The sequence below is a fragment of the Tachysurus fulvidraco genome, chromosome 4 (genome assembly GCF_022655615.1).
Source record: "Tachysurus fulvidraco isolate hzauxx_2018 chromosome 4, HZAU_PFXX_2.0, whole genome shotgun sequence".
In the NCBI taxonomy this organism is placed as follows: Eukaryota; Metazoa; Chordata; class Actinopteri; order Siluriformes; family Bagridae; genus Tachysurus; species Tachysurus fulvidraco.
This window is the reverse complement of record NC_062521.1, coordinates 17266020-17410198: the sequence shown is the minus strand read 5'-3', so window position 1 is coordinate 17410198 and position 144179 is coordinate 17266020. Positions and strand designations below refer to the sequence as shown.

General features: G+C 37.4%; 7 protein-coding genes across 11 annotated transcripts in view; 6 read left to right on the top strand and 1 right to left on the bottom strand.

Moving 5' to 3' along the window:
- ccdc85a (coiled-coil domain containing 85A) overlaps window positions 1-12862 on the bottom strand; it is a 17956-nt gene extending 5094 nt beyond the window's left edge. Inside the window, exons 1-2 of one of the 2 annotated variants that reach the window (XR_003438998.2) lie at window positions 12156-12862; window positions 9500-10967 (exon numbers count right to left, since the gene is read on the bottom strand). Coding sequence is in view for 1 of the 2 variants with exons in the window: in XM_027136217.2 (XP_026992018.1) it covers window positions 9989-10967; window positions 12156-12395 (1219 nt within the window). In the remaining variant the exon portion in view is untranslated. The remainder of the gene's footprint in view (window positions 1-9499; window positions 10968-12155) is intronic. The other variant, XM_027136217.2, reaches the window with a different exon arrangement.
- A 518-nt stretch (window positions 12863-13380) lies between these two features.
- Window positions 13381-15328, top strand: soul2 (heme-binding protein soul2). Its single transcript, XM_027136222.2, has 5 exons — window positions 13381-13466; window positions 13718-13883; window positions 13988-14114; window positions 14204-14375; window positions 14937-15328. Exons 2-5 carry the CDS (start codon window positions 13752-13754, stop codon window positions 15109-15111), a joined length of 606 nt encoding a protein of 201 aa, XP_026992023.1. The 5' UTR covers window positions 13381-13466; window positions 13718-13751; the 3' UTR covers window positions 15112-15328.
- Window positions 15329-30336: 15008 nt separating this feature from the next.
- On the top strand, window positions 30337-94684 carry slc24a3 (solute carrier family 24 member 3). 2 transcript variants are annotated; one of them, XR_007140461.1, is made up of 18 exons: window positions 30337-30867; window positions 46118-46234; window positions 75888-75964; window positions 81253-81327; window positions 81819-81903; window positions 82019-82122; window positions 85726-85800; window positions 86283-86308; window positions 86517-86570; window positions 86661-86788; window positions 86935-87095; window positions 87767-88037; window positions 88187-88353; window positions 88440-88554; window positions 89090-89202; window positions 90868-90933; window positions 91116-91548; window positions 94352-94684. XR_007140461.1 is itself a non-coding variant. In XM_027136360.2 (17 exons), the coding sequence occupies exons 1-17, from the start codon at window positions 30699-30701 to the stop codon at window positions 91257-91259; spliced, it is 1947 nt and encodes a 648-aa protein (XP_026992161.1). In that variant the 5' UTR covers window positions 30337-30698; the 3' UTR covers window positions 91260-93368. The 2 variants fall into 2 exon arrangements, 1 of the variants encoding a protein (XP_026992161.1); XM_027136360.2 differs by lacking the exon at window positions 94352-94684 and having other exon boundaries at window positions 91116-93368.
- A 763-nt stretch (window positions 94685-95447) lies between these two features.
- Window positions 95448-98906, top strand: si:dkey-187a12.4. Its single transcript, XM_027136219.2, has 4 exons — window positions 95448-95964; window positions 97010-97227; window positions 97455-97614; window positions 97835-98906. The coding sequence occupies exons 1-4, from the start codon at window positions 95646-95648 to the stop codon at window positions 98002-98004; spliced, it is 867 nt and encodes a 288-aa protein (XP_026992020.1). The 5' UTR covers window positions 95448-95645; the 3' UTR covers window positions 98005-98906.
- A 3114-nt stretch (window positions 98907-102020) lies between these two features.
- On the top strand, window positions 102021-129885 carry rin2a (Ras and Rab interactor 2a). Its single transcript, XM_027136279.2, has 12 exons — window positions 102021-102267; window positions 110949-111050; window positions 114678-114766; window positions 115729-115927; window positions 116695-116809; window positions 117607-117679; window positions 118484-118575; window positions 120664-121965; window positions 126024-126332; window positions 126415-126546; window positions 126675-126838; window positions 127887-129885. Exons 2-12 carry the CDS (start codon window positions 110991-110993, stop codon window positions 128208-128210), a joined length of 2859 nt encoding a protein of 952 aa, XP_026992080.1. The 5' UTR covers window positions 102021-102267; window positions 110949-110990; the 3' UTR covers window positions 128211-129885.
- Window positions 129886-132587: 2702 nt separating this feature from the next.
- On the top strand, window positions 132588-139721 carry slc17a5 (solute carrier family 17 member 5). Of its 2 annotated transcripts, none has more exons than XM_027136357.2 (11): window positions 132588-132756; window positions 134111-134304; window positions 134920-135153; window positions 135254-135341; window positions 135432-135518; window positions 135610-135728; window positions 135863-136024; window positions 136229-136361; window positions 136563-136710; window positions 136923-137013; window positions 137946-139721. In XM_027136357.2, exons 1-11 carry the CDS (start codon window positions 132672-132674, stop codon window positions 138075-138077), a joined length of 1473 nt encoding a protein of 490 aa, XP_026992158.2. In that variant the 5' UTR covers window positions 132588-132671; the 3' UTR covers window positions 138078-139721. The 2 variants fall into 2 exon arrangements, with proteins under 2 accessions (XP_026992158.2, XP_026992159.2); XM_027136358.2 differs by having other exon boundaries at window positions 132624-132756; window positions 134097-134304.
- Window positions 139722-141294: 1573 nt separating this feature from the next.
- eef1a1a (eukaryotic translation elongation factor 1 alpha 1a) overlaps window positions 141295-144179 on the top strand; it is a 5883-nt gene continuing 2998 nt past the window's right edge. The window contains exon 1 of one of the 2 annotated variants that reach the window (XM_027136363.2): window positions 141295-141440. The gene's annotated coding sequence lies outside the window, so the exon portion shown is untranslated. Of the gene's footprint in view, window positions 141441-141475; window positions 141499-144179 lie in introns of those variants that run through there. The other variant, XM_027136365.2, reaches the window with a different exon arrangement.

The window sequence follows — 144179 nt, the reverse complement described above, 5'->3', positions numbered from 1 at the left end:
AGGCTTAGTAAACATCTGAATATGGAAATGATAAACTGCCCCACTTTCTTCGGTTCTATTAGAATTACTAAGATATCATGCTAATGATATGCTAATGCTATCTAATATTAGATAAATGATACAAGTGCCATGTTTATCTAGTAATAGATTAGGGAATGAATGCAGGATTTCAAGGCAGAATAACAAAGAGCTCCTGTCCTAACCAAACATGATAAGAACATGGTTTATAAACAATCATAGAGGCAAGAATGAGAAAAATCATTTCTCTGGCCAGTTATTTAGCTGGTTGTCTTTAAACGGATTGAATTTAATATAATAAAAAGAAAAGAAAAGAAGTAAGGTAGACAACACAATATATCTAGTACATCAAAGAGCAAACACACATACATAAGACTGATAATCAAAAGTATATCACACACATCATTATGTAACACGGAAAGGTCTGCTCAGAAGAGATCACAGGGCTTTTTAGGGGCAAAGAACAAAGAAAGGAAAGACACAACTGTTATCCCACATGTGCGTCTGCACGCCTCTGGCTGACATTGAAAGCTTTTAAGAGAAATCATTACACCCTTTGGTATAGCTCCAAACATGATGTTTCCTGTTTTTTTCCCTGTTTTGAGTGTATTTTCTTAACACGCATTCCAGCAGTCAAGGGTACAACAACAGGTTAAATGTGTGGGTGCACATTAATGAATTAAATATCTTAAGCAAAATAACAGGACACGTTTGGCTTCAAAGTGAAAACACTAATAGGGGAGGAGAAGCAGCTGTTGGCCTACTTTACAGGCCAACACTGGAAGAAATGCCCGCTCACTCTCTGTAGACTACTTAATACCCTGCCTATGGAGGAGTAAACTGCAAACCCTAAACCCATAAAACTGTTTGAACAACCGTCCTCCCTTCCCCCCTCTAGCTATCCCACAATGCCTCACTTAATGTGTTTCCTTCCACATATCTAGAAACTTTCTCAAGCAATAAAAGTGAAAGAGTGTGAGAGCATTTTCTGAAAACTGTAATGATTTGTTCAATGTTAAGCCTCTGCTCAGAGACATTCACAAATAGAGCTTTATCTGTCAAAACCGAGTAGTCCAGTGATAAATTGTCACCTGAAATTGCTCAGTTTCTGTAATAACAGAGAAGGATGGGAGATATTTTGCTGAGGAGGGAGTGTTATTACTCTCAGCTAGTCCTAAAAACAGGATCAGGAACCACACACTTTCACTGGTAGAGGCAGGACTTGCCGTCTGACTGACCCAGCTTCCAGAACCAGCACCTGCAATCTTTTTCTACTCCATCACTGCAACATCTGATCAAACCTTGTGATTTTTATCCGACCATCTTTCAAAGATGTGATAGATGACAAGATGAGATTTCATGTGCAAAGCACACATTTTTAAAGTAAACACATGTACAGCCCTGAACCACATAAGTAATGGGATGTACAATAAATGTCCTATGCTGTTACTGCTCGAATGACATGGCTACTCTAACTGTAGTGGATGCCACTTTACAACAGATGTTGAGGGCTTTTGTGAGGGGAAAATTGACTCTTGAGGACTCTCAGCTGAATCTAACCTGCTGAGAAAAGCTGGGTTACAAATGTGTTCATCAATATGGAATGGTACTACACTCTGCAGATAAATGTGAAGTGTAAGTGTAAAAAGTGTGTGTGTGGTAGTAGCTAGTAGTAATGGGGTGGTAGAAAAGAGGTGCACACACAATGTACAGGGAAAGATTATAAAAATAGAGGACATGTTAGTTACACAACATATGCTTACAGGAAATACTAATACCGAGTGTTTCTGCTTTTTCAGCTAAAGCAGCAGTCAGACCAAACCGAAATTAAATCCACCATAAGGAAACAGACATATGACATGCAAAAAAAATTAGCAGGGATGGAAAAGTAGCTACAGTACCAGTAGCTTCCAGTAGCTAGTACAATTAGCTCGGTGCAAGTAAAGTATAGTTGGCAAATGTGAGCTATTTGTAGGACATTATATATGTGATGATTTCACTGAAAATTTATTTAGCAATATTCAAGCATATGACCTGACAAACCCACAGAGACTGAACAATGATATCGGGCAAAACAATGTGGTTGCTTGTAAGAGTTTTAGGTAATAAATATAAGTTCTCATGTTTTCATACTGAAATACATTTTTTTATACATGAGCACAGTTAAAAGTAAGAAACTATTTTACCTTCATATGAATATAGCTTTGGCAAAATTCTTCCAGCAATTTTTACTCATTATCTATACTTTCATCTGTGTACATTTTTTAATTTTTTGTCAAATTAGTGGATTAATGTTAAATCTCCCTACAGTTCTGGACTGTGTATAATATGGACATATTATACATATGCAAAGAACGGACATGGAATTATGCAATATTTATAATAATTATATGAAGCCTAAGCATAAACACTCAGGTAATTGCTTAAATAAAAACAGGGGACTGCAGTAAATCATCAGTTTATCTCATAGACGTGTTATCGGTAATGCTGTTATGATGGAGCTATTCCAATTGTCTACTAGGATTTAACTGTTTAGTGTTGACACCACTACTTATAACTTATTAATATCTTCCTACCTTTACAACGTATGCACAGCTCTAACAAGCCTATAAAAAACCCAGACGCATTGCAGATACAGCCACACAGACTGGAGAACAAACTCTAAACACTGGGACAGTGAAGGATATAATATAGACTTTCACAGTCAATCGATCTGATTGCTTCTTAGAGAGATGTTTTTGTTGCTATAACCACCTTAACTACACTGTAATTGCTGCATATTTCTGATGCTTTGAATCATTTATGAACATAAAGTGAAAGGGGGTCATTTAGGAGACTACTGTATTTGAAATTCAGTCTGCGTAGACAAAGTCATGCACACAGATTATGATATAGGATAAACTGTTTATGTTGATAGAAATTCATGAAGAAATGCCTCCTGTGTACTTCGTCCTGCCACAGTGGCAACTGCTATATTTTGTTCTTGTTCCCTCTGTCCAAAGCAGCTCTCATCTGCATACAAATTTCATTTATTTTAATTGCCTTGGCAATAACCTGGCTCTGCTCCTCAATTTCCCTCAGCCAAATGCCTCCTTTCTCAGCAGAGAGTGTGGAGGATGGAGGTGCGGACTCGTCCATCCAGCTGAGCTATGCACTGTGCCTCAGGACCTCTGGGCCTTTGGGCAGATTTTGCAAAGGTTCCTGAACACCACAGCTAAGTTTTATAAGAATGGTTGTTGTTTTCTGTGTATCCACGGATGTGGCCTATTTGTAATCTATTTAATGATCTAATTATTATAAGATTCAGAAACAACTTAAGGTCTCACATTGTGTTTTGTGCATATAAGGAAGGAACTATATACATATATACACGCACACATAAGTGAGTCCAATACTCCAATACTGCGGTTTTAGAGAGTTGTGTGTGGGTGAGTTTGAGCTGAAACAGAGCGATTGAAAAACCTTTAGCGTGTACATACTGTATATGGCAGATATTCAGTGTGTGCATTCCACTTTTATGCACCAAAAGAAATCTTCACATTGCCTATTAAAATATGGCCAATATACAGCAGCATATATGTTTAACTTAACCTTAACAGTAAGCTATAACAGGTCATTTTGCTTATTTTAAATATTATATCCAGGTATTCTGGTCTTATTTTTCTGCAGATTGTTCTCCATTCTCTGAAATCACTTTAGTTTATGTTAGATAGCAGTTTTTTACAGTATTATAAATGCACAGGTTATATTTTAATGGCTTCAGAAGCTCAAGTGAAAAATGGCAATCAATAGTCATTCATTTCTTTCCTTGTGCACATAAAGCATATAGAACAGTCATACATTATAACTGTGCGTGATTGTGGTACATGCCTACAGGCTATGAAACGTTTAGTTCCTACTTCGGGATGTACATGTATCACTCCACACAATACTGAGGCAAAAGGAGCACACAGAGCCGAGATATCAATAGCCTTTGTATTTTTGCCTATGAACAAAAATGTGTGCCTTGCTATCAAGGGCAAATCAAGAGCAAAAATACAGCACTGTTTGTGGCAAACAACTCAAATCACATTACTCTAAATGTCTTTGTGTCTCTTTTATCAAAGGAAAGCAAAAATATATTCAGCTAAACACAAAGATCTGCAATTACACGAAAATCAAAGGGTGTGTATACCAAAAGGCTCTGCATTACCATTTCCAGCTAAATTATGCTAGCTTAGTTGATGTTAGCCTTAGCCTCAATACAGAGTGTCAGACTTTTCTGGGCACAATCATCAGAATGTTCAGAAGACTGCAATCTGATTGGCTATCCACACTTCCATGAATATGAACTTCAGCAAGAAAACAAAAAACACCATTACAATGGGTATTTTTATGTAAGATATTAAGGAAACTGTCTGTGGTTTGTCATGCCATTCCAAAATCCGTCTTTCTGTGAAAATAGGTACAGATAATAAATAATAGAAGTTCCGTTATTTATACAAATAATAGATAATACAATTTTCAGTTGATGTAGTAACAAAGAACAAAATGTTATATCTTATTTCTGTCATGTCCAGAGAAGATACTGAAAGTATGATCACACCTGACCATCACGCCCATATGTGGTTCCTTCCCAAAAGGTTGCCACAAAGCTCTCAGTCCTGCACAGAACCCTGACCTCAAACCCCTGAACACCTTTGGGATAAACTGGAACACTCACTGCTCCCTACAGTTTCTCACTTATCATCAGTATCATCCGCCTCACCAATACCCTTGTTGCTGAATGAGAACAAAACATAATGCAAAATCTAGTAGAGAAGAAATCCAGAAGAGGGGAGGTTATTATAACAGCAAATGGGGAATAAATCTGGAAAGGGATGTTCACATTAGGCATTACAGGTTTTACACACACACATACACACACCACCCACATACATACACACTAATAACACACTAATAACACAGCCAATATCAGAGGTCTGGCTCACAATCCCACCTTAGAGTTATTGAGAATATCACAAAAGATTAAAGTCATCAATCTCAACAACATCCCTTCAAGACAGGAAACATAATGCCATTGGGTACAGCTACAACTACACACATACAGAATAGTAATGCACACCGTGTTCATGGTACAGCGGAAAACACTAACGGACAATGAATTACTCATCAATGTACTATCCAGCATAAATATAGCTGCTTTAAATTGACAAGGATCTGGCCCAAAGTGAATATACAGAATTTGAGATTTATGTCTCAAGCAGACTGCATTACTCCACTGGACAATCCCCATGATCTTGCTATCCTTGTCATTCACTATAGGTTTGCACAAGCTGCTTCACTCAGTTAACTGTCCACCTATGCATATACTTTCCATGTAATGATTTTCTTTCTCTTAAGTAATTATTTGGCTTTCTAGATTCTTTCCTGCTGGTTTTTGAGGTTAGTGAGGGCAATGTCTGAAATGTCTCATTGCTAGTGATTTTGAGTGGGTGAATAGGATTTTGCAATAGTAAAAGAGCAGAGTATGCTGGAAGTCTGGAGGCAATACCATCTCCCACACACAGATAACATATGTTACCTAATAAACTGTCCTGTGTCTAGAATTTTCTTTTTATATAGGTGAGATAATAAAAGTGTACATGTATGTATTTGTAATGTCTGTTCATGTTAAAGAATACGTGATTAAATAAAAAAAATATGAGTAGAATTTTTTGTACTTTTATGCTAACATAGTATATGGTTTAAGATATCCACTAGTATGCAAGATCAGATTAAGTTCAGATTTAGTTAACAGATTCTTGCTATGTTGCTCCACTGACTGATCACAATCCACGGTTCTGGGTAAAGATCTGACCAACAATTCCTCACTTAATTGTCATCCATCAATCTCCCAAAAAAGGTTGATGGTTTTGGCATGGCAATGTTCTGGATGTATGTGAAACACAAGACTTCCACTGACTTACTGGGATATCTTCCAGGAAAGGTGCAAGATCTACAAGCGGTGATCAAAATAGATTATGTGGATGATTAAATTAAACCATTAGGCAACAAGAAATAGACTTGAAAATAACATACATAAGCATAATAAAATAACTCTGAGTCAGTTGCAGATACTGACCTCAATACACTACACTACACAATTATCTGATATTTGTAGATAAGATGCATTTATGTAAATAATTTAGTATTTCTGCTTCAATTCTCTTGATTTTATAAGAGAAGGATGTTTTTTGACATTAAGTGAAAATATACATTACATAATTGCTTGGATATTATAATATTTGTGAAACTGTGTAAACAAAAACCTGTCCTAAGCACATACAGTATATGAAAGTTAAGGTGAGTGGGATTCAAGGCATTATAAAGGGATGATGATATTAGATAAATAGCCTTTATATAAAGTGTTATTTCAGAAAAATTAAACCCATAGTATCACAACAGTATAACTGTTTCTTATGCTAAAGCAAGGCCTTGAATCAAATGCTTACTCCTGAGCTAATAAATAATGAATGCCCACCGAAGAATGCATCCATTCTTTATGAGTTTCTTTTATAAGGCTTATTCTCCAAACTGCATGCAGACATTTTATTAATGTACTACATCCAGCACACATTCTGAAAACGTTTCACATGTTACATGTCACATTAGCAATGCAAATGCTACATTTCTACAATATTAATTATTATTTACACCGAGAATAGTCAAGCCCTTTGACAGACAGTTTAAGATTTCCCAGGACACAATGGAACATCTAACGGAGCCCATATGAATCTAGTTCCGGTTTGTAGCGTTATATTTAGCTGGAGTGTGGTCAAGGTCACAGTATTGTCCTCTATGAGAGAGAGAGAGAGTGAGAGAGAGAGAGAGAGAGAGAGAGAGAGAGAGAGAGAGAGAGAGAGAGAGAGAGAGAGAGAGAGAGAGAGAGATAGAGAGATGCAGCTCAGTCTCCGAATCTCCCTGGGGCACGAAGAACGGTGTAAGGGAGATGGAGTAGAGAGATGATCTAGGCAGACCCAGCACTCACTCCGATCAAGAGATTACAACGATTAAATGCTCAAATGTTGAGTAAATGATGTGCACATAATACATTTGAATGGGTAGCAAATATGATTTTGATTTTGAATTTGAAATGTGATTTCAAAATCACTTACAACTCCAATATCAGTGGTGTATATTTTAGCATGTAACTACAATGGCCTGATATTCCCAGAAAGCTGGAACAAAATTGAGTCTACAATAAGGCCTACAAACTGGGATCATGATAAATTCTGAATAAATAAGTCATGAGTGCTTAGCTTCATTCTTCTGTTGCATAACGCATATGGTATGAACTAGTGCTGAAATAAAGAGAAATCTAAACATTGGATGTATTGTACTGTCTGATGGTTTAGTGTCAACAAACTATTCCATATAGTAAAATTAAGTATATAGTATAATTCCTATAATCACACTGTTGGTATCACTCGGTTTGTCTGTGTTTGGCATATAAAATTCTACTACAGTAACATCAGCAGACATGGCAAATGACAAATATACCTTTTGGCTTAAAATAGGAACGCTCAAAAATGAAAAGGGAAAATGAACACCTCGTTTACCTGAAAGCACCTTTAAAATGAATATACAAGTCAAGACAAAGCTAGTGGGCTAACCAAAATGCTACAAAGTGAGCCTTCTTCAGGATCTATTTCCACTAGTGGAACATTTAATAACATTAAATCGATATTAAGTTATTTTGTATAGAATGTTTGTACAGTATAAAAGCCATGTTTAACTTATAATTCCTCTTTCAATCAGGAGGTTAAGCTGAATATCAGCACGGCTGTTACTACCTACATCGCCCTGTGGCGAGTCCTAGCACTGCTGATGTTCATTCTTACTGCACACTTACTTGTGCAAAATTGCTAAATAGTACAAATTTCAGCAAAATGATAGTAGTGCAAATCAAAGTCCAAAAAAAAAAAGAAATATCTACAGTCCCTTTTAGCTTAATGATTTATCTTTAGCTATGAACACATGGTAATTTACTGCTCACTCCATTAGACCCAAAATAGGCACAAAATTGCTATTGTAGATTACCATGTAAACTTGGCGTGGAACCAATTCAGAGACTGTTTATGCGTGATTGACTGGCTTCAGAAGCATTGAGAAGCATCCTCTGGAAAAGCACCTCTGAAGGGTGCGAATGTGTCTTTGGGGAACAGTTTAATAGGATTTGCAAATTTATTCAAACAACTGACCTTTAAATGCATAGCACCATTATTAACCAGAACGTAATTTTCATTTAGCACACTTTTTTACTAACCACACATCAAAGCAATCGGTATACATAAACTTCAAGTGGTTTATTGTCAGGAGAGGCTAAGGTAGGCTAGGTAGTATACATCTGCACATGCTCGGATGAAATCTTTTCCTATCATCCCTACTGTGAGTTTCAGTTAGGGCAGAAAAGCTGTTTAAAACAATGTTTTCAAATGTATCCCTACTAGTGTGGACGAGGTTTAGAAAGCCTGTTGTCATCTCGGTGAATGTTTCATGTTTAAATTTTAACATTTATGTTCCGCTCCAGTCAAATCTAGCTTCCATCATAGTGAGAACCCTCTCCTTAGACATTAGATATATCTGTCATTGTGGAGCATCTGGAAATGCCTTCCAACTAAATGCAATCAGGTGTTAATTAACTTCTGTTATTTGTCTCTGAAACGCAACGTAAGGTAAACAGCACTGCTTCAGGAAATGTCCCATGGCCTTGGCTAGCTCCACAAATCAGCACTTTCCCTGCTTAGAAAATCATTAGCAGCCTCCTGCTGGAGAGAATGCCTGCCACACACCAACAGAAGCAGCTGATATTTTTTCTTCGCACACATTCATTATCCCATTTACTATGAGACAATGGCAAATCAAGATAAAGGCCAAAGCTCTACATCATTCAATGGCACCAGACAGGATGCTGCTTTATACCTTAATGTGATTTTGTCAGCAATGTGTAGTCACATTACCATGCATACAGTATAAAGTGGTATGAATTACATTTCAGTCATGTAGAATTACTAACTGTTCTGATGATGTTTCAAATGATTTATTGCTTTTTTTGCATTCTACTGGTGTCATGTTTTGTCCACATTATTCAACCCTATGTTCGCTTGTGTATGAGAGTATGAGAAAATATTTGTTCTCTATTCACTTATTTTTCTGAAACAAACTGATAATCAAAAACATGGATAAACAAAGCATAGTACACCTAATATATCCTGTAGCCTATCCTCAAGGATTTGGGGCACAAGTGAGGGACACGGTGGACCAAGTGCCAACCGATCACACAGCACAATGGCACAAACACTCAATTTAGAGATGCCAATCAGCATACAACACATGTTTTTGGACCTTGGGAGGAAAACGTATACCCAGAGAAAATCCCAGAATGGTGACTCTGTTTCTCATCACTGCAACAGCTGAAGCACTATTTCTGCAACAGTCTTCAATTTGCCACATCACTCACCTGGAAACATATGGCAAAAACAGTGGTGTCCACTCCTGGTCCTGCTGGGTTGTATTGTCCTCAGGTTTTTGTTGTGCCTCTGTACTTTATGTAGTATAATTTCTTAGAGTTCCCTCAGTTGAGCTCCAGTGCATAAAAGGCTTCCAAGAAATATTAGCACAGGTAGCAGCTAAAGCCTGTTCAAATGATGGCACTTGAGAACCATGACTGGACACCACCGACCTTTACCAGCCATGGCACTTGAGAACCATGACTGGACACCACCGACCTTTACCAGCCCTGCTCTATCTCCTCAAGGCCCCCGTGTGAGCTGAGTGGGCAAAACTAAATGCAAAAACTAAATGCAGACCATTGCATAATTAATAAGATGACTTAACGCCTGGCTATAGAGCAATATATTGTGAAACTGATTTGCTCCATCGTGAGTATGTAGTGTACTGAAACGGGCCTCCATGTGTGGGTGCTACAGCAGGCTCCAGTCAGACCCACCATTCATACCACTGTAGATGCTCCGGTGATGTGGAGACAGCTCCTCTGCTCCTGACCTCCTTTGTGCCACATCCCTCCCAGGGCTGCCTAATTTGCCATGATCTGGACTGCCACTGTATTGGTGCCTTAGCATCTCAGGGCTTCCTGCAATCACACGACCCTTCTGCAGATGTTCAGGAGTCCCTGAAAGTATCTGTTTAGGCTCTGGACTGCCACATAGACTCCCGATGCTTGTCCTGTGCTTCTGAAAGAGGTCAGGGCTACCAGGAGGCTGAGAAGACACTGGCAAGTGCTTTAAAAACTGCTCTGGACCACCTCTTTTGCCAAGCTTTTCGGGGCTGAGACCTCTCATGCCCTTGTGGTCAGGACTAGAGAATGAGCCACAGCGAGGACGGCACACTTGAGGAAAGGTATGGGCAGCATACTCCGGACTTGTGCTCCTTCTGCGGCTGAGATGCTCTGGAACTGGCATCTCCTCCACTGCCCGGGGCTTGTGGACATGCTCAAGACTGCCTCCGGCTGGACCAGCCAGCAGCTGCTGCTTGTGTGTCAGATGATCAGGGCTGTCTGTGCTTCCTGCACTGGAAGTGCTACTCCCATCTCCAACGTCCCTCAGCAGCCCTGGCCCAGGCACGCTGGCATGTAACAGGCTGCTCTGGCTGTCGATAGAGTTCCTGCAGCCTGCTGGACCTCCAGTGCTCAGTGAGACCCCTGTGCTTCCAGAGCCCTTTTCCTCATCCAGCAAGAGACACAGCTCTCTCAGTTCCAGGTTTTCTTTCAGCACCTCCTCCTGCCTCTGCTCCAACTCCTTTAACTTCTGCAGGTACAGGGTCACCTCTTTACGCATAATGCCTGCACTGTAGCGGCCAAGGCGTTGCCACTCCCTTGACACCTTCTTCCCCTTCTGCCGGTCATCGTCCAAGAAGCAGCAAAGGTCACGCAACTCCTGGTTATCCTCTTGAAGTTTCTGATTCACCTCCTGCAATAACAAGAAATAGAATGACTAATCATTTACATAAAGTAAAGGGCAATCCCCACAAAGCCATTGTGAGCGTCATAAGTGCACTGCAACAAACAGGAGGATTGATGCATGCACTGCATACTGAACGGAGAAATTAATATTCTGCGGTTCTCCAGGCCTTTCTTCATGTATCCATAAACAGCACAGAGTAACATAAGTACATTGTAATAAGTACAAAAAACGGCATGACTGATAGTAAGTTTAAAACCAAAGTCAACATAAATACTAAAAAGACAAAAAGATGAATTGCATGAAATCCTCAATGGATAGCTCGATGGCTAAGGACACATTTATTAACAGATGGAGGTGAATTTAAATCCCATACTTCATAGTCACTGTTAGGTCACTGTTACATCCTTAAAATGCAAGTCACTTTGGATAAAAACTTATGCCAGGACCATTCCAGCTTGTATCACTGGATCCCAAATACTGTTTAATTCTTATTTCTCCACAATAGGAACACGTCTCCACTAGTTTTTTCTTGGCACAATGGTAAATGATGTAGGGTGGGTAGGAAGATATAGAGAAACTCTACTGCATCATCCACAAACACAGCTCTGAAATGCATTTCCCTAGCACATAATGGCAGTGAAAGTACATTTGACCTCTAGGTTAGGCCAACATCCAAGATCGCTGTGGTCCCTGGCGTAACCACTGAGCCGTTGCCTTTCAAACATCTATGTCCTGCATCTCTGGAATGCTAAGTAATTTGAGATCCAGGCATTGACTCAGCGCCGCTCAGCCCTGCGTTTTTTGTGGACCCAAAACTTCCTTACAGAAAATTAATACGTATTGCATCTTATCATACATATAAGTAAAGACATCCATGAACAAATTAACATTAAATTAACAAATGATATGTTTATATGAAACCAGTTCTAAATAAATCCAATGGCATATGAGTAATTCCATTTAGGTTGTGTTAATTCAGCATTGTAACAGTTCTGTAGTGCGTTAACAGTTTTTTTTTTTTTTTTTTTTTTTTTTTTTTTGAGTGTGTGCATCTATGCCATCACCATACTGTTTTTATGAAATTTAGCAAATATGAAAAAAGTTATTTTTTTTTCTTTAATTATACATGGTACTTTGCGACACTGTAGAACTGTAAAGTCTAATGTAGTATACACCCCAGACACGGCGTTTTACCTTCAGACCCCGGATCTCATTCAGGTGCTGCTGGAGCCTGCGGTTCACCTCTCGGATCAGGTTTCCGTGTTCCACTATGGCGCTCATCTTCTCGGCCTCTGCTTTGCGCAACCGCCGCACCAGATCATCTTTACTCCACTTCAGGAGCTCCTGGTCTGTGACTTTGGATAAATCCTCCGTACAGCTTTCCGAGCTTTTGGCTGCACCTGACTGCAACTGGGCTTGGACCGGCTTCTCCATCACCTTCACCAAACTCAGTGGCGCATAGAAACCGCCCCGTTACCGCCGAACTGTGGATTCAAGACGCAAGCCGCCCAGTGCAGACGTTCTGCAGAAATTTGCTTGGATCAGAATCAGGAGACTCTCATAGTGAGACTGCCAGTGCTGAGCATGCGGTCCGTTTAAACCTGCAGCTGCAACCTGAGATTGCCGGGAAGAGCTCGCCCTCCTTCTGCTCCTCCTCAACCTGGCTAAAGCGCGTCTCTTAGGAAGAGATCGTGGTCCTTTCCTCTTGTTTCCCCAGTCATGTCTCCATCCCACTGCTCAGTATGAGAGCTAAATCCGCCATGGATAACCGATACTGACCACTACAGCATCACACATCCGTAGCGGCCAGCAAACCGGTGCACAAGCTCAGGCTCACTCTCTCTCTCTCTCTCTTTCTCTCTCTCTCTCTCGCTCTCTCTTACACACACACACACACACACACACACACACACACACACACACACACACACACACACACACACACACACACACACACACGTACGCCCACTTCACCCTAATAGCTATGGCCAGGACTTTTTGTAGTTTTTGTTGTCGAGCTCCATCTGCTGTTTGCATTGCGCAAAAAAGGGTTTTTTTTTTTCATAATAACGCAAAGATCCATAGGCAGAGGACATGTTACATGAAAAAAAAAATTTAAGTTAAATGTAGCCATATAAGTCAGGAAAGTCATAGTTTACACAAAAACAAAAATAATAGAAGCACACATTCTATGTTGAAGAGGTAATTAATGCTTGAATGGCATGAAAACACCAGGGGCAATAAGACGCTGTTATACATCATGCAATGTTAAACACAATTGTATTTTCCATAATTAGAAAGTTCAAATTATGAACGGTCTTAATACAGTTCGACTTCACTGTGATCCATCAATAAAGTCAGATATAAAGTTTGCAGTGTGTTTTTTGAGTTCATGTTATAGGGTGTAGTATGTGATAACTTGTGCTGTGTCTCCTCCTTCTTTTCTCTCGTCACTATTTATTCTCTCTTGGAGAGGGTTGTTGGTAGTCGGCGTTTAGACCAAAGGTGAGTACATATTACCAACATTACCTTATATGTACTATATGTATATGTAATAGTCTTCAGGGTTTTTTTTTTTAATGCATATGAATCTTGCAAGTCTGTTGTCTTTATTACTGACCCTGAAATAATGTCCAGCAGGCACCAAAATATAGCCAAGTAACCTGATTTATAAAGTGCATAAAATATGAGGAAGTGTGTGTAATGCAACTTTCATATATACAGTATATATATATATATATGTTTTCAGTCGACAGAGCATTCACGTTGATCTTCTGGTTGTTTTGGAGAATGGTGACCACGATGGATTTAAGGTTTTGCCTTCTGTTTATGGCTTCTGTCTCTCTTGGAGGATGTTGGGAAGCACCTTGGTTTTGCCATGATTATGACTGTCCAGTTTACACAGTTGTGAATACATATGGGGTAGGATCTTCCTGTGAATGTTTTCCAATGTTTTTTTTTAATTTATGTAAAGTATAGACAATACTGTCATACATCTATAAGTATTTATTTTCTGTTATGATCAGAGTTTTCAGGAGCGTCGTTATGATGCCAGTCAGTGGATCACTACAGACATTGCAAGCACCGGAGTCAATGATATACAAGCAGGCTTTTGGAAACTATATTACTTTATGCAAAGGAAAAATAAGGATGGTACATAAAATTCTTAAATTGAAACAGAAGTCTGTGACAAAGTACAGCTTGAACATTTGTAATGTTTGTTAATATTTTTTTCTTTCTAGGAAATGAAATTGTCATGACCCGTCCAGTAGTGGTGTCAGTAAATGAAGCAACTGAGAATGGGGGTACTCGAGTGTCAATCTCCTTTTTCATCAGTGCAGGCGTTGTCCTCCCTGAACCTAATGATGACACTATCAAGAAAAAAGACCTGCCTGCTGCAACAGTATATGTTAGGTAAGACTATCTCTATATACTTAGATTAAAATGTATAATTGTTTCTGGTTGTTTTTTAAACACAACTCGGTTACAGCAGAGATACCAGCAGCAATAACATTAGCATGTTTGGGTGGAGGTTACAGATTACAGATAAGGTTTCAAGGACAACTTAGTCTGTGTGCATTCCACAAAGAGTGCTATAGATTCTTCTGCTAGAGAAACTGTCTTTCATGAATTAACTTAAAAATGAGTACATATAGCTATATTGGAAAATGTAATTCCAAAGCAAAGTCATTATTCTTCTAAAATAAATAAAAACATTATTAAAGACTTTATGAACTAAAACATACATTGGCACTGTTTAATATTTCCAAGAATCTTTCAAAATGTTCTTTCATGTACCTGACCTCTGCATTTGCACACTGTCTAATATCCTACAACAAATTCTTAGTAATGTCCAGCAGACCACATTTCAGGCTAGACATTTTATTGAAGCCATTATCAGAATAAAGTTCTGTTTTCTCTAACTGTATATAAAATCAGTCTTTTGCTTCCACATTGTTGTCTTTCACCTGACAGGGAATTTGGGGGAATTGCAAATGAGGAAGATGTCAATGAGAATGTGCAGAAGTTGAAAGAAGACCTGAAAGTTGCGGGAAAACAGTTTGATGGCACTAGATTTGAGGCCGCTGGATATGATGCTCCATGGGTCCTAGTGAACAGACACAATGAAGTATGGATATATGCTGCCTAAATATAGCTCCAGATTACTCAGAAACAGCTGGGAATCACAGATAATCATTATAACTAAAGACTATCACAGTCAATGTATATTTTTGCAATCTTTAACTTGTACTTAAGAAACATTTAGCCAAAAAATTGTATAAGTAAAAGAAACATTGGATGAAGTAGTTTTTAAGCAGCCACAGCTGCCTTAAGATTGTTTCCTTAAAATAAAAATATAAACAGAGTATTTTTTTCTTTTTTCACCAAATAGCACACAATAACAGGCAAAATTAGCAAAAAGTTGTTTAACCAATGTGCAAATTGTTGCTTCACAACTTATTTAATTTGATACATTAATAATAGAAATGCTATATATACTGAACTGTAGAATTAGCCATTCCAATTCACAACAGTCATAAAATCAGAAGGTTATTTGTTTCACATTGCACAATTTTTTAATTTTAGATCCTTTGCTGACCCAAACTCAAGTTCTTAAAAGATGCTAATTCATTGGTTAGGATTAATAAGTGGCAATTGTTTCTGCATGGGACCTGAAGATCCTGTAGGACCTGTTCAGCATGATTGTCAAAAGTATGTTCCCACAGTGGAACACTCATGTAGAGAAAACACGATACCCTGAATGGAAAAAATAAACAGTTAAATTTTCAGGTGTATTTAAAGCTAAACAACCATATAGCTACACTAGCTATGCTACTGGATATTTATTGCAATGTGCTGCATTTAAATAATATTTTGCTTGTAATTTATCAAATATAATCTCAGTCAGAAATTAAGAATTATACTGGTAAACATTATTGCGGTAAAGAAAGTGACCACTTAAGTGACCACTCTTGTTTTTAGGATTGGAAATCTGCTTTGAAATAAGCATAATTTAACAAATGTATTGCAACACAATTATATTATTGCATTTTACAGGGTATATGAATCTAGTTACCAATGAAAATATCCTGCTGGAGAATTCATTCTTGAAAAGTTCCATGACCAAAGTGAAGGTATTTGAGAACGACAGGTATGAAGAGAACGAAGACACATTCATCTACATCAAGTCTAACCTGAAATGCAGTTTCAAGTAACTTTTTAAGTAACAATTGAATTGCACTTTGAATAACTTTCATTATCAAGAGATTCAACAAAAGTATGGAAAACCTTGAGGCTCTTGATTAGACTTTATTTGCTTCCATAATATCACAAAGAATCAGTGTTAGAAGCCATGAAATCTACACAGTGCATTGAGTTGTTAATGAAAGCACTGGAATGTCTTTATAGGTGTAAAACTAGCTGAAGCTGAGTGGACGGTGCTAAGCTATCTATGCATATGAATAAGCGTGTTCCTCTCTATGTTCATATGTATAGTCCTTTCTGAGTGGGAAAATGGGTCAGGCCACTAGAGACTGTGTGTCACCGTGACTGATCAGCAGTCAGCTTAATTAGTCCTCGCTTCTCTCCTTCTGGCAGAGAAGGGAATGTGATGAGCCTGCACTTTGGCACTACTGCAGCTCTACATCTCCTCTTTTTGCACTTAGAACTGCAAAATGGGACACTGGCTCATCTGGATAGAACATTCTAGGTTCATCTACCACCTACCTTTATTTATCTATTCATTTATTCTGTACATGAGCACTTTTACAAAGCAGGTGAGGCTATTTTAAACTGGATAAGATGTAGAGAAAGCAGATTTACTCGTCACTTTCCACAGTAGAACTGAACTGTTCTTGTCACTGCGGTGGCATTTTCAAATATGTACCTTTTATTAGGTGTCTTCAACCTAGAAAGAAAGGTGTACCTTTAAAGTGTACATAAAACGTAGGTAATTGGACATGAAACATCAGAACATTTGGTCATTAAAAAAAACTTTAACTATATATATTTACCTACTCTTGCTTGTTTATTATTCTTTAATAATGGGTACTATGTAATTAAGTGTCCACACACACACACACACACACACACACACACACACACACACACACACACACACACACACACACACACACACACACACACACACACACACACACACACACACACACACACACACACACACACACACACACACACACACACACACACACACACGTGCTATATGTTACATTACACTAGATGGCAGTGTTGTCTTTCTGTGTTCTTCTAAATGAGCTCATAATCCTAATTGTGCTTAAATGTGTTTTGAAGTTCATTTCTTTTAACATTTCAAGTTAGCTGCTGTTATTGTGTCTAATTTGGAGGGAAATGTCAAACTTCACATGTGAGATTTAGGTAAATTCTTATAATAAACACAAAGCCAGCAGCATTGGATTATAGTATTCTTTGACTCGGACAAATCTCTCGACAGCGTACACTGTATTTGGTTACCCAAGCATGTGGGCAGTGGAATACTTCACTCGTGAATGGGAACAACACTATTCAGCATGCCTCTTTCCTTCTCGCTTAGTGGCCTCCTCACATATGACTCATGGTCTCCATGGTTACACCTCTATAGCAAGAAGCTGGTCACACTTGTCAGAAACATAATTATACCTTTATGAACATGTATGCTCATATAGCTCCTGTAAAAGCATCAAAATGTGTTCTTATGACTCACACAGAACTTACCGAGTGCCGTTCTCATATCGTTTGTTTCAATCAGGAGAATGGTTATCAGTTATATTTCTAACCAGCTCTGAAAGGAGGCTTTTCATTGCCTGGCTGCAAAGCCAGCGAACACAGTCTTCTTTAAATTACTTTGCATTTGAATAATTAGCTACAAGACTTGAGAAAAATCCAGTTTACATTTACCTGCTTCTTGCTGTCAAAATGCAAGCTGAGCTGGTCAAACTGGGAGACTGTCTTTTTTCAGAAGGAAAGTGTTGGATAAGAGAAAATAATTTCTGCATTTTGAACCAATGCTAGGTATTTATTAAAAGGAAATGACAGACCAGTTACACACTCTATAAATCTTCCATAAATAACTCACCAGGTGCCAAAGATGGTCTAACAGTTTGACCTGCTAGACCTGTGTTTGACACCGGGTCTCTGGGGGTTACGATTTGACACAGTTTTTATGGTGGTTCATTTGTTAATTTTGTTAATTTTCTGCTTTAAATTTGTTGGACTGATGTAAAGCCTGGGCCAAGAATAGTTTGATAGAAATCATGGGAATTAATTTTCTAGGAAATGCATTCTAGGAACTTTCTAGGAATTCTAAAAAAATCCATATGAGTGCATAAAAAAACTCTATGTTTCCCACATTTCCATCTCTATGTTGGTGCTTATCCACCTGACCTTTCACCTTGTTCTGCTATCTATCTCTGTCTCTCTCTCTCTTCTCTCGCTCTCTCTCTCTCTCTCTCTGTCTATCGTGTTGATATTGGCACTGACTGAAAAATTTTATGTAAAAAAGCCTAAAATCCCCTGCCCTTATTTCATATTCTTTTGTAACCCATAGCAATATCCTCCTCTGTGTTGTGTTCAGGATTTGTCACCTTGCTGTACCTCAATGAAGGTGACTCACAGAAACTCCACTCTAAAAGTAGAGCAGCTGGTTTTGTGCAAAGTTTCTGCAGACATCTCAACCTATAACAAAATTTCTCTCAGGAAAAAAGTCTTCCATAAATACCCCTCTCTATTATTGATAAGGTTGACATTTATTTATATGCATCTTCGTTAAAGAAAAAAGATTTCAGAATAAATAAAAAAAACAGAGTTCCGCATCGATACCAAGGTAAATCGATGAATGTCCCAAACATTTATGTCGCATTTATGATTCAGTAACTCAGTTCATCCCGCATGAAAACTGCAGTATTATTACTGCAGTTATAAAGCAATATTACAGTAGTAAGGAGGCCTATATATCTCTCTCTCTCTCTCTCTCTCTCTCTCTCTCTCTCTCTCTCTCTCTCTCTCTCTCTCTCTCTCTCTCTCTCTCTCTCTCTCTCTCTCTCTCTCTCTCTCTCTCTCTCTCTCTCTCTCTCTCTCTCTCTCTCAAATAAACTGCATAAAATGCTTTGGCTGCTTTCAAATAGATTATATGTTTAATTGATAACAATTCAGGAGAGCTCCTAGCAAAGCCTTCGGTAAGTCAGCAGTTGTTCTGTCTCTTCTGTTTACCTCAAAGTCACAGCATGTATTAGATTGTTTTCTTTTTCCTGACGTCAGAGCATAGTATTAATGAATTATGGAAAGAAAATTTTGGAGCTTTTGTTTTGAATTAACTATTAATGTTTAAGAATGATTTCTAGAATAACATGTTCTAAAGCAAGTCCACATGCTTTCATAAGCAAAGACTAGCATTAATTCATTCATATACAGAATACAGGAAGAAGATTTGTAGCATAGCGTTACTCAGTTTCGAAATCTGATTTATTAGAATGAATTGATTCATTTTCTATAACAGCAGAACATTCTTTATAATACATTACTATTCTAAAGTACCAACTCATTGGCACACACTCCACATAAACAACTGGCTGTTGTTTACATAATTGTTGATATGTTTTCTATATATGCTATATGTTTAATTAAAATGTATGGTGTCATTACATTATAACAGTAGGTGAGCTTCCTGCAACAGAATAGGCATCAGGACAGATGACTTTCTGGTTTCTCTGTAACATAAATAGATTTTTTTTTGTCTTATTAAAAAAAGACAATTAAAAAGACAATTAAACAAGACACTGTTAAGATAAGATAATAACTTTTTACAGCTCATATAATGCAGGTGGCAATGAGCAAATGAACTTGCAGATGCTCCATTACATTAAATATAACTATAAACTGATATAAAAAGGATGACATTTTACTTAAATAAATAAATAAATAGATAGATAGATAGATAGATAGATAGATAGATAGATAGATAGATAGATAGATAGATAGATAGATAGATAGATAGATAGATAGATAGATAGATAGATAGATAGATAGATAAAAATCCTGGGAAATTGCAGTGAATTAAAACCCTTAAGGATATGTGTTTATAGGAAACTAGTGAACTTCACCTACCCAACTGATTCATTCTCTAAAACAGCATGACCGTTACATACAAGCAGCATTAGACACTATTACTAATATAAAGCACATTATTTGACAGAACAACACAGCAGAAGAACAGCTATAAGGAACTTAAACAGTGAATAGATTTCACACTATGTTAAGTGGAAGCAAAAACATTTTTTTATAGAAACTGACATGCTGAGATTACCTAGAAATTTCACTTCATGGTTGACTAATTAAATAATGTAAATCTGTCCATCACAAAAAGACACTTTCATTTGTATAACCACATTCCAATCCTGATGGTAATATAAACCTTAAAGCATACAGTTTTGTACATAGACATTAAGTTACTTGTGCTAGGTCTGTGGTTAGAAGAATAATATGGAGTTGACTCCTTTTTCCCAGCAGTTCTTAAATGGCCCTGAAGCAAATATTCCAAGAATCTTCACTTGGCTGAGCGTGCTTTGGTCAGGCCGAGCTTCTTCCCACAAATATATTTGTGTATGTGTTCTTATTCAAACACAATAAATGATAAGGACAGTCTGCACATTGTGTAAAGCCCAGTGCAACGTTATGATCATTCTATATATTTTCGATGCACAGAGTAGTTAGAACACATAGTCCTTTAATTTGAACTTTTATATATAACATAATGCCCAATATCTTCTCCAAGAACTCAGCATTACAAAGCTAATGATGTTACTTCTGCCAGTACCGCTATAGCTCACTAAGTCTTTGTCCAATGCCACAAACAAACTCTATTCTGCACCTCTCAGTTGATCTTTTTCTCCTTCTCCTCAATGTGACAGCAGGGTGCAGAGATTTCCTCAGAGGACAGAGCACTGTCCAAACACATAAAAAGTCATGGGCTGCCTGCAGGGCCTCAGCTCCTCCAGTCCAATGTGGTGTTTGGGCAAAGTGCAGGCAAATCTCAGAGGTGTTGTAGGGTCAGCTGTCTTCCCTTTTCTGATGGCTTTCACGTTAACTAGACCTCCAACTAAAAATGCAAAACAGTTTGATAATTTATTTTTTGGTGAAGCATTGAGCACAGACTGATATTTTTGCAGATCAGCCAGTGTGCAAGGGTGGAAAGTACTAACTGTGACTAACTGTATTTTGTTACTGCTAATTATTTTGTGAATATTGTGTTTATTATATAATTCATTCTTGATATTTTTTAAGCTCTTCAAAATACAAATCTCGAAGGTTGTCTCTGACTGGACACAAATACATCAATCAAACAGGCTTAGTTTAACATCCAATCTTAGATTATCAACCAACCAAATTCATTTAGGTAGAAAATACAAGAATCATGCCAATTCACCACTGGCCCTGTTCTACTCATATTACACCATTTAATGCTAATAGCTATTAGCATTAATGCAGCTGATGTTCCAAATCATTAAATGTACCTATACATGCATAGCATGTAGGAATGTCTGTCAAATTGTTGTGGTATAAGAGGAATAAAACACTGAGTGATGTGTTGTTTAAAGAAAATAATAGACTATGGGTGGTAATGTTTCTTCATTTCACCTCAGGCCAGATCGCACTACCTGTTGTGTTTTATTCCTTACTTTTTACTTGTTCACATTGATAATAGTTTAATAATGTCAAGGTTTATGGCTTGTAAATGTTAACATATGCAGTACATAATGTTAGTTAAAACAACCTCAGTGTAAAACCTTACCATTACCTTCCTAAATAAATAATAACTAATTAATAAATAACAAGCACCAGAAAGGATGAAAGGTTGTACAAAGCTTTCATAAAACAGTGTAATCTAAGACATTTTTGTTTGAAGCCTGCATCCATTCTATCTGTCTTTTCCATGATCTCTGAGTTAATCATGGCAACAGACGAGCTGCTAGAAAGTGTGTCTAATTCCAAAACAGCAGTTACGTAGAATATGAATACCGATACCAAAAGTATTCCATCCTCTGATGAGTGTGAGCTGTGAGTTCTGCAGTGTGGCTTTGTAAATGAAAAGCTGTCCCAAAGAATGGCCTGATGATGTAGTGAGAGGTTCTTTTTCCTCTATATGACTCTACAGTATATAACACTTGTGAACAATCATGTAACAACTTGAACTGACCCTCATAACCCTCTGATTTGCATTTGTACTAAACAATGAAAATGGTAAGTACAGGGATTGGATGCTTTCATTGCTAATGCTATAGAACTTTCCAGATGCTGTCTACACATGGAAAATGCTTCTAAGGCTTTTCTAGGCAAAGCCAGTGTTAAGAATTTTAATGTATAAATAAATAAATAAATAAATAAATAGATAGATAGATATATAGATAGATAGATAGATAGATAGATAGATAGATAGATAGATAGATAGATAGATAGATAGATAGATAGATAGATAGATAGATAGATAGATAGATAGATAGATAGATAAATAAATAAATACTAAGCATAGCGGTCAGTGCTAAAATTAGTAACAGCACTGAAGTGATCCACTTATTACAGCTTTGCAAAAGTGGATTTTAAGCCATTCTTAGTACAAAATATACTTATAAATATCAAATGATAAGATTAAAGAGTTTAGATAGAAATAGAATCAAAAATATTCAAAAGTGAATAATTAGCTAGGAAATTAAGGCTTTAGATAGAAAAGACCTACTTCGGTTCTTACAGAACTTGTCAACAAAATGCATTTTATAAAAAGCACTTAACCTTTTTGGTATCAATCTATCGTGTTTTCTTGTTAAGCTTGATATTTAGTAAGTTTATTGAGACTCAGCTGTGACATATTGTAATTTTCAAGCTTGGTAAGTATCTTAGTTTTATTTCTGAATCACCTTTTGTCATTACTGCATATACATAGTAGGCCAAAGTCCAGGCAAATCAATAAAAGCAGGTCAGCTAAAGGAGATGACATGATTCACAGCAAATCTTTTTCCATGCCTTTCATTATATCTGTTCATCCTTTTTGTCCTTCCTCCAGGTAAGGTTCCTAAATGAGCTCCATCACAGGATCCCTCCTTGCTCCTTTTGAGCACAAGCACTTTCCTTTCTAATACCACTCGCCTGCCCTTGGCCTGACTTTGGACATTGGCTAATGTATCCTTGCCTAATATAGAGAAACCAAAGACAATGAGGGACTCTTAGAATAGACACGACTTTTGTGCTCTCAGTGGTAAAATCAGGTTGTGTTGACGTGGTAATGCAGCAGTACCAGTATTAGTTTTCACCAGATCAATATTTATCTCTCTCTGCTTTTTCCTCCTTCACTAGAACTGAAATGTGCTGTAATCAAGTGGAAAAAGTCCATTGCTATTTAGATCTTTCTAAGCTAGTATTTTTGTTCTACACAAAAATTGCAAAAAAAAAGAAAGAAAGAAAGAAAGAAAAGAAAAAAGAAAAATTCAATAAATAAACTTCAACATTACTGCAAGAATGCAAAAATAAAAAACCTGAAAATATGAGGATAATAATAGTAGAAGAAAAACGATGCTTGTCTCTTCTTGTTCTTTGCAGTAGTGAGATTGTGTTTATAGTTTGTCTTGAAATCCCATTTGTTTTCAGCTAGTGAGATTGTCTGGAAGATAAGAAAGTCCTACAATTCTTTCTGTCTCTCTGTCTTTCTTTTTTATTTTCTTACTTTATCTCTTACTTTCTACTTAAAGTATCAGTAATAATAGCACTGTCTCTTGCAGTGATTGGCATCAATATTGACAGTAGTCATGCTGTGTGTTCTAGGCTTGGATAGACATATGGATATTTCTCTTTCTCATGGGAGGGAGACCGGTAGAGTCCATAATCATGATTGATTAAGGGGAATAGGGAAGCTAAATGAGAATTGTAGATGAGAACTTTGCTGTGGAATTGAGTATAACTTAAGTAGGGTCATGTGAAGGAGACTGGATGAGTATAATTGTTATAATTGATAACACTTTAAATCAGACAATTATATTTTTCAAGTTATATTTCAAGTGGAAGGAAATTAATACAAGAACATGGACACACCATTTCTGTTCTGTAAAATACACTATTTTGTGGATTCTCTGCCAAGGTTTGTCCTCAAAACTTAACATGATGACAATATAAGTGGGTTTGTTGTATTTTTTGTTTCAGTCATAACCCACTTGACATATACATAGTAAGCTTTGAAGTTACTAGTAAATCTCAAATCACATTGTGTGTGTTTTTTAAGTGACAGAGCATGTCTTAATGTCAGCTTCTCACACTTATTGAGCCTAACTATAACTGCTACTGCAGGATGTCAAATAAAGCTAGTAGTGCTATGGGTGCAGAAAACAAATGGCTTTTTTTGTCCTTCAAGGAAAATTGTAATGTTAATCTTCATATGTGGGCAAAAAAATATATTATTAAGACATAATAGAAAGTTTCCATTCACCCTCTGTTGGTTATAAATATTTTCTATAAAGAAGAAGAAGAAGAAGAAGAAGAAGAAGAAGAAGAAGAAGAAGAAGAAGAAGAAGAAGAAGAAGAAGAAGAAGAAGAAGAAGAAGAAATACAAGAAGTAGCTCAGTAAAAAAAAAGTCATATAAATTTATTTCAGGAATGTGTGTTAATGACTGAGTTGTTTTGGCAGCAGTAATGAGTAACAGGACAGCATGAGTTGTTGTCTTCACCCAGTCCAATTCTCCTGAGATTAGAGAAGAAAGAACTAGGATACTATACAAGCAAGCAGTACTGTTGTAAAATAGAATGAACTAAAATAGAAAAAGAACAAAATATTCCCTTAAAGCACTGGATGATTAAACATCCAGCATGTACTGTATCACTTTACATTGCAGAGATGGTATTTTATCCATAACTCTGCTCTTTGGTTGACATTGAGTTAAGTGACAATTATTTTTGGCTTATTTCATGAATATGGATAAATCCAATCTGATTGTGTCAGAAAACAGAAAATAGCATGAAATTGTATACTGTATGGCACAGAAAGACAGAATATATGCTTAATAACTATCAATAATGTGAATTAGTACATTCTAGAAACGTCTGTATTTTAGAAAGGCCGGTGCTTATGTATTTAGTCGGAACATAACATTTTTGTGCACATTGGTGTCCTTCTTATTAATTGGAAAATGCATATTAATAAAAGGATAAAAAGTGTATACTATTAGTATTAGCTCTAATACTAATAGTCACTAATTAACAATGACAATTCCAGTTATTTTCACAGCTAAAGAGAGGTGATAAAGGAAAAACTAATACAGTGAGGTGTTGAGCCAACATGAGGCATGAGAGCAGCTTCAGTGCAACTTGACATAAATTCTTGACACAAAGTATACATGAACACCTAGATATTCCTTCATTTGGTGTTTTGATGATGGGAGCAGAGTGTGCTCCAAAATCTGATAAAGACCAAAGCAAATGATTGACATCATTTTCATACACAAACCTTTCAGCTCTTATAAGCTCAAGGGTTTTGTCACTCCATCACAATGGAACCATTTCATAACCACATAAACATACCACATTCTTCACTTATGTTCTCATTCACATGAAAAACAGTTCTACTTCTGTTTTTTCTTATGATGTACAGTACAGTGTCGCTTGAAAGTTTGTGAACCTTTCTGTATAGAAATTTCTCTATGTCTGCATAAATATGACCCAACACATCATCAGAATATCCCAAAAGCATACAAAGTGAATCCAATCAAACAGACCAGAAAAATATATTATACTTGGTAATTTTTTTATTGAGGAAAATGTTCCAATTTTATATATCTATGAGAGGCAAAAGTATGTGAAACTCTAGGTTTAGTACTTAATTTCATGGTCAAATTAGAGTCCATAGAGGACTATTGGAAAAATTATTTGTGGAGGAACGTGACCAAAAAAAAACCTTTTTGTTTTAAAATGAGAAGCGGTATTTTTGGAGAAAGGAAAATACTGAATTCCAGCATAGGAATCTTCTACCTTCATGGTAGTGGTGGTATCATGCTTTGGGCCTGTATTGCTGCATCTGGGCCAGGACAGCTTGCCATCATTGATGTAACTATGATTTCAGAATTATGCCAGTGATGAAAATGAAAATGGCAAGAAAAAATGGGTCATACACCAAGACAATGAGCACAAGCACAAACACAGTCTACCAAAGAATAATTAAAGAGGAACAAAGATAATATTTTAGAAGTCAATGTCCTGACTTTAATCCAAAAGTAAAATTGTGGAACGACCTGAAGCAAGCAGCTCATGTGAGGACAAACACTAGAATCTCAGGGTTGAAGCTGTTGTCTACCCAGGAATGGAATAAAATTCTTCTAACCAAGAGCCTGACAGTCATTGAATGTGATGATTTAACATCAATTTGACTACTTACCGATGCTTTCCCACAGATCTAAATTCAGATGTTATTTAGTCACTGTTCCTATTGCAACACAACCAACTGAGAAGCCTTGTGACTGAACTTCCTGAGTTCACCCCTTACTAATAAACTCTGTTTTAAAGTCACCGAGATCTTTTCTTCTCGACAACATGATTCAGAATCAAGGCCAGGTGTTTCTTTTAATTTCTCACCATCAATAGCTTCGAAACTCTTTGTTAAAGGCAGACTAATGATATACAGAAACTTGAACGTTCCAAACCTGAACTACACATAAATGTATGTTATTATGTAATTTTTCTGTTAAAAATATGCATTGTGCTAATCGCAATATTACTTATAGCAATATCATGCATAAAACAATCTCTCTCAAAGTTTTTTAAACTAGAAATGCACCCAACAACCCCAAAGATCTTTACTCTCACAGTCTGCTCACTTGATATATTGTCTTCATTTCCTGTTGAAAAAACCCAACCAGATACAAACATTCAGTTCCCCATTTTATGAGAAAGATGTTAGGGAAGGTGGACAACAGTAACCCAGGTGTGTGTAAGTAGGCCATTCTTTGATCCTTGGTGGAATCTATGTCTCGATGCCCGGTGTCCTAAATTACATGTGGTCTTATGTGTGCTTAAACATCTCCTCAAATCCACAACTACAAAAGGAGCTTAACATCTGGAAGATTAAAGGTTAGATAGTTAGAAATGGAGTATAAAAAGTTCTCAGTTAGTTTTGAGGATCAGGTTAATTTTCAAACATTGTGTGTTTCAAGTAGCTAGAACAAGCAGTTATGGCCTGCTAACTGCAAGTTCAGTAGCTTGTTTTGATTTCATGTTAGTTTTACTATCATCTGGTGTCCTGGTGAATGCACACTAATTACCTTTTGTATAACTGACCTTGAACAATATATACTGTATACAATACAATGATCTGTTAACAGCACTCCAACACAACCCACTTCAACCACCCACCTCCTTGTTTCGCTTCTTCTTCTTAAATAGGGGCACCGATAATGATGTCACCATAGAGGAGGCGGGATCAGGCTACAGCAAGCTGGAACTCTGGTTGGGAGTTGGACCTGCTCACAAAACATTACAAACAAAGAACACAATGGAAAAACAGACATTAAAGATATCATGGGTTGCAACCCCCATCTCACATTTCCTGTTTGATCCTAAGCTCAGGTTATTGTGTATGAAGTTTCACATGCTCTTCCTATGTATGGTTTTCTGGTTTCTGGTTTCTTAAAAATGCTGGGAGGGGTTTTGGTGACTCAAATTGCCACTAGGTAGGAAAAGGGAGTGAATATATGCATGTATGCCGCCTTGTTATTGACAGAAATGCTATCCAGTGTGTAATCAGACATGTATTTATCGTCAAGTGCAAGCCATTGTAATGCAGTCACTAAAGATGAATGAATAAATGATTGACTGACTGACTGAATGAATGAATGAATGAATGAATGAATGAATGAATGAATGAATGAATGAATGAATGGACAGTTGCCTTTCATTTTCTAGCACTATTTCTCACTAGCCTACAATTTGTCCCTTCCCTCCCAAGAGACAGAACCTAATGGGAGTAAAAGGGGAAGGCTAGTTGCCTAGAGCTTAACCACTTTTTCCGTTCATGCTGAAACTTTCCAGAGCTATTTATATGAAGACTTACAAGGCAAGTAATTAACTTTCTGCGAGTTAGTGTAGCATACACTTTTTCATTTTACTTTTAAAGATGTTAAATAAGTTCATTTTCCCCTTACTTATTAAACTAAGCAAATTCTTCCAGATGGCCAATAAATGAGATGAGTAAAGAAATTACTAATGGCACTTATCTTGTGAAAATTCACTCTAGGCATTAATTTCAATAATAATATATAATATGTATCACTTAGACCTTCTAATTCAATACCTTAACCAAAGCCCAGAACTCATGTTCTATAGAGTGTGATCAAAGGCTTGCTGAGAATAAATATTGGCTTACTGGCACATAATTATAACACAGATGCACCTGTATGATCTGGACAATACATCACTAATAGCACATCAAAACAGGCTGAGTCTCACACACACACGCACACACACACACACACACACACACACACACACACACACACACACACACCACAAAAACACACACACACATAAACACACACACACACACACACACACACACACACACACACACACACACACATACATACACACACACACACACACATACACACACACACACGCACACACACACACACACACACACACACACACACACACACACACACACATACACATACACACATAAACACACACTCACATACACACACACACACACACACACACACACACACACACACACACACATACACACACACACACACACACACACACACACACACACACACACACACACACACACACACGCGCACAGGGTGGATCACAGATCACAAGCATCAGATGAAAGGTATTGAAGACAAGAAAGATGCCTCATGAAACTAGGACTAGATATAACAGTTGCTTATAAGAGTTACAAAGCACTAAATGCTATGACAGATCCAATAACAAAATCAAACAGAAACCATGTATTTTAAGTGGAACAACATCTTTGTAATCAGTATATATTGTGAATAGTGACCAAAGGCATTACATAAGGTGCAGAAGCCTCTCATGATAATCCATCTGATTCCATTTTTCATGCTCAATCTAGGATCCTTTAAATGCTGGACCTTTGAGATTATACACAATCTGTCCTTCAGCACTGTACAATGGTTAATCTGATGAGCTCACCACTCACTCCTCTCTTTTTCCTCTGGCAAAGTGCATTATTGTCCCCACACGGCCCAGGCATTAAGCACCTTAGTCAGTAGAACAATGTGAGCAGGGTGTAGGATTGATGCAGCTCTTGCTGAGTGAGGTCAGGATGGAAAAGTAAACACTGAGTACAGACTACAGTGTTTCTATATATTTATGTGACAAACACTTAGGGATCATATGTGGCATGCTCGTAGAGCAGAGAATATACAGTACCAGTCATGCAAACAAGACAAAGAGTTAGCACTACTCAGTATCTTTGCCGACTCTTAACTGTTAATTTTTTTAATCTTTATTTCTGTTATCGTTATAAAAACCTGAAAATGTAAAGTATGTGAATTAAGCATAGTGAAATTATTTGAAAAATGGTAGATAACCTCTGAATAGTTTGTTTTGTTGATTTTTTCTTTCTTAGCTAAGAAACTCATATAGACATAATTAAAGAATAAACCATTGATCAACACCATAAAAAGTTTCAATCGTTGTAATGGATCATTTAAGAATGTGTATGCCATTTAAAATTAATGTTCCATTAGTAATAAAGATTAGGCTTTATGTGAGTATTATAGTTTCCCTATTGAATGTAATACCATGAAGTTTTCTGTATTGTGGTGAAGTACAGTAGCTATGCTTTCTGTAAGTGTGTTTGTGTATTGCCTAGAGATAATAACTACGATTCCAGATGATGTTACAGCTGTCTGAGGCCAGGAGTTCAGGGCCGTGCTCTGTGGGTGGTAGTGGTGATCAACATGTGCTGTCTGTGAGCTCATGTATGTAGAAGAGGACAGATAGCACTTTTTTGAGCAGCAGTTCCAAACAGTCACAAAAAATACAAGAAAAAAAAAAAAAAGCTATTGTTATGTGTGATAAATATACATATTTATATTATATATGCTACATCTCCCATTGGTTTTAAGGTACAATTGGGCAGGTTTAAACAAAATATCAAATCTACAAAGACAACAATAACAAAGGAAAACAAAATTGTAGAACTCTGAAGAAAGTCAAACCCAAGGCAATTAAATGAAAGCTCCCTCTTTAATCTCTCAGCGTGAACTTCAGGTAGGATTCTTCACAGATGCACTTCCTGTGCTCTCTCTCTCTCTCTCTCTCTCTCTCTCTCTCTCTCTCTCTCTCTCTCACACACACACACACACACACACACACACACACACACACACACACACACACACACACACACACACACACTCCTCCTATCACTCCTCCCTCGCTCGTTTGCTTTCTTCTTTTCTCCCTCCGCCTCAGTTCCTCAGTGTCTTGTGGAGAGGTGGCAGTAAGTGTGTCGTCTCCATGGCGCTCCCGTTGCGCTCGCAGCATCTCTGTTCCGTCCCGTTAGACTCGGACATCATATAGGAGACCGGCGTCACTGACCAAAACTTATCCATAACGAGCTGCGCTGTCTTCGATATCCCCGTCTATATCACTCCAAAACTTTAGTTGGTCTTCCCTCGAACACCGTGTTTCTCTGCAACACCCATCTTCCTGATGGACGGGGATGTGTGTGTCGGGCTCTGGTGCGGATCTACGCGGCCACAGCGGAGGAAAAGCACCGCGCGGAGGAGAAGAAGATCCGAGCTGCTCGGAGTCAGGATGTGTCTGATGGGTCTAATGCTCGCCGTGCTGTCAGGACTGACTATCTGGACCGGCAATTCGGGTAAGTTCCTGAGCTGTTCAGGCTGTGTGAACGTGTACGTGTGCGTGTGTGTGTACGTGTGCGTATGATCCTGTAAACTGCGAGTGATTTTTACGCGATGTGCCGGAAGCTGAACCGAGCTCCACTAAACGGGCATGTATTCATTGTTTAAATGAACAATGAGTTTTGGACTTTCTAAAGCAATACATGAGCACTTTCATTAAAACAGCTGTATGAATGTAAACATTTGAAGAATGTTACAAGTGCACATCTGGGTTTAATAATGGCTCGGTTCGCCACAGCGTGGGTCCGGACTGGAGAAAGTTTGCTTCTGTCACGACCCCCATGTTTATGTTCATATATTTACATCACGGAAGTGAATATGTAAGTCAAAAACGTAATAATTTGCTTTCTAGGAAGTCAAATGAGTTGTAACTTCCCGTCCCCCCGGCGAGTGTTTCTTCTAAATGAACTTCGTAGCTTGATTGTAAACATTAGGACTCCATCACATCCCTTGGGAAGAACTTTTATGAAAGATACATTGATGTCATTTTATCCATGTTCGTTCAGAGAGATGCACAGCTTACGGCATTTGCTGCAAATTATTTGTTGTGTCTAAGGAAATGTTAAGGAGGAAAAGCTGATCTACATTATTGTTCAATAGAGCCCCATGGAATAAATGTCATGCTTTGACAACAACTTTTCCAACAAAATATCTACTGGTTTATTTGCTACAGCTTTAGAAGCACGTTGCTTCTATTTCACATGAAACTGCCTGTACATCCAGATTTTTACATTTCAGATAATAAAGATCAACCGGTTTTAGTTTGAAAAACCAGTAAATATTTTTTACTTAAAAAAACACCCATGCATACATTTACCTGGTCAAAAGTATGTGGACACCTTACCATCACGCCCGTATTTGGGTCACCCAAATTCTGTGGCCACAAAGCAACATTGAAAAGCATACAAAATAGAATTGTGGCTTACTGGTTAGTAATATTTGCTTTAAAGTTAGGGTTTCATTTCCTGCCTCCACTGAATTTGCAGTTTGCATGTTCTCTATTTGCTTCACAGGTTTTCTCTGGGTTCTCCGGTTATCTTTGTCAGTCCAAAGACGTGTGGTAGGCCGTTGTTGGAATTTGTGTGTCATTGTGTCTGTGATTGTGCACTGTGATGGGTTGGAACTCTGTCCAGGGTGTCCCCCACCTTGTGCCCGAGGCCCCCAGAATAGGCTCCAGGCTCTCTGTGAGGATAAATGGTACAGAAGAGGTGTAACTCCAATGTGTTACGAATGAACAAATGAATGAACAAAGTGAGGTCCATGAAGACATGGTTTCCCAAAGTAGCAGTGGATCCCCACTGACCTCACTAATACTTTGCGACTGAAGAGAGTGGAAATTATTGACAGCAAGCGGGAAAATAAATCTGGAATAGGATGTTCCAAATGCACATACATATGTGCTGGTTAGGGGTCCACAAACAAATGGCCATATTGTCTTAAACTGTATGTTCATAAAAACCTTTTTTTAGCATGGGTAACATCTTTTTCATATTATTCTTCCAGCCTATTTAGTTCTTTTATAATATTTTCCAGGCATTCCTTAGAGATGCTTTGTCATTTGACATGCACGACTCACCACAAGTTTGTCTTGTGAACACACTCTTATTTCTCAGTTTCTCAAAGCAGCTTGAGTGGGTCAAGGTTATACACCTGGAAAGGTTACTACATTTCATATAGCATTTTTCTTTCTCCAAATATCTCTGGCACAATTTGAGGTGTGTCTCATGTCGATAAAAAAAATCTCTAAATGTTATACATCACAGAACATTGTGGAAGTATAGACTCTAATACAGAAGAAGTATAACTTAATACTATCTTAAACCTATGTAAGTAAACAAAAGTAAAAAACACTTTGAAAATGTTGTCAGGTCTTTGTGTAAGGCAGTACTTCCTATCTTTGATGTTTTGATGTCAGTTACATGGTCACTCTGCAAATATGCAGCCTTAACCATTCCCAAAGCTTACAAGAGCTTCTCGTTGTTAAAGACAAAATGCCTATCTTCACATTGAGTGCCTGTCCACTCCAAGGCACTTCATGAAATCTGGTTGCAAACATACTGGGCAGTATCATTATTATGATAATAATAGTGTTTGGGTGAAAATGACAGCGCACACACAGTAAAAGCAGTTTAACAGAAGCGTTTGAATGCTGTGCTGATTAATGCCTACACCATCACAATGTAATCTGAGCATTACCCCAAACCCCCTGGCATGTATAGTATGTATAGTGCACTGTGGATGCTTGGAAAGAGTGGTTGATCATTTGAGTGCTGCTGTGGATAGCCTTCTAGGCTACACAGAGATGGATGAGAAGTGACTGGGTTGTCCGTTTCGCCTCAGCACTCACTCACTCCCTCTAAGAGCACCTTGTAGTCCACAGACAGCTTTTGTCTCATTTGTATAATCCAGTGACTGCACTGGATTTTTTCTACTTTGCGTGATTTGTCTGTGTAATATTAATAAAAATACAATTTCCTGACTGTTTGAGCCTGTATGTTTTTATCTGCTTTGCTTTACTTTTTGTTATTTATTTCTTCCTTGATTTCTTTTCGATTTTGCCAGCAACCTATCTGCGATATAGCTGCATAGCAGTTATTTACGTCTCACAATCCACTGACCCCATCAGTTCCTTGGAAGACAGAAATAGAGAATCAGTGCCTGAACTTTCAGTACACTTTCAGTACACAGCAAATTTTCACACGAAATCCTATTGTTTGGCCAATTTTATTGGTTGATGGTGGATAACTGTAAAAAAAAAAAAAGGATGCTGTAGAAGTGCCTAACATTCTAAGTGTTTCTGTCAAACTATTGCTGAGCAGTGAATATGAGCTCTCTTTTGAGAGTAAGGGGCTTATTTTTCTTTTCCACTGTTCAGTGTTCAGCACGAATCATTTATCCTTTGAGGAGTTAAAAAAAAATTCTCAAAACCTTCCTAAGGCACAGCGCGGTGATGTAGCTTCAACTCTGCCCTAAATCTAATGGAAAGATTCTAGCTAAAGAAATGTAGAAAATTTCAGCAATTAATTATACACTGAAAAAAGAATGTGATCAGATTTTAGAAAAAAAATTACATATAGTTTACATAAAAAATTATGTTTCTCATCAAAACATGATTTCATTGCTTATACTAAGCTTAATGTAATAATCATTTAGATTCACCTATTACTAAATTGAATTGTGTAAAGTAAGCACGATCGATTTACGTAGTATTAACATAGTCACATTTAGACACTCAAATCGTGTTGGATGTATAAAAAGTAGTTGTGTTAAAGTTACTTGGTTCAGTCACATAGAACAAGTATACGCATATGAATGAAGTAAACAAACTGAGCTTTCTTTTTTTGGTGTATGTCTGAACTAAGGCAGTGTCACACATATAGATATGCAGCTACATTGTACTGAGTGGTGTAACAGAAACAGCGCTCTGTCATCAGGAGGTGGTGAGTCTCACTCCAAATGATGCCACAGTCACCTGTGGTCGAGATCCAAGAAAGCAGAATTGTCCATGCTCTCTGGGAGACAGAGCTGGCATACGCTCCATCCTGTCAGTCACAGTGACACTAGCCAATCGCCCATGTCTATAATATCATAAGCAAAATAGGTCAGATAGTGCTTTTCTCTGAGTAATTTATGCTCCATTTTGATGTAGCATAAGCAGCAATTCATGAATATGCTGTTTGTCTAGCTAACAATTATGAGATTCTCTGTGACTTCAGTTTATGACGTGTCAAAATATATATGTTCAGTTACAAACTACCAGCAATACAATGGGGCTGCATTTTTAAAACAGTTATCTTTAACATACTAATTCCTATATATAATTTCTTTATATTGAATTCCACTTTCATTTCTTTATCTATTTTGTTCTGTATGATGCTGTTGGCAATTGTGTATGTTGTATCAGCTCCCTCGTATAGGCTTGTATATGATCTTTTATAGGCTTCTTGTACCACACAATAATTGGTAGATGTAGACAGGTCACATACGAGTTACTGAAGTGTTCAGAAAATTCAATTACAGCATCTCATGCACATTCCTTAACCTTATATATAGCTAAAGTTAGAAATGAGGCTCTTTTAAAAAATATCAAAGTAACACCTTTTTGTCCCTCGAGAGAGGCATGCAAGCTTGACAGCTATTTACTTGGTTACCTGTACCTCTTTCCCAATCCCATTCCCCCCTGATCATCCCATTCATCATCTACACTGGCTGTCTCTTTACCCAGTATTTGCTTTATTATTTTAGCTAGTTTGACACCATGTTGTAGCACTAGCTCACAGACAGACTGTCCCGGATGAATGATTTCAAATGGCACAGAAAAATGGAAAGCTTGAAGTGTCATCATTGTTAGAGAAAAATGTTTCTGTTTTCTGGTGTCTAGAATACTCTTGACCATTTTTCTGTTTCTTTTTTTTTTTTATAAACATTGCCAGGACTATTGTTCTTCTAAAAAGCTGTTTTGTTTAGAGCTGCAAGTTTATCATCACTGTTCTAATTTTCTAGAATGTTACTTCTAAATATATGGTACTTTATTTTGATGTTTATTATTCCGTTATGTTGTTTTCAATTTAATATCTCCGTATATAATCTCATTGGAAATATTGGGTTGATCATAGACAAAGAAAACAACAGGACAACAGTTCAACAAGTTTATTTTTCTCCCCTGTTGTTAGCTTTATAAATGTCTATATTGCTGGCGTCATGTAGAATTTGCCGTCAGCCCAAAAACAGTTAGCTCACCATTCTGTTATTGATGTCAATTTTTAGTAAGAGACAGCAGTCTTTTGTTATCCATAATACCATTTTGTAAACCAGCCACTATTCTTGTGCACAAATTAACCCCTGAGTCTGTGCCTCAGATATCTAATAATTTCTGATTCTCTTTGAATCCTCGGCCTGCCAAATATGACATTCAACCTTACTGCTGATGAGCCATATTACTGGTGCATTCTCAAAACTGTTCCCAGTGACTGAAGGTAATCATGTTATTTGATTCAGGGATGAAGTACAAATAATGATCTTGCTGTCAGAATGTTGGTAGTCATTGTTGCACCTCATCCAAATGCTGATTACAAAAATCAGCCACATTATTTCCATACGAGCTGAACTGTGATTTTGTGTACACAGGGACATTTTGTTGATGTCGAGTGGAACAACACTGCTTTACTGCTTTCCATGCAGTCCATGTGACAGGGTTATCTTCATGACAAACAGAACTATTATTGTGTGAGCTCTGTTTGTAAAGCTAATTGAGCATTTTATGGCAGTGTTTCAGCTTAGCCCACTGTGTTTGGTCAGCCTCTGTCTCTTTGCACTGCATTAGAAGCTGTTTCCGGTGCTGTGTCATTTTAATCAGTTCTGTTTTGCACAGCTTTGCTTGTTTCTATGTTTTATGCTCAAATGTACAACACCGGTGTTATTAATATAGCCGTTTTTCCACATTGCATTTGCATTCAATTTGCTTTCTATGCCACCACAAATGAACAAAACCTTTGTCAATATTAGAGGAAAAACTTTTTGGTAATTAAAGTCTATATCTTTTCAGTTTGCCTATTACTGTAAGTGCAGACTTATTTTAGACACTCATCAGGATGCTTAAGCCCTAGAAGAAGAACTGTGTCTCTGGAGCATGTGATCAGGTGAAAATCTGGCAGATAATAATAAAGATGAAAAAGAAGAAAGGGTTTTCCTATCTGCAGGCTTCATGTGTCCTTCCCTCAGTGACTCTCATTCCTTGCACAGGTTCATTAATTGAGGAGAAAGGTGGTGTCCTACATACCTTTTCTACCTACTATATATAGGGCACCCTAAATGTGCTTATTAGAGACATGATTTATGATGTCCTGCAGTCTCGGCTGCTTGAAGTTGGTGCAGAGACAAAAGCAGACTCAGCCCTCTGTTTGCAAAAGAAAGTGAAGTTTTCAAGGACCAGCAGTGGGATTTAAACAATACATAAACACTGTGCTGAAGGAAGTACCCGTGCCAATCTTCTTTGGCACTGACTGGATAAGCCAGTTGTGAAGATTGTTTCAAGATTTTTTGAGTACTAACAAAAGGAGAAAATGTGATTTTAGGCCACAGTGCTTATCTATTTGTGTGAGTTTGTGTGTTTGTGAGATGCAGCATTCTTTATTTCCCTGATGCCATTATTTTTAATGCAGGCTTTAAGTCCTTTTGCTGAAAACCATTCATTTCTAAAAATAGACATATACACTTTTCCATGCATGTGTTGAAGCTTTTCAAAATTCTGGTACCTGAGGCTAAAAGGAGAAAGCTTTGATTCAATTATGTGAAAAAAGACATCCCAGAGCCTGTTATCAAACATGTGAGTGAGATTGCAGCACATCATCGTGTATTCCCCAGCTGAGCAATTTTACTCGCATTCACAAAGCTGACACAATTGAAAAGTATTTCACCTGCAGTAAGTAACTGATTAGCTTCTATATTGCTTAGTTGGGATTAATTGTGAGTTAGCTATGGGGTGGGAAGGAAATTGTGAGCAAGGCTGTAAGGATGAAAAATCCCAAAGGAAGCGCAGACATGCTTAAATGTATCTTTTATAAATTTATAAATAAATCTTCTTTGAAGAGACTTGTGGAGAATACTTATAATCCACAGGTAAATGACAAGAAGTTTCAAATCACATACTGCTTTTAATGGCCATGCAGTTTGATTTTCCCTCTGATTATAAAAGGCTGTTGTCAACTAATTTAATAGTTAGAGATGTTTTGTGATGTAGCTTGCTCATTTGATGGGAAACACACTTGATGTTCCTGGCTTGGGAATGCAATTCAATAAACACAGCTCATGTTTCGCTTTATTGCAGCAAATATTCCAACAATGTGAGAACATAAATAATAGCCCGCTGTGGTATGTTTTTAAGATTTGAAATAACGGACTGTGGTCCAAATGCTTATCCATTGACGTATTTATGTAAATTATTTAGCCGAAAGCAGCTCATTGAACTAGATACTAGCTTTCACAATCCTTCTCTTGTCTGATTTGAGAATTGACAACATGACTAAAAAACAGCACACGATAACAAAAAGCAGAAGGTTTCATAATGAAAAGACAAGTCAGCACTTATTTTCCGCTTAAAATTCAAACTGCTTGAAATTGTAAGGTTTGTCAAAAGCAGTAACATGAACTATTGTGAACCAAATTTTAACCACTTCAAAACATATCTTATTTATAATCATAAACTATAAATTATTTATAGTTAAGCATTAAAAGGGTAACCGGTGCCACCATTCAGTCATGTTACTGTAGTTGTTGATTCTGTCTACAGGTCGTTTTTTTATTTTATTATTGTTGTGTTTTTTAATTTACAGTTACGTTTCATCACCAGAATATATCCAAGTTTCAACAAATCCAACAGTTGTGAAAAAAAAATGGTGGAAATTTGAAAAAAGTTAGAAGTTAGAGGTCTTCGTGATGCCATCTTTAAAGTAGTGCCATAACATAAAACCACTGAAGTGAGGCGACATCCTCTGCGGGGAACCGGATGTGGTGCGGCGTCCCTCACCTGATAAAATGTGGAGTGATGTCACCGTTAAAAAAGGAAAAAGTCCAAAAATGTTCCCAATAATCCAAGCTGGAAGCTCTCCTGTTGGATCCGAGTTTGCGCAAAATCATTCTGTCACAACCGGGAGGAGGAAGACAGACCCATACGCAGGATAGCTTCAAATAAACAGTTTAATAAATTATAAACACAGAACAGGAACATAGACGAAAACTAAACAGGACAAAGGATGAGGGACACTGACGATGATGGCACGGTTATATAGACATGACGATTAATATATAGGGAACAGGTGTGTAGAGACAGGGAGGAGTAAACAAGGGTGGGGCATACATGTGACACGGCACATAAACAGAAGCACATGGCCAAAAGTCCGGGCTGAACCGTAACAGTGACATTCCAAAGAACCATTTATAGCATCCTTCATTTTTAAATGTATATTTATTCGCTTGAAGACAGCCTGTACTACACAACATTAAACATGTAAAGTGAGGTCCAAAAACGTGCAAGTGATATAGCCAAATGTAATCATGTTTCAGTGCCACACAACAACCAGCACTCACTCGATGGAAGCCATCTGGGTACAGCTGAAATATTTGGTTACATTCATTTGACAGTAGAACAAAAGAAGATGTTACTTTTACTGTGAGAGAGATGTTTTAATGGGTTTAATTTATAGTTTGGAACAGAGACTTTCCTTTTAAAGAAATGTTAATGATGTTTTGCTGCTCTCATTCACTATCAGTCTATCTCTAGCTCTCTTAGCAGTCCCTCAGTCTCGCAGAATTCCTCAAATATGTTGGCAAGATAAACAGCAACAATGTTTGGCACTGGCTGAAATCTACACAAATAGAAAAGGATCTGATGTAAGCTGAGAACCATGGAGCTGATGTATAAACATCAAATTAAGAAGAAGAAGTGAATGCACAAAGAAAGCCTTACACAAAAACGATCTGTGATATACTCTATCTTTAGCATGTTCCAGATAATCTATTTCATTTCAGAAAATGTGGACTAAAATCTGTCATTCTGACATATTGAAGAACATTTGATTCAGTCTGTATCAAGCCTCCAGCTTTGTAAGTGCAGAAGCATATATTTTTGGAAAATCAGTATTTATAGTGGTGGAGAATTCATCTTTATTTCTCTCTTAGTGTCAGAATTGAACCGAGTCCCAACACCCACTATATCTCATTGTACGTTGTACACTTCTGCAGTGGAATCTCCAGCTGCAGGGAGGGGCTGCGCTCCACAAACTGACGTCCCAGAAACCTCCACTCCTGCTGGGCAACCCCAACCTCAAAGCCTTCTTGTCCAGCCTTTTGAAGGAGCAACATCCTGATGAAAATGAAGCACTCCTGCTTGAACTGGATGTTAGCAGACACACACAGCAGGTGTGCAAGTGACACTGCTCTCTAATGAGCCTGCTAATGGCATGTCACATCCTTGAACAACCCCTTACTGATAACCAATCACTGCCAGTAAATATGAAAGTATAGATTTTTTTGTTTTCTAATGTGTTATCTAGGGATTGAACAGACAGGAGTATAATTAGCTGGAATGCAATATGACTGAGTTACATACTTAATTCTATGTTACTTTGTATTACCTGCTTATAATTCAATGAAATTAATGAATATTTGAGGACAAAGCAAGCTGCACTTTTTGAATTCTTATAGTAGCTACATGTCCATTTAACAACTTTTCCTAGTTCCAACCAGTTCTGTCCCACATTGAACATCTCACCTGCATAGCTAATGAAGATAAACTAGGTAATTACAGTTTGGCTGGGTGGATGGCTGTGGGGATAAATTTATCTCCACATTGACAGTATTGGGTTGGGTGTACACGGTTCTTCCCATTGCAGCTGGTATTTGGAGCAGCCTTGCTTTCCAGATCATATGCTGGATCTAATCACATGACTTTCACACAGTACATCAAAAGCTTGATCAATCGGTTACATTTTCATTGTTGGAAATACGAGTGGGCGTCAAGATCCAGCACACACAAGCATTGTTATAAGCAGACAAATGAGAACTGTTAACGTGAGGTCGGCATTATCCATTTTTAAAGTTTGTAGATGTTTGATGATGACAGAGATACAGTATATTGACTGAACAATATACAGTACATAGCATTAAACCAGCTGACAGGTGATTTGAGTAACATTGATGATCTAGCTGCAGAGGCACCTGTTAAATGGTGGGATATATTAGACAGAAAACAAACAGTCAGATTCCGAATTTGATGTGCTAGAAGCAGGAAAAATAGTGATTTCTCTGAGACATAGGAGACTCAGAGCATTTCCAAAATGGCAGGGCTTGTGGGATCTTCCTGGTATGCAGTGGTTAGTATCTACCAAAATTGTCCAAGGAAAAAAAATGGTGAACCGTCAACATCGTCATGGTGCCCAGGCTTCTTTTATGTGTCTGGGGAGCAAGGGCTAGCCTATCTGATTTGAATGCACACAAGGTCTAGTATAGCACTAATTGCTGAAAAAGATTATGCTGGCTGTGACTATGAAATGTCTCAGAGTGCTCAGGCTGATTTCTGGTCACCACTGAAAACACCTACTACAGGCAAGTAGCCTCAGATCAAGACCAGGGAGCTATGGAAGAAGGTGGACTACATGCTCTTCTGTATTTTATTGCTCTTATACCAGCCACAAACAGTAATTACCATTATCCTTTTACTAGTCTATATATTTTGTTGTGTGTCACATAACTGAAGACTTTCTCTGTGAAGAAAAACCTAAAGCGCAGACACTGACCGAAATCTTCTTTTAATTGTTAACCATCTGCTCAGAGAAAGCAATGATTATTATCTACCAACCAAGTCCCTGTTTCCTGAGAAACAATAACCTATAAATATAAGTGCATAATTATAAACCTGTCATTTGAATTACAGAATTGTCAGAGCTGTGCTATTGGAGAAAATTAATCAGCACCTTCTGACCAATCATTATCGTGAATTCAACAACACTGTTGTATAAATACGTTAGTGTAGTTTAGAATAGTCTAGTATAGAGAAAACATCTTGTTGCAATCATATTTTCCCCCAGAATTGTTTTGGATGAAGACAACAAAATAAATTTAGACAAAGTCTCCACACAAGAAGACCTGCTGTTGTGCAAAGTTACATAACCTGTCTTAGACATGTCTGTTCTTTACAAAATTATTTGAGCATACAGATGGACATTTGGGGCTTTTCTCAGGGCTAGGCTATTTTTCTGTTGTATCTCACCAGTCATCCTGTGTAATCTTGTCTGGTATTTGATATTTTCCTGCTGAGCATTTACAGTATGTAGCGCTTATGCTGAGGGCCGACCCATTCAAAAAATGTTTGGTTATGCCTGCTTGTATAATGACACACACCATGTGTTCATTGTACGTCATAAAACAAACATCACAGAGGATAAAACAAATGTCATGAAACACAAATGTAAAACGATGAGAAAATAAACATTTTATGTAATTCTGTTTTATGCAACATGTGGGGGTTTCGACAGTCTTTTTTTTTTGGTTAGGCATGAGAGAAAAATATTCTAATCTGTGTTAATGGCAGAGGAACTAAACAATGCCTGCTCAATGCATATGTCCATTACAGCACTGCAGTAGAGCCTTCACTTATATTACACAATATAATATTTGCATGGAACATTTGTATTTTGGAATTGCATATTTCAGGATCTGCTTAGTTTAAATGATTGCCAGCAGAAGGATTTGCCTATTCTTTATGATCAGCCAGATCCTAAGGAAATGCCGGCAGTTATGCAGTCATAATGCAATAGACAGACCTGTGCACCAGTAGTTTGTATGTCAGAACTACAGTTCAGTTATGTTATGTCCAACTAGGTGTGTAATAGGTGGGGATTTCTGGGGCTCACTTGATTTCTTTTCAATTCCATTTCATTCATCATTTATTATCAGTAACTGCTTTATCATTATCATACTGAGGACTGCAGTGGATCCAGAGCAGATATACTTGGAACAAATATGACAGAAATGCTACTTTGATGGTACTACATAGCACTGGACACACACACACACACACACACACACACACACACACACACACACACACACACACACTAGGATTAATAGGATTAATAGGATTAATATATGGTTGTCATACATATATATATATATATATATATATATATATATATATATATATATATATATATATATATATATATATATAAAAATAACATTTCTAATGAAAAATATTCATTGCATTAATCCTAGTGTGTGTGTGTGTGTGTGTGTGTGTGTGTGTGTGTATATACAGTATGTTATGTGTTATGATATATGGTTGTCATATATATATATATATATATATATATATATATATATATATATATATATATATATATATATATATAAATATAGATATAAATAGAAATATCACACATATATATCACACACACATATATATATATATATATATATGTGTGTGTGTGTGTGTGTGTGTGTGTGTGTGTGTGTGTGTGTGTGTGTGTGTGTGTGTGTGTGTGCAAAATACCCTTTGAACCTCTGTCTTATTGCTCACTGCCTAATTGCACAAGAGCTCATGTCCGTCCTTGTGCATGTGAGTGTGTGTTGTGCTCATTTTAATCTTATATCATCACTGCCTCTCTCTGGTCCCTGTGGTTACTCAACATCATGTGAGGGGTCCTGAGTGGATTATGCATTGAATGTAATGGCTTTGAAAAGGCTGCATATACTGTGCAATTTTGGCACAATAATGCATTTGCAGCCAAATTGTGAATAAAAATTCCTTGGTTGTGAGTAGAGATGGGCAATATGACAACAATACATTATATAATGTATTATATAGCTGCTTTCTGCACTCACATGCCAATTTAACAAAACTTCATTAAGTGAGCATTGACATTCATATTCAATACAATATAATCCATAATAAATAATAAGATATTAAAGGAAGTGATAAAAGACAAATAAGGTCTATAACCACATTTAAATGAATTATTAAATAAACAGCGACAAGCATGTGTCAAGCATTTTGAACCAAAATATGAGTGCTCTAATGACACACATCCAAAAAAGTTACTGACTTGCAACATATCTGAACATAACTGTTATCACACAGCCTGCTACGTAAAATCCAGGATTTTATTTGTATCATCTCACACTGTGTGGCTAATGTACAAGACCTCAGAATGTCTAAGAGAGCTACACAAGAGCTCCAGCCATGATTGTTTAAACAGAGCTACACCATGTTCACTATAATGATTTACCAACCTTTAAACATGATTTTCATATGGAGATCACAGGGCAGTGCTTTGACCTGGAGGTGATAGAAAAAGAGAATGATATAGAAAGGGAAGAGAATTAAGGGGTGTCTCAAGACCCTTCCATGCCCTCAGCTCCACTTCACTGGATTTCATTGCTATCTCTTTCCTGTCAGATGGTAAAATGACATATTAATTTTAGTGTAGCTGTCACAACTGTCCTCACTCCATATGATTCTCTTCTAATTTAACGAAATCATAGTTAGTGCCATGATGTAACGAATCTCAGGATTGCAACTTGCCGGATGTGTAGCATACTGGTTTTTGTTACTAGTTACTTGTGCACGTATCTGGGTCTCTGCTATTGCAATGAAATCAACTAAGCTATGAATAACAGCAGGCTTTTAAAATGACTTTGTTAGCTCTCTGTGTTGGTTATGCAGCGATGCTGTTTATTGTTTAGAACAACATTTGTTTATCTCAAATCATGTGTTAGAGATTTTTTGTATGTTTTGGAGCTGTATGTTAGCGGTTTATTTGAGTGATTCACTTCTAACTTTTAATTTTTGAGGGTACATGCAAAATTATACATCATCCTCTCATTATATGGCTAGATTCAGGCCCTACTGAAGGAAAGAACCCTGCTCTGTGGAACAGATGGAGTTCATGAATATTCCACAGCGGCATGTTGACAAGTTAAGGCGGCGCTCTGCACTCTTCCCAAGTAATGCATTGGGGTTCCTATGTCTGTGAGATGGTGTAACATTTTACAGCTCAGTCAGTGTATGACTACATGACTGCACATTCTACTATCTCTGGGTGAAGCATGTGGTTCCAGAAGTATCATCAGTATCTGTCAAGATGTAATGACAACTTTTCTGAATAGAATGAATCTTTGAGCTGTGCTTTACTTTATTTGCTTTATAGTCCCCTTCAAAAGTATTTTTTGCTATATACTGAAGACATTTGGGTTTGGGATCAAAAGATAAATTTGAGACGATGGATCAGAATTTCAGCTTTCATTTACTGAACTTTTACATCTAGCTGTGTTAAATCATATAGAACATGGCACCTTTTGTTTTAACCCACCCATTTTTCAGGTGATGAAAAATATTGGAACATGTGACAGACAAGTGTTTCTTGTTGCCCATGTTTTCTTTAACTAATTCATTGATCTGAATTTCTACTATTGGTTTGAACCCTTGGTTTCTCCTGGACTGCATTTGTTGTTAAAACTGATAAACCAATATAAAGGCCAGAGAGGCTGGATGTTAAAGAAAAGCAAGACATTTGAGAAAAGAGGGAAATTTAATCAGAGCCACTGCACAAACATTGGACAGCCAATACAACAACCTTCGTGAGAGCTATATAGAAAAATAAAAAAAAAAAAACAGTCAGTGACATCAACAACAACCTCCAGAGTGCAAGAGTGAAATGATCGAAATTCACTCTATTAACTATTTGAAGTCAACTATTCACTCTATTAACTATTTGAAGACAATTTTGAAAGAAGTACTGTATAGAGGCCTTAGCTCAAGACAGCCAGATTAGAATTCACAAAGTAATGAAAAGTGTGGAGAAAATAAAGATCTGCTCAAGAAAATTCTGTGGAAAAAAACAACAACTAAATGAAACTTCACCAAAAGACAAAAGAAGAATGCAACAGTTTGGTCATGTCAGTGTGCCACTGCCTTGATAGATACTGCATATGCAAACAAATATTGTTGTGTTAAGTTACTTTTGTAGTCTTTTGCAATACTTTTGCTCACCTAAAGATTTGCTGATCTGCCACCAAAGGTGTTCCAATTTTTCGGCTGAACAACCAATACTACCATGAAAAGGAAACAGATTTACTGATTTACTGAAGATGAATGTTGCGTAGAACATTTTAAAGTACAAATACCTCTTTTAGGAGGCTGAACTAAGAGTGTTGAAGTGACAACATATCAAGCACTAGCAGTTAGTCAGAAGTTTGTGGACACTTGACCAGTAACCTTTGTAGTTTTTAAAAATTTTTACTCTTTGGGGGGATTTCCAGATATTGAAGATGGCTGTGGAGATTTGTGTTTGTTCAGACACTCATTTAGTTAACAAGGTCAGGAGGCCTGGGGTCTAGTTGGCATTCCAGTTCATCCCAAAAGTGTTTAGTGGGGTTGAGGTCTGAGCTCTCTGTAGGCTACTGAAGTTACTCCCCACCAACTTTGACAAACCTTTACAGACCACACTTTAAGTACAGGGACAGTGTCATGCTGGAACGTGTTAGAGTCTTAGTTTCAGTGGATATAAGACATTCAGTGAAGACATCATAAATCCCATATACACACATATGGGTGTAATAGCCAGGTGTCCACAAACCTTCTAGTATACTGTACTTCTGCACTGTGACATTATGCTACTGTCTGATCTGATGAGTGTAATCTATGTTCTACAGGATACATCATGTCCAGCATTGGATCTGAGGTCAGTGAGCCATGGGAGAGTCGCAGGCTTCTTCAACACTTTACCAATGAGACTGAGCTCTATGCTGTGAGGAACTGCACTCAACCAGGTAAACAAAAAGGTCACCATGTAGCACTGCTCACACCGAATACGAATACATGCTCAGTGGCACATTAACTTCTGTAGATAATATCAGCTCTGGATATTTGTCTTTAAATAGGTCATATAGAAATCCAGATGTGTGACACTCTGGAACTGATTAAGGAATAAGTCAGTTTGTGTGAAGTTCTGCAGAAACTGTGTTAGTTAGTATGTTTGTGTGTGCTGTGAAAAGAGGCTGTTTTGTGTAAGTAGTCTGAATATGCAGTATTAGTGAAGAGCAAGCACTCAGTTGTACAATGTTGGTGTGGATAGGTCACTGTGTCATGCACTTTGGGGGTTGCCGGTGTTCAGTTTGCTCTGGCTTTGAAGGGCAGTGCCTGATCTGACTGCCTCTTTTGTTGCAACTGAGTACGTAATCTAGCTGACACAGGCAACGCTATTGTTGATCAGGATGCTCACAGTTGTCTGTGGGAGTGCAGAAGCCAATTGTACCACAGTACAGATGCAAAATAATTTATATTTTAATTGTTAGAATCTTCTGTTTTCTCAATTATAATATTAGCTAATGTTCAACAATCACAATTTAACTGTCTAAACAAACTTGAATGAATATTTTCTTGAGTGAGTCTTCACTAACCCAGAGTTTATTCATTTATATTCATATACTGTATATTTTTCAAGAATTTATTCATTTATATTCATATACTGTATATTTTTCACTGCATAGGCTCATGTTTGCCCATTTAGACCACCCAATAAATTACTCTTCTACTTCATTCATCCTCAATTATTCGTGTTTATAGCTCAATCATACTGTATAGTGCTGCTTTTGGAATTGGATAATTGTTTGTAACCATTGTGGCAGAAAAAAGGACCATCAATTCTGTAGGTCCAATTATTAACCATCTCCTCTCACCAGTGTGTTTGCTACTGTAGAGTTCTAATGATCTGCAAGTTATAACAGTTTGCTATTATTTTTATAGTGTATATTGCATGAACTATACTTAAATGCATTCCCTGTTTGAATTTTATGGAAATATTTTATTGTGAAGTCAATAATTTACTCATTCACTCAGCCACATATTTACTCAGTCATTTAATCACTTACTAACTACATTAGTCAAGTATTTATTCAATCATAGCATTCATTCAGACACTCAGGCACTCAATATTATTATTCTTTGTCTTCTTCTTATTATTATTATTAGTAGTAGTAGTAGTAGTAGTAGTAGTAGTAGTAGTAGTAGTACTAGTAGTATTGTCATTAGTATTATTATTATTGTTACTAGTACAGCAGTAATGGCAGAAGATTAATAGGCCATGAATTCTATGCTCATTGATCTCCGTCCCTTACACCTTCTTTGACTGCTCTTGTACTGAAAGTATAGCTTATTATCTGTAGTTCCAAATGTCCACTCCATGTTTGCTCATGGGCAAATTTGGCTAATGTTTCCAGTTGAGATCATAGTGTTTGAGGATGTTCTACTTGCCAGGTATTTTTTTTTTTTATCTTTCCATTAAAGAGGGAGTTAAATTCTGAAGTATTTCCCAGTGCTGAGAATCCAGAAACACCCATCCCATCAGCCTGGCGCCTCAGCACACAGCAAGGGTTTTCTTACTTTGCTCTTTTTCTGGGAAATTTTTCAAGGAGAATCTGCTTCTCTTTTTCACATGTCTGTCTGTGGAAGAGGTTCCTTTTTATTCTGCATCTCAGCTATTAAAAGTGAGGTTGCTAAATGCTCAGTATGAGCACAAAAGCTGAGAAGCAAGATTCTCACTAATATCCAGAAGGTGAATTAAATTAAGATGAATGCAGGAGATTCTCGGCTGCATATTATTTACTTTGAATTTTTTACTTTTACTTACTTTGGATATCATATTTAGTTAGCACCACAAGTACCAGACCAGGTACTTCTTTTTTCTTCTTTTTTATTTAATCTTAATGAAAATGCAGAGATTTTCATGTTGAGTAAAAATGCTTTCATTAAAACTACTTGTCAATCACATGTCAAAATGCTTGTTTTTGTCACACCGGGAGGAGGAAGACAGACCCAGATACAGGATAGCTTCAAATAAGTAAGGTTTAATAAATAAACATAAAACAGGAACACAGACGAAAACTAAACAGGACAAAGGACGAGGGTATACTGACGAACACTGACAATACACTGACGATGGTTAAATAGCCACAACGATTAACAATAGAGAACAGGTGTGTAGAGACTGGGAGGATTATGCAAAGGCCAAAAGTCCGGGCTGAGTCCTGACAGTTTTACTAAACAATATACGGTAATTGATGATACAATGAAACGCTGATACAATTAAATTTAGAAGATTAGCAGTACTAGATCCACTTTTCTAAAGTACATAAGACATCGGTACTGGATGTAATTATAATTTCTGAAGTATGGTTTCTTGATTGTTACATTTATATATTCCTTTATTTACCAAAGAAATAAATGGTTATTCATTTTTATAATATGTGAAATGCCAATTACAGATGCATTCTTTATAATGTCATGTCATTATACTCAGTGGCCTACCACTTTTGTCTTTTTTTTCTCTTTCCTTCAGTCTCTCTGTTTATTTGTCTTTTTGTGATGAGGATAAATGAGGAGTAAAACAAGATGAAGCATGCTGTCATAGGAAAATATACAGTATTCATGTCAGTATTGACATGAAGTGTCTTTTTCAACTCAAAAGCTGGAAACTTTTAAGGAACAAACAGAACAATCATTTGGGATGATCAGTAAAACAGGGCTAATGCAGGAATCGCAGTGCACAATATAACAATTTTAACACCCGTACATGATATTACGTTACTACCAGTGAATATCTAGTACCCAGTTTTCTCTGATTACATTGTAAAGCTTTGCATAGCGTGCCTAGGAGCCCTGCAATTTAACATCAGAGTGAGTAATCACATAAATATAAGCCAAACACCTGCTAAATGGACAGGTGTTTCTCCCTGGTAAAACAGGAGATCAGGAGTCAATAGACATGTAAATGAATTTATGCAGGTGCTCTGAACTATTATATATTAACGGACATTAATTGCTAAATCTAAACAGATTAAATGCAAGAATGAAGGCTGTCGTGGAAATATGTTCTACATGAGCTTTAATTAAAAGACTGGAAACAATAATAACCCCATCAGAAAGTTTACTTCTAGCTGCTTGTGGTTCTAGTAGAGATACACATACACTTCTGTGTTGTGAGAATTAAATTGTTAGGAGGAATTTAACAAGCTTCCAGTTTCTTATATCCTTCACAGATTCCTCAAATTTATTAAGCTGTTATTAGGCTGTTATTAAGCTGCTATCTCTTATTTGGCAATAACTGTTCTTAATTTTCTTTGTCCAGTATATCCATGTCTGTTGCCTTTGTCCTCTTATTTGCATGTTGGAGAGTTGTTCAGTTGTAGCTAGCAAGTCAGGTGAGTCATGCAACATATGAAGAGTAAACACCGTTCACATAGCAGCAGGAGAGCATGAATCTCTGTAGAAATCAGACTCCACACAGGCTCTGGAGTGTTACTCGTCACTCCATCCTGCTGTCTTTGTCTGAGGGGCTTCCCTGAGGTTCTAATTGTACATGAAATTATTGTTCAGTTCTCTCCAACAAAGCAAGCCGTACAGCAGGGTGTGCTCTGCAGTCAGTGTAATGATTTTAATCACTTCCCTGAAATCTTTATTTCTGTTTTCAAGAAAACAAAATGGGTACTAGTGAAAGCAGCGGCTGGAAATGGAGAAGCAGCAGGTGAGGTGCAGAGGAGGGAAGTTTGTGAGTGAAATGAAGTGATTACACAGTGGGAAGATCATAGCTGTTGGAAAGTGTGAGAGAGTGGCCTGTTAAGCCCTGTGCATGCAAACACATTTGCAGCACTCATATACATGATGAAAGGACACACTGGTATCACAAACTACATAGCATTTATCATTTATGTGTTCGAAGAAGTAGTTACTTTTGCTTCTTTGACATCAGGAAGTGGATTGTATATGCCATGTAGAAGTATGTTTATGATTTAAGAGTAATGAAAGGCTAATATTATTATTATTATTATTATTATTATTATTATTATTATTATTATTATTATTATTATTATTATTATTATTATTAAAAGCCAGCTCTATGCTTGTGATCCCTGAGGAATTTTTTTCGAGACCTGATTGATGATATTTCATCAAACATGATTGTTAGCATCTTAATGTTATATACACTCTGCTCTATCCTCATTTCCATGAGCAAAATGGTGACTGTGAGACTGGTTGTGTCATGACGCGGGGTAAGGAAGCGGACCCAAAAGCAGGATAGCCAAATCAAGAGGGTTTAATAACAAAGGACATGAAACAACACACGGACTAGAGACAGGACAAAGACAACAGTAGATTTTGCGCTGCACAAGGCAACGCGGCACAGTTAAATAGACAGGTTAATAACAATGGGAAACAGGTGTGTAGACAGGGAGGAGCAGACGAAGGCGGGGCAGACACATGACGAGAAACGTAAACAGATGCACGTGGCCAAAGTCCGGGCTGAGTCATGACATATATATATATATATATATATATATATATATATATATATATATATATATATATATATATATATATATGAACAATAATAATAATAATAATAATAATAATAATTATAATAATTAGTAGTAGTAGTAGTAGTAATAGTAGTAGTATTGCTACATCAAGGATCGGCTTTGAGTCCCTTCTTGTTTGCTATGGTGATGGACAGGTTGACAGATGAAGTCAGACAGGAACCTCAGTGGACAATTATGTTTGCGGATGACATTGTAATCTAGTGAGAGTAGAGAGCAGGTGGAGGACACCTGGAAAGGTGGATGTCTGCTATGGAAAGAATAGGAATGAAAGTCAGTCGTAGTAAGACCGAATGCATGTGTTTGAATGATAGGGAGGGAAGTAGAACAGTGAGGTTACAGGGGGCTGAGGTAAAGAAGGTGCAGGAGTAATTGCAGTCAACCGTCCAGTGTGACGGGGAGTGTGGTACAGAGGAAGAAGAGTGGTTTTATTGGTAGAAGGATGTTAGAGATGGAGCTGCCAGGTAAGAGGTCAAGATCTCCAAGGTGCATATGTACCAGGCAAGTAGATAAAAAAAGATAAAAGCATCAATATGACAGGGTTTTGTATATAAAATACTACCTCATGTGAATGGAAGATCTGGCCATGTGTATGGAAAAATAGAGAGGAGGTTTTTCACCACCCTCAAAGTTAAATCTCTTCCTACTCTCCTTACTCTTTATCTCTCTCCTTTTTCTCTCTCTCTCTCTCTCTCTCTCTCTCTTTCTGTCCTTAATATTTTACCCGTCTATTCCCAAATTCTTCCCACCAGGGATTTGAGTAAATGAGCCCAAAGATATACATTTCAGAGTTCCTGCTTTTCCATCATACTTTAGACATTATAATATATACACTACATCCTCACTTGCATGAAGCTTGAACCACCTTTTATGTTAAAACTGAACACAAGACCACCTCCCCAGAGACCACGTAAAACTTTGCCAGTGAGCTTACTCATCAACTTATCGAATACCTTCCCAACATCATACATCACATAAAGAAGCAAGGAAATTCAATAATGACCAGCATTAGGACAGGAAAGCAACTTGTATACAACTTCTGATTTTCTCTTTGAGAAGTATGCTCCATTTTCTTTCTTTCATAAGAAAAGTATTAGAGACAAAGAAGAAAAAAGTTGTATGTAGAAATCAGTTATTTTCAGGAGATACTGCCTGTGCCTGTTGAGGAAAAATTGGATGAGGGAGCTTAGCTATAAATCTGGCATTTGTAGAAAGAGAGGGGAGCTTAAGCTGTCATTTTTAGGATATCCTGCCTTTGGTTTCAGACTAATAGGATAATAGATCATGATGGGAGGAGGCTGTTGTGAACACCATTACTGGCACCTTTCCGTCTTTATACTGATATCTTTAATTACCTGAAACATTGTGTGTGTTTGTGTGTGCGTGTGTGTGTGTGTGTGTGTGTGTGTGTGTGTGTGTGTGTGTGTGTGTGTGTGTGTGTGTGTGTGTGTGTGTGTGTGTGTGTGCACGCTTATCTGTATGTGTGTCTCCAGGGGAAAAATTGAGATATTGGTTTCCTATCGTGCCTCCAGGGGGATATTTTTATCTTTATTATAATTTCTTTACAGTCACAGTAAGACATTTTCAATTTCACATTAACTGTATATCACTGACAGTGCCGCTGATCATTTTGGTTGGAGATATCTTGATTTGTTTAGCTTCAGTGTTAGTGACAATCTTTAGATCAGAAGGCCTCTCGTTTCTTGGATTCAGGGTAAAGCTCTCTTGTGTTTTCACTGAGCTTTTGGATAAGCATCCAGTGTAAGCAGTAATGTTTCTGTGAGATACACGTCCAGAATTGACAGAACAGATTCAGACCACTGGGATGTGATGAATTCTAATCTCTTATGGGAGGCAATATGCTCCCTGACATGTCATTTTGCATAGACATTTGTCAATATGAGTCTTTTTTTCTTTCTTTTTTTAATGGCTGATATATCTTTTATTACAGTCTCACTATTTGGCCTGGTTTGGGTCGTCTGTTTTGTTTGGACATGTTTCATATACTTTGGCAAGTTTGGGCTGGAGAGCTCTATGGAAAAGTCATTTGTTCTGTTTCCTAATTCAGATTCAGAGCCTTTTGATCCCGGCATGTGTTAATAGCCTGCATTTCAGGGATGTTGTTAGGCCAGTTTAAGGGAGAGCTTTAAATGTTCTTTAGCTCCCCTTAAATACAAGCACATCATACATTTATAGCAATATACTTTCATTTATATTCGTAATTATTCAAACAATAAAGAGACTAAATCTACTGGGTGCAAGCAACAAATAACCATACTATGTTAAAGAAAAAATAAAGGCCCACTTCCATAAATCTCTAGTGATAAATCTGCTGCATATTTGTGTTTCTGTGCTATAATGACAAAACAGTGTCAGCTCAAGTGTCAGCATGGAAGCAAAAGGGAGGGAACATGTGTTGGAGAGTAAGAGGGAGTGAGAAAAGATGCATAGTGAAGTAGGGCTTAATGTCACATTATTCATCACAGTGATGAGTAATGCAACAACACAATATATATAGTGTGTCTTGTGTATATCATCTCTCTTTCTCAATTCATGTGCGTGTGACCTCTCTACCTGTTTTGGGTATTATTCACATATGGGTATCTTTTGGCTTGTGCATGGTCAGTATTAGATCCATTTGAATCAATTGCAATACTATTATTCTTAGAATTGTGGAGTCATATTTATAATTATTCAGTGGCAAAAAAAATATTTAGTTTGTTCGAAAATGTTCTATGTCTCATTCAACTCACCTTTGAAGTAGGAAGACTGAATTGGGAATTTTGTCCTTTTCACCTGTATGCATTCGAGCTGCAGAGTTGCTTAATTTTCTCCATGTTCATTGTTTGATAGCAACAAGCCTACATCTAATTGATGTATATTAGAGTCTTCAGAACTGTGAACTGTTTAGTCAGCACTATAGATTTAAGAATCATTTAACAAATCATTTTTATATTGATTGATCTAGAGCAAATATTATATTATTAATTAATTAATAATAAATAATATATTAATTAATATATTAATATTAATAGAATACAGAGGAAAACCTCATATAGCTGGGCTAACTTCTAGTGTAGTCACTTGGTGAACTAAGGTTTCAAAAGACAAGTAGAAATTCTGAGGATAGGAGGAACTTTCTTTGTTTATTCCTAATCAGAGGTTAAAAAAGGTGATTTCTGATTTTTATTCGAATTCGACATTAGTCTGTTAAACCACACAGTAAAGTTTTGCTAAACAGTGGAAATGTGGGAAAATGGCTCTGACAAAATGCACATGATATATGGCAAGTAAAACTATTTTACTTCTTTTTTTATGTATTACTCTTTTAAGAGAATATAAAATGTGTAAGTATATGTTCTGAATCTCAAATGGAGTACTATATTGCATGTAATGGTCTATATGTCCTGCAGTGATACCGTGTATATCCTGTATATACAGTATGCTGAACATGTAGTGAATTTGCCTGCAAGAATTGCTGTTGCCATGGGGATTATGTGAGTTAGAATAAGATTATTTTTTACACAAAACATGTACATTAAGTAAGTGAGAAATGGTTGTAGAACATACTATCATTAGACCCAAGGAGAGCCACATGCAAAAGCTGGTATTCAGAAAAGTAAGTGAAATGACATGGGAAGTGAAACAGTCATTTATTTTTGTCAGCAGTAACTAAATAGCTGCCACACAGAACTTAAGCCTCGCTGTTGCTTGGCGCTTAACTGGGAATTAAAATGAGTCCGATTCACTGAAATACTCTACACTAGGTGTTTTGTTGTAGAAATCTGTTGATTCACTGTCTCTGATTACCCTCTATTTTATTCACAAGTGTAGGTAATGCATTACGTTAAATGGGACTCTAAATTTTGTTAGATATATGAGGAGGGATGCTTTGCCTATTCGCGTACTTTGATTTTAATCACATGTTACACGGCCTCACAGTTGGCTCAAAAAGCCTGACATATCATTTGCAAATTGCGATTGATTTGATATTAATCTACTGTAATACATCATAGCGGAGGGATTTTCAGCAATAATGAGGTGGGTATTAATTGTCTATGAACATATTTGAGCTGTCTTTCTAGGAGGGGAAGATGGATACCCAAGGGCAATGCTTCAAGAGAGGCACTTATTCAGGGATATTGAATTAACCTTCAGGTCACCTTGAAAAACATCACAACCCTCAAGATATTTAATTTTCTGAACTCTGAAATTTCCTTTTGTGCAAGATATTCAAATCACCCAACAGCTTCTTTTTTTTCATAAATGGAAACCTCTTTCATGCCAGAGATAATAATACTAGTAAAGTTTGGCCTGATAGAGGGGAATAGTTCAAACCAATTAAAAGTATGCGGGGGTGTAGGGAAGCTGTCGAACATGGAGTTTTCTATGCTGCCCACTACACGGTTCAAAAATGTTATCTCTCTGCGTATAATTACTTTGCATGTGTGTATGCGTGTCGTCTGGTCTGTGTGTGTGTGTGTGTGTGTGTGTGTGTGTGTGTGAGAGAGAGAGAGAGAGAGAGAGAGAGAGAGAGAGAGAGAGAGAGAGAGAGAGAGAGAGAGAGAGAGAGAGAGAGAGAGAGAGAGAGATGAATCTGGTTCTGTCCTCTGGAGCCTCCATTCATCATTGCTGTACCTAAAAGATGCAGAAAAGAACACACAGCTGGCCTTTTCTCAGAGGACCCTCACTTAAAATACAACACCTACTTTTTGAATTCAATTTTTTTCATACTTTTCTAGGATCACCTCACTTAATAATTCAAGATTGTTGTTGATATTATGACAGATAAAACACCAATAGCATTAGGGTGACACTTTTCTACCATGAAAATCATAAAAAGTAACAAAGAAAACAAGCTAACAAGGAAAACCAAATGAAGTAAATCCTTTTGTTTTGTCCAAAGTTTTGTTAGGATGGCTAGAGTTCTTGTCCATTGTCTTCATATCACAGCCATATGCAGTTCTTCCACAAACTGTTGCCACAAAGTTGGAAGCAGACAATTGTTTCCATGCTGTAGAATTACAAACATCTCCCAGTGGGACAATGTCCCTGTGCACAAAGCTCCATGAAAACAGGTTTAAGTTTAGTTCAGAATACCTTTGGTATTAATTACTTACACCATTTACTCCTCTGGCCTTCTAATCTAACAGCCATGTCTGACCTCTCTAATACTCTTGTGAATGAACTGGCACAGCCACACTTCATGAATGTAGTGGAAATTCTTTGTAAATGAGTGGAGATTAAATATAACAGCAAAAGGGGGATCTACATCTACATCTAGAATGTAACCCTAGTAATACATATATGCTAAGCCCATAATGCTTTACAACACAGAGTAAAACACAAGGTGTTATATACTGTATACCTGTTATATACTGGATGTTTTATAGTTCTTCTTTTTTTTTTTTTAAAGGTGTATTGTTGACTAAAGTAAACAGTGAATTTAATGCTTATGTGTACATTTATTTCTGATTTTATTAATAAACAGTAATTTCTTTCAAAACAATTAGCTTTCATTTAGAAGTTAAGAAAATCCACCAGCAAGTCCACAGCCAAGTTGTGAAGTTTAGGAAAAACATGGAAACTGAGCTCTCCCGTGAAGCGGGATGGGAAGATGCCAAGAGAATTTAAAATAATACTACAGTGTGTTTTATACAGTATATGATATAAAATATTTGCAATTTAACTTTTTTCATGCTCAGGGCATAATTCCAAATTTGTTTCCTCTGAATATGTAAATTGCATAAATATTGAATAGTATTCAGACTGTGAAATTTATACTAAAACTCCTGGTATAAAATCCTCTGTCTGCATTGTGTTATTCCCCGATTAGACTGACATGAAGCTCTCTCTGCAATTTCTAACAACAGGCTGATAGTTGCATATTTCTAATCTGCTAAAGCCAATAATCTGCAATAATCAGTCTTTTCTGTGAAAATAAATCAGGGCCAGCTTGCCATTCTTCATAGGGTGACTTTCACTGACCTGTATCTTCTATACAGAATAGCTCTTGACTGTCCTCAACCCAGCTTTTGATAAGAGCTCAAATTTGCACAAATCTTATATTATCCATTTCACAGCCGAGTTACTTTATACATTTATATTTTCATACACTGCCTTCTCGTCATGCCAAGCTTCATCTGACCAAAGACAGCCAGTCTAGTCCCTTGTGTGTTAATGAAGTAAGGCAGTAATGGCTTGCAGAAGAGCACTCACTCATAACTAATGCAATGCTTGATGGAGGGCTTGTCTCTACAGCTGCTTTATTCTTCTGCCTTGTTTTCTGTGTTTATTTTTAGCTCAGCTGTTGGACGTTTTATGTTCCACTGCTGCATTGATGCACATGTGAACAGTTTAGCCCCCCAACCTCCCCTCCTCCTCTTAGTGCTTGATGGACTGCAATACTTTAGTGTGTGATGTCATCATCAGTGCTTTTTAGGACACTTGAGTTGACTGAAATTACGTAAGCTGATGCTTTCAGCCAGGAGAAAGCCATGACATCAGTAAGGGATCAAAAATCTAAGCTTGCTTGCTACAAAATCAAGAATTAATGTATTCTGATTAGTGGTGTTTATCCATCTGTTTATTTTCTTCTCAGTGCAACTGAGCTGATTGTGTAAGATGGCGTGCTCTGGTTGGATATTTGTGTGTATCTCTCTTACTGAGCATGCGCATGGATAAATGGCTGCTTGCATAGTTGAAAACTACATTATATTCTGACTGAGCATGGCAGAAAGATAATTTGATAACCAGACACTAGTGCTTCTTTCAGATTTGCCACACTTTCATCAAATTGGTGCTTTTTTTCCAGGACTGCACCAAACATGCTGTTGTGTTTTTTTAAATCTGGTAAATAACAGCTGCAATGTTGCTGCAGTCAGAGACGTGACTTAAATAGTATCAGCTGGTATCCCGCAATGTGGCTTTAGTCTTACTGAGTGTATTGTTGTTTGTTCTGAGGAGAGTGTTTCAGAGGTAACAGGCTCTGGAGCATTGTAATCTCCACTTCAGTTCATTTATTGAGCCACCATATCTACAGCAGAAAGTTGTACTGTATATGTATGATTTGAGTATGTGTACACTGGTCAATTATTAACAATGTCTGTATAATGTAGCCAGGCCCCTGTAGACAGTGTGTTTGGCTGCTTTAACACTGGTAGTGTTTGCTGTCATGGAGCCATTAGTGTCCATACAGTATATATTGTGTGTGTGTGTGTGTGTGTGTGTGTGTGTGTGTGTGTGTGTGTGTGTGTGTGTGTGTGTGTGTGTGTGTGTGTGTGTGTGTGTGTGTGTGTCTTGCTTGTTTTTGCTGTTCCTGTCATTACACAGTTCTGTGTGTCCAGTGAGGCCCCCATTTTCACTTTGTAGCATAAAAGTGTACTTTACTCCATGCATTACAACATCATGCTGTTATGGTGTTTATATAAATAAACAGCATGTTGTTAAAACTCCATATTGCTAAATGGCATAAAGCACCTCAAAAATAACAAAGAAGCTCAGTATGGTAAACTGCATGGTCAAACTATGCTTTTACCTGAATATTTTTATTGTCACGTCAAAGCCGATAGTGTAAGCAGGTAAATAGTATGGAACATTAAAATCACCTGCTTAATATGGTGTATGTCCTCTTTGTTTCACCAGAACAACTGTCACCTCTTTATGAAGGTGTTATGTGGTATCTGGAACCAAAACTTTAGAAGCAGATTGTTTAAGTCTTCATATTCCTCAAAAGAATCCTGAGCCTTTTGCAGACTGGAAAGAATTGTTATTCTACTGAATGAGGTCACCGCCATTAGGAAATATCATTGCCATGAAGAGGTGTACTTGGCCTGCAGCAGTCTTTAGGTACATGGTATGAGTCCGAGGTATCTCAGAAGAACATGAGCCTAGAGCATACTGCCTCTGACAGCTTCCCATAATGCACCCTGGTGCTCGTGCCCATGCCCATGCGCCCAGCCATCCACATGATGTAAAAAAAAAAAAAAAAAATCAGGATTCATCAGACCATGTCACTTTCTTATATTGGCCCATGGTCCAGTTCTGATGCACACATGCACATTGTAGGTGCTTTTGGTGGTGCACAGGAGTCAGCACAGGCACTCTCACCACTCTGTCACTACGCAGCTCCATACACAGCAAGTTGTAATGAACTCTGTGTTCTGAAACATTTCTATAATAGACAGCATTAACTTTTCAAACTGTGGCTAACAAGATTTTCTGTGGAATTGGACCAGATGGGCTAGCTTTTGCATTTCACACATACTTCAGTGAGCCTTGGGCTCCCATGACCCATTCTCTGGATCACCGGTTGTCCTTACTTGGACCATTTCTGGTAGGTACTAATCGTGTCACCTGTCAGTGGTTTTAATGTTAATCATTCGCTGCATACCGGTGATGAATATGTACATGCTTATTATGAAAACTGCATAAAGGAATATGGGCAAAAAGATTATGTGCAACAAACTGGGCAAAGATGTGCTATATGCACTAAGACGTGAGATGTAAGTGATAAATGTCTTATTAAAACAGCAGAGATTGCAGTGGTATAAACTCTGTAACTGTCCCTGTTTCTGTGTGGGATGTGTCGCTACATATTTATCAGTGTGCTTCTGCTTTTATAAGTTTAATCATGCTTGTGGATCTGAAAAAGTAACCAATCAAGATATTTGACAATGTTATGGAATTTATAGTGTGATAAATAATATCACTTTAGGGATTTCTGCGATGGTCATGAATATCAGTACATTATAAAGTATCTATCAGTAACAAATAGGTGAATGGACATTAATATATTTACAGTAATACACTACGTTATTGTCATTTCTGATCCATCCTGGACTAAAACAGTAGAATAAAATCCATTTTTAAAATTCTTTGTTCTGTTTCATAATTTTTATGAAACAAATCTTTTTTTTAAGACATTAATTAGCAAAAGGAAAAAAAGCATTTATTTCTTTCATACTTAATAATTGCTTTATCCTGTTCAGGGTCATATTGAACCCTGAGAATTTCTCAAGATAACTGGACATGAGGTGGAAATAAATGCTGCTCACTGGCACACCCCTGTTCACACCTAGAGGCAAATTAAAGTTTTCAGTTCACTTACCGGGATGTTTTGGTGAGGCGAGAAGAAACCAAAGAACCCGAAGGTATAGTACATAATGTAAAGCAGCAACAATACCACCTGCGCAACACTCATTCATTTATTAACGCCTATCTGACAATAAATATATTAATAACATGAAGAAAGCTATTATATGAGACAGGGATATACAAGAATATGAATACATTATTCAGATTGAACAGATAATACGTTCAAAATAGATATAAAAACCAATGAAGGTGCTATATTGATTTTTCTATTTTAAGAAACCTAGCCAGAAAGCTTCATAGGGCTTCTGGTTAAGACCAGAGGTGTCCATCTGGATTGGAATCCCACAGCACTACAAATAACCACCTATTCCTAGCAAGGCACAAGGGGGTTTTTTTCAGTGTTTCCAGGATCCTAGCTGTAGGGTTTGCATCAAAAAATCTTTGTGGTTTACTTTATCTACCTACATCCAGATTTAATCCAAATAGACACAGGGTAAGGGTTAGATATACATACACAGTTATGAATATTTTGAGCACCAAGCAGATATAGAGATGGCATTGCATGACCCCTCTAATATGTGTTTTTAATTTCGAGAGAGATATTTTGAAAAAAAAGAGAGTTTGTAAATGAAGTGGAAGTTCTTGAGTGTAAGATCACTCAAACTTTTTCCTCATTTTAATTCAAATGGAAAGTGTAACATCTGGCCATTGATCCTGAAAGTGTAGTGAAGTATCCTGATATTTGTAGTAAAGTAACTCTAACAAATCAATTAAAGTTATTTTAAAATAAGCCAAGTATGAGAATGAAACATCTCGAAACATGGAAATCTGGACTACACAATCTACAGGCCTGTGATGCTATCATAAGCCAAATGACTGAATTAATGAATATCATGGGTATGTGTGTATTTTTAGTAGTTTTAAGTTACATTACTCATTCACTCATGCCCTACACACATACACAGTTTGAGTGTGCTTATCCTGTCTGCCTCTCATGTGTTTGCTTTCTTCTTTCCTCTCGTGAGTCCCTGAAGTCCAAAGAGCTTGAAAAGTCAATAAAACACCTCTGATGAGTCATGTGGAACACACAATGAGCACAGACAAAAAGAGAGAAAGAAAAAGAGAGAGAAAGGAAAGAAAAGTGATGCCACAAGGAGGTTTCTGTATCCCATTTGACCTGTCTGTTGTACTTCTTTTATTTATGCTGTGATTGTGTAGAGTCTGTCCTCACGCTGCTGTACTCACTCATGTCAGATTAGATCCATCAGTGTCTCTTCAGGCTGGTCACAGCTCAAAACAACACCTCACGCAAGGGCTTGTTTTTCCGTTCCCATTTCCTCACTTTCTTTAATGCGCTGGCACAGACCCTCCTCTTTACGAGCATTCCACCTCAATAAATGTGTTTGCAATTAAACATAGCCTCAGTCACATGACAGGCCTCAAACTCACAATATACTGTATGGCAGACAGAATTGACAAGGTAGAACAATGAGTTGGCCATACCTGTAGGGCAGTTCTGCAGAGCCCAGCTGTGTGTGTGTGTGTGTGTGTGTGTGTGTGTGTGTGTGTGTGTGTGTGTGTGTGTGTGTGTGTGTGTGTGTGTGTGTGTGTGTGTGTGTGTGTATACACACTTAGGTTGCAGGGTGTTGTGTGTGGTTCCCTTATGCAGAAGCAGAAAAAGCTTTAGCTTAGCCAAGGGCCCTCAGTAAGGAGTGCAGCCAATGAATTATTCAGATGTCCACATTTAGAATTCCTCTAATCTTTCAGTTTGTGTGTGTGTGTGTGTGTGTGTGTGTGTGTGTGTGTGTGTGTGTGTGTGTGTGTGTGTGTGTGTGTGTGTGTGTGTGTGTGTGTGTGTGTGTGGGTGGGTGTGTGGGTGTGTGGGTGTGTGGGAAAGGCTATGATGTTAAATGTTCCCACAATGTATAACCCAGTAAATGGGAATGGAATGGGAAAAGATGGGATAAAAAGCACAAGCGCATGCAGCACATGGCTCCCATTGTGAAGCTGTTTATATTTGTGTACTTCCAATGGAAACGCTTACCTGTGCTCAAAAACCTTAAGTTCCCAAAGCAGATCGCTTCACGTCAGCATGCTTAACCGTTATGTGCATTGGGATTTGACAATTTAATGGTTTTTAACGAGTTTGACTGTGTGTTTGCACATCTACAGTTAAATGTAGTGCAATGGTTTAACCAAAGAGTCTCCTTGCTGGATCAAAAGGACTGTAATGATGGGGTGATTATAAAGTGCTCTTACTCACTCACTGCCCCAGAAATCTGGTTTCTGGAGGCTTAGGCTGTTGCTGCTGCTGCTCTTTCTCAACACGTCCAGCGGCAGCCTGATTAAATGCCAGTATTACCATGTGCCCTTTCTGCAGTCCCACTGGCCGATTGCAGCCTTTACATGACAGTCCTGTCCCACTAACTCCTCTTCTTCCTTCTCTCTACAAGTTTCTCTCTGCCCCTCTCTCTCTTTCTCTCTCTCGCTCTCTCTGTCCCTTTCTCTGGTTCTTACTCTCCATCTGGACCTGACCTGATCTCTTCACTGCATGATTTATTATTCACTGCCGCACACGCCGGCGGAAATAGTCATGTTTCCAGGAATATGACATCTTCAGAGAACAGGGCTTAGTCTTCGGAGAGCACAGAGCCGTCTCCAAAACAGAGTTTTATTTTAGGCTTGACAAGTAAGTGTGTGTGTGTGTGTGTGTGTGTGTGTGTGTGTGTGTGTGTGTGTGTGTGTGTGTGTGTGTGAGAGAGAGAGAGAGAGAGAGAGAGAGAGAGAGAGAGAGAGAGAGAGAGAGAGAGAGAGAGAGAGATGAGTGCATTTGATCAGTGATTGAGGGAGTCATTACTTTAATTTCTGATTTATATTCAGAATGGCGTGCTGTGAGCTAGACACCATGATTTCTTGTAAATTTAAACACCTTTAATTAATGTGTAATTTTTGGATGACTCATTTGAACTGAATGTAGGAGATAAATGTTATTAGATTATTGTTCAATAAACAGGCTGTTGGTTGAAATCATTCCTGCATGAAATAAAAGATTTGGCGCTCACCCACAAATGGAATGTTGGGAAGATTTAATTAAGTGCTTTACTCCCACATGAGGAGGTCTCATTTTTCTGCCACTGCATTTCATACTGACTGAACAATGTTTCTCTAATGAAGCACTGCTCACACAAACATACACACCCAAACATATTTACAAAGGATAATAATACTGTAGAATTTCTATTATTTTGTAGATTTGATACATCCTCCCTCAGTCTGGTGTGTATTACACACGTTGCTGGAATCAGTTATGGTACTTTCTGTGTTTTAGAGTAAGAAAAAGAACTTGACTGTACCTTCTTCTTGTACAGGAATTTACCAATATTTACATTTATATTTATATACTGAAAGTACAGCAGGAATATGATAGTTTTATGAATAAATAAAAGAATAAATTCATGTCTCTGCGAGCAGATTACACATTCCACCAGTTTCTTTCTCTCCTATAAGACAAATGACTTCTGCATTAGATAATGTGCCACCCAGTTGTTTTTAAACAGTTGTGGCAAAATAACTGCAACCATATGTGCATGTTGGTAAGTGTTGTCACAAGCAGGAAAAGGTGGACGTTTAAAGGGCCAGGAACACATGCTTAAAGGCCTAGTAAGTATGAGATATAGTGTCGGTGTACTATCTTGTATGAACTCTCTTTACAGAACATCTGAATGTTTTTACTATGAACATGTAGAAATATTAAGTGTAATACCCAATAAAGTGTAAAGTGTCACACACCTCTTCTTTAGTACCATGTTTTGCGTTCAGACACACGGTTCTTGTGTATAGAATATTAAATGTGAGGAAATGATTGTTGAAATTCTGCATACAACTAGTTTGTCCCTATGGCAAGGGTTTCCTATATAACTGACAATCAACTAAAACAGGAAAAGAGATAGAGATAAATGTTTACGGAAATAATTGTATCTTTCAATCAAACAGCACCAGGAAATCAGATCTTAAAAACAATATAATTTTTTTTTACATTTAGTTGCATGTGTTTTATTGATTTCTTTATTGATTTCTTTATCAGAGCATTTACTGTATAGTTTAAACAATCAGTGTTTGATTAACAGATCCAATCACTGATTTGTTTCTAGTCTGCTATGATGATGCCAATTCTCTTGAAAGTTGCAACATTCACTGACATTGTACAACATGTACGTAAATAAATTTTGTCTGTAAAAACAGCCACAGCATCAGCACTTTGGGGCTGCCTGTATATCCTTGATAAGAAAAAGTACCATTGTATCAACTTGGCCTTGGAAGACAAAAGTGGAGAGACTCAAACAGTCTTAAATGATAAACATGCTGTCTGAACAGTTAATTCCAAGAAATCAACTCCGACTCAACACATAATGCAGTGCTAATTAAAAACTGACTGAACGCACTGCATATTTATTAAAGATGGATAAATGCACTCATTCATTTGCACTAATTCCAAGAAATCCAGAAAATAATACGTACACTAATTACTGGATCTCTGAGAGAGAGTAGACAACAGCAGCCAGTAAACTTGAGTCAACTGTCAAATTCAGCTTGACAAATACATAATTTCATGGTAGAACAATGTAAACATGCATTAATAGCATAAACTAATCACACTAATGGTTTCATTAGTTTTAGGTTTTAGGAAGCAAAAGTTGCAGCACTTGTTAAATCTCAGTTCCTGCACCTTTAATGTCCACCTCCTCTATTCCTGCTACAGACCAACACAGAATGGCATCAGTTCACCATTCAGTAACATGCAGATTAAAACACTTTTTTTATGCACTCTTCTTAAACAGCTTTAACTCCTGAGATATTTTAATGATGCACAGATGAATTATGTATAAAAGTTTGAATTATATAACATATGGATGATTATATAATCAAGATGAACTGGCATAAAAAAATATCCAGTGGAGTCTCAGCAACAGGAGCAGTGCTAGAAAATCCAGCTTGATTCAGCATAGATTTCGAAGTTATTCTTTTGAATATGTGTCGTTTTATTTTATAATTGTAGTTTAAAGTCATAGAATACATTATTGTTACTGTATTCCAGTGTTAGTCTCTCTTCAGCTTTCACAACTATGTTTTCTCTGCACTTGTAAATAATATTAGAAACCCCTAAAATGCATGGCATATAATTTACACTGTGATCATTTGCAAACTGTGTAACTGAACATTTACAAGGAAGTTGGTGCTTTGATTGGGCTGAACTGTGATGTGACTAAAGCAGTCAGTGACTTGTGAAAAGGATTAATTGAATCCAGGCTCAATTGGGTACAGTGTCAGAGGAGATGCTGAGGAGACACATTGCCTTGAACAGTAGCATGGTGAGAGTGTGGATCATGTCTTTGTTGTCCCTGTGTATGTACCGTGGCCACCTGAGTAATGTTTTTCATTAATCCCTCAATCATCTCAACAACAGCAACCTATCTTGAAGACTGGAAGAGAGGAATATATAGACATGGGGAAATGGTTGAAAGAAATCTCATTAATGTGACAAATATTATTTATATGATATGTATATTTTAGAAGGATGTATGTTCATTAGATGCTTGTTAAGTAGCGAAAAATGTAAGTGTGGTCGAAAGTATGAACATCAGCAAGACTAAGGAGTTGATAGTGGTCTTCCGCACGAAGCAGGAGTGGTCATACCAACCACTAAACATCAACAGGACCCCAGTGGAAAGAGTGGACAGTTTCTGGTACCTAGGTGTTCACATTAATCAGGACCTGTCTTGGTCCTGTCACATCAACACCCTGGTGAATGAGGCCCGGCAGCATCTGTACCATCTGAGACACTTAAGGGGCTTCAGACTACCCTCTAAGGTGCTAAAGACTTTCTACACCTGCACCAGTGAGAGCGTCCTGATGGGTAGCATCACTTCCTGGTTCAGGAACAGCACCATGCAGAACAGGCAAGCCCTCCAGAGGGTGGTGCAGTCAGCTGAACGTACCATCCACATCTACAGCATGTGGTGGCGGACCAGGGCCATGAAGATTGTAAATGATCTCAGCCATCCCAACAATGGACTCTTTTCTTTGTTGCGTTCAGGGAAACACTTCCGCTCCTTGAAAGCAAACACAGAGAGAATGAGGAGGATCTTCTTCCCGCAGTCCATTCAGAGTTTAAACCAGGAAACACTCAGGATCTAATACTTGTCCTCTCCCTCCATCTTCACTTTTTTTTCTGCACAAACTTTTTTGCACTATGACACTTTAACTCTGGACTGTCACTTTAACTCTGGACTGCACAGTGTATACACTTCATACACAACATACTGCACATGGACACTTTAAGGACAATCATTAAAACCATACGCATTTATCTATATACATATATTTTTCACATAGATTTTCACATTTTATACAGTTTTATATAGTTTATACTTTTTATTTATCTACCTCCTTTTGGTTTTAGTTTTATGCTTAATTCCATTCCTTTTATGCATGAATACCGGACGTAAAAAGCATTTCACTGCATGTCGTACTCTGTATGTATGTGTATGTGACGAATAAAATTAGTTTTGATTTTGATTTAATTTGAAAGTAACATTGGTTTCACATTGGAATTAGCAAAAGCGAGGTTATGGAACAACCATTGAAAAATTTGTTCTTCTTGACACTTACAGTATGATATATAACAGATATAAACAGTGGATCTTTCACCATCCCCTCTTTTTTTAAAAACTATAAATAAAAAAAAGAACATACAAAGTACTTTGTCATTAAGACTTTTCCATGGTGAGACACCTAACTAACAAAGCTCTGACACCCAAGAATTCTTCCAAAAATCTTAAACGAATGCATCCTAAAGGAAAAGGCTTCGCCATGTTATATAACAACACTTTGAACAACATGTTTTTCCTATCAGCAGTAGATTATGTGGCATGACCACCTTATAAATCCCATATGAATGATTTGTTGCTATAGAAACATTGTATTAGAGCAAGCACATTAATATAAATTACAGTCAAAGCTACTATTTGAGCAACATTACACTTTCAGGCCAATCAGATTCAAGAATTCACCAATGCTGTTTTATAAATGGAACCGTAATAACGAATAGAAATATTATATATACAGCAAAACTTTACTGAATCTCTCTCCCAAGCTCTACTGCACAATTTAGTGACAGTTGAAATGGAAATTTGAGGACAGTAAATGTCATAGAAATCACTGTGGCAGTATATTGTTATAATTATCATATTATAATTATTATTATTATTATGCAGTTACGGGGGCACGGTGGCTTAGTGGTTAGCACGTTTGCCTCACACCTCCAGCTTTGGGGGTTCAATTCCCACCTCCATCTTGTGTGTGTGGAGTTTGCATGTTCTCCCCGTGCCTCGGGGGTTTCCTCCGGGTACTCCGGTTTCCTCCCCCGGTCCAAAGACATGCATGGTAGGTTGATTGGTATCTCTGGAAAATTGTCCGTAGTGTGTGATTCTTGAGTGAATGAGAGTGTGTGTGAGTGCCCTGCGATGTGTTGGCACTCCGTCCAGGGTGTATCCTACCTTGATGCCTGATGACGCCTGAGATAGGCACAGGCTCCCCGTGACCCGAGGTAGTTCAGATAAGTGGTAGAAAATGAATGAATGAATGAATAGTGCAGTTATCTAGTTTCTAGTATGTGTCTGAATGCTGTCATCTGTAAATGGATGGATAAACCTCTCAGCTGTGCTAAATTTCTCTACTGTTGGTTGTGGAGCTAATTTGTTCTTTTCTATGTCACTTTCAGAAGCATCAAACTCTGGTTCAAACATATGCAATGTAAAAAGTTGGAACAGGTGCAATTTACTTATATGAGTCATAAACAGACTGTTGAATTCTTAGAAAATAATTATCTACATTTACATTTACAGCATTTGGCAGACGCCCTTATCCAGAGCGACGTACATAAGTGATTAAATCTCTAACATTATCTCTCATATAAGCTCATTCTTTTCAATTGACATATCAGTTTTGTGCTGAAGATCCCAGCATTCACAACGCTGTGCATCATTAAACACAACATTAAAGTTTTCAGCTAAATCTTCTCAGCCAAGGTCTTTATGGACTTAATTTATGTGTGAGAAAAGGAAAAATATAAAAATAAATAAATAAATCCCAGATGTGGAACAAATATTTGACTGGAGCTTGGGGAAATTATTTTTATGTAATGCTCATACAATGTTCAGGGTATTTGTTTGGCTGTTCATAACTGAACTTGTTTTTAGGATCCTGAAAGTTGTTGCAAGTCACTTGTGTATTCAAAGAAACGTCTGTGTACTTTTTACTGACTATTCTGACATGCTTGTGCCTCTGGCAAGCAAGAATCTTCTGGATTTTTCTCTCCAAAAGCTGCCACTGCTATGTTTGATATTGTTTATCTGGACTGATATGGTTTTGCAGGGTGTGATATTGTGATACAATATTAATATTGTTTTACACTTTTCAGAGTTCAATATTAGAGTTTTGCCAAGTGTCTATACTTGTATATAATAACTGTTAGTCACTGAATTAAGCAACTGAGCAAAGTAAAACATATCTTTTATCAATGTTTTAATGAGTATTTTTTAAATCTCTAATAAAATTTCTTCATTTTACCATATTGTGTATCATGAAGGTATCCTCATGTTTTACAATACGATATTTGCAGCATGAACCTCCATGTCTTCTGTTTCTTCAACGTCTTTTACAAACACATAAAAGATCATTTCCTCACAGTCATTGTGTTGACTTTGGTGCCAGATGTTGGCAAGTATTCAGTTTTTTTCTTGGCCTTTAAGGAAATGACTCTTAAGTATTGTTCATTAGATACAGGTTTTGGTTTTTGCACTGCATTTTTGTCTCCAAATGTTTCTTTAAATAAAGTGAGCAAAATACTCATTTAAAGAAAGTCATGCCAACATTCTGATATGACACAAGCACTTCATATCACCATTCAGTATTGGGCCAGCATTGTCAGAATAGAATATTATATTAGCCCTGTGTGATTTAAATTGGTCTTCAAAATGTGTTTGCTACAAGTCTCTAGAGTAATAAAATCTGTGCTCTTGTTAAAGACTCAGTGACATGTTGTTATCTAATAAAGATGAAGGAATGGGGTCAAGACTTTTAAATAAAGAGATTCTTTGGTCTAAATTGGTGCTTGTTATGTATGTAACCATGCATTTGCCCCTACATAAAAGACTGCCAGGGTGATTTCTTTTTGAACTAGTGGACATTTCCATGATATTTTCTTACCAAGTAAGCAAAAGAAATGTGGTTCATTAACTTGACTCCACTTGAATAGTGCAAAATAAAAAGTCTCTGCTACATCCTGCAGTTGTTCTCATACACCAGAGGGACTTAGATGGCTTGGCTCCTCCACACATATCTCATGGGCTAACCAGCCAGACGTAGAACATCTACATATATGTGCAATATTTGGTGACTGGTATATTAATGACTGCAGGCATCTGCATGTCTTAAAATTCACAAAAGCATATTCTGTGTTTATCAGTACAGTAGAATATTCAGAGAGACAATAACATAAAATGAGAAACAATAACATAATGTAATAGCAGTTGTAATGTTTATGTATAAATAAGGACAAGACCTTACAGCAATTAAGGTGGATCAGGGGCCCAGCAGTGGGAGCTTGGTGGATCTAGGGTTTGAACCCATGACCTTTCATTCAGTAGTCCAACACCTTAACCACTGAGCTACCACATACCTTAAAGCTGTCCAAGTGACTGCATTGTCTCAGGTTAACTCACATTGCCATGGTCAGGGATGTGACCTGTGAACTTATCTGGGCATCTTTTTTAATGTGAAGGAATTGTTCAATAGGTATTTAATTGAAATCATTCTTATTAAAATTTTTTATGCTTGAATGTGATGTTTCTGTATTTTCCATACATAATTCATCAGCCTTTATCAAAATGACCAGAGTAGCTATCATGTAAATATGGCATATATGGTGTATAAAATCTGAGGTTTTTGAAAACTAACATGATGGTGATTATATTCAGTGACACATTGTGTTTAATGCTAATAATCATGCCACTGTGGATAATTAATTAATTTCACTAACAACTGGAGGTCTGCAAGTGAAGACACAGGCGTGTGATACTACATTTCATAATTAACCAGACAAGAGTTTAACATTTTTTATTAGTATTGTAGAAAACTTTCTTCTACTTTTTCTGTCATTCAGTTAAACAGTCAGAATTTGAATTCTGCCATTTGGTAAAGCATGTAAACTGTATGACCAAAATTTTTGACCATCGCAATTCCAGAATTAGTTCTGTTGTACTAACCTGGATTACTGCCTTCTTTAAGGGTTTTGAAGTGCCCATTTAACCACAAAAGTATTAGTGCGGTCAGGTACTGATTTGAGGTTAGGAGGTCTGGGATACAGTCAGTGTTCTAATTCATCCCAGAAGTGGTTAGTGGGGTTGAGGTCAGGTTTCTGTACATTTTCCACTCCAACCTTGACAAACCATGTCTTTATGCTGGAAGAAAGTTGGGCCCATTAGTTCCAGAGAGGAAATCTTAATCTCAGAACATACAAAGACATTCCAGACAATTTTGTGTTTCCAACTTGGTGGCAACAATTTGGGGAAGACCCACATATTGATGTTATAGTCAGGGGTCTATATATTTTTGGCCATATGCCAAAAATTAGTAATTGTCATGGGAAATCCTCAGATTTGAAGTGTTTTAAAGTACAGCAGAGATAATGAAGAGATAATAAATAAAATACACAAGATATATCCTTCATTTGTTGCCAAGCATAAAGAATTATAAACAATATTGTGCAGCCATACTTATTATCTTTGTCTGTGTGATACAATGTGGTATACAATAATATACAAATGTGGACCAAAATGCTGAATACAGACTAGAGTTCAAGAGTCTTTACTGAATACAGAGAGTGAAGCAGGGTGAATTGTGGAAGTGGGTAAGCACAAACACACCAACTTAATGGCCAACATTTTAGACTCTTGATTCCAGGAGAACAGGTGCAGGGAGGAGGTGAGCAGGTTTAATGGTGCATCAACAGAGCTGTAGCCTTAGATGAACCTCCTAAAAGTTGGAGAACCCCAAGAACTGTTTCCTAGTAATAGGGTGAGGCCAGCCCTTGACAGCTCTTATCCAGGTGGGCTCCATCTGCAATCTACTGGGCAGGTGTATGAATCCCAGGAAGGTGGTTCTTTCTAACGTGGAACTCACATTTTTTGGCTTTACATACAGATGGTTCTGGAGCACAGAACAGACATTGAGCGTGTGTCCCTCTAGGGAAAGGAAGAAAATGAGGATGTCATCCAAAAATGTATAGCGGTTTAGCATATCTTAGAGGACATCTTTGATGAGTACCTGAAATACCAGCAGTGAGGCTGAACGGCATTACCACGATGAAAGTATTGAAGGCCATTTTCTTGATGATGGGCAGATTCTCCGGCCTTTTATGTACTTGGTCAAGGCTTCTCTCTCTGGTTCAGACAGGTGATACAGGCAGCCTTGCAGAGACAGGAACCTGTCGAAGGGCACAGACACTGGGAAAAACACTGGGTTCTCAGGTTCAAAACAGTTTGACCACTAGTCCTGTCAGTGTGAGGGTTGTGCTTGAGAAGCTACTGAAACCGAACATGATGGGAGCATGAGGGGATGGGATGACCAGGAACGTCAACCACTCCTGATGTTGCTACACCACAGAAATGAGCAAGGGCTTGGTTTGGCGAAGCACCCAGTGTAGGATGTGTTCATTCAAGGCCCGGACCTGAAGGACTGACTGACTACTCAGAAGTGGGTTGATGTGATGGAGACCCCTGCATTAAAGATTGTGTGAAAGAAGTAAAAGTAAGGTTTAATAAGTGTGTTTAAATACATTGCAAGTCTTACTACATATGTTGCCTATTACACTATATATTTTTCCACACTAAGACAGCCATTATGTTTAGTTGACATAATGTTGATCAGTTACAATCTGTCCTTGTTCATGCATTCAGAACATCTGTCAGAACATCAAGTGATTGCTATACAGAAAGTCTACATTGCACTCATTATACATTTACCTCTCTGTTGTTCTCTTTCTTCAATTTGGTAGAGGAAAAGTGTAGTGTGATATGCATTTTATAGATCAGAAGGGTAGAATGGGAAGAGTCAGATGCTCCTGAGTTCATACAAGGAATTTACATGTTTTGTTCCTTAGTTAGGGGGGACACAGTGGCTTATTGGTTAGCATGTTTGCCTCACACCTCCAGGGTTGGGGTTCGATTCCCGCCTCCGCCTTGTGTGTGTGGAGTTTGCATGTTCTCCCCGTGCCTGGGGGGTTTCCTCCGGTTTCCTCCCCCGGTCCAAAGACATGCATGGTAGGTGTGTGAGTGAATGAGAGTGTGTGTGTGCCCTGCGATGGGTTGGCACTCCGTCCAGGGTGTATCCTGCCACGATGCCCGATGACGCCTGAGATAGGCACAGGCTCCCGTGACCCGAGAAGTTCGGATAAGCGGTAGAAAATGAATGAATGAATGAATGAATGAATGAATGAATGAATGAATAGTTTTCCTAACCCTATCCCTGAGGAAAGGAGAATGGTTTAATTTAATGAAAGGTAATTATTATCGCAAAGACTTCTAGCACAGGTTATTTATAACTAACCCTAAGATAGCTCTACGTGTGTCTTTCTGGAGCTGTATGGGATGCCTCGCTGACAGGTGCCGTTGTGGGATGTGATGAACTGATGATTCCTGGATTTCTTTTCTTGCATCAGCAGTTCTTGTCAGTGTGTGTTTATAGATGCTGAGAATAATATAGCAAAAATCAATCATTAGCAGAAGGCTAGCCATAGTCTGTCCTTGACTAGACTATATCACTTAAAATGGAACAAATTCAGAAGCGGGAATTACTGCAGATTTTTACTGCAGTCTTTTCAGATCCATTCTTACCTTCCTACAGTACATTATTTTGATACATAAACATATAAATTGCATCATTGAAATAGGTCCTTTAAATAAGCAGAATTCAGTTTTTGGATGCCAGACTATTTCAGTGTTAACTTTTTAAAGCATTTTGGTTTAGCTCTGATCATTTAAGCTGTTTTGAAGCAACTCTTTTCAGAGAAGGTTCCATTCATGTCCTACCTGCTACCTGTTACTCTTTTGCAGCTCTAAATAAAAAATGCAAGCCAAACCTTTATTCATAAACTTTGCTCTCCAGTTCATTGTCAGGAAGCCTGTTTTAACCAGGCCAGAATGTATTTTTCTATAAACCTTTAAAAGGTCACAGTGGCCTTGAATGACGCATTCCATTTTATTTTAAAAATGAATGGGTCACATTTGATCATTGTACTTTATCAGAATATTTTAAACATGCTGCAAGAACAGTAAAAGCAGATACTTCTGATGCAATTCTGTAATGTTAACAGCCTGCTTTTAACCTGTTCTAATTACTGTACAGTAGCCTGGATTCAGTAAATGACATATGCTTAGTGTTGTTGTAAACTGTGGCAATGCATTTGAAAAAATATTTATCAAAAGCTCTTGAACACACACATTCCTACAGTCATGCTTCATTGCATTCACTGACCAAATCTCAGAGTTTTTGTCTCTCTAATGAATAGTGCTGTCAACAGTGGGTCCTAGTACTGGCCAACAGTATCAATTCAAGCCTGTTTTTGTTAAAGGAAAAACAGAAAGATGCCTTTTTATTTTGTTACATATGTCTACTTTTCATCAGTCTTTAATAGATGGCTGTGCTGTTGAGCTGTTTTTGTAAAATTAATTGTTAGGGAAATCATGGAGTGAGCATGAAAGGGTCAGTAACAGCAAGATCTAACTCATCAAAATCATCCAAAATGGAGCCGAGTGGCATAGTGACATTTGTTGCAAAGCAGAGTGACAGAGTTTTGCTCAAGATGAGACCATTGTAACGGCATCCTCTGCAGGGCAATTAAGCAAAGAAGGGGAGTGTGGTCCGCAGTGTAGCAAGGAAGCAGTGTGACATCCTCAGTGGGGCCAGGAGGAAGAAGGGAATCCTCAAAGGTTCAGGAAAGTGGAGCAACATCTAAAGTTGAACCAGGTGGCGTAGTGACATCCGTGGCTGAGCAGAAAGATGGAGTCACTCTCAGGACAAGCGGGTGAGTTTTAATGGCATCCTCTGTTGGAAAGGGTGACATCCTCAATATAATAGGGAGGCAGAGTGAACTCCAAAGTGGGGCAGGTAGGGTGGAGATGGGTCCAGCTTGATCAGTAGCTCCCCCCTCAAAATATGTAAAATATTTTGGAGTTACATGGCATATTGACCAGCTATAAGTTGGTCCTTTAGAGCCTTGATCTGGTTGAGCTGCGTCTGATACTCATTGATTTGCACATTCTGGGCCCACATGTACTGAAGCTGCTGCATTCATAGTAGATGAAGCTTTCTGTTTGGGTGGATGCAAATGCTGATAATTATTACACATAATGCTAACAATATAACAAAAGACATGAAAACAAAGATCATAAACATGCACAGTGGTAGCAAAGCAAAGAACATATAACCTATGAGTGCTATGTATGACAACACATTAATGACATCAGAATTGAAACACAGAAATAAAACACAGAAACAGACCTAAAATAGTGGTTCTTATTAACAGTAATACTAAAAAGCTGTGATTGATCAATGAGACATGTGACATGGTCAGGTAGCATGCTGGGGCATTTGCATGGTGTACAGTAGTTCTGAGACTCTTTGGTGATACTATGACACTCTATCCTTCCTCTTCATTCTCAACATCAACATAATCCTTCAGATACAGCATACAGAGTAACAAGATAATATATATACAGAAGAAAGAAGGAAAGAATGAGATAGTAAATATTACACTCAATAACGGTAATAAATTATACAATAATCATTGTTTCTGTCTTTCTTGCTGTGATTGAGGGTTGATAGTTCTGGTCTGTGGCTTAAGTTGGCTCATATCTGATCAGGGTCAAGGGGGCAGTGTGAAGCCTGCTGGCACACAAATTACTCAGCTGCTCACCAAGAAAATATCACTGTACATGGATGACTGGACATCTTTCCCTGCTAACGGCCTTGTCATCTCTAAACAACCAGACTAATATGACGGTTATCCTTTTCACAAATGTGTATCAGCCACCTGTTGTTTTAATGTTGTCACAGCACTGACCATTACAGAATACATATTGCTATCATCATATTGTTACATACAGTAAATATGCTTGTATTTGCAGTGTTTAAGCAGTATGTGCCTTTGTACTGTGAGACAGTGTCTCTGAGCTATATATAGAGCTCACATAGCATATAGTGCAAGTCTTATAGGAGTCTTGCAGCTGCTTACACAAACCCAGTTCAGTCTCTGGATCAGAGTTTACTGATGCAGCCATCAAAGTGACATGCTGAGTTTGTGAATAGCTTGTTAACAGTAGCTATGCTCAGAGAGCTAAGATGCCTGGCTAGCTACAGAGAAATCAGCAGGTAAAAACATGCCTTTGTCAGTCTGATTGTTGTTATTTTTGCTTAAACATGATGGAGGAGCCTCAGTTAACTTTAGGATTGGAACATGTTCTTTATAATGTGTGAGGAAGGTATCGTATGATGCAAAATAAGGTGTGAAATTTGGCAAAGGACTCAACAGCAGCCTTTAGTCATACTGTACAGTGTGCTCGGGGCTTTACACAAAGAAGGTCCTCACATCATATTTAGTAGGAAGAGCAGACAATTCTAGCCTACTTGGCTCAATAATATACAAGGAGACGTTTAACTATGAATTGAATTGAGCAGTGATGAAACAAAATATAAAAATAAGTCTTTGTATACTATGTTAAGTTGTTTCACAGCCTTGGGGCAGCAACCCTTGACATATCTGAGTGACCCCCAGTGGCAAGTGTGAGCATGTGAGTGGTTTATATGTGAAATGATCTGTTTGTATGCTTTTTCTCAGGTATACACGAGTTCCCTCGGGACGTTTTTACTGAACAAGAGCGAATGGAGGGAGCTGTGGCCCTGCACATTATTGGTGTAAGTGTCTTCCTGTTTGTTTTTGTTTGTGTGTGTATGTATGTCTTTTTCTGTCTGTCTGCCTGTTTGTCTGTGTTGGTGTTTGTTTGTCTTTTGTCACATAGACCTATTTAGTCGGACAGACAAATGCAGAAGTGGCTGTTTTTTACTCTCATTCAGTTCAGATATAAAGCTTGAGATATTGAATAACATAAAAATTAAAAAAAATATTACATTCTAATTAAATCATATCACCATTACCAGGATCATTGTGAGTGAAATTCTAATGTACACTAATATATAATATACAGTTTATGTTATATATACTGTGTGTTATTTACTGTAATTAAGAATCATCCAATGCAGTCCTTCAATGTCAGTGTATATCATTTGATTTCTTAACATATCGATATTTGTCCTAGTTACCTTTATTTTAGTCTCCAAATCAGACTTCAGGAGAACTGTATGGATGTTATTATTGTTTTTGCAAAAACTCACAGAGACACAGACATTTAACTTTCAACAAGAATGAAAATAACACGGATACCTTTGGTCTTCCGACCATGATAACCATGATGAAGGATTTGAATATGCTATAAAGTTTATGGAAAACACAACTAGGTCAACACTGTTTCCAGCAAGAAGCAAAGTTTATAGGAAAGGGAATTTAAAGCAGCAGTAACATTTAATGGAAATGGAGCTTTAGTGGAACAATTTGGGAAAAAGAATTGGCTAAATTACAGATAAAGTCTTCTGATATTTTTAGACATTATTTTTACTAGTCCTGAAGGGTTGAGAGTAATTGGTTTATTTCAAGGCTCTGCTATTAAAAATTTTATTCATTTTTGAGTTTGAAAGATTTAGCTCAGGGAGATACAACCTTGCTTGAATAGCTGCTCTTAAATACTTGTTTGCAGAGAAAAACATCTTATACTCTCTTTTGCTGCTTTCTGAATTGTTTTATTGGAGATGTAGCCATTGATTGTAGATTTTGGCATCTTAATGGTTTTATGTCAGTGTGTATGGCTTTCTGCAAATAACAAAAAATATATCCTATTTACAACCCTACATGTGGGACTCTCACAAGACATACTTTATCAGCTAAGGTGTGTGACTTTGTATGTGTGTATTTGCATGCGCATTTTGCCAAACCCCAAGATCCTTTAGTCTGATGACACATAATTCGCATCAGTTTACAGAAAATGAAATCAGTTCACTTCTGCCTCACTGCCTGCTGCTTGTTTTGTTTGTTTTTGGTTTTGCAATTTTAGTCAATTTAACAGCTAAACAATACATATCTGCAGAGCAGGCAAAATGTTGTCCAGAACAGAAAGAGCTTAGTGTGATTTATCGTAGGCTGTTCTGTGCAGCTTTTCCATGGTTTACATACTCCAACATCATTGTTCTCTCTGTTTCCATCTGGCAGCCTTTTTTTTGACATTCACTCAGTCACACTGTTGGCAGTTCAGAAATGTTAACAAATGGCTCGAAAACCCAAGCAGGCTGTGGGTGTAGGATGGCAACTGGCCTCTAGAGAGTGAGACTGTGTGGCTGCTGTTAATTAGCCAGAGGAGCAGATCACATCGTATTTCATTTGATATACAATTATTGAAATTTAAAGAAGTTTGCATGTTCTATTCATGTCTGTATGGCTTTTGTCCCAACTGAAAAACTGCCTGCAAGTTGATTGGCTACGCTCAATGATTGCCTCTAGGTAAGAATGAGTTGAACTCATGAGTTGTGTGCATTTTGCCCTGCCACCAAGAGTCTTAGTGATGGGCTCCATATCCACCATGGCCCTGATCAGGTTAAGGTGGTTACTGAAGAATATTTAGAAACATTTGTCATGGAAGAGCTTTCTGTTGCTGTCAGGGGAAATGTCATTAAAAATAAAAACAAATGGAAATGACAAATGTTCGACATCGAAATGAAACATCGAAATCAACCCCATACTGGTTTGGATTAAGTTTTAACCCCATTTTTTAGACTTCTAGGCCACAAGATCCAAGCATGTTTCTTCTAAGTGTGCAGTGACCACAAGCTTTTATATCTGATTTTTAGACTGGGCATGTTTGCTGTGGTCTAAATCTGATCCCCCACAGAGCTGGTCTGGTTCAGCCTCACTCGATTCTATTAAACCCTGTGGATTACGTTCACCTTATTTTATCGCAAATGTATATGTGAGATTTATTTATTTATTTTTTTGGTGCTGTTTTGTTCATCAGGCCACCAAATCTCTTCTATGTCTCAGCATTCCCCTGCCGGTCATGGAACACATGTGTTATTGAAACTAATGATGGGCAAGTTTCTTTACAAGTGCAGACCTGAGTACAAGTTGCATTCACAGTCACAGGATTCTTGGCACAGTTCCAGTACAATTGAACTCCTCCTGCAGATAGACTTGGGCTCTGCACTATGCTGCAATTACTGGTCCACATGGCAGCTTTCACATTACCGTGCTCTGTTTCAGACTATACTGCCAATGTGAAAGCCCCCTAAGTTCTTATATGTTGAGTTTCACAAAATTTTATACAGTATGCTGTATTTCTTTACCTAATTTAGATGTTTCAATGCTTTTGTACCATCTTCATAATTTAGTAAATCCCTTGAAAATATGAAACCATGGTTTTATTTACATCTTTATTGCCTTTTGTTTAATTCCTTTTCAATGTGGTTAAAAAGGGAGTAGACCCAGTGAGTTTAGTCTGGTGAGTGTTTAGACTAGTTGATTGGTGTGACAAATTGACTGGAGCCAGTATTTGTCTGTTTACGACTGTATACCTCATTTGCATAAAATTCAAGTGTGGCTTCATGTTGTGTCAGTTTCATCTGTCATTGAAAATGAAAACTGCTCTGTTGTTGCTGGTGAGAACATACGATAAGGAAAGGGGCAAATCTAAGATGGTCTGTTCCATCTTAGATGGTAAAATGCTAATGGAGAAAAATGTAAACAGAAGCCTGAATTCAAGATACCAACAAGATCTGTTTTTTTTTTTTAATTGCAGGCTTTCAAAATTATCTTTAATAGGACATGATAATGGTGGCTTAGTGGTTAGCACGTTCGCTTCACACCTCCAGGGTCGGGGTTTGATTCCCGCCTCCGCCTTGTGTGTGCGGAGTATGCATGTTCTCCCCGTGCCTTGGGGGTTTCCTCCGGGCACTCCGGTTTCCTCCCCCCAGTCCAAAGACATTCATGGTAGGTTGATTGGCATCTCTGGAAAATCATCCATAGTGAATGAGAGTGTGTGTGCCCTGCGATGGGTTGGCACTCCATCCAGGGTGTATCCTGCCTTGATGCCCGATGACGCCTGAGATAGTCACAGGCTCGAGGTAGTTCGGATAAGCGGTAGAAAATGAGTGAGAGAGTGAGGACATAATAATTATTGATTTGAAAACCTGGGCTGGGAAATCTAAGGATATTATATCAATACTCTGTCACATATGTTTTATTAGCTTTTGGTTTATTTTTGTAATAATTACAAATAACAGAGCTGAAGCCACTGATTTGTTGTTGATAATTTGTAAGTAATCTTTAAAATTTTAAAATGGAGAAATTTTACACATTTTTAAATATTTTACAGATCTTAAGTACTATTACGTTAAAAGTATTTTCTCAATAGCAAGAAGAGTATAAAATACATTTTTTAACATAAAGGTTCTTTCAGAATTGACGTCTTCGGCTACAAAACTCTACATAAACTGAAGTCTTGTCAGTCTAAAGCCTTGTATGTGATCTGATGTATGAGTGTGCTTAACTTAAAAGAAGGGGTTTTAAAAGTACTGCATGTTCTTTCTGAAGTCCTCTGTGGGCCCATGTGACACTGCTGTTATGTTGTGCTGTTTAATTAACTGCTTGTGCAAGCAGAGAGAGGTTAGTGAGGGGCTCCTCTCAGACTCCCTTCACCTGCTTTTCCATTCTTTTTTCCATACTCTCATATCTTTGGGATATTTACTTCTCAAGCTCTGTTATGTCAGGGTAAGATTGAGGAGATTTACATAACAACACTGTTTTGTGTGTGTGTGTGTGTGTGTGTGTGTGTGTGTGTGTGTGTGTGTGTGTGTGTGTGTGTGTGTGTGTGTGTGTGTGTGTGTGTGTGTGTGTGTCAGACCACACACACTAATTGGTAAAGGATTGGGTTCGGGTAGAACTGTAGAGATTTGTTCAGAATACAAACAATGCAGCATGTGAGCACATGTGCTAAATTCACAGGTCCAAAGGACCACAACAAAAATGGAAAATGTCTTGCCAAATGCCATGTGTCATTACCCATGTACAGTAAATGTTTTGGTGAGGAGGGTGTAAAAGAACGTTTGTGAAACACACTGTGTTCGATTTAGGTCATCTGCCCAACATGGTTAGGGTTAGTGGTGATAACAGGATGGGGTGTGTGTATGTGGGTGCTGTAGCTTTTGTTTAAAAACAAATAAATTATCCAGTTCTTTTTTTTTTCTGCCCACTTTGTAGAACAAACACTGACATATTAAATGTGTATTTATATCGCTATGACTATAGAGAAATGCTATACAGCATCATACCCACCGCTAATGCCATTGTATTTTAGGTCAAGAGGATGCTGGACTAATCCCACATTCAGTACACACATGTGCCTGCTGTGGGTGCAGCTGTGATATAGCCAAACATTCTAAGAAATGGACAGAGTATTCTCAGTAAGAGTGTGAAAACTTGTGTATGTGAGGATGTCTGTATGCTCTCAGCTTATGAGACCCTTATAACGCTGTATGCACTCCAACAATGAGCTCATTTATTTACATGTAAATAAAAAACTGAGGTTTAAAAAAAAGAGTCACCAGTCTAAGCCAGTCTAATTCCTTATGTAATATTTCCATGAAATGTGGAGTGTCTGATCGGTAGCAACAGTCTGTTGGAGTGCATCTGTGTATCAAGCTGCTTTTCCATGTTGGGTAACAGACCTCTCAGCAGGTTGTAAATAAAGCCTACAGAGCAGATTCTGCATGTTTTAGTTTCACCATTTGTTTGTTCTAAATTCTAATTCATATTGATTTGGAGTTTTTTACATTCTCAGCATTTCCTTTCTAAATATACATTGTATAAAAAAAATAAAGAATATAATGTATTCTAACACAAATATGATGCACACTGCTTACACTGTTATTTGCGGTGTTTGGTGAGCACACATGTTGAAAGTACAAACAGAATTTCACAACAAAATTGAAGGAAAATACAGCAGGGTCCGACCTATTAACAAAGCTTACTGATGTAAGTGATATTGGTGTTAATTCTGTACAGTAGGTTAAATGAATTAACAGTTTTCTCTATTTATCTAAAGGCCATGTACATGTTCTATGCCCTGGCGCTTGTGTGTGATGACTACTTCGTGCCATCCCTGGAGAAGATTTGTGAGGTAAACTATTGACTAAAATTAAAAAACTAATGAATAGTTAGTGTTTTGCTTTGCACAAGCCATTGTCGAAGTTGTGGTCAGAAAGAGTATTTGATCATTAATGGAGTAAATCGAACCGAGTGAAACATATGACATATGAGATGAGCTAAGTCTCTTTCTGCCAGACACAATTCCAAAGCTGTTCCTGTCTTCTTCAAGCAAAGCCTTAAATATCCCATTTCCTGAGACCACTTATAATTTCAATTGCCTACTTTGCCTAATAAGTACATACAACTGACTGAATTATTTATCTGCAACAAACCAGGATGAAACGAGTTTCAGCTACTGACAGTGTCGACAGAAGGATGACATCATTAGTCACATTATATAATTGACAGAATGAATAGTAATTATAAACCATTATAAACTTAAAGGTTTATAAAATTAAAAACCTTACCAAGTTTCTATCCCTGCTAATAATTTTAGTTATTTTTTTTGTTTATTTGTTTCAGCGCCTCCATCTCAGTGAGGATGTGGCTGGAGCAACATTCATGGCAGCTGGCAGCTCAGCACCTGAACTCTTCACCTCTGTCATAGGTAATATCTGCTGCCAGCCTGCATTCGTGCTATTCAAGCTTATGGTCTTAATGACAACATGTCTAACTGGATGCAGTGCTTTAACTGTGCTGAAAACTCTGCTCCATATGGCTAGGAGTGTTTGTTACCAAGGGAGATGTGGGAGTAGGAACAATCGTCGGTTCTGCAGTCTTTAACATCCTGTGCATCATTGGAGTGTGTGGGATCTTCGCTGGTCAGGTAAATGTGAGACTGTGTACATATGTAGGTACATTTATATTTATATTAGGTTTATTCATTTGACAGACGATTAAATTAGTTATAAATCTAATCCTTCAATATAGCTGTTGTAGTGATACATTTGCAACAGATCTGTGTGAACACAGACTGACCAGAAGGATAGAAAATGGGAAAAACAGGATTGAATTAAGTGATAGAGTGATACAAATTATCCGTGTGAACTAGGATTTGTATCTTGCCAAGTGGTACACTTATGCCTGAGCAAAACAAGTCATCAGACACTGAGGTATTAGGGTAAACTTTATTAGCTTTTCCATGTGGTATATAGTGTACTATTTTGGATATTTGGGAATTTTTTTCCTATGTCCAAAAGCCTAATAGAGAATATCTACATACAAAAAATGTCTTGCTAAATTCCCAGTTGTAAAAGTCAGGAGTTCAAATGTACCCCTGCTGGCATTTTACATGGCTTTCCGTATATGTCTATCTTTCATATTTGAACATTTTCCTGCATCCATCTGATATCTTGGTGCTATCTTTTCTCATTCTCTCTCCTTTTTTTAACCATTATCCTTGCTGGATCTTCAACCACCATGTACATTTGCAACAAGAAATAATTACATTTAAAACCACTAAATTTAATAATGTCATTTACTCAACAAGAATTGGAAGGGTTGCAATTCCAAAGGGCTGCATGTGTTTTGAGAGCAGCTGCTGAGAGTAATACTCTTCTCTATTGCTATAAATATATGCTTTGTTGTGGTGTTTACAGTCTGTAAGTGGATTTATGTGTTTATATGCAGGAGACCGTGACAAAAAATATGGATTTCTTTTGACCGTTTTAAATACAAATGAAACTGAAACAGTCACAACATTAACATAAAATGATTCTTTACACATGTTGTATCACAGTGTCACAGTATCACATATATATACAGATGAGATCAAAATTAGAGAAGGTCACTGCTTAGTCCTATTTAAAATGATCTAAACAGGAGTAAAAGAGATTTGAATAAAACACTGATCAAAATTAGAGAACAATTTCAGATTCCTCCCAATTATTGGTGCTAATCTGGCACCTGGTGTTAATTTCTTTAATTACCTGACAAACCCTATTTAATTGGTAGCCTAACTTTGGACTTGAGCCGTTCCAAAGTGACCGAAACCCATCAGTACAGGTTGTACAGATAAAGGTTAAAGGGATGACTCTTTCAGCCATAGCAAGAGAAGCTGGTCTTTCCAAATCTGTGATTTCTAGAATATTACATCTTTACAATGTCACAAACTCTTTCAAGTCCCCCAAGAAGTCTGGTCGTCCACGAAAGACGAGATAATGCGGGAAAGGACAAGATAATGCAGAGAATCTCAGGGGGCAATCAGTTCACACTGTTGCTGTGTTTGGCATTGCTCGCCAGTTCAGTGCTGAACAGAGTAAAGATCTGTCTCGTCATACAGGGTCTCAACCTTTAAGAGAATTTGGACTAAAAGCCCACTCTGCAGTGACCAAACCTGTCATTAGCAGAAATAATAAAAAGGCTAGACTAACCTCTGCTGAGGAGCAGGTTGTGTGGACAGAGGAAAACTGGGCCAAAGTTCTTTTTAGTGATGAAAGCAAGTTTAATTTATGATCATTGCTGTTCTCTAATTTTGATCATTGTCTTTTCTACAAAATAAAGGTTTTTTAGTGAAGTATCTTGGTTTGTAAAACACTGTTCTATTAGCATGGTATAGCAATTTTTATAAAACAAAAAAATATTCAAATGTTGAGCAATGATCATTACATTATTCCTGAAAAAATTGAGTGTTCATAAATTGTTCTCTAATTTTGATCTCCTATATATATATATATATATATATCTCTATATATATGTATCTATATATATATATATATATATATATATATATATATATATATATATATGTGTGTGTGTGTGTATATATATGTGGCATTTCTCATACTCTGCCCTGGTACCCATGACCACATCTTTATGCCTTCTCTCCCTAAAATAAAAAGAAATGGACAATGAGTAATCTTTTAAAGTGCTGAGACTTGCTTTCTCATACCCTTACTCATCCTAACCACATTCCTTCTCATTCACACACACTCAGTAAGGTGAAAACACATACACACACACAAGGAACTGACCTCACGGAGACTGCATAGTAAAGGTGCATGAAGTGCTGAACAGGAATTTATCGTGTATGGTATTAGAAGCCTTTCACTGCAGTGCAACCTGCGGTCTCTATGGCAACGCTGACGGCGGCACAAGGTACCTGGGTTGCCGTGGTGCACCACTTCCGCCTCTCAAACGTTGACTTTGCTGCTTTATATAGAAAGCACACTCACGTCAGCATTACACACTTTTACAGCTGCTCCTTCCCTGCACTTATCAGATGCTGACCGGAAATGTGGCTTTGTATGGCACTTACTCTCTCACTACCGATTCACAGACTGCCTCTCTATAGTTTCAGGCAAAGTCCTTTAGAGAAGCCAAAGAAATCACAGAATCTAATTTGATATGGTCTGGGCTTAATCATGTTGGTTAAAAGAAAACTTCACCTTAATGTGGATTATATTTTATTTATTTACTACTGAAAGGTTTCAGGTTGTGCTGAAAGGATGTGCTTAATGTTTCAGGTGTTGTTCACTGTGAGAATTTTACCTGCTGCAATGTCACAGAGGGACATTTTTGCACAATTCCAGTGGTGTTTAAAAGGAAAAACAAATTTCATGTTAGGAATAGAGGTTAGAGGTGAGGTTTAGGGTTTTTTACAGGGATAATGGTCAAATATTGCAGTTAACAAGTGAGAGGTTTCTTTTTTTTTTTTTTTACCATTTTTCCTCATTGTTCACAGTCACATTACTATGATATCATGACATAAATGTGTAATGCATGTACACAAAAATGAGGAGGGGATAGTCGGAAACAATTGGAAAGAGAGTTGAACAGTATGAAGGATTAAAGTGCTGCTGCATCAGTGTCTGTAGGTGAAACTGAAACGAGGTCTAAAAACAATTTGGTGCCAGTATTAGCACTTAGTTGAATGACATTGTGGGAGTTTTAGGAAACCGTTGATAATGAGAAAAAGACCAACATGTCAATGAAAGATGTTTAAACTTTAAAAGTCAACTAATTATTGCAATATAAATCTAGTATAAATGCCATTGAAGTTCACCTGTTAATTATAAAGATTTACAAGACATTCAGGGTGGATTTCTTCTTTAAGTGTAGGCAGTAAGGGCTGTGTGTTCAAACATGATAGCCTTGAGATATGTGCTGTGTGACATTTAACTATGCATGCGCACACACACACACACACACACACACACACACACACACACACACACACACACACACACACACAGGATTTATAAAAATTAATCTAGATTGAAAAGTAAACATGAAACAGAAAAATATATTGGAAAAAATGTAACATTCCACTCATAACTTACACTCACTTATTTCGTACAGCGAAAACCTTTCCCATCTGCTATATAAGCTTGTAAAGAAATACCAAATTAGTCATTATGTTACCTTGCTTTCAGCTCTCTGCATCTCATTCTCACCCTCTCTTCCTTCCTCGTCCTTCCCTGGTGTGCAGGCGGTGCGTCTCTCCTGCTGGACTCTAATGAGGGATTCCATGTACTACACTGTGTCAGTGGCCACTCTGATTGTGGTGAGTAGAGTCTCTAAGTGGTTTCTCATGCTTCTCTGAAGCTCAGGACTCTTCTCACACAGTAGGAGAAGAGAAGTAAGCAGCTTTCCCTGGGGGTCCATAACCTCAACAACACGCCTCTTATTTAACACTTGGCATGGTAGCTAGAGTCGAGCAATGCACTTACTGTACACATATAAAGGTTTATACACCTAAACACAGTGTTAATCTGAAGTATCTGAATTCTTTTGACTTACTACACACTTGTGTTTTATAAACATATAATCAACATTGCAAATAAGTTTATCTTTACATCTCATACAATTTAAATAAAATTATAAATTAATACTGTGTGTGTGTGTGCGTAAAACAGAATGAAATATATGAGAACATTGAGTCTTACTGCCCCCTGGTTATAAAATTAGGTCAATGCATTTTATTCCTTTGGTCTATCCTGTACAAAATATTTCCTGTACAAAACATTATCTTCTTTCTTTTTCTAGTTTATCTATGACGAGAAGGTTACATGGTAAGTCAATTTCATATCCTCATTAACCTCAGAAGAACTTCAACCTCTTATAAATTATAATGCAACAGATCAACTAAGCTTCACAGTATCATATATTATTTCCCATTATGATTTTCACTTATTTCTTGGAATGATATTTTAATAAACCAGTGCTAAAAATTCATGTTAATACATTTTAATCAAAGGTCGTGTGTGTTGCATTTTAAAGGTGGGAATCACTTATCCTGATTTTGATGTACCTGGTTTACATTTTAATAATGAAGTAAGTTTATTGGTTTCTTATGAACAACGTCTGATTAAGAGACACATTCATATTTTTGCTGAAATCATTGATCACTGCTATGTCACTCAGATGTAACTCATATGTGGTGCACTACTTTGAGCGGAGGAAGAAGAAAGCTACAAACCTGGGAAATGGTACAACGAGCACCACAGACCTTGATGACGGATGTGATGCTACGGCTGTGCTACTCAAGAAAGGTAACAAGAACAGAAAATTTCAAACAATCCACTAATTTATTAGAAAAATTATTTACAATAATGACATTCATTTAAAAACTCCAGTAATGATTAAGTGAAGTTGAAGGTAAATGGATGCATATAATATGGCATTCTTTTCTGTTCAGCGAATTTCCACAGGAAGCCGTCAGTACTGATGGTGGATGAGTTGCTGTCTGCGTATCCACACCAGCTCTCCTTCTCTGAAGCTGGCATGAGGATTATGATCACTAGTCATTTTTCTCCTCGAACTCGTCTCACCATGGCCTCCCGCATGCTTATCATGGAGGTCAGGAAGGCACAAACTGTCACACACACACTTTTTCCTAATTATGACTCATCTAATTTTTTTTTAGAAAATAATAAGTTCACAGTTTAATTGTGTTTACTCTGATAATTTAGGGAATACATTATAAGCTGTGTGTATAAAAACAAATACTGCATATATACACCATTTATATACACCAATAAATATTCATCAGGTATCTTATGTCATTTAATCTCATATATTGTCATTTTAAGAAAAAAGTAGAATTTAAATCCATTAAACAATTTTACATATACTGTGTGAATGTTTTAGCCATTTCTGTAAAGCAAGATTTTCCCACAAAAAATTAAAGCAAAGGTTTACATTTTTTATTAATATGCATTTGCCCTATAAACTACTCGATGTTTAACAAAGTGAGGGACATCCTTTAATATGTATTAACCATTTTCTACAAAGTGATCTGTTCATGACTCAAAATAGAGTGGGTCTCATCTTTGACCCATATATTTGCATTGCATGCAAAAACAAAAAATGAGGAAATGTCAAATATAACTAGACATCAGAAGATAATGAATTAAACAAGTCTAAAAATGAATGGATACTCTAAGTCTGCTCTGACCAGTTATAGCATTATATGTGTAGTGATGCACAGAACAGCAGCAGATCAGCATGCGTATTGTGTGTAATTCCAGCGGCAGCGTCTCATCAACGGTCATTTCAGTAATGGTGATTCTGAGGTGATAGTCAAATTTCCTGTAAGGCGTGGAATGGAGAATGGCATTGTGAGTGTAGAGCGAGGCCTGAATACATGGAGGAACGGGCATCGAGATGAAGAAACACGAGGTGCAGATCCTGGCACTGATACAGAGAATGAGAATGAGGATAATGAGAACAATGAGAATGATGAGGAGGAGGAGGAGGAAGATGAGAATGAAGGACCCTTTGTTCCTTTCCACTGCCCAGGTAGCATCTAATAACCTAATTAATCACAAAAACATACGGAATTGCATCTTCTTTTTATTGATCTTCTCTGTGTGTGTGTGTGTGTGTGTGTGTGTGTGTGTGTGTGTGTGTGTGTGTGTGTGTGTGTGTGTGTGTGTGTGTGTGTGCAGGGGGCATGTGCAATAAGGTGAAATGGATGTTGGCATGGCCTCTGAGTCTGCTGCTTTTCTTCACGGTGCCCAACTGTGCCTCACCTCGCTGGGAGCGCTGGTTCATGGTCACCTTCATCATCTCCACACTCTGGATTGCTGGCTTCTCTTACATCATGGTGTGGATGGTGAGAGCATCTACTTTCTACTTCATATTTGTTTGATATCAGTTTTTTCTGTTTTTCTGCAATTCTGTTATTCCCCCTCTGTCCAGGTGACAGTCATCGGCTTCACTCTGGGCATCCCAGATGTCATCATGGGAATTACATTTTTGGCTGCAGGCACCAGTGTCCCTGACTGCATGGCGAGCCTTATAGTGGCACGGCAAGGTGAGAAACCAAAAATAGTCAACAAATCGTCAAAACTGGTTATTTTCTTAGACCTCTATTTTCTGAAAATATACAGAGCCCTTTAATAATTCACTTTTCTGTGAGAAGTGGTTTGTTTGACACCAAAGGGAGACATTGTTATTACTCTTACAATGCTGATGCAGTTAAAATGCTATTTTTATATGAGCAAATTTTCCAATTATCTAAAAATATGATGGATAAAGAGCAAGAACTTCTTTTCTTACCATTTTAATTGATATCTGAAATAGTAAGATTTGTGATATTAATGAGAAAGCAACATAACAGACGTCAGGCAGAAAATTCAAGAATGCAGTGCAGCTCTACAAACGGAGTGACACTGGCAGACCCAGCTCATCTAGCTCTGAGTCTGAACAGAATGTGACCGATAATTTTGACAGAATTTTGGTTCAAAAATAAATCTTGGATGTCACTGAAGGACAAATGTATTCTGTTCATACTGTTAACTGCTTGTCATGTTAAATTTCTCTTCTTTCTTGCTTATATTGTTTGCCAGGCCTAGGTGACATGGCTGTGTCAAACTCCATTGGCAGTAATGTCTTTGATATACTGGTTGGCCTGGGGCTTCCCTGGGCTCTTAAGACTCTTGCTATTGAGTACGGCTCAACAGTAAGTAACCAACAGATATGTGATACAAAAAAATGTTCTGTTTATATCAAATTCTGGTTAATCCTAGCTCCAAATCTGGTTAGTTTCCAAGCTCTCATTATAGCCAATACAAAGCAGTCACTACGTTTAGCTTTATTTGCAACAGACAAGCTTTATATATGTTTAATACAACTTACATTCATTTCACTTTATACAACTGAGCACGGTAAGGGTTAAGCCTTTGAGGTAAGGACCTTACTCAAAAGCCCAGCACTGGCAGATTGGTGGTCCTGGGATTCATTTACACAACCTTCCAATCAGTAGCAGAACACAACTGAGATACCACTTCCCTTATACATATATAATATATAAAATATAAACTATTACTTCAACAACAATTCAAGGGCTCCTGGTGGTCTATTGGCAGGATCCTACTGTATGCTCTTATCGTTCAATATCCCGGGCAGGGAGCGAAGCCCAGATGAAATGGGAGGGTTGTGTCAAGAAGGGCTCCACTGTGGTGACCTCAAACAGGGAGTAGCCAAAAGACCAACAACAAATTGAATTACAATGTGATGTTTTTGCCCCAAATCAAGAAAGGAGAAAAGAGCAGAGCAGAATGAACCAGGTTTAGAAGAATTAAGTAATTGTATTTATCCAAGAGAAACATTACGTACACCTGTTAGAAGGCTTTAAAAGTTCCTGTCCACTCCAGACTCGGTGCCTGTGTTGAGAATGTTCCGCTGCTCCTCTAGGACAAATACAGAGAGCTTATTTTGGAAGTGATCTACAGCCGGTCTGTTTTGTCAGCCTGTCGGTTTCTGTGAAAGTCCAGTCTGCTGGGATGAGACTTGACATTCTGCTGAATTAACAAACACCTTAACTTTTCCTCTCCACAGGTCTGTTTTTAACATTGATTTCTTTTGAATTTATTTTGCATTAGGTTTCCCAATCAACAGATGCCTTGCATTCACTTCTTATAGCCATATATGCTGTGTAGCCATCTGTTTGCTGTGCAAACAGAAACAAGTGATTCATATTGATTTAAAATCCCAACCACAGCTCAAAATATCCTGAACTATATGTGTGGTGGTCATGGAAAACTCATAATATAAAACCCAAACAGTCAAAAATAGTTTTTTTTTTTTCTGTAACATACCTGAAACCATCAATCTAATTTTATAATTTATGGTTTGTTAAGTTTGTTAACATGGAATTACTTTCATTGTTATATTACTGTATGATATATATATATATATATATATATATATATATATATATATATATATATATATATATATATATATATATATTTACCATATACACTATGGTTAATTCTCTCAATTTACCTAAAGATGTTTAAAACTAACTGCTAGGGTTAGGGTTAGTGTACACATAGTGTGCTTTTCATACAGTATTTAGGTCAGTAATTTCTGAAGAACTATTTCTAGTCAAAATTTCACCATGTTAAGAGTTTTCCCAGGCCAATGCACATAAATCAGACTGTTGTCTTGCACAATATGTTGCTTAGTTTGGACCACTAGAGGGTGGAAGTGTTGCAAAAAGAAAAAAAAAAACGATTCTATTAGATCTGTATTAGTCAGATGTGCATGTTATATTTTGTTTATCTGCATCAAAAAATCAGTAATACTGTAAAATTATTGAAATATTAATTTTTCTATCTAGATTCATCTCAACAGTAAAGGCCTAATTTTCTCAGTTGGACTGCTTTTAGCATCTGTGTTTTTTACGGTAAGCCTTAAACATGGATGAACGTTTATTTCTTATGGCTACTTATAAAGTGCCAGTATTTCTAAATATTTTCATATTTCTGTAATTTTTAATTTTCATGAATATCGTCATTATCGGCATTCAAGTCAGAAGAATAAAGCTCTTAAAAGATTTCATAGTACTGGGATGATTTTGTCTTCCAGGTTCTGGGTGTGCATCTGAATAAGTGGACCCTGGACAAACGTCTGGGCTTTGCGTGTGTCCTGATGTATGCCGTTTTCCTGTGTTTCTCCATCCTTATTGAATTCAATGTCTTCATCTTTGTCAATCTGCCCACTTGTCATTGACAACACTCTTCTCGATCACTTACCCTCTTTTGGTCGGTTCCATGAGGACTTGTCATTCCTTGTTTGAGGAAGATCTGACCTGTCCTTTATGAAAACATTCTTCTTGATCAAGTAAATCCTCCCTTTTTTCCACATGTGATGGAGCATTTGGTCAGTAGCTTTGGCCAGTGAAAAGAGGAAAAGAGAGGAGCACATGTGCATGGTGGAGCTGATCAAAGACTCAGACTTCTTAGACAGGACCGGGAGATGGACAAAGATGACTACTGCCTGGTTTGATGTGAAAACAAAGGTTTGAACATTTTATATGAATATTAAGAACTGAATTGTTATATTGAAATATTAAGAATTTTTGTTTGTGTGTATAATGACGTTTGTTTTATTAGCTGCTAAACTGGCTAAGAAAAGGTCAAACTGAAGACCGTGGCCATGACGTACTTAGTACTTATGGGTACACAAAAGTTTATGATATTGAAAGATTTCTTAAGAGATTACTATAATAGTAGCTAAAAGGTACTGGTGACCTGTTACACACTCTTATGGACAATACAGATGTGGTTGATCAGGTGACTGGAGATTATAATGGGCATTAAACCCAGATTAATTCATACTTCCCTCACCAGCTCTGTCTGGCTGCCAGGGATTATATTCCTCAACATTGAGGATTCATTTTTAAACATGTTAAATAAGAGTATGTTTACTTATTGTCTAGATGACCAGAGTAGGAAAGGTTGAAAGATTGTTGTACATATAAAGATATTTATAGTTAACTAGGGCTGGACATATTTTCCCTTGAAGGTCATGAGAAAGTGTCATGTAGGTATCATTGGTATTTGGTACAAGGAAATAAAATTTGATCAGGGTTCTAGTAAACTATTTATGGTCAAATTGAAAATGAAAATATGTTGATGCTTATATAAGATGTTTACTAATTATTTGTTTTGTTAGTTGCTCTGTATATATGGAAGCAGAGATTTGTCTATTTAATAATTTATTGAAAAACTATTTATGCACAGTAATTTCTTATTGTAGTCCTAAAGGAAACCACAGCTGTCCCAAAGAAATGACCAGTTTCAGCCACGCTTTGTCACTTTAACGTTGAAAGCTTTGTGTGCCACTTTTTTTTTTTTTAATGAAATTGTTTCAGCGTACCTACGTGGCATGATTACTGCAAGGAGTCAACAGACAGTATGTGTGTTTCACTTAGTGTTTTTGGCCAGTCACAAGATGTCCACCCAGAGGGCCCTGCCATGCAAACCCTTGTAGCTGATTAACAGGAACGCATCCTGGTAAAATGAAGCTATTATCTTAATGAGCAGGATTTCATCAAAAAATATGATTTTATGCAGAAAAAAACACTCTAACTCTCTGGTCTTGTAGATACTGGTAAAGTAGTTTGGGCTTTGAGGATGAATCCAAACATCATCTAGAAATAACTGAAAGCTTGCGTGTTTGGACTGCTTTCACACAACCTATTTGGATCGTCTAGTTTGGAGATATCACTTGAAAAAATATCCTCACCATGGATCTGCCTGAGAACTGTGAACAGTGGTACAGCAACCTGTAAACCTATACGCTGTATCTTATCAGAGGGCTTTATCCACTTTAGATAGGTGCCCAAATTCCAGCTACAGTAACACAACCCAAGTCACTCTGTCACAATATATGTTATATGAAAATACATATATTTATGCACTGAGCAATTTACATGGTCTTACTGTTCCTAGCTGAACAGCAGAATTTAGCTTATATAACTGTATTGTAAAATGCTGTAAAATCAGCAAAGTATTTTTATCACAAAGAAGCTGTTTGTACTTTATAATGCAAAATGTTTCAAAAGGTTATCTGCTTTCAAATTTAGGATGTGCATCAACTTATTTGATATGTACATAGTCTAGCTCATAAAATTAATTTTCAATTGTACGCTGTTCATTTCTTAAAGTGTTTCTTTCTATCTACAGTTTCTACCATGTCTTTTTCCTTTTGCTACTTGGATAGAAAATACAGAAAATATCGTTCTTAGATTTGCCATATTGATAGATGTGTTGGTGTATTACATTGTATGAGTGTGATTCCTAAAATCCCAAAATTGAAATGTCAGTATTAGCAATAGTTCTGATCAATGTGTCATTTGTACTTAATGAAATCCTTGGCTTATTCCAGATAGAATGTATAGTATGGGACCTTTTAGGGTTCTTTGTTGTTTTGTGTGTGTGTGTGTGTTTTTTTTTTTGTTTGTTTGTTTTTTTTGGAGTATAAGGGTTGTTCAGTGTTAGCTAGTTCATTTGAGGTTTTGTTGAAGAGGTTTACTTGAGACTTGAAGGCAAACAGGGTTTAAATTTAGAGATCCAGTTAATTTATAATGCAATAATAATCATTCATGTATAAATACAGTGTTTTCTCATACTTGTCCTGAAAATATTACACTTTACCAACTTTATAGTTTAGCTACATAGTTCAGTAAAGATTTAGGTGGCATTTGTACTGTTTTTTTTTTAAATCTACACAGCACAAGTAGTGAAATAAACAGTCAGCTATCACTGAATTTGTCATGATACAAACCTTAAAATGCCAGTTACACACTTTAATCGATGTTCTCTACGAGTTATTATTCTGTCAGAGACAGGCTACTTCACTGATACAGTACAGTTCTCATGAGCTGTGGTAAAAGGCCAGTTCCAGTTAATCATTTTAGTAATGTACCTTGCTGCTGTTCCTTTATATACACAACAAACGATCACACTGATTAAAGCAAGGACAAGCACAACTCATTACACTATACTTAAGAATAACATTTTCTCTGCATATATACTAAACTGAGGCTCATCTACTGGAGTTTTTTGTAAGATGAGAGCATTTCCAAACACACAAATGTGATTCTTACCTGGTGGAGCATTGCTAATGTACATATATAGATATATGAAAATATATTTATATTTTCTGTTCTTACCTGTATATCTGTTAACTATATTTTCATAGATATGTGTAATGTTTGGGTCCTCATTTGTGTTTTGAGTAAAATGCCCTTTGGTTTGCTAGTTCGCATGAAGATATTTTAACATAAGAAATGACTTCTCTTTATTATTATCTAACAGTGAGCACTGAAGAAAAGCAGCTGTGGAATTAGACCTCTTAGATCACTGCATGTTTTTCATGGGAATACTGCTGGACCTTTTGATTCTTTAATGATGACACCAGTCAAAGTCCAAATCAATGGTATACTATACATTTGAGACAAGATGAGAAAGAATTGTTTGCTTTATGTTCTAAAGTATTTTGTTCAGGTGATTGAAGTGTATATCAGAGTACATTTTTGCTACTCCAACTTAAATAAAATGATCTTTGCTAAGTGACAAAATTCTTTGCCAAAATTCTTGTTTTTCTGATTCTGATACTTTATGTTATTAAAGCCTAAGTGTAATGAAACAACTGTGATTTTATTTCTGTATTTTCTGCAGAACGAATGCTATATTTGTCCTCAGACAGAGTGCTTTTTTTAAGCTCAGTTAGTTACTTTGACTCTTCTGTTCAAGAAAGGATAAAAATACAATACAGCGTAACATGTTTTGTTCCAGACCCAACTAGAATGAGCTATATTTTATTAGGTTTATTTTAGTGTTAAAACTATTTAAGTTTGTTACTATGGTATAATATCCAAAAATAAATTCTTAACTCTTCTGAAATCACATAAAACTGGACAAAATTTATCAACTACATGTCTTTTGGTTGAATATCCTGTTTCAATAAAAAAAAAATTCTTTGCTTAACTTATATACACTTATACTCAAACACACACATACACACACATTTCACTTGATATCTTTAGAAGACAGCAGCAGCTTTGCAAAAGTAAATATAGTACAGATGTAACTCAATATTAAATATTTTTTATAGTGGCTAATTGTTGGTATTAATAGTTAGAGTGTACATGAAGAAAAATATCATTTTAATTCGCTGTTATATCCAAATCTATGGACTGTCAATAAATGGTCTGAACAAAGGGGGGAAACAATGAATGTGTAGTTCATCAGGGGAACACATGAAGGACTCCCGCAATGCAGGATCTTTAAGGGATGGATAGACTACAGTGTGTAACAGGGTAGCTGCTGTGGACAGATTTTGCCCTAACATTGTTTTGTGGTCTCTATTCTGTATGGATGTGTCCTTGTGCGCCCTCGCGCTTTATGGGATTTGTAGTTCAGATGCGTTGTGGAAACGTTGCAGTGACGTTGCGGTAACGTGACATAACGTTAGCGAGCTGGAGGCAGTTTGACAACCACTTCCGCCTGTTTTCCTCTTAAGTCTTTGTCTAATGTGTTTAGCAAAAAGAAGAGTTTTGCTGTTATAAAGTCGCGATTTGTGCGCCGGTTACCTCGCGTAAATAAAGCAATGGCAGGCAGTAACGGTAACAGCTCGAACTGGGCGATGGAGCGGCGTGTGGAGGGGCTGGTGAACAAACACATGGCAGACATGGCACTGGACACACTTCAGCACAGACTCTCCACTGTGTCTCAGGAAATGAATCATCTATCTGCTGAAATATCCAGACGTGAAGATTCGAAGCGTATGGAGGGTTTACCACGGCGGAATGACCCACACTTCATCGTAGGCTCCCTTCCGGAGTCTTATACCGACGAGCTAGTGGACGAAAAAAAAAAGTTGATGCCAAACACAGCAACATCCTCATCTTCATCCTCATCGTCAGCAGGTAGGCGGCGCGGTCTGAGGTTTATTCTGACACCTTTAAACTTAAAAAGAACTATTTCTAGAATAGGGAGAAAATCAGGCCCATTGCTTTTACTACTATCACTAGTCCAGTCAGTTAACGGCATTTAAATAGAATTAATAGTGACACAATTGATGTAACAACTGTAGTTTCAGCACAATTCATTTTTTTTTAATGACAGGGTCGTGTGATTATCTTTTAATAACAGCATGTCCCAATGTGTTGTTTTTTTTCTTACTACAGTGATTGACTTGGATTTATTCATAAACAAAACATTATCATTTTTTATTTTTGTACTTTTTACTATTTTTGTCTTTTTTACTGTTTATTGTGAGATTATTATCATATAGGAAACTCAGCTTGTCACTTTACTGAGAAACATTCAAGACTCCTCTCCTTAAGAAAACAGTTATATATATAACACAGTTATATTTTCCCTTTTTAAAAAAAAATAACATCAAATTAATTTTGTTCATTATTATATGGTGCATCGGTCATACAACATATACAACTGTGTCGTTATATGTAATTAATCAACACCTTCTAAGCAATCAGATTCCAAAACACAGCAGTATTGTATTTATTGCTATAATAAATTATTACTGTTATTGTATATATTATATATGTTTAAAAATGGGGCTGTGTGAGACATGGTGTTCAGTCATTAAATATAAATCATACAATTTTCTTAACAATGTAATGAGGGCAGTAAAAAAGATGAATGATTTAAAATGTGTTTTTGCTCACCACTTATAATTGATGATAATGATAATCGCATAGGATTACCTGTTTCTACACAATTAATGGAGTTTAATGGAGAAAATGTTAGTGGTGTAAAGAAAGTTTGGTATGTTACCCAAGTTGGCATTTAGTGGGTCATAGGGAGAAATTGCCCTTCATCAGCACACAGTTACAGTGTTAGCAAACAAAGATTTAACAGGAGGCTAAAAACCATGTTAGAGCTGCATAAGTTCAATGGGTTAAGCACTGATACTAATTGTGTCCTCTCGACATTTTAAAAAAACAGAAACTGCGTCACACAGAAAAATCATATCGCTCCTGCTGGAGATTAAAGAAGAACAACAGAGGCAGTGGGCCGTGCTGAAAGACCTGCAAGCCATGATTCAAGGACACATGTGTGAAGAGGATGTTGAGACTTTGGATATAGAGCTACCACTACAGACAATGGAACAGCTTGATGAAACAGAGAGATATCTGGAGAATGATGGAGCACAGAAGAGAATGGTAAAACCCAATAAAAATATTATCAGAAACTTTGGTCATAAAAGTGGCATTTATGTCATTTTTATTTTCAATACAAACCCATTGTATTTGTATAATTAATAATGTTTTGTTTTACTTTTTTATATTATGAATCGTACAAATTGACCAACCTTTCGTATATTTCCTGTCACAAAACACTTTTGTAACTGTTATTTAGTGCGTAATTTATGAATCATCTTTAACTACAGGTGTCTCACCTCTCTCGGATGGGTGGCGCAACAGTGGATGATGCAGTTAGACGCCTGATGCAGGCAGTTTTATCTTTCAGTGTCGGTTCGGAGCTGAACTGGGTTGGGCGAGGACAGAAAAGGAGTTTCAGAAATACCAGACTGCAAGGTGTTTTGTTTCGTAAGTGTTTCATCAGTAAATATTGTTCATACATGAGAAGATGGTATCACAGCATAAAAATGCATGAATTTGAAGCTCTAGGTAAACAATGGACATATAGGGTTTATGATATATGATTGTTGATGTTTTTGGATTAGAGACGGTCATACATTAGAGTTAGATTTAATAAGTTTCCTGATAATTAGGTTCATCATATCAAAAAAGGTTTTTTCTTTTACAGGTGCGTTAAAGAAGACCCCTGTAGGAAAGGAGGCCACACACCATCAGTTTGCAGATGTAGTAAAGAAGTGGCTGCGATTTGCTCCATTCAGACAAGGAGGCAGTGGTCGGAGACAGCATTACAAACCTCCTGTAGAATTCATATGCCATCATACTGATACAGAAGGGTGACAACAGTGTCAAACTGTTTGTAATCCCATTTTAATAGTTCCAATTAAAAAAATAACACATTTTCATGTTTTTCTGTGATTTAGGGTTTATTTTTGGGTTTTTGTTTGTTTGTTGACTCCTTGATGTTGTTTTTTTAGACTTCTAAGGTAAGATACAACATAAAAAATGAGTACAGAAGTAAAAAAAAAAAAAAATGGTACCAAAGCAGCACTTTTGGTTTAAATGAATAATTTAGTGTTACATATGACTGTTCAAGTATCATTATTTATGTATTAGTTTGAAGACTAGTTTTTTTTTTAGTATTTTGTTTTTGTGGGGGTTTTTTGTCTGTGGTCCTATAGTTAACACAATGTAATGTAATTTTTTTTTTTTTTTTAGAGTTGTTCATGAGATTGAGACTTTTAAGTGATGATCCTGTCCGGATGTCTACAGATTAAGTGCCTTTCTGATAATAGACAGTTGTGTCTTTCCAGTGCATCATTCCACATGATATTCAGATGAGCACAGAAGAGAAAAATCATTCCAGACATCATAAAACATTTACTTTTATTTTTTTTTCTCCAATTTAAACATCAGAACAAGCAGAGATTGACGTCTATCAGATTTTCTGTTTTCTTGGTCTAATACGTGTACAGGATTTGAATTGGGGAAGATTTGAAGCAGTGGTTGATCTCTTGATTGAATGTTTCTAGCTGTCTCTGAACTGGATATTATGAAGTTTTTTAGTGTGAATGATAATCTGATCACAAAATTGAGAGCACTTCACTGTACAAGAATATTATAAATTTATTCTTATCTGAGGATTTCTTATATACTTTTCTTTTACTATATTTTAAAGCAAGCAGTTGATTTTTGCACAATTTGGTGATGCATTTTACTTGATTAAAATAATCAACAAAGACTTTCAGTCTGTCATATGACAATGTATTAAAGTAGACTAGCCTGTTACACAACCTCCTTTTTTTTAAAGTTGAATTATACTTACTTTTTTTTTTTAGATAGCTGCACTTGACTGATTCCCAGAGGGAATTTTTTGAAAAAAATATGCCTTGTACATTTATTTGCTTAAAGTGGGGCACCCAAAAATTCCTGGATTTCCAATGTACTCTCAGTGTAGGTGCAGGCTTTGCCCCTGTGTAATATATGTTAATGTCTGGTGAGCCAGTCCTCCAAGTAGTGTTATACCTTATGTATGCGTATAGTATTTTGTCTTTTTTTTCCAGAGCTCTGCATGTGAATTTGCTGGTTTCCTTTCTTTAACCACTATGGCAGATGGTTAAAGAATTTTTTTTAAATTAAAATTTTGCTTTTCATGCATTGAACCACATTGTTTCTGGTTAAATGCTCTTTGGCTGACACTGCAGTGTGTGCAGCTGCAATGTCGAGGTGCAAAATCCAGATTCTGGGCATACCACATCTCTATTATAATGTTTAAAATACGATCACAGGCAAAAAAAATGAATTTTACAAACTTCTTTTCCAATTGATTTTGAAGAAGCAAATTTAAAAATATCACATGCATCTGCAAGGTATAAAATGACTCAGGAGACTGACTCAACAGACTGTAAGCATATACTACACTACATAGCAAAACTATTAGTGTTCATGCCACATTAAAATTCAGGGATGTTTTGCCCTTGTATAGCACACTTTATATCCATGGGCCTACCATAAAGCACCTACTAAAGCCCTACTAAGCATTATGCCTAAATAAGAAGGTAAGTACATATCCCATTATCACCTAAAAATATACATAAAACTATTTTTAAATTGATACTAGTGGGTATTGTCACCTCATAGCTTCAGTTTCCCCATCTTTTTTTGCCTTCTTCCAGTGTTCATTTGGGCATCCTTCGGTTTCTCCATTTTCCTCCCATCGACCAAAAATGTATGTAGGTAGAGTGACTTGCCCCTAGGTGTGAATGTGTGTGCATGGTGTCCTGTGATGGACAGCTATCCCTTCCAGGATGTATTCCTATCTTTTCTTCAGTGTTCCAGGAAAAGGGTCTGAATTCACCACATTCCTGACCAAAATATGCAGTTAGTGAAAATATTTAATAGGAATATTCCTATTCATGGTGTATATACTGTGCACACATACTGTCCAAATATATCCCACATTTGTTGGGATTCTTATATGTGTGTAAAAGTGTAGTCTTGTGCTGTGTGCCCACCCCTGTGTCCATGAATGCTGAAGACTGTCTCAGCCATAGGAGAATCTTTGTTTTTTTATTAATTTGCAAACTTTGGAAAAAAAAAAAAAAAAGCACTACAGGTTGTACCAATGTTAAGTATTTACTGATGAGAGAAATAATAAAAAGAAATTAACAATAGTGCAAGTGTCCTTCTGTGGAAGTAAACTAGGTATATGTATATATAATGTACCTAATATATGCTAGCTGTAGGTTAAATATGACCTGCAACAGATGTCAAGTTGGTCAGTTTGAAGAATTACGACTGTTTTGTATAGGCATAATGCAAGATTCACTATTCCTGAATCCCAGATGGTTCCATATTGGACATATATGAGATATAAGATGTCATGATTTACTTGTCATGATCCAAAAATTACAGTGCATTGCTAATATGTGATACATCTATAAGCTGCTACTGTATACCATGGGTTATTATGTATTTTTTAGTTATTTAAACCGCCTTTGTGTGCCGAGTTTGCATGTTCTCCGGAAAGTTTTCCACTATGCACTCTGGTTTCCTCCCCAGTACAAAGACATGGTTTGTTGGCTGAATGGTTTATCTGTGAGTGTGTGTGTGTGTGATTGTGCCCTGTGATGGGGTTGGCATCTACTCTTGGGTGTCCCCCACCTTGTGCCCCAAGTTTCCTGGAAAAGGCTTCAGATTTCCCACAATGCTGTGTAGCATAAGTGCTACAGCAAATGTGTGGTGGGAGTTCATGAGTATAAACAGCTATTGAAAAATTAATTGCGTCATTGGAATCAAACGGAAGTTATTCCAAAACCTTTTTCTCATATAACTGAATCTCATGCTGTTATAAAATATCTTATTAATTATATTAATTTGATATGATATTAGTACATACATCACATTTGTAGTCTTAAATATCTTTGAATAAACATAACTTTTCCTAGTGTTAAATACTGTTACGATTCTTTTCATAGTGTCAATATTTAGCTTTGGTTTATTTGATTATTTGGATTATTAAATGATTTATACTACTATCTAATAGCACTGCCACCACCATTTGCTTTGGGTGTCATGAAGAACATAGGGAATATATTCACCAAATGAGTTATGTCTGAAAATCAAATGGCTTTCTATGTGACACATGGTGGACTACAGTGGGTTCCGAAACTATCATTTCATGCCATATGTCTCATAGTGAGTAAAGGGGTGAACAAATAGGAATTAGATTACTTTCTCACATAAGACACTGGTTCTCAAAGTAAGTGGAAATCATCGGCAGGGAATATGTGATTAGTTTTTGTTTTGTTTTTTTTGTTTTTTTTGTTTGTTTCAGTGGTAGCAATCACACCGTACCATTATCAGAATTTATATCTTTAAATGGCTTTAAGTTATAGTCATTTAACTTAAAAGGGATTCATTAGTGATCATGAATTAAATCAATTCGTAGGGCTGCTGAGATTGTATGTGGAGGTTTACAGCATTTAGCAGACACACTTATTCAGAGTGACTTACAATTTATGCAACTGAGTGTTAAGAGCCTTGTTCAGGGGCCCTGCAGTGGCAGCTTGGTGGAAATGGGATTCGAACTCATGACCTTCTGGTCAGTAGCTCAACATCTTAACCACTAGGCTAGCACATCCAAGCTCCTGTAAATGAAAGGGGTTGGGTGCAAAAAGATTAAAAATCTTTTTTTTCTTTCTACTGGTGAAGTGTTTGCTTTAGCTTTCAGTGAGTGGTTCAGTAGGTTGTGTATTAGAACTACAGTATGCTTTTTAAATGAATTTGTTTGTTAGTCAAACAAAAGACCGCATTCCTTTCCAAGACATTCCAGCCAGAAACCACGTGACCATGAAACCCGACGCGGATTTACTTTTGTTCTCCTGAGATTGTTTTGCCGGGAGAGGTCGCCTGAAAACACAGGCAATTTTGGAAGAGCTCTTTTAGAATAGAAAAAGAACTCCTCCTAGCTTAGTTATGGAACAAACTCAGAGCGTGACACAAAAGTATGTGTTTTGTCGATGGAAAGCTGTGCTGTGAACGGCGTGTAGTTGTTTTGGTGGGATCCGGAGTTCTAGGGTTTTGTGTCCGACCACCACTGAGGTGAGCGTTCAGTATTCAGCATTCAGTATGTGTTCAGAATGTAAAACTACGTGTATGTATCTTTTTTTTTTCTGAAAGCACAAGAAATAAGTTAAATGTTATGTTTTTCTTTCGACTAAAACAAGGCTAGGTTTAGGATGAGTACAAAAGGTTGTGTGGACTGTGTGAGACAAGACAACAGCCCTTGTGCTATCACTAATATTAGATGATATTAGTTTACACATGTTTATTGCACTAATTTACCAACTGGTGTTTTGTATATTTAGTCTTTTTAAGTGTCGAACCAGCACCTGTTGTTGCACTAAAGCTGTCCAAAACCCTCCCTGATCATTTGGCCAATTGGTGAAATGCTGTGACACAAAGAAGCAGTGTGAAACACTTGTGTAACTAACTGAACACGTTCCTGTGATTAAAGCCTTCCTGTTTCACTTATTAATCCAAGATTGTTCATTTGTAAACAAGCCGATTGCCTAGTTGAGCGTCTCACATTAGTGTGTTGTTTGTTTTAATATTTGCTTAGTTGTCTTATCTGGATACAACTATCCATGATGATGAATTAGAGGAAAACCTTCCTTTGTCACTGATCTGGATCATGATGTAAACATTGAAAAGTTACCACTTTTTATCCTGCTATAATCTGAGCACTTTGGAAACCCTGCTTTTATAAATCTGATGAAAAACAGAGAGTCTGGGTGGAGTTAACAGGTTATGCGGAATCACATCCAGGGTTTTTTTTTAACGTTATTTTCTATTCACTGGACTGAACACATTTTTTTTCAAGTGCTGCTTAAAAACTACTTAGTTTTTTGTCAAAGAAATGGGCCTTAATTTCCTTTTAAACCATGATGTTTTAATGTAACACAGAATGTACCTTTCTGAGTAAAAGATACTCATGACATACTAAGACCAAAGGTACATAAGATGCAACCTGAGGTTATTATTCCAGCAACAAAGACTGGTACACTTAATACCCTTTATTGCATCAGCCTTATTAGTTGTCATAGATTAGTTATTAGGCGTGTTATAATAATAGTAATTGTAATAGTTACAGAACTATTAGACATCTGGACTGAGGCATTGATTAAAACGAATCAAGGCAACAATTATATAAAAAAAATAATATAATTTTTTATTATTATTAAAAAGTTACTATCAGGATGGTCAAGTTGTCCTCACAGTCTTTTATTCACTGTTAGTGTTTCAAAAACAGTGATAACAGCTGATAAATCCATGTTTTTCACCGAACCATTTAATATTTAATGCAGATGGTTGACAACAGTACAAGTATTCGGTTTTGAGTAACTGGAAATGTCACAATTTTTAAACATTTCTATGGGATGTTATGGATGTTAGTCAGGCTTAAATTAGAGTCTGTTCAAACAAGTATGACAAGTTGGCTTAAAGTGATGACTGCATGTGAAGGTGTTTATTCAAGTCAAGTCACCTTTATTGTCACATCACCATAGCACATGTGCCATGGTGAGTGAAATTCTTGGGAGCGAGCTCCAGAAATTGCAGAACCATTTACATACTGTAGTTAAGAAACAGAAATTAGAACAATTTACATACAGGTGAAAAATGTGCAAAATGCTTAGTACCAGGTGAAATGTGCAAATGTGGAAAAGATGCAATGTGCTCATGCATAGTTAGTACTAGACATATTTACAATGCACTACACATTATATACAGCATGTACTTATATACTGTATGTTAAGCATATACTTAAGCATATACTTAAACATGTTAAGGTGCAACAGACTGTACAGATACAGAAATGTCCTGTGGTACAGATAGCTTAATGTCAGATAGATTATTAAATAATTCAATTAAATTAAATGCAGTGTGTGTATAGTCCAGTGTGTATAAATGCAGTATGAATGCAGTGTGTGTGTAGTACAGTGTTGGAGTTAGAGTGCAGTGTGTATTCCAGGCAACTAAAACTGGACATTCACAAGTATATTGTACAAATAAAATAAAATATAAAATATCAGTTTTTATGACATGTTCTATGTTAATTGAGCTGGTTGTGTAATGTTAATTAAAATCTTTTATCGTGTAAGGTGTATTATTAACGCACTTGTTATTATCAAACCAGTTTAATTTAGGCCGCAGCTTTTCTTTTTAACTTTGGATTCCTCATTGTTGATTCAGCGTCAGCTGTAGGTTTCTTAGAGAACAATCATTACAAGTGTGATGTTTCTTCATGTTGCTTCTAATGGAACTACATGATCACAACCGGCAGATTAAACTGCCATAAAACAGAATACTGCGATAGTTTTTGAAATCAGGACATTTTTATGTGAAAAAAAAAATACGAAAAACTTTCAACATTCCACAGTTTTTGTTTTATTTATTTATTTATTTTTAGATTACAGTCTGCATTGTCCTTCTCTTAACGTTGGATTTGAAAGTATATTCCTCATAGTACAAAGATCTCTTTTATGGGTATTTATATTTGTAAGGAAGTAGAATGTGGTGCCTTGATAAAATTAGGTAGGCTCAAGTAAGATGTGGGTTATTTTGGTGTGTAAAAATATAAAATGATTAATGTTAGACGCTTGTATTTTAGAAAGAAGCACATTTCCTGTTGCTACAAATTGTTTTGCTTTACTTGCTGGAGCTCTCAACTTGTGTGAGCATTTTAACGATACTGGGGGCAGAAATCAGTAAATACAGTGCAGAAAATGCCTAAAAGTCAATAGCCAGCACCTGGAACTTAACATGCATGATACTGGGGCTTAGAATACCTGCTGTGTGTGGCATTTTGAAGTAGGCTTTAATGTGGAGTGAAGGTTTTTACAATTCATGTTCCAATTATTTGTAGTGACTTGACACAAATCTGCCCTGATACAGGTGGGATCAGTTTCCATGCCAGATCTTTGATCAGGAACATAGTCCAAATGCAAGTAAAAGAAGAATGGTACCTGGCTGTTTGCAATGTATTATAGGCTACTGTATAATTACACCACTACATGTGAATTGTTTCCTAACTTTGTGAATTGCTGAAGCTGTGTCTGGGAAATGTGTCTGTGGATGGGTGTAGCTGCCCACATCCTGTGGAGTGTTTGCCTTTGCTATACACCTCCTCACTTATTCCCATTCTCACTGCCAGTAGGTGCTCAAGAGCCTGATGCTACCATTAGAAGCCATAGAGATTTCACATAGTGCATTAGGGTATATGTTTTGGGGTAGATTTGTTTGTGTAGGTGTAAATCTGTGCCTAATTCCTCCCGTGCAAACTCATCTGACGTTCCCTAACCATAAGTATGCTGTATGTGGTTGCATCTATTTAAAGATTTGTATTCTTTTTGTTTGTCTTTTAGCGTAATTTCCTTTTTTTTCACACAGGGATCAGAAAGTGAAACCCAGAGTATTGTACATCATAAAGGAAGTTCCAGGTTTCATATGCGTTCTTTGTGGGCTAGCTGCAGTTTTTACAAGACATACATTTCTTGCAATGTCTGCCACTTCCTGTTTAGGATAGTGATGGAATCTCATTTTTAGCTGCTCCAGAAAGCCAACCCCCTGCTGACTCTTCTGACCACATCTCAAGTTTATTATATGGTGCAACTCTTGGATAGAAGGCTGTTTCTCAGCAGGATCTTAAGTAGAGAACGAACACAGTGAGAGATTTCATTAGCCAAAATCTGTGCCTAATAACCACTTTCCTCTTTCACTACACCACACCTACATTAATCACCTGAAGGCCTGACCAGAATAAGAATACGGAGTATTTACAGAATAATTTACTTCCTCACCGTGTTCCTCTTTGGAGCCTTCCCTTTGTGTGATTCTCTCTGACTATAATGTACATGCGAGCTTGTCCAGGCCTGCAGTGGGCTCATGTGAATATTAACTCCCTTATGTCATGAGCTTTGAATGAATGATGTTTCTTAAACGTCAAAGAGCAAGAAAACCCAAGCATAGGAGAACTGACATTGTTTGCAGGACTAGGCATTTAACACTGGATTAATGGTTAATGGTGTACAGATGGTTTTGTTTAGGAAGTTCTGAGGATTGTGAAATATAATTTAATGGAAATCATCAGGTTAATGTGAGAGCAGTTTTAGTAGGTTTATTCTTTTATGCCTTTTACACAAAAATACTTCAAAAATGGATCAGTAATTTCGGAGACAAGAACAACTCAACACCAAGTTTATAAACATTTCTTCACTTTGGGTATTTAGTTTTAGAGCTCAGCACACACTACCCACTCCTACGTAATGCTATCTAGATAAAGATAGAAAGTGTTTCATTTCTTTTTAATTTTGATGATGGAGCATAAAGCAGAAACAGAGCGGTCCTACATCAAATTGGCTGAGAATTGTGCAGCTTAGTGTGTGTGTGTTTGTGTGTGTGTTTGTGTGTGTGTTTTTGTGTGAGTGTTGGGTGTGTGTGTGTGTGTGTGTGTGTGTGTGTGTGTGTGTGTGTGTGTGTGTGTGTGTGTGTGTGTAAGTAAAGTAGATTAGTTAGTAGTTAAATTTAGTTTTCTGTTCATGAACTTCCTCTATGCTTCTTGCTAAAAAAATTTAATCACATGCTTGTTATAATCTGAGCACCAAATACATCTGAAACCTTTGATAAATATATGCAGTAAGAAGGCTTAATTCACTCAAATGTTTTTCCCCCAGAACAAAGTAAATGTATTTTTTATAATTTATTTATAACTAAACTTTCTACAAAGGTCACAAGTAGTTAATGAGTCAGTTTGACAAACGTGTCATCAAAGACATCTGTAGGCTGTGAACAAAGCTATAAAATACAGACCCAGTTGTCATGGACATATTATTTATTTAGCTATTTTAATTCTCCCATGTTAAATATAAATATATCTTTTTCACTTTTGGGGTAATCAGATTTTGAAATGCTATAATTTGATTGTGATTGACACATGCAAAAGGACAGCCTACGTCAGTTCAGGAAACCCTGTAAGTTTCATTATTGTATATGGTCAAAATTCTGCTTATGTGCAGGGTTTTTTCCAGACCTATTCCCAAAAGTGTACAGATATTTTACTGAAGTATTGCATTAATACCCAGAAAATGAATTTCATGAATTGACCATGGTTTGCTTAGTGTGTGCATCCTTGGTACATCTCTGATCCGAATTTAAAGACAAGTACAGTTTTGGGAGAAAAAATAATAATTATTGGCTACTTTTTTGTCGATTTGTGTTTCTAATGAAGTAAAGCCAGACAGTCAGTAGTTGTAGCTCTTCTGATTTCATCAAGAGGGTGTTTTTTTTCCATTATTCAACCCAGGAAATCTGATTCTTAACTCATTTCTGTTAAAAGCAAGTTCACAACAGATTTACTGATAGTGACATTTTTTATTTTGCTTGGAATATTCACTTGAAGCAACTCATTTATCAACCTCGGAAACAGCGGAGAATACACCTATTTATTTTTGCTTGCTCTCACAAACATGCGTGCCATCAGTGAGAAATATTTTCTCTGGCTTTTTGCATACCAGTCCAATCAGGTTTGTATTTCCTTCCAGCCCTCAGCAACCCATTTAGCAGAGTTATAACAAATAATGACAAACAGGGATCTTTTCTAAACGGAGCCTTTTTGGCCCAAATGTGTCATTCTTCAGAAAAACTGCACCTGCAAAAACATGCACACAAGGGTACACCCACAAAAATGTGCTTTTCATGGTATATGAGGAATTAAGAAAGGCTCATGTTTCTATATGTTTTTGATATGTTTATTAAAAACATGTCCTTTAATTGTCCGCTTTCCCAATTTCCGCTGAAAACCTTGCTGGTGCTGCCAGGGCAACTGCCATGGCCCTCTGTGATGCCTCTGCACCTGGCGTGTGTGTGGTGTGTGTGTGTGTGTGTGTGTGTGTGTGTGTGTGTGTGTGTGTGTGTGTGTGTGTGTGTGTGTGTGTGTGTGTGTGTGTTTGTGTGTGTGTTGGAAGAGTGTTTCTGAAGACAGAGCTACTCTGTGATTTGAAGCTCAGATGTGTCTTTGTGTTTCTGAACAGAGCCTTCCTTTGGCGTGCACACAAACCCAGACACTCTTACACGTTCACATGGCATGCAGTCTTTATTCTATTGTTCACGTAGAGTAACATGGCCCACAGGCACAGGGCTGGCTGACTGCAAGTTTTCTTTACTGACAATAATGTTACTTATAAAACTGTTTGAAATCTTTAATCTGATTGGTCAGAAGGTGTTGAGTGATTTTCTATAACAGTATAGTACTAAATGAAGTCCTGGCTAAAATTACACTTACAGGTTAATTAATGAATTCATTCTATTACTTTAATGTATTTCACAGGGACAAACTCTTCGCACCGCCTTAAGGCTAATACTAACCAAATAAACAAAAGACACAAAAAGACGTAAACTCATTGATACTCTGAAGCTTTTTGTAAGATATTTATTTAATGTTTATGTAAGGAGTGTGGACAGTTTATAACAGGCAGAAAATATTCTGATATATGTTGTACTGTGTGGTTTCTCTGTAGTATAAAAAGGTGTTGTTGTTTTTTTATTATTGTTTTATTAACTGGAAGAAAGAGGAAAGAAAGAGAGACTGGGAAGGGCTGACTGTTTATAACTGCCATGAAGTCATTGATAATAGGAACTAAGACTTTTTAACTATATTACAACTACAAGCAGTTACAAGTAGAATGTGTCATTTAATAATGTTCAAATGTTCATCACTGACATACTGCTGTGGTATAAGAGGAGTAAAACAATAATGATGTATCTACTTTCCTTGTTTATTACCTATTCTTTGACATTATTTTTAAGCATAATATTTTATGTCCAATGTCTTGCGTTTTACAGTTTAGGTTTTCTCTGTATTCCTATGTGTCTGTTCAGATGAAAGATGAAAGTTCTGAAAGATTTCTTGACTCCCACTGTGTTTCTGGTCCCTAATAACCCAAATAATGACTTTCTCCATGTTTATTCTGCCTGGGAGTTAAGAGGCCTTCCTGTTTACCTAACACTGAGGGAGGGGTTTGTGTGTGTATTTGTGTGTGTGTGTGTGTGTGTGTGTGTGTGTGTGTGTGTGTGTGTGTGTGTGTGTGTGTGTGTCTATGTGTGTGTGTGTGTGTGTGTGTGTGTGTGTGATCACACAGAACAAGTGGGTTCACCCCAGAATAAACAAAGGCTTTCCTCTCTTGATTCCTTTTTAGTTTATTTTGCATGTGTAATGTTTTACAAAAGAGGTTCAGACCTGTGTAATAAGAAAGAGATTAAGGTCATTAGGGTCATTGCTTTTTAGAAAATGCCATTAGGACAAGCTTTCCCCCATCATGCTACAGTATATTCCTGATACATGGCCACAATATTGAAAATGAGCCTCTGTTTTTGCTGGCTTTTATAGAATGAATGAGACAACAGGCAGCGTGGTTGCGTCTTTGACTGACTGCAGGTTCATACTAGATAATCAACTGTAGCTTGGAAGAGAAACCATGCAAAGGATTTAAAAGGGAAAGATCTGATCAATTGCAGAAAGTAAACAAGGGAGAAGGACTAAAAGATTGTATAAATGATTTGTCAAGAAAATTCTGGGGTTTTTTGAGCCGACAGTTACATCAAAAGTGAACCAAGACTTACAAAGAGAACATGACTTTTTATACAGTGTGGGGACCAAAACAACCCCAGTCACTCAACTCAAATAACAGTGTACTACCCCAAGAAAAAGACACATGGCGATTAAAGGAGTACAGAAAAACAAGATTGTTCTGTTTCTTTCGTTGACAATAACATTGAAAATCGCTGTTGTAAGAATTATAGGGGTGGTGTGACTTGTGCTAGAGGAACACAGGAGGTTGTTTTGCATATGTTGTACACAGCTGTGCTGGATCAAAGTCTTCAGAGCATCAGGATTTTAGGCATCTGGAAGTTGGAGAGTGAAGCTCATTCATCATTAACAAAGCCCATAAAAATCAGCATTTGGAATTTAGGTTGTTCAAAAGAGTTGTAGAATCTTGGACTCCTATTTCTGAGTCATTTGTCATGATGCTGGACTCAAAATATCAAGAGAGAGTCTTCATAGATTCTTGATAGTTTGACATCACAGGAGAGCAGAAAAAGTCATTTCAGTACAAACAGCGGTATATATACCTTAGATTAGATGTCTAGACATTTTGCTTCATGATGTCATGTCTGTACTGCTCTTTGCCAGGTTGCCAACTGGTGTAATAAAAGCTGTACATTCATAGGCTGTCTCATTTCACTGTCATTAGAATCAACAGGTTTTGAGCACTTCTCCATTTGCCCATCCTCACCACTTCAGTTTATTCAAATGGTATGACCTATTTCTTCTAGCCATCCCCCAGGCTTACATTCTCCACCTATTTTCAGCTTATTAAAAAGCACAACACAAGAGTCCAAAAGATTTTCTTTTATCCACAGAACACAAACTGCCTGTGGGAGATGATTCACAATGTATCACAACACACAGCAGCTTTTGAGGCACTATTTACAGGAAGTGGTGGAATGTAGGTGTGTATGTTTGGGGAAAGGGGGACATCAGCATGCATTCCATGCAGCAGACATTAAAGATGAAAGTGGAGATGCCTCTGCAGAAGTCATTTTTTTCTCAGGAGTATGAAAGCACAGACGTTTGTTAGAGCTCCATCTGATCTTCAAATCTCTGACCTGCCCTCCTGGAAGGAGTTGGAATTTCCTCAGATAAACGGTGTGTTTATGCTCCACAGAGCCCTGGCAGCAGCACACGTCAGATCAGGCAGAACGCCAACATGGCCGCAGACGCGTCGGTGAAGCCCTGCCAGATGGACCGCAGTGGCAGCTTCTTTAAGGTACCGGTATCTAGTGTATTTTACATCATTTTTCATGCTTTTGGATGCTTTAGTTAAAGTAGTTAACTAAGTTCTTCTGCTAATTAACTAAACAGAATCCACAAAGAACAATGCTGTTTGTAGTTTGGCTTGAAGCAGTCTGTTTAGTCTACTGTTCATGTTCTGCCTCCACCCTGGGGCTAAAGCCATAGAGAATATTTTAACTCTGAGATCAGGACCCTGCTGTGTCAGCTTTCATTCCATTAAACATATGTATACATATCCCAACTGGTCATTAATACATTTTGTTGAAAAAAAATGTTGAGAATGCTTGGATTTAAACCAGACTTATGCCATTATTCCCATGTGTCTTTGTTGAAAAGCTCCATTGCACTCCATTCCACAGCTGTCTGATTTTAGAGCTGGACAGAAATACACATGACTCACAGCTCACTTAGAGTTTGGTGTAAACCTCTGGAATGTTATTTTACCCACCTAAAGTACTTGAGTCTCAAATGTACTGTACTTTTTAGTAACTCTAGCGTATGGTTAAAAAGAGGCAAAATGCGTATTTTTGCGTAATATTTCATGGCCACATTTACTGAAGCCTTCAGTTCATGCTTCTTTTATTCTGAACCAAACCAGTGATGTAATCAGTGTTTGATGAAGGAAGTTTTACTCACTGACTTAAGTCTCTGGCTTTGTTTCATTTAAGAGTTGTGCTGCAGCCAAAGTCTTGAATAAATCATCCACGTACACTTATGAAGATTTTCTCTGATCATAGTGGATTTTTGTTAGGATTATGGACGTGAATGAACAACAGATTTTATTACCTCTTGTTTCCCAATGCAATTTAACAAAAGACAGAGTTGCTGTTACCGTGTTCAGTAGCAGGTGTTTTTATACATTTTTTTACTTTTTCTTCTTTTTATGGAGCATTTAGTTTGTTCTGTTTACACTTTCTTAAGCATCAGCTCAAAGTTAACAACATGTCAAGGAATATGTAGTTTCCTAGGGTCTGGGCTGCTATTTTGGATGCCCACAGAGTGCGTGACTAAATCATGGAGCTCATTACAGAGAAAGTTACTGAGAGCTATTTAGAAGAGTGTTTTGACCTTTTGAAAAGGCAGTAGTGCCAGTCTTCGGGTTGCCAGCCTCACAGGCATCATACTTTCCTTCTAAATCTCCTTAGAGCAGGCAAAAATATATACTGAGGGTTTTTTCCCTTGTTAAGCTTTGTTAAATTCAAAATCCTGGACCAATGGACCCTGCCTAGCAGCTTTCCCATGGATGTTTTATTCATTTAATGTTTTGGAGACTTCTTCACATCCCCTGTCCTGTCTTTTTCATTATATAAAGTCTGTTTATTAGATTACTTGTAAATGATACCATTCTCTTTGACTGACATTAGCCCTGAGGAATGTGCTGCATTTAATCTTAAATCTGTCTTTCAGAGTTTATCAGTTTCCTCTTAATAGTCTTTACTTCTCAGATCCCATTTCCTATGTACTGTATAAATAACCTATTATTACCAGTACCCCTGATTTTGGATCACAACCTGATGTGTAGATTCTGGCCCTGACATGTTTCTGCCATATAGTGTATGTGCGTGTGTCTGTTGCTCAATAACATTTTAATTAAATAAAAGCTTATTTAATAGTTTTTCAATGAGATAAATTGATTTTTTTGGAGAGCACTCTTGTTGAAAGAACTCACTCTTGTTTTTTTGTCGTTGGGGTCGTTATACACAACCGTATAGAGGCTATGTGGGTTATTTTTTGGCTGTCAGTGCACAAGAGACTGGGGTGTAATTGTGGTTTGCTGACTAGGGTTGTGAGGTAAGACAAATATCTACAGAGTCTAATTGAAATTTGCTGGCTCAGAAAAACTAAAACGCAAGGGAAAGTGCTTTTATGTTCCATAGATTTAACAAATTACTTAAATGTTCAGTTTTAAAATATTTGGAAGTTCAAATGTAAGACAGTGTTTTCATAGTCTGGACTCTGACTTTCAGGACTTGGATCTAAAGAGAGTGATGAAATGCTGCCCCCTGTTGGTACAGAACAGAATTGTCCTTCTGTCCAAGATATTAACAAAGTCATTCCTAATTGTTCCACTATGAAATCTTTTTTTGTTAAGTGCTTCAAAAACGATTTTTTTTTCTATTACAATGTGAGTACAAGAAAGTACGGCATAAACGTAAACAATTGTTTAATATGCCTACATTTCTGTCCAGAATTTGCCATGCCTGGCTTCAGACAGATCAGTTCGTTAAGATCAGCTGCTATAACTGAGATGGAGCAATGATAGAAGAAATAATCACACTGCACAGTGCAATGATGCACAGAGTGCTACATAATACATTGTTTCATATCCATGTTGACCAAAATTTTCAAAGAGTTTTTTTTTTGTTTTTTTTTAAAAAAAAATTCACGGTTATTAATGCGACATGGCAAGTCTGTTGCTAACAAAATACAACCAAATACATGTTTTTACTTTGTATAGCTGAGCTCAAAATCAATGAAATGATCAAACATCTAATTTTCCACAACACTTACATTATAGTCTTAAGCAAACTTTAATTTCTCCTTTGCTTAATGCAAGGAATTATTATTAATTATTGAATTATGAATTATTAATCCAAGTCACTGATTTGGTGACGTGATTTACACTTACCTTAATAGAGCTAAATGTTTGCATTAGGGCTCTCAACGTTTACACGTTAACGCATGCGATTAATACAAAATCCTTATCGTGGTAAAATAATTTAATGCAAATAGCGAAAATAGACAAAAATTCCCGAAACACGCAAAGATGCGTCATTAACATAATTTGCATCACGCAGATGATATCGGACATCTGAAATGTATCACTCTTAGCAATGGCGCAAGCATCAGTAACTCTGGTATGTGGAAATTTCTCTTTTAAAAGAAAATAGGATGGCACTCTGGATAAACACAAAGTTGTGTGCATACACTGTAAAGGAGAACCGACCTACCTTCCAAGCTCATCGAGTTTAAAATATCATTTAAATGCAAAACACATCGCAAGTTCTACTAGCAAACTGACCCACACTGGATCAATGTATACGGCATGTGAGTAGACAAACATCAGGGTTATGTCTTAGCACCTGGTTAAATGCCGACTAGAAAAATAAGCTTCTGTGTCTTCTGTTGTAGTTTGGCAAGCTGGACATTTAAATTGCATTGAGATTAAAACTGTTCCGATGGTTCGCATAACTGGATATAGGGATTTTGTGAAATGTTGTCAAAAATAAACATGTTCATGTTGAACAAAATAAATAGGGTATGTTTAATTTCACTATAAGTGTGTGAATAATCACAGTTAATCTCACAAAAAGAGTGTGATTATTTACATTAATTAAAAAATGTAACATATTGACAGCCCTAGTTTGTATATATTCTGGATATTCAGTCATCTGTAGTGTGTTTTTTTTTATTCATCCTTAGGTTCTGTTTTCTTTGAATCTGGGCTCAGTGTGAATAAAAGAGAAGTAGCTCTGGATGGGGTTCAGAGGAGCAGTGACTCATGTCTGAGTCTGCAAAAATAATTCTGTTGCATGCACGCACAAGTGCTCGAGAGCATGTTACAGGTCTTTAACACTGCTGTGTTTGTGTCTCTCTGTAGCTGATAGACACATTTTCCACTGAGATCTTAGAGCTGAAGCAGGAGATGGTTCAAACAGCTAGAGAGCCAGACACAAAGCTCTTACAAGGGTGAGTCCTCTTGCTTTAATTTTCTAAATCTTTTTCACTCTCTTTCTTTTCTTCTCTAATGTTCTTTCACTTTGTCCCACTCTCTTACACTCTTACTCCCTTGAATTCTCATATATACTTATATGTGTGACCTAAGAAGTTGTGGCTTTACTATTCTCATTAACTGAGATTTGTGAGAAAAGTTTCTTTAAAAAAAAAAAAAAAAAAAAAACAACAACAACAAACAAATACAGCCAAAAGAGTAGCTTTTAATTACTGCAGTTAAGGTTAGTATGAATAGTATGAGTTATCTGCCAGTGGATGGTACTCACAAAGATAAAGTTAGAAAGAAATGTGTGTGTGTGTGTGTGTGTGTGTGTGTGTGTGTGTGTGTGTGTGTGTGTGTGTGTGTGTGTGTGTGTGTGTGGTATATGAGTTTAAATGTTCATATATAAGCTATTTTTTGTTTTTATTTATATGTCTTTGTGATTTTTGTTTTCATTGTGCAATGCTATGAAATTGTTGTCCACTTGGGGGTGCATTTTCCTCTTACCTCCTCAGCATAGTTGGTTACGCAATACTTTATTGAATATGTTCGATTTGCAGTGAAACATCTGATCCTTTGCAGGTCATGATATATATTCTGACATAGATTTTGTTAAAAAAAATTTACTAATATATTCATAATGTATTTGGCCTGGTTTAGATGCTAATTTTCTTTTATAATATTGACTCTGCAACTAGATAGACTTAGTGTCTGGAGGCAGAACAACAACAGAGCTTTGATATGCTGATTCATGAGGCTGGTCTGAGCAGTTTCCAGCCATGCTATTCAAGCACATCTGCACTACACATTTATATTTTTCTCTGTTGTAGATAATCTATTATTAACAAGTGATTAAACTGAATAGAGAAAACATAAAAATATTCAGCAGTGATTTTTCCATTGACAGACATTTGTATGAATTTTATTGTCTCTGCAGACTGGAGGGGGAGGTGAGTGGTCTGTTCCTGCAGTCAACAGTCTGCGCAGGTGCAGCAGGGGTCCGGGACTCAGGCTATGACTCTCTACGCCGACGCATGAGTGTGCTGGACAGAATAACACACACACACCCAGTCTGGCTTTTACTAACACTAAGTGATGAAGAAGCCAAACGCATCCTGCAGCCTCAGCAACCAGGGGTAAGTGTATATATATATATACATTCATGGAGTATATTTATAATTTATTTCTGTTTAGTCTCATTAGTACTGTTTAATGTGCTTTCTATTGTGAAACTATGCATCTTTATTAACATTTTCATGGCATTTTTTGTTATCATTATAATAATTTTCACTTATTATAATGTTCATCCTATTTATGATTGTTATGTTAGCAGCAAGTCTTTGGGATCGTTTATTCCTACTGGTTCTATACCTGTATAAGTACTGTCTAATTATAAAAACATAAAGTCAGACATAAACACATTGATGTAAGATGTTCTTTATTTGTAAGCTTTAGCTTACTCTTGAGTTAGCTTTGCTGGTACATGAAGCCTTATGAAGTTTTGTCATGTCTCATTGCAACCTGTTGGAGTATTATTGGAGTAGCATGACTACTGGCATATTACACTTGGACTAATGAACTCCAAGCTGTTTGAGTTACTGGCTGTTGAGTTACTAGATGTTTGGTTAAAAATGGCTTTTACGAGCTGAAATGTAATAAATGGCCTGCCAGATTTGAGGTCAGATTTGAGTTTTAAATAGCATATTGAACAATTTGCTGATGACTGCTGATTATGCTCTCAGAGCCAGAGCTAAGTTCATGACATTGCATTGCGCAAACCTGACTTGAGTGACATTTCAAATCTTAATCACACACACAATGCCACTGCACAATGTTGAACATTAGTGTGTAATGTTTGTCTTCTGTCTCATGTCCTGGTTCTCTGTGTATGTGATGTTTACAGATATTTCTGGTGAGAAGGTCCTCTAAACTCCAAAAAAAGGTGATTTCCCTGCGTATGGACACAGACAGTTCTCCGGTCACTGTGAGGGACTTCCCTGTCACAGAGAGCCAGTACAGTGAGTTCCACACCATACCAAATAACTATGTACATCTCCTTTCTTATTTTCACTTCCTTCTGCCTACCACTGTCTGCCAACTGGTTTTACCTGTCTATTTTGGCCTTTTATTTATCCACAGTTTTTCCCTGAATATTACAGACTCTGTGTGTGAGGTAGATTTAGTTATGTAGCTTAGAGCTCTCACAGTGTGTGCTGTCAGTGCTTTATAGATTCCTGGTTGTTGTTTTTTCCCAGTTGTTTTTAAACTAATCTGTTTTCCAGCAGCGTTACTGGCAGGTATTTGTCTGGAATGCAGTTACAGTTTTTTGGCCGTTAATGTTAAGATGTTTTTTCAATAAACTTGTATTATTGTACATTTATTGTATTAATAATCTGACTGGTCACATTCTGCTAGCAACTTTATTATAAAGCTGTTAAGGCATTCATAAGGCATTCTCACAAGATATTTAAAATAAGATTAACATTTGGCTTGGTCATTGCTAAAACCAATCATTTTCCATCTTCTGGTGTGAAAATTTCAGTCTGTTCTTTGACAACTGGTACTTTTTATTAAAGCTGAACAATAGGGATAATGACATTTCCACAATAAGTTGCTGCCAGTTAGCTCATCTGTTTTGCATTAAACCCAAATGTGGTTCCTTCCCTCAACTTGTCCCATATTCCTCTAGCAAAGGGAGGTACTTATGCATACGTGGACTTTCCCAGAAGAGCGAACACAAACCTTTCCTGCTCCACTGTCCATTACTACTGCTAGTGGTGTTAAATTCTTATGTGTATGTATGTATGCATTTCAGCCTTCTCCTTGGAAGGGTCAGGGATCAGCTTCGCCGATCTCTTTCGACTGGTGGCTTTTTGCTGTATAAGCAGGTAAGAGGATCTGCAACACTAAACAATAGACAAAAAAGCCTTGCTGCAAGTTCTATTAAGTTCTATTGAGATTGAGTGAACAGTATAAATTGTAGTGTTTTATGGAAACACATTTTCAGGCACATGCGCATGTTGTAAATATTGTGTTTAAGTTTGCTTAATGATTACATTTATTCACAATAAAAATAACAGGAACTTAGTTGCCTAAACCTATGTATCGTGTTACAAAATTATATCAGATCCACAGCCCTCTGATCCAAATTTTCCTCAAATCTGACTGAAGCCTTTGTGTCAATCTGCTTTCTACTGTGAACTCTTTAACCTGGTTAGCGGCTGCTGCTTTTGTCTTTTTTTTTTCTTTTTCTTTTTTTTCTTCTGATTGCCCAAACCAAAAAAAGGTTGTTAGACTAGATTGCTGTCTTATCTCGTCCAGTCTGTGCCAGCTTTATGAAACTACAAATCCAAAAGAATGTACTTAAATAAATCAATGAATATGCTTCCTTGTTTATGCTGAATTGTTTGTGTTATCCTGCTTTGCAAGTTTATTGTACCATGCAACCCTTATTATACCCTGTGGTGCATTTCTGCATGGTTTCCCTGCCTTCTCTTTGTCAGTGTCACACAGTAGACAAACACAAGCCTCTGTATGTCATCCTTTTCACATGCTAAGATTCACATCCAGAGCCCCAAATATTTGTCTCTCTTTATTTTACCCTTAAGAGCAGAGTTTCCATAATGTTTTAAGTACATTCAATTAATACACTTTAGCCCTTATTGCCTCTTAATTGTGCTTCTTTTCTGTAGGGATGTTCTCCCATTTACACTGAAGCTTCCTGAGGTGATCTCTGCTGCAAAAACTACTTCTGACCTTGAAGAAGTAGCCAAGTTAGGAATAGGTAAGCAGCCTTTATCTTTAACCTTCACTTCTTATTTTATTACTCAAACATCTATGAGTATGCCTTCCTATGAAGCCTTGTGGCCCATTCAAAAGGGTATAGTTCTGTGACTATGATTGCATTGTAAATAAACTGAAAAGACCTCATTTATGTATAAACCCAGCTGATAAACCTCAGAAGAGTTTGTCTGTGGGGGCTGAAGCTGGCTTGGTCGTAATTACAATGAGCTGTCTGTAAGTGGCTAAGGACTGGTGCTGGTTGAGCGCACTATTGCTTTGAGGCAGTTCAGTTAACTTATGAATTTCCTAATAACTATCATCTGATCATCACTCATCAGCCTACGGGCTGTACGTGATAGATTTTATAGAATCAGATTTTGTTATATAACAAGCAAAATATGTTTATATGCCTATATTTACTCAAATTTCATATTCCTTTCAGGTACATAATCCAAGTTATTTATGAAAACAGCATCAGGTTAAAACAGCAAATGTTTCTCATGTGGGTGACAATTACGATGACATCACTTATTGGAAGTTGTCTAAGAGAAGTTTGTTCCCTATGTCTGTGGGCTGTCACACATTATTCAAAGACATAAAACATAACAGGATGTAATTGTACACTTCACTTGACGTATACCTTGTAACTTGTTTCTGTAACTCTGGTGGTTTCATAAAGACTTTTGTGCAAAGGAAAGAGATCCTATTACCACCAAAAAAGTATCAGGAAAGAGAAGGCATATTGTTTGCTAGATAAAGGAAGACTCTTGGTACTTGATACAGAAAATAGAAGCTTTGAAGTGCCATTTTAAGACACACTGTGTGCATGTGCAGATAGTGTAGAGTAATAGAGTACTGTAGTATACAAACCGGTACCGGAAATTTTTATTCTGGGCTCACTGCCAAAATGGGCCCCACCTACAGGCCGTGAGGAAATTTAGACTTTAGGTGGTGGCCGTCAGGCTTTAGAAACTTTCAGGGGGAACCGAGGACACAGAGGGGAAAAACACAGAGGAAAAAAGCAAAGTGATAAATACAGGAAAAACACATAGTGGAAGATAAATACCTGAATTTATTGTGAGCCTATTGAGCAAGCATTAATGTATTCAATGCTAGAGATTTAAGCACTTATGTACGTCGCTCTGGATAAGGGCGTCTGCCAAATGCTGTAAATGTAAATGTAAATTTATGACAGTTTTATTAATTGGCATCAAGAATGAGAGGAATAAAGACTAGAAGAAATACAGTGATTGCATGTGAGATACAACCACACATAACACCTAGGTGTTTCACTTATAAGGAACTGATAAATGATTCAACCTGTTTCACCTATAGCTTTAGAGCGTTAAGTGGAAATTTAGTTCCCAGTAAAGTGGAAGTGGTTTTCATACTCCGTATTATCATCTAGAGTGAGTGGAATTCATTTGAAGGGGTGGGCTTTAGAATGAACGTGTGAGTGAGGGAAAAGTGGGACGAGAGAGCAGCAGCGTTTGTGCTCCTCCCACCAACTCTTCAGCAACATGACTCATACCATTCAGTATGTGTGTGACCCGCACTCCTGTTTCCACACGCTGAATTGGAGCTATGAGATATAGATGTTTTTAATCCTACCCTCTGAAAGAAGCATAGGCAAGTCGAGTTTTACTTAATTCCTGTAAGTGTTTGTTTTGGTCCTTATATTGTTATGACTAACATGTTTTCGTCTCTGTTAATTACTGCTTTAACTTTGGTCAGTCTTTGGTCGGCTTTTCCTGTTTGCACTGTGGGATAGTTGTGTTTGTTTCTGAGAAGCATGTGTGTGTGTGTGTGTGTGTGTGTGTGTGTGTGTGTGTGTGTGTGTGTGTGTGTGTGTGTGTGTGTGTGTGAGTGTTGATTATTGTCCGATTCATTTGTTTTTACTCAATTTTGACTTAATAGTATTTTCAGATATAATGATTATTATCAAGAAAGTAAATGGTTCCTTTATGAGTAAATGAGAAAAACAGCCTTTTTTATCTTTTATTTTATCTTTTATTTATTTATTTTTGTTCTTAACCTTTGTTTTATACGACATGACATTGTGGCTTTTGGCTCTTTTCATTTCCTATAGGATTCTGGAACTCTAACTTGTGTCAAAACAAGACGAGCTCTGCGACTGATGGATCGGCTGTCCAGCAGAGAGTGAAGCAGGCGGGGAAGAGGATATCCCTTGGAGACGATCTGCCACCTGTCCCACGTACCCGATCCCCGTCCCAGCTGGAGTGCAGTCAGTCAAACGGGGCACTGTGCTTCATTAACCCCCTCTTCCTACAGACACATCGCTCTGAACCTGCTTCCAAGGAAACTGTCACCTCAGCAGCATCAGGACAACACTGTGCACTTTCACCCAGCAGCAGCTCCTCTACTCAGGGCAAAAGCCAATCAAGGCCTCAAAGCATCGTTCTTCGATACATCAGCAGAGAACACAGCAGTGGTGAAAATAAAGAAAAACGTCTGTCCCTCTCCCCTCCACCACGACCACCCCCACCGCGCACCATCCCACGTAGACCAGACATTCCAGTCAAGCAGAAGAGCATGCCTGAGACTGGTGTTAGCTGGATCAAAATACCCCAGGAGAAAACTGGCCTCCTGGGGCGCCTGAGTTCCTCAATTAGCTCTCTCTCACTCTCATCCTCACCCCCCAAGAAGATCAGCTCACCCATCCCTGTGCCCTCTTGCCGTGGAAAAAGAGCCCCCAGCATTCCTGATGCAGAGGCTCAGCTCTGTCACCTGGCACTGGAGGACCAGATCATTGAGAAGGCAGTGTCTCAGAGCCTGGCCAAGCAGGCATTAAGGAACGCAGGCACAGACAGCAGAAACCCAGCAGAGGAGGGTAGCCCTGTAGGGCAAGAGAGACTCAGTGACATTAGCATATCCACCTCCTCCTCTGACTCTCTGGACTACACTCATGGCTTCACACTGCCAGCAGCAGCCAGCCCCTCTCGAGCTGACAGTAGCTTGGAGGAGGAGGACGAAGAGGAGGAAGATGATGGCGTCGGTGTTGAGAGTGATCTGGAGTTAAGTATGGAGCCGCCATTCAAGCCCAAGAAGCATCACAGCGCTGGTACGTTTGTGTTGCAGCGGGCACTCAAAGGACATCTGCGTAAGGTCAGCGGCGTCTTTAACTCGCTCATGACACCTGAGAAAAGAGCAGTCAAGCGGATTGTAGAACAGTCCCAGAACAAACGCACCTACTTTGGCTGCCTGGTGCAGGACTACATGAGTTTCATGCAGGAGAATTGCAGCTGCCATGAATCAGGCCTTGAGCTGCTACAGACTGTCCGTCAGTTTATGACTCAAATGAAATCCTACCTGCTGCAGAGCTCTGAGCTCAACCCACCCATTGAGTCTCTCATTCCAGAGGACCAAATTGGTAAGGGCACTTTATATCCACTCCAACATTTCCCTAACGGCTATATCAGACTTTTACTGTCAGTCTGTCTTGTGGGCAAAACTGTATTCATCTGCTAGTAAGATACTGGTAATGTCAGAGTATATATGTTAAGTAAACATTTTGTTTTCTTTTTGATCTTGAATTGGGTTTCTCCCTGCAAATATATCAGGCTGTTATTGTTAAATTCTGTCAGCATTCCTAAAGATGTCTAAACCTTTGCTATGTGAAACAGTGAAGTGACATACGGCTAAGTACGGTGACCCATACACAGAATTTGTTCTGTCCATGCGTTCTCTGCACACACACAGCAATGAACACACACAACGTGAACACACACCCGGAGCAGTGGGCAGCCATTTGTGCTGCGGCGCCCAGGGAGCAGTTGGGGGGGTTCGATGCCTTGCTCACGGGCACCTCAGTTGTGAACCCACAACCTTCGGGTTACAAGTCAGACTCTCTAACCATTAGGCCAGGACTGCCCCCATTAGGCCACGACTGCCCCCATTAGGCCACGACTGCCCCCATTAGGCCACAACTGCCTAATATGTGTTTTCTCATGCACCGGAAGGATCGAGATTTGATCAAATTGCTTGAGCAAAGTTAATCTAGTTCATATATAAAGATGACTAGACATAGTTCTAAAATGTTTAAATGCCATAATGAGTTAATAGAACAGAACTCACTGAATCAGTGATTATTTCCCTTTAGTGTTAACAGACAATGATCCGTTGCAGAATAGATGATGATGAGGCTTATATTACAGTTGTTACAAGCTGGAAGCGTCTGATGTGGATGTTAAATCTTTAAAAATTGGCAGTGATGTTTTTCCACCTTATAAGTATAGAACCTTTCGGTGGAATTCGAAGGTGCAAATGCAGTTTTTGTTTATTGAGTGACTGAATCCAATATCACTAACTGTCACATAGCGCCACTAAGTCATTTACAAGTCCTGATACGAGCACATGCACCTGCTGGGAAGTTTTCACCTGTCCGGAATGTCTGGTTTCGTATGACTCATCTTCCATTAAATGTGTGTGCTCATAATGCAGGTCCCAACACAACTGCATGTGTTCTGTTTGTATAGTAGGTTTCAGTAAATGAGCTGTGTTGCAACAGTCTGACAGTATATTCCTGTGAATGCAGACAATTCTTTTCCATTATGTATTGTTTTTTCTGTATAATAACCTTTATCTGTTCATCAGATCATTGTCAGTGTTGCGTAAGAGGTAGGCCAGGGGTAGGGATATAGTCCATAATATTCATTTTTTCTTGTTTTGTGTTCTAACTTGTTTTGAGTTCCACTGGAACACTGTGTAATCCAGTTCCGTTTCTCTCAGCACATAAACAGCCAGCTCTGTGCTTCGATAAATGTGTTTCAGTCCAGATGTTTTGCTCAAAATTCTCCAGCCAAGTGGGCCAGTGTCTCCTGCCCCCTTCAGTCTCTCCACCAATCTCTGCTAGCGCTTTTGAGGCAGCCCCTCTCACTTGTTGGACTGTGACCTATTAGTAAATGGGTAGGTGGATGTAAGTTGAGAATGTAGTAAAACGAGACAACCGGACATTTGTTTTCTGTTTAAGGACTTTGTACTCATTACAATTTTATTCAGTACATCACAGCATAAACAATGCATGTGTGTCGTCAAGGATTTTTCATGTGCACAAGTACAGGCAATTAACCTAGGCTTCACAGATTGAACAGAACTCGTGTCAAGTGACTGACTAGTCAAGCTGTCTCCTCTCCAAGGTCTATTTTAAGTTGGGAGAGATAAAGTGTTCGTATCTGTTTATTTAGCTCACTTCTTGTTGATAGTATGTAACAACTATCTTGCTCTTAAGATGCCACAGGAAACCCTGTATCCTGTTTGGCTGGCAATGTTTTGAGGACTTTCCCAAATGTAGAACCTAGAATAGAAACTGAAGTACGTGGGGTAAAGATCTTTTTGGAATGAATTGAAGGTGTATCTCAAGGAACTGTAGATTCACACAAACATCAGGGGAATTTTGTACAGTGTGCTGGATAATGACGCAACTTGTGGCCATATTTCAATATGTTGGCCTGTTTTGTTGGCTGTGTTTTTGTGTGGGAGGCATCAGTGGATTCACTTCTCTTCTCTCTAAGCCTGTGTCTTGTTTTTCTGCTCTGTGGAGCTCGGTTGAAGGGGTGGGGGTTGTTGTTGCGGTGAAAGTTTGCATGCACGAGAAGATGGCCTCCCAGACTTGGGCTGGCCTTGACCGATTACTTCTCCTAGTCTGCGTTCTTATTCTGTGAGATCTGTAACTGTACTTGCATAACAAGACTGTTCTCCTAAAGCAAAATTAGTATCTAAATTACAATTTTATTTCTGTAGGAAGAATAAAAATGTTAATCAGTTCCTTGCATTTTCAAGATGATAAAAAATCTGGCCACCTTGACTGATTATTACTTGTAGACATTAAAAATGAACTGAATGAAAATTTCCTTAGGCACACAAGTGTTGTGTTTAGTTGTGTTAAGAGCTTGTTGAATTCCTGCTCTGTGAGGTAGATGGAGCAAATTGAACACATATGGAGTGGCACTATTATTTGCTGCTCCAAGCTTTTGGCTTCATGAGTACCTACCATTTATAGTATATAAAAAGTATGTATATGGAGCTGTATGGTTTTTTTTTTATCTGTTTCTATTCCCCTCGTAACCAACAAACAGTGCATTCACTGTGTATGCCTCAGGCACAGACAACAGGGAAGTGCACAAGCACTATAAAATGTCAGGTTACAGTTAGGATTTGGAGTGTTCAGTGCAAGCCTATCAACTAAAGTTGATCAACATTACATGAATAATGAATACATTTTAGAAATGTCAGAGACTTGATTTAAATTCATTAAAATGAATGCTGTGGTGTTCTGGGAGACTGTGTATGCCTTCTGTTAATTATCATATTTGTCTAATCATCATTGCAACTAGAGCATCTGTTGAATGCATACATTTTAATTCATTTAAAATTATGCTTATTATAAAAGAGGTGGAGTGTGTGTGTGTGCGTGTGCGTGTGCGTGTGTGTGTGTGTGTGTGCGCGTGTGTGTGTGCGCGTGTGCGTGTGTGTGTGTTCATTTTCCTCACTGGATTTCTCAGCTACTTAATACACTTGGGTTAATCCACAACTTATTCCATTGTTTTTCTTTTCATGTCTTAAAGGTTATTTGTACACGTAAGGAATTAAAACAGATTACTGCACCTTTAAGTAAAGCTCTTTTTTTTATAAAATGTTTTAAATGAGAGTTTTTTTAATGGCCCAGCAATGCCTACTGTAGCAAACATGCATGAAATACAATTTGAGTAACCTAATGTACATTCCGTATCAATTAATATACATATATTAATATGTCTTTCCTTATATTACAAAGTTATTGGCATCACAGACATGACATCATTTTGATTCTCTTTAAAGGAGAAAGAGAGAGAGGAAACATCACATGTCTGAAATCTGACCAAGAAACCTTTACTTCCCTAGTGAATAAGCGAACACTTAAGCAGACTGCAGCACATTTTGCTTCACAGTCAGCATTCCTGGTCACCTGAGTAGGCAGTTACACATTAAATTCTGCTACTAGAGCTTTGTGGTTAAATTTCCAGTGCGTTATTACAACCTTTTGTAATATAGTCATGAGCTTTGAAAGAGCTTTGCACAATCAGAAAGCGTCTACTGGAATTGTTTTAATGCACGGCTAAACTTTTCTGTGAAATGTTTTGGAGAATAAACTGGAAATATTGAATGAATGTATTCCCCTTTCCTGAAAAGGGAAATATAATATTAGCTCTGTGGGAGGTCTCAGTCTTTATATATTTACAGCCACATCTATTTCTGTTTGCAACACTTCTAAATACAGCTAGAGTCATATCGATATAGTGTGTGTGTAATAATACTCTTTTCATGTACGTGGGAGAATGCGTGAAACATCCTTTTACTTAACTCTGCATAGCTGCAGCAGGTTATTTTCACTAACAATTGGCACATGTGTGTACTGGCCATTTCTGACCAACTCCTTCTTACCCCCCTCAGATCAGGTACTTGAGAAGGCCATGCACAAGTGCATCCTAAAGCCTCTGAAGCCTGTGGTGGAAGCAGCTCTACACTGCTTCCAGGTGAGGAGTGGAGTCTGGCAGCAGCTGAAGGAGAACCTGGCTCTGGCCAAAACCAAGCAGCCACAAGAGATGGGTGTAGATGGAGCCATCCCACCAGACCATGTGGCCATAGAGAAGATTCGTCATAAGTTCCACAATATGAGCAAGATGTACTCGCCTGAGAAAAAAGTGTCACTGCTGCTCCGTGTCTGCAAGCTCATTTACACAATCATGGAAGATAATTCGGGTAAGCAATAGTATAAAAGGATTACAACCCTTTTTTTTTTCAAGGAGTTTTATCATGGTTTTAATATGGTGTGTGGTTTTAGGGCGAATGTATGGTGCTGATGACTTCTTACCCATGTTGACGTATGCGTTGGCTCAATGTGACATGCCTGAGCTGGACACAGAGATTCAGTACATGATGGAGCTACTGGATCCCTCTCTGCTGCATGGAGAAGGTACCTCACTCATTCACTTTTGATTCATAAGCAAGACGTCACATCCAAAAAGCACTGTTTAGACATTGTACTGTAGCTAAACTGAACAATTCAGAAATGTTAACATTAGAATTGTCCCTCCTTTGTAGGTGGATACTACTTGACTAGTGCATATGGAGCCATGTCTCTCATTAAAAACTTCCAGGAAGAGCAGGCTGCGCGGGTGCTGAGTTCAGAAACACGCAACACACTACACCAGTGGCACCGCAGACGCACAGCTCAGCGCAGCACACCATCCCTGGACGACTTTCAGGTGACAAGTTTACCACATACTATCCATGACTCATGTCCTAATTGTAAGCCAGGGTCAAATTTTATTGTTTGTGTTTGGGAGCGATTTGTTTTTATGAACAGCACTTACTGACTCACTTCCCAGAAAATGCATTTACTGTAGATGCAAAAAAAGAAGCTTTGAAGTTATGTGATGTTTGACAAACTAAAGGTGGTCAATGCATCAAAAATATCATGTCACTATCCTAAATTAATGATTTACCATAGAATTCTCAGCAGAAAGGCCACCTAAATGAAACACATCTGCAAACTTATGTGACCTTGCATTCAAGGTATGGAAGTGGGTCAGCTAAAGTGATTTAATTACAGTTACAGTTCACTCAAACAGTAATGTAAGCCATAGGTTTAGAAATGGAACAGCATATAAGTTAAACTGGGTTTTTACTCTTTTATTATTATATTCATATTTACGTCCATTTGGCAGACACCCAGTTTATCTCATACAACTGAGCAACTTGGCAGTTTGGTGGTCCTGGGAATCAAACTCACACCCTTCCAATGTATTATAATAGTAGTAAAAATGGACAAATTATGATAAATTATGCCACAATATGTCACAATGTTGTTTTTTTTATAAGATTTTAAAAGTTTTTAGTTTTTACTCTGAACACAGATTATTAGATAAAATCATAATTGGATCAAATTTTGTACTGTTTTGAATCTTTTTTAGATATCTTATAGCTTTTCCTCCCTGTCAGTGTTAAATAATCCATTTCTGTTCCCATTAAATGAAAGAATTATCTCATTGTTTAATGTAACATTACTGTAATTCCATTATGATGCATACTATATCATATATCATAGAGATATTTAGAGTATTGTGATATTTTCCAAAATCTAACCAAATCTGATTATGTCTATATGTTTTTTACCATAAATATCAAACAAAAATGTAAATATCAACAAAATGTATTTTTATATATAGTAATTTATTAGGATTTGGTTACAAATCAGCTATTTGTCTTGCTATTCGGAAACCTAATGTATTTTGTGTGTGTGTGTGTGTGTAGAACTACCTAAGAGTTGCACTCCAGGAACCAGACAGTGGTTGTACAGCTAAAACTCTGCAGGTGCGACCGTACGCCACCACAGAGGAGGTGTGTCAGTTATGTGCTGAAAAGTTCAAGGTGCATGACCCTGAAGATCATGCCCTGTTCCTGCTGACAGAGGAGAGCACACAGCAGCTAGCTCCAGACACACACCCACAGAAGATCAAAGCAGAGCTGCACAGTCGCCCACAGATTCAGCCGTTTTACTTCGTCTACCGCCGAATCCAGAACCTCAACCTCACTGCTTCAGCAGATGAAATCAATGGGACATTGGAGTCTGTCTGAGATTGAAGCCTGTGTGTCATGCATTTCCTCTGTTACCTAATTGCTGCACGTTTTTTTTTAACGGCACCACAGAGCCAACTGTGTTTTGGAAATGTTTGCAACGGAAACGGAAAATGATTTTGGGCCCTGAGGAAAGAAGGAAGGAAGGATGTGTCTGACAGATGCTGCATTTTCAGCTCTTCTTTGGCTTTTTTAATCTTTTGGGAACTGGAACGTGAGCATCACATTTGAGGAAGCTACTGTTGTGTTGTATACAATAAAAAAAATGGCCTTAGTCAAGAGAGCTGGTGGGAGGGTTCAGTACGAACATGCATTTTTTTTGTAATGGAGCGAGGCCTGATTAAAAGCTGTTTAAATATGTTCTGTGCTGAGGATTTTCTATAGTGCTTAAGTATAATGCAGTGTTCTACATGACTGCTCTTTTTTAAAGGGCAAAATGTACTGGATATGTTTTAAATAGCTGTTAATGCTCACATGGTGGCTGGCTTCAGGAAGCTAGCTCATAGTCTGTCATGTCGTGTAATTTGAGCACCTCCTTTGCCAAGGACATGGAGGAATAGATATCTATATCCGACTTTACACTTTGAATTTTTTTATACCGAAGAAACTGTTAACATTTTTAAAACTGTTTTATGCAGTTGCTGGTAAACTGCTTTCTTATATATATGAAAAATTGTTAGTATAATGCATGCATTTGTTGATTATGAATATCAACTGAGAACCAGGCACTGTTGCCAGTGATGTTTTATTATGCGTATTGGTATTAATAAAATTATATGCATCAGCCCTGGTAGTCAGTCAGTCAGTAGTCCACAAATATGTTGTTTATATGCTCCCATCCATGTTAATTTATCAAACATTTTTGCAATGAGCATATATAAATAAAACCTTGAATCCACATTGTAGAGAATCTGTACTACTGACAAGCTAAATGCTTGTGTGTGAATAATTCTGAGCTGCATATCAGTAGTTTGTGGTCTTTGCTGGCAAGTTTCTGAAAGTGTACAGTGTTACAGGAAGGTTGTTTGTACATGAGCAGGTTACAGGAGTAGAATGTAATGTTCAGCAGAGAAATCAGGAAGGATGAGCTAGAAGGAAATAAGAGAAAGTAATTTAATTCGTTGAAAGAACATCTCAAGTTTTGGAGTTTATACAATTTACTGTAAATTCTGATCAGGAAATAACTATATTTTATATCATAAGTATATGCCTAACTACCAAGTGTGTGACTTCCTGCTAAAGTGCTGTGCATTTTTATGTCTGGACATCAATGTTAAAAATGTTAAAGACTGATAAGCAGGCTGACTGGAAAAATGAGATCAGATCAGTGCAATGCGCTAACCCCTGTAGCATTGACAGAAACACATCATGGCTGTCAGGAAAAACACAAGCCATGATGTTAAATTTCCTTTTTTTTTTTAAGTTTGAATATGTCATGTAAATGTGACTTCTAACTACATATTTTAAGGTTGATAAGTATATATTTATATGTTATCTGTGCAGGGATTATCACAGATTTTTATTTTATTTTTTTCGGGGGGAATAAAAATTCTTAATTCAAATGTGTTATATTGGAAATGTTTCACTACTAGCACTCCCATAAGTGTAAGTTCTGTATGTGGCATTTATTCATGAATAATACTATTTTGCACACAATAAAACAAGAATATATACATTTCTGTTCATCTTTATTTATTCAATAATTTATTTATTTTTTTCTTGTTCAAGGTCAAAGTGAATCTAGAACCTATCCTGGGATCACTGGCTGCAAGGACAGTCAGGGCAACAGAAACACATATTTGGACACTTTTTTTCAAAATTCCGGGCAATTTAACACAACTGAGTGCTCTGCGCCGGTGTTATGCCTCAACGTGCATATGATGATCTTGTAAATTAGATTTTGGGAAATATTGACACTAAGACACTAATATTTATCAAACATATTAACAAATAGTTTTATGCTTACATCTGCCAAATACCTCAAACACACATATCCAAATGTCTTACCAGGAAATTCTTGAGAAGGGATTGCCCGGTGTTCAGATGTTTCTTTAGCGCCATCCAGTGGTCTTTAGGTCCTTGGGCATTGTAAAAGCTGGGGCTTGGTGTATAGACTCGTGCCATAAATAAACTCGGTTTAAGTGTTGGTTTAAGTGCTAAGAGTTCGAGAAAGATTGGACATATTGAAGTGTATTTGTATTTGTAGACGCTTGACACTTACCACTTGACACATACCGTCATCTAAGTTCACCTTCTCAAAGCATCAACAAGAATAGTCAGTGTTATAGATTTGAACCAAGTACTGTGTCTGTATATTAATTGCTCCAAAGCCAGAACTGCTAAAAACTGATTTAAAGGTTAAAGGTTACACTTCACAAAGTCCATACAGCGTCACATCTGTAAAACAGGAAAGAACTTCCGAAGTTGGAGCTGACATTTTAGGTTGTCATCTTTTTTTAATCTTTGAATATCTTGGGGACATATCTTTATATAAACTGGAAGGATGAGCAAACTGGAAGGATTAGCTCTGGAGATATTTCTCTGGGGTGCTTTATTTATTGATTGATTGATTGATTGATTGATTCAATTGTGGGGGGCACGGTGGCTTAGTGGGTAGCATGTTCGCCTCACACCTCCAGGGTTGGGGTTCGATTCCCGCCTCCGCCTTGTGTGTGTGGAGTTTGCATGTTCTCCCCGTGCCTCGGGGGGTTTCCTCCGGGTACTCCGGTTTCCTCCCCAGGTCCAAAGACATGCATGGTAGGTTGATTGGCATCTCCGGAAAATTGTCCGTAGTGTGTGATTGCGTGAGTGAATGAGAGTGTGTGTGCCCTGCGATGGGTTGGCACTCCATCCAGGGTGTATCCTGCCTTGATGCCCGATGACGCCTGGGATAGGCACAGGCTCCCTGTGACCCGAGAAGTTCGGATAAGCGGTAGAAAATTAATGAATGAATGAATGATTCAATTGTGTGTCACTTTCTCACCATGAGTCAATATATTCACAATATTCTCACAGATTTGTCCACTTGCTTATAAAAAATACAATTTCAAAGAGAATTTCAAGAGATAGTACCATATATAGAGCAGATTTGAGCAGCTAGAAAACACAAGATAAGTACTAAACAAAATACTAAACAATCCCATGGTCCCATTTCAATCCTGAGTTTAAATTACCGTCTGTGCAAAACTTTTGTGTGTGTGTTTTCCCCTCATCACTTTTTCCGGTTCACGGTTTCCTCTGTCTCACCCTGGTTTCCTTCCAACTGACATGCCAGAAGATGTATTGGCTGTTACACTGATTCTAGGTGTGAATGTGTGTGTAAAGTGCCCTGCTGCATCCAGTCTGGGGTGTACTCACAACTCACACCTTGTGTTTCAGAGCTACCTGCTTGGGAAAACACTTATGATGCCGTGCAGCAGAACACAAGCCTAAGATCACTATGTGCAAAGGCAAATGACAGCCGCAGTGATGTAAAGCACTCTGCTACTGGACTATAGAGCCATGTTTGCATCATGCTTCACTATTCAATTCAATTCAATTCAATTCAAATGTATTTGTATGGCACTTTTTACAATTGACAATGCCTCAAAGCAGCTTTACAGAACATAAACATAGAACAAAAGGTTATTATAAAAAATAATAGAAAGATTAATATAATAAAAAATTCAAGATTAATATTAGACATGTGATCAAGTCTGAGGTGATGCAGGTGACTGTGGGGAGGCAAAAACCCCTTGGATGGTGAAGGAAGAAACCTTGAGAGGAACCAGACTCAAATGGGGAACCTCATCCTCATCCTCATGTGGGTGACACTGGAGGGTGTGACTATAAATATACAAGTCTGATAAATGTTGTATTGATGAGGAGGTTGTTTTCCTCACTTTGTCACAATCCAAATGTGGGATTTACAGAGAATGCTACCTACCAGAATGCATAGCATCAATAGTTTGTGGAGGAGACTTGATGGTCTGGAGATTATTTTTTCTTTGATGGTTAAAGTTAAAGCTCCTGCATACAAATTCAACTTCGACAATCGTTTCCTTCCAACATTGTGACAAAAGTTTTGAGACCATGTTCCAACATGGCTGATCAAAAAGTGAGATTTAAACGCACTATTTGTTGAGTTTGATGTGAAGGATCTTCAATGGCCTCAAACATACATACATACACACACACACACACACACACACACACACACACACACACACACACACACACACACACACACACACACACACACACACACACACACACACACACACACACACACACACACACACACACACACACACACACACACACAGATTTAGTGGTGGCTCCATGAGTGACGTGTCCTTAAAGGGCGGTGCTTAGCAGCACAGGAACCAATGATAGCTGTAGTTGCGTGACGGCTCGCCCATGTGGTGCCATTGTGACTCGCGTCCTGGAAGTAAACATAATTTCACCGACACTGTATGAGCGATGGACCGCATAGCATCAGACACAGAAACCGATGATTATGAGCAGCCTTTGCTTCATCACAATAAGGACGATGTCATAAAAAGAGGTGAACGACTGCTTTATGTCCATGCGTATATAAGAAACTGAGTTCAGCAGTTAGTTTGCGACAGAAATCAAAACAATATTTTGTAGCGTAATGTACCGTTAGCAAGCTAAATAATCCGGTGTGTTTAAAATGTCAGACATGTCTACTGATGTTGTGAAGGTTTGAGTAATCAGCTACACGTTAGTCTTGCATAGTTATACATGACTGTCGTTAAGTTGTGATGGAATTCTAGCTTCCTCGCTATCCTGCATTAGCCTCATGGACCCTTTGTACGACACCTTCTTTATGTCCGGACTAACTAGGAATTTCATTCATTGTTATGGAAAACGTTCTGACTCGAAATCGTTAAGAGCTTGGTGTTTTCTGTAATGTTAAAGTCCGTGTTTATATGCTGTATAACATTTATACCTGGTTTGTCTGATGTTTTTTTTTAATTACTTTCTATGCATCAGCTGACCCCGTAATGACGTCACTTAATGTCACGTGATAACTACATAAAGATATAAAACTACAGCTTCATTACAGACAGGAATCTGTAGTGTGTGGACTGTATTTTACAGTCATGTGCTGTGCCTGTGACTACACTGAATATGCATAGAGAACATTAATATATAATTAACTTAAGTCTGCTAAAGTATGCAGTTAACTTTCTTTCTTTAAAAATCTTAACAATCTCATGTCTTATTTTATCAGATTGTACTCACTCCTTTAAGAATAATTGTCTACTTAATGTTACAATGACAGAGCAGATGAAACATGAGAGGTGTGGTGATGACTCAGGTAGTAGGTTGCATCAAGCAGACAGGATCCATTTTGGCTTTATCTAAATTTCTGTCTGTGTGATCTCATGTTATGAATGCGTATATCTTCGATGATATATGCACATTTGTAGCTTTTTTTTTTAAAAAACAAACAAAAAAAAAACAAATATATTAATAGTACATGTTTGGAAGAAACAGTGTAGATATGCTTGAAAAATGTAAAATCCAATATATTTTCATTCTTGAAACTTTGCTTAATTTTGAAGGAGCTGTTGAATAAAACTGGCTATGCGTATTGTTGTGAGGTGCAGATATTATGCAATGAGTGTCATGGAGAAAAACTGTAGAAATGCTAAGGATTTAAAGTTTAAATTTTATGAATAAATATTCCTTATTAGATATTAATGCACACCGGTCATTGAAATGAGAATAGTTAACACAAATCTTAGGTCAAACATTTATTTATAAATACCATTTACCTACAAATGACAAATTTACATACCAACTTCTAAGCTACTGTATAAGCTATCCCTGTATATATTTGTATGTCACTGAGTACATGTTTTTTATAAAAAAAAGATGTGTTTTTACAGCCCCTGTGCTATGCTCTTCACGCTATGGCCTTGCCTTAATGTCATGCTATGGCTTCTTTGTGGCATACGCACTGCGGGTGAATCTCAGCGTAGCCATGGTGGATATGCTGGGAAACACTAGCACCAGTACCAATGTCAATGGCTCTGTGTGCCCAAAGCATACCAGCCCAGCTCGGCCCAGACACAACCACACAGTAAGAGCATTTCATTTAACCAAAACACCTGCACTATACTTTTTTGGAAAGTTGATTAGCACTTCAAGATTCTAGTGCTTTAAAAGGAGTGTCTAAATTCATTAAATAAATAACGTGTGTGTATACATGTGTGTATGTGTATATCATTACACTTGTACTGAAATTTTATCTAAATGGAACCTTAAACACTCTTTGTACTTTCTTACATCTGTTTAATCATTAAATAAATGATGTGGCCTTTAGACTAGTAGAAGTAATACTATTAGAATATTTGGGAGAAACAGCCAGAACAAGGTATCTCTTGTGTAATTTAGTGAACTGTTCAAAGACACAGACTTGATCATGTCACATGAAATTTCTGAAATCAATTTGATTTGTACATGACTGCAGTTCATATACAGTCCAAGTGATTAGACTTGAACTGCGTTAGATAGCAATCTCAACATTATTCCATCATTCACTTTTACCAAAGATAAAACTTTGCATAAACAGTGTTTCAAGCAACAGTTTTTCCAACTACTTATTCTCACATGTGCATAATACTTATTAATACTCAGAAATATTAGACGTATAAAAATGACACCTTATACTCATGTGATTATTTGCCTTCTTCAGGCCAGTGTGTATGACTGGGACTCAGAGACTCAGGGCTGGATCCTGGGCTCCTTCTTTTATGGCTACATCTTAACTCAGATACCAGGTGGCTACATGGCCCGCAAATATGGTGCCAAGTGGCTGCTGGGCTTTGGTATCCTAGGAACTGTGATCTTCACTTTGTTAACGCCTGTGGCTGCAGACCTGGGAGCTGGTTATCTCATAGCAGTCAGGGTGTTGGAGGGCATAGGGGAGGTAAGCAACATTGTTTAGACATGCATATGTGCAGCTTAGCTCGTGGTTTGCTGCTGAATATTGATTCTGTATTTATTCTGTACATTTTATTGGCTGTCAGGGAGTGACATTTCCTGCTATGCATGCTATGTGGGCCTCCTGGGCTCCACCCTTGGAGAGGAGTCGACTGCTTACTATCTCTTATGCAGGTAGATGTTTACAATAATGTTTACAAGTGCATGCAGTAATGTTTTTTACAATGTGTAAAATCAGTTGTTGTTTTTTTGTTGTTGTTTTAGGTGCCCAGCTTGGCACTGTAGTAGCCCTTCCCTTATCTGGTCAGATATGTTTTTACCTGGATTGGACATATGTCTTCTATATATTTGGTGAGGTTAAAATCTTATTATAACATCTGCTTAAAAAAAGGGTTTTGCTTGGTTTCTAGAAATCCTTTACATTATTTCCTTGTTGATGCAGGAGCTATTGGGCTACTCTGGTTTTTCCTGTGGGCTTGTCTGGTCAGTAATAGTCCTGACCAGCACAGAAGAATATCAGAGATCGAGAAGACCTATATAAAAGCTTCATTAAAAAAGGAGGTAAACATTATATTTAAAAAAAATCCTTGATCTACTGTTCTGCCATACTCCTAAATGACTTCGTTGCTTTAAAATGAACAGAGCAGTTGATTTACAGTGAACTCACATTGTATGTATTTGTATTTCTGGAATAGCTGTCTCCCACTTCAGCCTACATCCCTTGGATGTCCATTTTCTCATCTATCCCACTATGGGCCATAGTTGTGGCACACTTTTCCTATAACTGGACATTTTACACACTGCTGACTCTCTTACCCACCTACATGAATGACATTCTGGGCTTCAGCATTAAGGAGGTTAGTGTATCATCATGTGTAATTGAATGACTTTGATTTCACAAAATGTTTTCATTGTACCTATGATTTCTTCATCATTGATGATTAAATCTGTATTTATGTTTCAGATATTTAAAAAAAATAGAAATAAATAAATATAATATAATAATAATGGATACTGCTGATTAAGACGAGTGCTGTGCATTTTGCTGTGTGTCATGTTAGAACGGGATGCTCTCTGCTCTGCCTTATTTGGGTTGTTGGCTGATGTCTATTGGAGGAGGCCAGTTAGCAGACTATCTCAGAGAGACCTGGCTTTTCCGCACCGTGACTGTGCGCAAGGCCTTCAGTGTAGTAGGTGAGGAATTGATCACCAGCATAAAAAAACTCAGCATTTGCAACCGAAGAAGAAGCAATTTCATAAACTGCACTGTCATGGAAATGTGTAGCTTAACCTGCACTACAGGAGCGTTAATCAGTTAAAACCATTATATGGTTCCTTTAGTTGTTCTTATCTATCAGATCTTGCATGCAAATAGTTTTGTGTGTGTGTGTTCAGGTATGGTGGGACCAGCTGTGTTCCTGGTGGCAGCCGGATACACTAACTGCAACTACATTCTGGCTGTTGTTTTTCTTACTATCTCCACAACTCTGGGAAGCTTTTCAGCATCTGGCTTTAACATCAATCATCTTGACATCGCACCATCGTAAGTCCATTCTATCTGTATGGACCACTATACTGGAAATGGTCATTAAATGTCTCAAGACATCTAACAGAGGCACAGAGAAAAGCAGTAGATGACACACTTACATTCTTAGTGTGTATTTGCAACAAATTTGTTAAAATCGTTGTTTACAAACTATTGAACAGTAATGTATATGAGAAATCTGAAACACTTCTAATATATTTTGTCCTCAGATATGCTGGGATATTGCTAGGAATCACGAACACATTTGCAACTATCCCCGGCATGGTGGGTCCTGTGATAGCAAGATCACTGACTAAATCTGTAAGTTTCTTCATTGCTGTATAATTACCTATCTTTATTGTTCTTTTAAACGTAACTCCACTCTAGGTTTATATATGTTATTTACAGTTTAGGCTGTTGAAATAGTTTGCTATTTGCGATCTGTTAGTTGATCCAATTTTTAAAAAAAGGCAGGCGATTAGAAGTTCCTCATGTATAATGCAGTGCCAGAGCATGTCTGTCATATTCATCTAGCAATTTTCAGGAAATTCAGGAACTATAAAGAAAATGTAGACATTCACAGAAAGGCATGAGAACTTGATTAAGAACAACCAGCCATTCAAACATCCAAGTCATTGGTGGCCAGTTTTAAATGGAATATGCCACTTGTTTAATCACATGAGATTTGTATTCCTGTTAAGTTGGAGTCATATCCAGCAGCCACACTGGCTGAACGTTTATAAAATTGTACACTTTTGTCCATCAGAATTCTTTTTTAATGTAGAAAATCCACTGCAGTGATACTGAACCGGTTTCTGGATAATTACTGTTTCTAGTGGTGTGACACTAAGTAATTAAACATCATTTCAATTTGTTTTAGCTTGTGTTTATTTGACCTGTCAGCAGATATGAAATGCATTTGTATTGTCTTTAAAAACCTGTCTGTCAATCACATTTTCTGTTACGTGTCAAACTGCATGTTGTTTTTAGACTCATTTATATATAAAGTGTGTCTGAAAAGTCAGGAACCAAAGAGAATATAACAACATTTAGTATTTATTATTTATAATAAATGCTCTACATGTTCATTCTTACACAACTCATTTTTCTCAGCAATTGTATGAAGTATTTATGGATTTTGCAAAACATAATCAATGTTTGCATTTCCTCAAATATCGCCAACGCTCCCTGACTTTTTGGACATTCACGATGTTTACACTGACTAATGTAGTACTCTGCTGTTCTGGTTTCAGAACACTATTTCAGACTGGCAGACAGTATTTTTTATCTCAGCTGGGATAAATCTATTTGGTGCTATCTTCTACACATTGTTTGGAAAAGGTACAGTTCAACCCTGGGCAATCCAGAGAGTGAACATGGAATAGAAAGTCTTTTAAGGGACTGAAAGGACACTATGGCATTTTGAATCCAGGAAATGGATTCAGAAGACTCTGCTTGAAGTTTCGAGCACAGCTGATTAAATGATACTGTTTTTGGTAAACTCATTGCTCAATGTCTTTAATATCATTATATGTTTTAAATGGATGTTTTGGTGACTTTTGCTCTTTCACTTGTGTTTTTAAGAATTTGTAGGGCCAGTATTTTCACAAGACACACGTCTTTAGCCAGTGTACATCAGACAGCAGACAATTCAGTGCCTATAGTTTGCTTTCAGCGTATAATAACTGCTATAAAGTCTGGGTGGGGCTTGGATGATATGTGTCATTCATTCAGCAATGGTTTTTTTTCTTTTCTTCAATCATCTGTTGATTTGCCTGTCTCACAATCATGGGGCAGCTCGCTTGTTAAATTCCATAGTTATTATTACACCTAGCGGTCGTAAATGGGAACTGAACTGCTAATGCAGTCCTATTAAGTTAGGAATAACGCTGAAATTCTCCCTTTGTGACCATCTCCAATGTAGGAGGAGGCACAGTCAGGACATTTAGTTACTGACAGCCAAATATTTTTAAACTAGCTTAACCTGATAACCACAATATCTTGTTTTATAGTCTTTCATTGAAATTGAATCTAATGAAGTACAGACTGTGTGTCTCTGATGTACAGAACAGAATGTACATAATTTTTCTTTTAAATTATATTGCACAGGTTGTGAAGGGGAAAAGGGGAGAATGGTTTGGATGATATCTGTTCATGAGAAATGTGCACACACCATAGTGACCTTGTTTGAGGGAAAGCTGATGTAAGATGCCATGCTGAATGACTATGTTGTTAACTCAACTGCCTTGTACATGGATTCACAGGGATTGTAGCCTAGAAAACTGACAAAGTGGGATAGCTTTGATCTTTTTTTTTTTACTGTGTTGTTAATCATTATGTTACTTTCCCTTTGGGATGACTTGATCTATGTGTTATTATTATTATTATTATTATTATTATTATTATTATTATTATTATTATTATTTTAAATAGTGCATGGTAAAATAGTGCAAAAAGTGCATTCCTCTCTAGCCACTGGTCTTATACCTATAATGCACTCTACATGCAATTTTATAAATAAAAAAAAATAATAATAATTTTATACTTATATGTTCTGTGTAGAATTACTGTTGATTATAAAGATTTTAAAGATAAATATGCCTGAATGCTAAATATTTTTGTTTTTGCCTTTTATGTAAATAGAAAAGAAATGTCTGAAAAACATGAGAATCAAATTGAATCACATTTTCTCTTTGTTGGATAAAATGTTCCATAAAGCAAGCATAAAGCCTACATAGCTTTCTTTTTTTATTTTAGGGATTATAAGTTTTAGTTCATTTAAGTTGTTTACTTAAGACATCAAGTCTGATATCTCAGGAATGAACAGAATGGAAAGAAATTGAGAAGAATGAATGAATTGTAAGAATGACCCCTTAAGAGAAAAGAACACATCCCCATGCTGTTTGCTACATAGCTGAAGTTCTGTGTGAGCCAAGTCTATTGACCTTGTAAAAAGTCTTGTATTGACTTCATTTCCGCTAATCGTAACAAATCATGTTCATTCCAAGTAATTAAAGTGCATAAATCAATCCTGTACTGTTTGGTTATTTTTGTTTTAATAATCTAAAGATTGTGTTGAACAAATTAGTATTAACTCTTATACATATGAATTCAGTTTTTGCATTTCCAATCTTTCCTGGCATTAATAACAAAACCCCTCAACACATAATGCATTTAATATATTCTAAACATGTATGTCTTACCCTTTTGTACAAACACATATTTTCACTGGGTTTGGCCTTTCATTCTCAATGATATGTATAAATGTTTATTAATTGTAGCAAATTCTTGACATCAGAAAATCAAATTCAAATAACTCCAAATTCATTATCGACACGTTCTCATATTGTATGATCGAGTAGACTAAGTCAAATTGATTAAATGTTAAGATGTTGGGTTATGATCTAGAATATTTTCCAGTTTCTTGAATAGTCTAACATTCACTAGGAACAGATTTAGGAAACACAAAATGTAGAAGATAATGCAGTATGTTATATGTTTAGAACACACAACAGCAGTATTACAGAGGTTTAAAAACTCCAGCTCAAGGAAACTATTTGGAAAATTAACATTACTGCAGAATATTGCTAATAGTATGTACGTAGCTGTTACAACACTACAACGATGATGGTAAGTAGTAATCATCTTTTTTTGCAGCATTGTGGTTCAATTTTGAAGAATTAATTTTGGCAAATTGTCTTAAATTCCTCAAATTTAAGAGGGTCCTATTAAAGAACTCAGTTTAAAAATTCTCCATGAAAAAGTGAGGAGATTGTTATGCAAATCCCTTGACTTGAAACAAGTCTTGAGTTATTTATTTATATATTACTCCTTTAATGTATCCCAGTACATTGCTCCATTAATGTTTCCTTCAATGGCCTGAAATGCACCAGCAGCTTTGGCAGAGTCAGAGCCCCATATCCTTTCTAAATGCCCCAGTGAACTCACTCTGCTTTTATAGCAGAGGAGTTTTGCATACCTCATGCATACCTTAAACCCTGGCAGCAAACTAAATTGCTTATTGTTCTCTGTGTTCCCTGTTGCTCCTGCTGCTTTCAGGTCATCCTGCTTTCTTTTTTGAATGATTGCAGGCTTATCTTTTAATTTAGGCACTTCGGTTTGAGGATGATTAGTTGTAATGCCATACATTTTACACTAGCATATTCAGTTCATTTCAGTTTTAAATGGTAAACAATTTAAGGTACATTACTGGGAAATTATACACTAAAAGTTAATTAAAGGCTATATTAATATTACATTATATTTTTAGGTCAACACACACAAGGTAGGAAACATGCACCTTTGATGGTAATCACCACCTGGGAAAGAAAAATATGTAGCGTTTGTAATTTCTTTATGTTTGCAAATATATAGTCTTCTTGTATATATATTGTCTTATCGTTGTTAGAATGCACAAGAGAAATTCCCGAACATGTCAAAGTCCCTTTTATGAAGCGTTTCTCCCGAATGGCGCTACAGTGTGTAACAAACAGCGCACACAGCAAAACCCAGCTGACACGTCTGATAAATCTGTAGGCTATTTATTCCTAGCGATGCTATTTATTGTGTAACAGTTGCTGTTTATGGCATAAAATAAATGAAATCGACCAAAAAAACTTTAGTAGCAAGCGTCAGGTGTGTTATAGCGCGGAAGTGCGCAGTCGCACTGTGGCGCAATATAAAGCAGCTCTGAGCGCGTCAGTGTGTCAGTGTGTGAGACGCAGCAGCAGCGGCTCCCTACAGCGCAGGTACAGTATCTCCTCCATTACATACACACTAGAGGCAGGAGCAACTCTCTATCATTATGTAAGTCAAATTACAATGGTGTACAATGTTTAGCGGAGTGTGAGTGGGTGATGCTGTGAGGGATTAGACGTCGCGTTAGAGCCAGTGTGTGTGATGAGGGAACATGGCGGCGGCTGCAGTGAGGAGCTTGTGCTGTTAAATCTCCTAGACATGTCACTGACCTCTGTGTGTGGTAGAACACTCCAGATCTGTACTCATTTATAGTTATTTGTTAGTTTGTTGTTATTTGTTGTCATTTGTGGTTATTTGTTTATCACCCAAGCTATAATAAACTCTCAAGGTTATTCGGTAACGATGTTAAACAATCGTTAGGTAACACGAGAAAGATTGGCACCTGTGTTAAAGTTTAGGGTGAAATTTAGTATGTCAGCATCAATTATTTATTCTGAAACCTACGTAAATATACTATTCTGCATCAAACCATATACAGAAGCATAACCAGTCCCTAATGACTAAATGTGACATAAATACCTAATGGGGTATAAATGGGAAATATTACAGCTTTTTCAGTCTTGATAGATAGTATAGGGTCTAGAATTGATTGTACTTTAACTATACATTTTGGTAGCTCCTTTTTAATCTCAAATGGCTGCTCAGAGTGCTGCTTACAAAATGGAGGTCTGCTTGACTGGTGATATGAGATGTACTGAAGAAAGGAAGCTCATGCAGTTGCATCAGCCCGGTGCTCCTGAGCTAAGCTATACAACTCCAGAAAAATTTGTAAATGGCCAGAGAAGAACAGGGTGTGTGAGCATAATGATGAGACTCGAGGTGGAAGGGCCTATTTGCATCTTGTTGCATGTCGGTTTGGTGTTGGGTATCTTGCTTGTGGTCGTGCTAGAGAAATGGAGTAATGTTACATTTTAAGGTAAAAAGAAGGGGAAAAAAGAAAAGAAAACAAAAACTTGAGGGATTTAGGTTGCCATTTACTAGTTGACACAATTGAATCCACAATTCAGTTTCATAAAGTTGTTGAAATGGATTGCAAAATAAGCAGTGTGTGTGTTCTGCTTCTGCCCTTGTCCATGGTGCTGCACACTTTTCTGTAGGTGAAAGTGTTGAGGGTGCTTTGAACTCAGCTAGACATAAAAGCACAATCTTCCTCAAAGTATAATTCCTCAGCCTACGCAATAGCTGAGCTCAAAACATTTCACTGTAATTAATATGAAATTATTTATGACTTTTGTTTTTTTTCTGTTCTAATGTTCACACATGGACAAAATTGTTGGTACACTTTTATAAAAGAAACAAAAAAAACAATGGTCACTAAAATTACTTAAAAGTATTTAAACACTTTAATTTGTTTATACACATATATTTAAAGACAAAAGTATATATAAGTAAATATTTCCTAAATTTGACTTCAGACATTGTTTTTGAATTGTGGTTCAATAGAAGCGTTTAAAAAACTAATGAAACTGGCCTGGACAAAAATTATGGTACCCCTGGAAAAGATTACAAATCATATATTTGATTACAAGTTTATAACTTGACATAGGGACATGTTAAACTAAAGTGTGTCCTGCAGTTAGCATCACAGGTGTCTTCAAACTTGTAATCATTTAGTCTGCCTATTTAAAGGGTGAAAATAGTCACTGTGCTGTCTGGTATCATGGTGTGAACCTGAACATGGACCACAGAAAGCTAAAGAGAGAGTTGTCTCAGGCGATTAGTGTGAAATTTATAGACAAAACATCTGTGACTACAGTTGCACATATTATTCAGAATTATAAGGTCCATAGGACTGAAGCCAACCTCCCTGGATGTGGCCAGAAGAGAAAAATTGATGACAGATTGAAGAGACAGCTCATACAAATGGTAACCAAAGGGCTCAGAACAACTTCCAAAGAGATTAGAGGTGAACTCTAAGGTCAAGTGTCACCTCTCTCCATCTGTCACTGTGCATTAAGTGGACTTAATAGAAGACGACCGAGGATGACTCCAATGTTGAAAGCAAGTCATATAAAAGCGAGACTGGAATTTGCCAAAATGCATATTGACAAACCACAAAGCATCTGGGAGAATGTCCTTTGGACTGATGGGACAAAACTGGAGCTTTTTTGGAAGTCACTTCAGCTCCTCCACCATGGAGGAGGCTTGGTTATGTTCTGTGCTGGGAACAATGAAATCTCAAGACTATCCAGGCATTCTGGAGCCAAATGTGCTGCCCAATGTCAGAAAGTTAGGTCTCAGTCATATGTCATGGGTCCTCCATCAGGATAATGACCCAAAAACACACAGCTAAAACACCCAAGAATGGCTAAGAACAAAAAGTTAGACTATTCTGAAGTGGCCTTCCATGACCCCTGATCTAAATCCTGTTGAACATCTGTGTAAAGAGTTGAAACATGCAGTCTGGAGAAGGCACCCTTCAAACCATCTGGAGCAGTTTGCCCATGAGGAGTGGGCCAAAATACCTGTCGATAGGTACAGAAGTCTGATTGAGAGTTTACAGAAATGCTTGATTGCAGCGATTGGCTTAAAAGTTTGTGCATCAAAATATTAAGTTAAGGGTACCATCATTTTTGTATCATGCTTCTGTTGAATCACAATTCTGTCTGATTTTTATTAGTCAATTCTTAGTATTAACTTTTTATTTATTATATCTTTTCTCAGTTTCAAGTTATTTCAGTGAGCATTGTGGGTTGTTTTTTTTTTTTAATGGAAGGGTATCAACAATT

What these genes read in the sequence shown, in the direction of transcription:
- si:dkey-187a12.4 (XM_027136219.2), top strand. Translation starts at nt 95,646, where the DNA reads ATGGCAGGCAGTAACGGTAACAGCTCGAACTGGGCGATGGAGCGGCGT. An exon ending in ATGGAGCACAGAAGAGAATG is followed by an intron (nt 97,228 to 97,454) that starts GTAAAACCCAAT and finishes CTTTAACTACAG; the next exon opens with GTGTCTCACCTCTCTCGGAT. An exon ending in ACTGCAAGGTGTTTTGTTTC is followed by an intron (nt 97,615 to 97,834) that starts GTAAGTGTTTCA and finishes TTTCTTTTACAG; the next exon opens with GTGCGTTAAAGAAGACCCCT.
- slc17a5 (XM_027136357.2), top strand. Translation starts at nt 132,672, where the DNA reads ATGGACCGCATAGCATCAGACACAGAAACCGATGATTATGAGCAGCCT. An exon ending in CATCTTGACATCGCACCATC is followed by an intron (nt 136,711 to 136,922) that starts GTAAGTCCATTC and finishes TTTTGTCCTCAG; the next exon opens with ATATGCTGGGATATTGCTAG. An exon ending in CAAGATCACTGACTAAATCT is followed by an intron (nt 137,014 to 137,945) that starts GTAAGTTTCTTC and finishes TTCTGGTTTCAG; the next exon opens with AACACTATTTCAGACTGGCA.
- soul2 (XM_027136222.2), top strand. Translation starts at nt 13,752, where the DNA reads ATGGTGACCACGATGGATTTAAGGTTTTGCCTTCTGTTTATGGCTTCT. An exon ending in CAGTTGTGAATACATATGGG is followed by an intron (nt 13,884 to 13,987) that starts GTAGGATCTTCC and finishes TGTTATGATCAG; the next exon opens with AGTTTTCAGGAGCGTCGTTA. An exon ending in GCAAAGGAAAAATAAGGATG is followed by an intron (nt 14,115 to 14,203) that starts GTACATAAAATT and finishes TTTTCTTTCTAG; the next exon opens with GAAATGAAATTGTCATGACC.
- slc24a3 (XM_027136360.2), top strand. Translation starts at nt 30,699, where the DNA reads ATGGACGGGGATGTGTGTGTCGGGCTCTGGTGCGGATCTACGCGGCCA. An exon ending in TGGCCCTGCACATTATTGGT is followed by an intron (nt 75,965 to 81,252) that starts GTAAGTGTCTTC and finishes ATTTATCTAAAG; the next exon opens with GCCATGTACATGTTCTATGC. An exon ending in GTGGGATCTTCGCTGGTCAG is followed by an intron (nt 82,123 to 85,725) that starts GTAAATGTGAGA and finishes CCTGGTGTGCAG; the next exon opens with GCGGTGCGTCTCTCCTGCTG.
- rin2a (XM_027136279.2), top strand. Translation starts at nt 110,991, where the DNA reads ATGGCCGCAGACGCGTCGGTGAAGCCCTGCCAGATGGACCGCAGTGGC. An exon ending in GCAGTGGCAGCTTCTTTAAG is followed by an intron (nt 111,051 to 114,677) that starts GTACCGGTATCT and finishes GTCTCTCTGTAG; the next exon opens with CTGATAGACACATTTTCCAC. An exon ending in AGTAGCCAAGTTAGGAATAG is followed by an intron (nt 118,576 to 120,663) that starts GTAAGCAGCCTT and finishes CATTTCCTATAG; the next exon opens with GATTCTGGAACTCTAACTTG.